The following is a 144,179-nucleotide window of genomic DNA, read 5'->3' on the forward strand; positions in this document are numbered from 1 at the left end:
TCTGGTTCACTGTGGTGTGGTTCACTGTGCATTCAGTTCCAAGTCAAATAGCCGTGTCCCAAGTCAGGGGCTGCATGCTCCGAAGGCTTCATTTGAAGGTCTGTTGCGTCATTTCCTTTGCGACAAGTCTGTCCCTTTTCACACAGCGAATGCGGCCACATCAGAGACACCTGAGTACACTTTGCAGCCTTATCTATCTCATAATGCACTGTCAGAAGTTTTGAAAACAGACGGAGCAAAACAGTAAACACTTTAAACGTTAAAATTTCATTAATGCATGAAAGTTGTCTTAAAATATGGACATAACACTCCAAAAACGGTTAAAGAAGTTTGGTTTAAACTGTGTGAGCTGCTGTGATTTGAGTGAAAGACACAAGGCTCTTTATCTTGTCTTTTGTTCAGTGTGAATCTTCTCAGCCAGGAAAGGGTCATCTTGGCTTGATCCGTGTCTTCTGCATCAAACTGAGAGGCCCAAGTGTGTTCACTGTGTGTCCACTGCATTGTCCAGAGTCCCTGACGATGTGGTGATCGACCTCCAGCTGACAGCAGAAGATCTGTGGGGCAAGTGCCCACATCAAGCACACACTTGCTTAACTTCTAAGTTATAGTAAAAGTAAAATAAATACTCTACAGCTGTCTCAATGTTTATATTTTAACTGACAATCACATAAACAGATTTAGCAGATCAGAAAAGGTCGTACTGCCTTTGTTAGTGAATGTCTTCTTGGAATTAGTCCAATAGGAATATGTTTTGGCGATGTAGTGCAACATAAATAATGAATAGTATTAGTAAAATATAAAGATACATCATAATCCTTGGAGCATAATTTTCCAGTTAAGAGGATATGTTTGAGCTGCTATAATTTTCGAGGTAAGTGTGCGAGGGGAAACTGAACAGACCAAGATGGAGCATGTTTATCATGACCATGGATCACTAGAGCACATTTGTTTGAAATGAAATAGGAATTCTGTTTCTGTTCATGGTGAGATGTTACAATTATTTGATGTGTTTTGATGAATTGCTGACTACATGTGGGGCTACACTGCATTTATGGAGCAATAAGTAAATAAGGTAATAGTTATAGTAGGAGTGTAATTATTTTAGATTGTCACATGTCGATTTATACTGACTTGTCATGTATTCCCTTCCCTCCAAAATTAAGACTGCATATTTGTATTACTTTTGTTGAAACTTCAAGGTAATTTTGAAGAACACAGAAACATTTGTAATTATTATATATTACATGAACTAAATATAATGGTTTGGTTAGCCATAAGATTAGGGTGAGATAACTATAACCTAAAAAAAGGATAAAATATATTATAGAGGAGCAGCCTCAGTGGGCTGGGTCCTTCGAGGATGCAGTCGTTGAATTGAGAAACAGCTAATGTTTTCCAAAGCATTTTCTTTGTGACAAAATCAACAGTGACTGTCCACCACTTGGTTCTGGAAGTACATTTACCATAGACTTTTGAATAAAAAGGTATCAAATATCAATAATTTGGGCTCATGCATTATGTGTGCTCATTATGTAGTATCTCGTATCCATGGGTTTCAGTCACATGACTTATTTGTTGCCACCGCCATGTTGAAGACATCACTGCATGACTTGCCTACCTCTGCTGTTAGATTGTCAGTAAAAACAGTGCATTCAATTGAAAATGAAAAGGCTTGTGACTGTCTGATCCTAAAATATAACACCTGGACAATTAGAAATTAGGCTCATTAAAACTGTCTGCAAGTAGGCTAATGTTCAATAGCATGTAGTACCTGAAACAAACAGCTCAGCGCTCAATGATTTCTGTCCACTGGTCCCTCCTGACCACAGTAATGTGTGAGTGTGTGACGTCACTTCGGACCCATGAATAGAAATATATGCAGTCCTCCCCGCCCAGTGTGATGTCTGTGCAAAGTATCAATTTCTCAAAAATACCATGACAAAATGCACTTACTGTAAATGGCCACGTGACTTGGCTCGGTTGGACCATGCTTGTTTAATGATAAGTTTAATAGCTCCATTTTGCATTTGCACTAAAAGTATCTCATATTTCAACTTTTATATAATACATTTATAATTTGTGAATACACTAATTCCACTCAAATGTCTTGTCTCAGCATGTAATTTAGTAAAAAATGCATCTATTTCAGCAAAATACTAATTTGCATGAAATTGCTTACTCCGCGGGATCCCACACAGAACATTTGATGAACTGAGGAAAAATGTAACACTCTGGATTGCATAGTATGTACAAATGATCACTGCAACGCAAATAACAGTGTCAGAAAATGCCTTGTCTGAATAGAGATAGTTAAATACCTTACTATAGAACATCCAGGCAAGTTGTCAATTGTCAAAAACAGTCACAGTTGGAGGCAGTAACTTTAAGTTTTTGTATTTTTCCACGTTTCCCAGGGTTTTGCCTCATATACTTCAGCCTCGGCCACTTCAGCGCATGTGAAAATCTTTGACTTGTTGCAATCCACTGTTTTCTTTTTGCGGTTGCTGAAATATGCCTTCTCACCAAAAAATTTCTCTCCATGTTTTCATAGGCAAATGCGACCTTGTCATAATCGGGTCCAAGAGTGGCTAGCGATGAGTAGTATGAGTAGTCTTTCATCCAACATACTATTTGAAGTATTCACAATGTACTTCTTTTGATCTAATTCGAGCTCCTCAGTTCAACCAGTTTATTGAAGATTGTCAAAGAAGAATGAAAAGGTCAATTTATATGAAGAAATGTCAACCAGTTTGTCTTAAAGATGTCACTCTGTAACATTTCTAGTTGAGATTCTGCAAACGTTTTGTTTCCATGGAGATTTTATTGTTTTGCCTGGTATAATGGCATTACATGGTTGACAGTATTTATAACTTTATGTTTAACCAAACATAAATAACATAAAAAGCCAAACACACGCCAGAAATAGGCTCAGAACTAATATTTGTTGTATGCAAGTTGCTGAGTCGACAGAGTCAAGATTTAAACGTTGTCTTACGATATGATTTATGAAATAAGTCGGCTTGAAATAAGTTTTAGATGTGAAAATCCACATATCAGTGAAAAACTGGTTTCAACCTGTTAATGAAGACCAGGGCATGTAATAGTTTTACACATTGTATCTTATAGAACTTTGTTCAAATAAATCGTAAATTGAAGTGTTCTCGAAGTTGTTGTAACATCGCATGGTGGTAAACAGTGATGTCAAGATAATTTGGCTAATTGATATTTGTGAAAATTCAGGTCACAATATTGTTGCAAAAAATTAAAACATAATGATCATGACAATTTTAGAAGGAAAAAAAAAGTATTTTTAATTGAAGTTATAGTCCAAAAAATGCATCAAAATGTAATTGTATCTCTACACTTTAGTCACATAACCTTTATTTTGTCATTCAGGTTTGATTTTATTAAGCCGATCACAAACCTGAGAAATATGTCACACAAGAATGAAAGAAAATGAACAATTTCACTGTTTGGTTGAAGCAGGAGTGTTAAAGCAGACGTTTCAATCCAGCTTGCGAGACATTTCAAATTTACCTTTATTAATTTCTGATAGATGTATAGTGTTTTTATCGCTAGAACTACAAGTGCCACAATCCTTTGCAGCTGCCGGCCGCCCCCGTGCTGTGTGTGCTGCTCGAGTGCCAACGCACGTCACGCACTTTACAGACTTGAGCAGAGGTTTGACCGAGGAAAGAGACGTGTGGTTTTGGGAAACACGTGGAAGAAAGAAAGGAGACGGTTTTTTGGACGTTAGAGCTGTGCTAAAAGTGGAGCTAATGTGGAGCTAACAACAAGAAAACAAACTTCTGCGATGATGCTCTGAGAGGAAAACATCCAAACCAGTGCAAACATGGACAGATCAGGAGCCACAGGTAATAACACAGGTCAGAGAGTAATAAAGTATGAACATGACAGAGTGAAGCTGCTGTGAAATCTGATTGTGTTCACACTAATGTTACTATGAATACAAACACAATTTTAACTAAGATCAGCTTGAAATACATATTGTGAGCTCATATTGAGTTTGAGCAGCAAAAGCAACAGGTCTGTGATATGAACATTTCAGATCAGAAAGTCACAAGTCCATGTTCCTGTTCCTGCTGCTGATGCATGAAGATGGACCCAAAGTCTTTCACCTGCAGCAGATTTGTGCAATAATAAACTACTATAAACTATTATGAGGCTATATAAGCTATGTATTTCTTTTATTTAGATTTTTTACGATATGTTCATGAGTTTGACACACCTGGGTTAAAGTCTCTGTAATTGTGAATAACTGTTAAATTGTGTTTTTTTTCTCACAATAATCACACCACTAAAACTTGATATCGTGACTTTCCTAGGGGCTATCACTTTTGGGGGACTTCACAGTGGCACCTGAAGTCTGGCATTACGTGGCTCAGACTGGAACATTCGGACACAAAGACCCCAGAACTATCAACACACGCTGGCTCAATGTAGCAACTACAAAGGAGGACGAAAATGTGTGAGGTCAGAGGACGAGTGACGTGAGTGAAGCGCTTAGACACAACCATCCAAGTGGCAGAGCCCGCCTTTAGCCACAAATGTTTCAAATGTGTATTATTGCTTGAAAAGTACCTTGAAAAACGTGCATTCTTTCTAAGAGCTGCTTCTGCTTCATGGATATAGAGTTTATACAATGCATGAGGCTTAAAATGCATTACTATCAGATGTACAGCTTGACAAATTGGCTTGAGAAAAAATTGCCATCATGCACAAATTGTCCCCCATCTATAACTTTTTTATAAATGTAATGGAACAACTTTTTAATTGATGCTAGATAATCTTGCTTTCTAACAGATTAAACAGATTAAAATGTGTACTGACTTGCTCCCTCCCTAGGTTTGCTGAATACTTTCCATTATGACAGCGTTCTTTAATGAAGTAAATGTCTGTTCTACTTTGAATTACATTATGAATCGCAGCTTGCACACAACAATCCTCACTCCCCCTTTATTTGTTCCGTCCCTTCAAACAAACAATCTCAATCTCCACATAAAAACAAGCACCGACTTTACAAAATCTACTTGATACAGTTTTCTTTTGGACATGTTGACCAGATGTTTCTATTGAATTTATTTTTGTAACGCCCAAAATCACAAACAGGTCCGCTACAGTCTCAAAAGAACACAAAACCAATACCCTTCCATAGAATTGAAGTTTGCTCCGCTCCCATGAAATGAAAGGGTGAGAATTCTTGCTGGTGAGGAGTGTTTAAGATTTTATGGTGCTTTTTTAAGAACTGAGATTTTTCGCAATCCGTCTGACAAGGCCTAATGGTTCCTAAGAGCTGACTGCATTGTTCGAGGAGGGCCCGGACGGTGGAAGTGGTAGGAATAGACTTTTACAGATGTAGAAATACAGTAAGGGGAATCAGATAGAATCAAATATGTATGCAGCAGAGTGGACTGGAGAGGTTTGGTTTTTGAAATGGAAAGCTCTCAACATGAGCTCAATTGGGAATTTCAAGGCGAGATGATAAAGTAAATATAGAGGGGCTATTTAGGCTGCAGGGGATACGCCTCCGAGGACTTTGACCTGCAACTGCGACTTCAAAGGGCATGTATGTACCTGACTAGTTCAAGACGCCATTGGATCGTAAAATCAGCTATTTGTGAAACTATATATATTACAGGTTATTACCTACAATTATAAAAGTTGTTTTATTGGATGAGAACCCTATGAAAGGAACTGCCAGAGATACGGTCTTTTGTCCAATCAGGTGCGTTGTTGGATGAGAACCTTCATTGCCTTCAAGTAAATGCAATGTTACAAATTGATTTTAAAAGATGTTCTTTGTCAAAATGCATTCTTCATTTTGATATAATATGAATTTACAGATGATTAAGAGGATAAGATGAATAGGTGAACATTTTATTGATGTTACAGCAAAAACTCAAGATTACCCGTACAAAATACTACACACATGCTAAATATTATATACGGTATTTGAATGGGGGAGAATCTTAAAATGTTCCCCATAAAGAGGGAGCTGAAACCCATGAATTACGAAACAATTTTATTTTTTTAGTCTTTATTCGAAAGGACAATGTACAGAGACACTAAGCTCATAAAAGACAGAGCTGTTCTGCACCATGTTATAGCTGGATTGCTATATTTCTATCTGCAGTATCATTGTAAGTTATACAATGTAATTACACCTAGTCAACAATAAAAACAATTCACGTAACTCCACAGACATTTGTCTCATATACATTACCTACCATTTTCTGCTTTGCACTATTAAAACAATTAATATTACATATCACAATTACATAACTTACTATTAGTACTGTACATTTTTACATTTGACAAATTTTACAAATTTACACATTATATATCTTGAAAATAAAAATAAACTGGTTGGTTGCGCTTGGATTAGCTTTAGCATCAAAAGGTATACCGCATTAGCATCTGTTTAGCTGCTCTGCACGTATTCTATACATTACCACATGCGATCTTCACGACTGACCTAACAATGAGCTGGTTCAGCGGTCATGTGCAAAGGTGACAGAAAAATTAAAAAAGCAGCACTTAGGAATATACAAACAATTTCCCAAATTACCGTAATACACTGCATAGCATCCCACTAGAATATGATGTGATTTTGCAACATTCACAATGCCATGTTGTTTGATACCTCTAGCTCTTATGCTGCTGACCTTTCCCTCTGAGCCTCAGGGTGCAGTCCATACTGTTGACCTTCTCCTGAGGAGTGAATATATACAACGTATCCTCAAACCACCCAACAAAATGTGGAGGTAAGGAAAATACTGTAGCAAAAGTAATGAAAATGCTTTATCCAGATCTAGGCTGTTGAACTAAAACAAGCATTTGTTTCAAATCTGTGTTTGTACTTTCAGCCACCACATTTTGTTCTAAACCTGGAACTAGACTAGAACTAAACCAAACAGGACCAAACCAGGTCTACAGCAGAACTGAACTTAAACCACGGATGTCTGTAGTCGTTTCAAACAACATCTTGTTTCTATATAGTATTGTTTATATCCCGAGGCAGTGTCAAAATGAAATGTTCTAGTATTCCCTTCATAGCCAATCATATACCAGTAAAGACAGTGATAAATATGCGTCCACTCTTGCCCAAGGGCCATCTGGCAATGCAATGAGATGAACTGGCATGAGTGCAAGTGGATGCAATAATAAGGTTGTAAAAATGTAATCTTGACACAAATATATAGAACTTTACCCCAATGCTTCTCTTTGTTTTATTTGCATAAATAAATAACATTAATATCATCATAAAACTATAAAATGGGAAAATGTAGGATTATTTCTTGTGGTTCCAGTGGGTTTTTGGAGTTTTGAAATGGGCACACACTAAACTCAACAGGCAGTCATCCTAATTCAATTCAAAAGGTTAAAATGTTGGGCTCAGATTTGATATTTTCTTGAATCCCCGTGAAGAAATTAGCTCAAAAGTTAAATATCACAAAAAATAAAATGATTGCACCATTGTTCAAAATTATATGTGGAGAAAGTGCAGCACATAGAAATAGACGTAGGCCCTGATTAAGCTAAATATTAAGTACAGCACATGTATGCATCTATATAATGTTAAGACTTCTAATTTATCTATTCCCTTTTAGTTTAATCATTGTGGTTTCTAACACAAGGCCAGACTTGACTTTTCTGAATGCAGATCCGGTCGGTGCCGTTGGGAAATAGCACCAGGGACCTCAGAATAAGGACGGGCACAAAGGGCAGAGTGTTTTATTAATTGTGTTGGTCCTCGCACTTGCCCTTTGCAAAAGCCCGTGGACTTAATTAAATTAGTATGCACACTCGGAGCCGGAGAGGGCCGAATGTCGAAGAGAATGGGACAAAGAGCAGAGGGAGTCTTTCACTTAGAATTATAGGACACCTTTGGGACGAAGGTATTTTAGAAATTTTGTCAAATGTTACACTGTAAAACGGAATTATGCAAATGGTTTGTGCAAATTACTTTTTTGCACACTTTTCTTTTTGTGAGATAGTATTGTACAGTTCAGGGTTTTTTTCTGTTTCTGATAACTTACTGATAACTATTACTGATAAGTCCAAATCGCATCCCAAGTCTTAGTCCACGTCCATCAAAGCAGTGACTCAAGTTTGACTCGAGTCCCAGTCACAACTTCCAGATATTGTGTCCAAACCTCTGCTTTAGGGTTTCCAAATCTACAAAAACAGTGTACAATAAATCCAAAAGGTTTTAAAGATATATTCCAATGTCTGGGAGTCGGCCTCGAAACGATTTTTCAAAAGTCAAAACTAAAGATTCATGGGTGAAACGAGATTAGAGCTGGATCACATTTGAGCTATTAAGCGCTATTAGGCATACAGTCCCTCCACCTGCAACGTTAAACATTTGTTAAAGATAATCTGCCCCATGTTTACTCTGAGAGTTGATTGGTCATTTCGTTGTCCAGGTTAATCTTGTTTGATGTGCAGTTGTACATAGTGTTAGCCGTCCACAATCTGCTGTGTTCACACTTGTTTTGGTCCTGCAATTTTGTGTGAACAGTGCACAGCCTAATATTTGGAAACCACATTGGATACTAGAGATTATAGTTGATAATACATGCTACATAAAGTCTAAAACCTTCTTCAAAAACTAAATTAGGAAAGCCAATTAGATAACTATCTTTAGATCTTTAGAAAACCCAACTTGATTTGTTGCCACGTCACTATGTCGTTGATGTTGGGAAAAAAACACATTGAAATAAAACAAAACTAGTATCCTCCATATGTTAATTTGAACTATAGTGCCAAGTGAATATGTCCCATCATGCTGTGTGGTTCCATTTGAAATTGCCCGTGTTGTGTGTGTTTTCAGTACAGCGCCTCCCGTAGACCCTCTGGGCTGTGCTGAATATAAGCATGCTTTTTCCAGGTCACCTCTCCTGCTCGACGGCCCAGCTGCGTCCTGCTTCACACTGTTAGCCCAGCACATTTACAGTCACTGTGAGAGGAAACGAAAGCTAGCACGGGGCCGTTAGCAGACAGGACACGCTACGGTATGCTGTGGGAGAAGTGGTTATGAGAATAGATGACAAATGAGGGAAACTGACTTCAAAATAAACTAGAGATTACAGTAAAATGTAGTCAAGGAGAGAAGGTGTATACAGCACTAACCCTAACAGATTTATTTTACTGTTTTTAATATTTGCTGTTTTGACCCAAATTGTGGTTCCCTATTGCTCTATAGCTAGACAATGGTAGAGATCAAGGTTTAAAAATAATATATATATAAAAAACTGTATGTGTGACCTCATCAATGCTGGGGATTACATGTAATTACAATTAAAGAAGACCTATTGTGCTTTTGTCTTTGTTTTATTGTTAAAATCTTTGACACCCGTGGATCATCATTACATTTGTGAATTTGTTGCATTTTAAATTGCAATATTGTTCTAAAGTGACATTTATTTATTTATTTGCGTTACTGTACGTCGCCCAATGCAGAGCAAAGATCACAATTGGATAAGATCTTTTTTTTTAACTGGCTACGCGACGCTGCCAAATCTTATTTCCCCATTTAAGAAAATAAAATTGTAGAACAAAGTAAAGAGCAGTGGGCGTGTGTGAATCTGGGGAGTGGTGAATATGTAGACTGTCCCCAGGAGAATAAAGATTACTTAAATATGCATGAATCACTCTAAATACAAGGGCCAAACAATTAAAAGTCAATTTGGCAAGATACATTTCCTTTAACAAACCTATTTAATTTGTTCCAAACATTTAGCAATACTTATTTTTGTGCTCAATACATTTGGAACACTGTTGCAAATGAATACTAAATATACATTTGCAATTCAGGAAACAAAATCCTGTATTTCCAAAAGCAGTTAGGTCATTGATGCAACTTTCTGTTTCCATCTAGGTCAACTTATTATTCACAAAGGCCTGTTGTGTTTTTCAACTAAAATGAGATATATTGACTATATGACCCAAGCATTGTTTGAATAAACATGCACATATCCTATATTTACAGAGACTATTTCCAGTTCCTTGATAACTAATGTGGCCCCCTGGCTCCCATCTGGCTCCGCACTCATCCATGTATGCATACAGACATACACAGTGTTGTTATTGGGTCCTATGTTAAATATTGAGTCACAAAGACATTGGTGACCCTGTTGTCTCTTACTGTTCAAGTTTGTAATCATAACATTGGTAAGTTCCGTCTCTATAGCCCAAGGATGAGAAAGAAATGGAGAATATAGGTAGCTTAATTTGACATTTCTATCTGTTGTTTATCTGTTATGCGAAAAATACTGACATGTGTGTTACAAATATGTAGTCGTCATCGGTTTGGACAATAATGGAAAACACAATAAGATTACTTCTTTTTGAAAACAATACACATAGTTTTGATGGTAATTTCAATTCTATATCAAATCTACAGCTCCATATGTGCTCTTGAGGAACAGTTTTCAGTCCCTTTTTATAGCTTGCACTGATTGTCTTATAAACAGACAGTGGCAAACAAGATAATAAAATAGTAAAATGTAGTGTATGTAGGCGACCATTTTGATACTTTTGAGTTTGTCTGGAAGCATAAGCAAAATCAAAACAGAAAAAAAGACAGTTTTGTTGGCACATTTTCAAGCTTTCTCTCTATTTTTTATTTGAACCTTTAACTTTTAGAGCATAAACGTGGCACAACACTGACCTTGATTTTGGACAGAGAAATTCACAGTTATTCCCTCCAAACAGCTTAAAGTTAAGTCATATGGGACATACTTTAACGCCACTAATTTGATTGTATATTGCATCTAAATATCATTTGTCTCCATGCTCCTTTTCGCGCGCCCCGCCCTGAAGTGCAGATGGGCTAAATGGGTCATCAGAGAATGGGGCATGTGTTTCAGAGGGTGCAATGGCCCCACCCTGCCTCCGAAAAGAACTGCTGACGTCGCCCTGCAAGCAGCAATGACCTTATTAGATCACTTTGGAAGCATACGTACACAGTTGGGACAGGCCTGTTTTAGACCGGGACACATTGACATAATTCATTATTTTGAAAAAAGAAGTTGGAGAATGCATCTAAAATCATTCAAAGTTGTAAATATCAGTTTTTATTTGTACTGTATAAGTCTCACAAATCTCAGTTTTTACCTTGCTCACCTCTTAGCTGTTATTTAAGGTGAAAGATTTGGAATAGATGCTGCCACACTTACGGTACGTACACACCGCAGACGCCTAAACGCGCCCGACGCAGAATTTGAGCGCGTGTACATTTGAAAGGTTTACGCAGTGGACGCGCGCTCTCGACGCCCCGGCCACTGTACACAGGCGCGTGCACAGCGCGCTCGAGCTCTCTGCGCACATGCGCAGTGGAGGTGTTTTCGCATGAGCAGTGGAGTTGTTGCCGGTGTGGCCTTTCATTGTGTAAAATGGCGGATATCGAGAGTGTTGAATGCATCGTACAGTTCCTTTCTCCCACAAACAACCACCACCAGTCTTTCGTCTGCCATTGTTGACGAGCAAGGAAGGAAAAAGTGGCGCTTCTTGGGGAATTCCACGGGGAATACCGGAAATGCGAGGGGCAATACGTACGTACGTACGTCACTGGAGCGTCAGCTCTGATTGGCTGCTGCCGCGGCTGCTACGCTTCAGCTCCAGGAGACCTCAACATATCTGAACGCGTCGCGTAAGCCGCTTTTGTCGCCTCGGCCGGTTCATACGCGCGCTCAAAGCGTCGAGAGCGTAAAAAAACGCACCAATCGCGCCGCAAAAACGAAGAAATTGCGCCGCGGATAACGCACTACGTGCTCGACGCGCGTTTACCATAGACTTTGAATGTAAACTGGACGCTTCGGCCGCGGCGGTGTGGAACGCGCTTTACACAATCTTACTGCTAAATTAGAGTGTCTGGCTGCTGCACTGTGTCCCGGGTCCAGATCCTGAGCTGTGGATCTTGGTCGAGAGAATTTAGATTACTGTGCAAGTTTTGGTCTGTGCGGGGGGGATATGGGATACCTGGAATGAAACCCACCAAAACATGCAAAGTCCACACAGAATGGTGAAGGAATGTAACCATGTGACCATTTTGATGTGAGACGCTGTCCAAACAATGTGACCATGTTGAAGTGCATATGACAGGTTAGACGTTAGAAGTTTTACAAAAACTTAGTGAACATGATTATATTTAAAACTTTATTAAAAAAAAAAAATCCCTATTCAACCCAATTTTGGTGGTGTTTGTGATTTGACTTCCTGGTCGAACATAGGCAGCGTGAGGTAATTCCACAATTGTTACGTAGCAACCGTATTGTAAAAAAGTGACAATATCCATATAATTTATTCAATACTTATGATTTGACAAATAATACGTGAAATTATTGTTTAATCTTTCAAAAAAAAATGTGTCTGTTGCATTTCAATTGCATTTTTGATGGAATGTCGCTTAATGATGACATCACAGAGGGATTCTGCTTTAGAACTCAACTCTACTTCCTGTAATTACATTTTTTTCTTCACAAACTGCAACTTGACTGATGTAAAACTATGATAGATATTTACCACACGCTCTGTCCTACCAAACAAAGTCATTATCACAAAAACATGAAAACTTATCATTTGCACTAAGTAAAGTGAACATAAATACTTTAACTAAATGTACACCATATCACTTTTTGGGTGGAGGAGCCATATTGTATTTTTTTAGCGACAAAGACATCTGTAAATGAATGCTATAAACATTCCAGGCAAAAACAGTATGACATCCTTGGAGACAAGCAGAACCCCATGATGCTCCTTTAATATTATAAGGCCTGTGTTTCAATGTGAACAGATACGACACAGAATACATTAACAACGTGCTTAATATGTCTCCCTAGATTCCCCCAGATACATATGTTATTTGTGTATTCACAGCTTAGAACATCTTGAATAGCCAACGCCACAACGCCGAATCGAAATCTGGACACTAAATCGAAACAAATGCTTCAGTCACTTCCTCCAAACACATGACACAAAAGCTCTTTCAGCGTGATTTCATTTTAACACAAACAACATGGGAAAACACGCTGCCAGAAGTTTGGATGGAGCACATTAGATCGGAATTGTGCAACGTTATCAGGACATCTGTAACACGGATATGCTCATGAATCATTTGCACATTTACAGAGGAGGAAGAAGTAGGTGTAAAAATACAGTTTGTGTCCTTCCCATGCCGGATAAATGGGATTATGCATCTATTTTTACTGCTACTGTTACTTCTATTTGTGCTAGTCGGACCATTGTCAATAACTATAATCTTTATTACTCGTACACATAGAAACTACTAATACTTGTACTTGTACTTTACATAAAAAAAACTTCAACTCTTGATCAAACATGCTGAATATACCTTCTCCCGTGTGTCTTGTCGGATAATCTCCAGAAACTATCCTTTTGGCAGGCTCACATCTTGGATTATCTCCCAAAGCGTTCAAAGGGAGAATTGCGCAATGTAATCTCTCTGGAGAGAAAGTTGCAGTGCAAGTACTATAACTGGGAAATATAAAGATGATGAAAGTGCCTGACAGGAAGAAGTAATCAGAAAATACCTTCAAGAAGGACCATATGCTAGTGATGGTTCATTTGCTTTGAAGAAATCTAGGTTTTTCCCAAGGCATTTTTTGTGGATTAGGACCGGGCTGTGCCAAGATGTTGGGGCATGGTTCTTCCATTTTCTGACTTTGTTGAAAATATATAGAATGTTAATATATTTTACAATTCTCAACTTCAAATAACGAGTTATAATTGTTGTATTCTGGTCGATTTGGTAAGCTTCATCTTACCAAAGTGAACAAAAATGCAGGACTTTACTAAATCAAATATGTTGAAATGTTTACTGATTTCCAGTTCCTTTTTCCAGATTTGGCTAATAGTAATAAACAGCCATTTAGGCAAGTTTATTTGTAGAGCACAATTCGTCCACAAGGCAATTCAAAGTGCTTCTCACATCAGGAAAAAAATGCATTGAAATCACACAGACTGTTTAAGACATGAAAGAGAAGAGTGCAAATAAAATAATTTCAGTCATATGCACAGCTAAAAAAAAACTTTTTATCTTAGATTTGAACATTGTCACAGTAGAAGCCTGTCTCACATCTTTAGGAAGACTGTTCTAGATTTTAACTGCAGAAAACTGAAGCTGAAACTGATTCCCCATATTTAGTCTTGACTCTGGCACCAGCAGGAGGCCGGTCCCTGAGGTCCTCAGAGTCCGAAATGAGAGACTTGTATACAGGCAGAGCTGCTTTAAAGTCTATTCTCTGAGCCACAGGAGCCAGTGCAGAGACCTTAGAACAGGACTAATGTGCTCACACTTCCTGGTTCTAGTCAGGACCCGAGCAGCAGCGTTCTGGATGTACTGCAGCTGTTTTACAGCTCGTTTGGAGAGGCCAGTGAGCAGGCCGTTACAGTAGTCTAATCTACTGGAGACAAACGCATGGATAAGTCTCTCCAGGTCTAGTTTAGACAATATACTTTTGATTTTAGCAATGTTTTTAGATGGTAAAAAGCTGCTGATGTTATTGATTTGATGTGACAGTTAAAGTTCAAGTCTGAGTCCATTAATACCCCCAGATTCCAGATTTACATTCCCCTTTTCTGAAGTGTCTAGCTCAATTCCTTGGATAACCCTCGGCAACCCTATTTTTAACAATAATTTATCTAAATCTAATCCTATGGAAACTGGGTGCTGAACAGGACATCAGGCCTTTAGATGCCTCTGGCTTTGTTCTTCCAAATGAAAGCCTCTACAAGCGTTGACGTTTGAGACCTTGGTATGGGCTCATCTCTTCACACCAGCATGGAAGTGTTTGAGGACAGAATAATTCAGACATCTGCAGGCCTGTGAACACAAAGTTAGCATTGGACAGGGAAAGACACACATCAATCATAGGGACGTGTCTGCAAGCTGCTTTCAACTCTGCTTAAAATATCTACAACAGTTACATAAATATAGTTTTATTTTTAAAGTGCAGTCAGTAAATAGGCTAATCAAACTCTATGGATTGTCTCATGTCTGTGTTTATAAATGTGACGTGTGCTAGCTCTGAGTCATGGTCAAAACCAGGTCAATTACTGGCCCTTTTCCATTTTTTTATTTTATATTTTTAAAAATGTATCCAAACTTGCATTTATTTTCAAGTATATTTTTTTGGGGGGGTTGCAGAATAGGTAATATCTAAAAGGAAAAAGATGGAGATTATGTGGGGAGTGACCCTATAATAAGGCATGTGTTCAATGGATATTTTTAGCAAGAAAAATAGATTGGATTATGGCAATGGTGTGTATAAATGCAATTGCATATGTCAATAGTTGAATACTATATATCACTGTGCTTTGAGACTCACAACAGGTTGTGGCAGGCTGGCCCACCACTGAGAACACTTTGCAGAGGCTGGATGATTAACACATCTGTCCTTAGTGTATAAAGTAATATGTAAATATGCACCTACTTGTGTGCCCTCGTGTGCAGAGTGGAGGGTAATTATGCCTTGCACCAGTGATAAGTTCAGTTTATTGTGCCCCATGTGAGAACTGACTGGGGAAACAGATCATTTTCTTACTCTGATCCTGCAGCTTGGAACTCCCTTCAAGTGTACTTGAGGATGGAAGAACTGGTCTTAAATTACACTTTGTATTAGTTAAACATAAATGTAAGATACGATAAGATAAGATATTCCTTTATTGTCCCACATGGGGAAATTTCATTGATGCAACGCAGGAAGATACAGAGGTAGATACAGAGGAAAAGAACAGATCACTTATAGGAAGTTTGAAAAGCACTCAGTAGAAGATCTCTTATAAACAAAAACTCCCATAGACAAAACCTCCCATTTCCCAACAAGGGAGAAGATATAAATAAATAAATACCATTGCATGTGATCCCGACAGTAATTGCACATGAATATGTGTCACGACAGCACATAGATTGCACATGAATTTCACAGTAATTGCACATGAATCACAACAGTATTGCACATATGACGGAATTGCACATGGTTAGGTCAGTATTGCGAGTGTTCAGGACTAACAGTGTTTGTTATAAAGTCTGACAGCAGCAGGAAGGAAAGACCTGCGAAACCTTTCCTTCACACATCGAGGGTGGATCAGTCTCTCACTGAAGCTGCTCTCCAGAGCAGACAGAGTGTCCTGCAGGGGGTGAGACTCATGGTCAAGCATAGATGTGAATCTAGCCAGGACCCTTCTGTCCCCCACCTCCTGCACCGAGTCCAGAGCACAGCCCAGGACGGAGCTGGACTTCTTGATGACTTTGTCCAGCCTCTTCCTCTCCCTCTCTGTGATGCTGCTGCTCCAGCAGGCCACACCGTACAGGAGGGCTGATGCCACCACAGAGTCGTAGAAGGTCTTCAGGAGTGGCCCTGTCACTCCAAAAGACCTGCGTCTCCTCAGGAGGTAGAGCCGACTCTGGCTCTTCCTGTACAGTGCGTCTGTGTTATGAGTCCAGTCCAGTTTGTGATTCAGATGAACACCCAGGTACTTGTATGAGTCCACTCTCTCAATGTCCCGTCCCTGGATGTTCACTGGTGAGGGGGCAGTGGGGTGGCGTCTGCGGAAGTCCACCACCATCTCCTTGGTCTTCCCCGCGTTGATGAGGAGGTGGTTCCGCTGACACCAGTCCACAAAGTCCTGCGCCAGTCCTCTGTACTCCGCGTCATCGTTGTCCGTGATGAGTCCGATGATGGCAGAGTCATCAGAGAACTTCTGCAGGACACAGCTGTCCGTGTCATGTCTGAAGTCTGCAGTGTAAAGGGTGAAGAGAAAGGGTGCGAGGACAGTGCCCTGGGGCACCCCCACACTGCAGGTCCGAGTGTCAGACACACAGTTCCGGGCTCTCACAAACTGGGGTCGGTCTGTGAGGTAGTCCAGGATCCACTCTGCCAGGTCATACTCCACACCAGCCGTCTCCAGCTTGTCCCTCAGGAGCAGCAGCTGGATGGTGTTGAAGGTGCTGGAAAGATCGAAGAACAGAATCCTCACAGAGCTGCCAGGCTTTTCCAGGTGAGAGAGAGAGCGGTGCAGCAGGGAGATGACGGCGTCCTCCACTCCGATGCCAGACCGGTATGCAAAACTGCAGCGGGTCCATGGCTGAGCTCACGGTGGAGCGGAGGTGGTCCAGGACTAGCCGCTCCAGTGTCTTCATCAGGTGGGACGTGAGAGCCACTGGCCTGAAGCTGTTGAGGTCTTTGGGGCGCGGTGTCTTGGGCACAGGTACCAGACAGGAGGTCTTCCAGACCTGTGGTACCACCCTCAGCTTCAGGCTCATGTATGTAGAAATCCACAAATTTTGTGGATTTCTGTTTTATGAGAAAATAATGAGAAAATTATTTACTCCACATTAACTCCACAAACATGTCATATTAATCTTAATGGCTTAAAGTTCTTTCAACTGACAACAATCACATGTTTGGAATTGAATATTGCACCATTTGAAGCTATTATAAAATGTATTTAATTTGTGTTTATTTATTCAGCGGGAAAAGACATTTTAACTTAATGCAATTTTTTGTTACATGTGGATTGCTCCAGTAATTACAGATGTATAAATCATAAACCAGATCAACAAATCTGTAATGTGACAGTTCAAAATTAAATTCTACCATGTGCCATGTGAAGGGCATAGCGTAAAACAAAGGGCATAGCAGTAAATGCACTTTTCCAATTGGCTGCCAACTGCCATTAAAAGCAACACAACAACAACAACAACAAACAAACAAACAAACCACAATCTAACTTCCCCTTTATCTTTTCTCCCTATTGAAAATGCTCCATATCACATATAACAAATAAAGGACATTTACAATTTTTCACAAGCACTGACACTTTTTCCTCCCCTGCATCTACTTTCCGCTTGCCTGATCCCGAACACATGATGAGCAAAAACCCCAGGGCAGCACCAACGCAAAGAGGATGGGGGAAGAGGGTGAAGGTTGGGGGGAGAGGGAGTACCCGAAGGAGGGGGGTGAGCCCAGATCGAGAGAAATGTTTTGATTTGCTTGTTGCCTTGTGGTGCGTGGATGCTGCGATCACTCTGACTTGTCCTCTTGTTCACCTCCTCACCCATGCTTCTCTCTCTCTCTCCCTCTTTCTCTCTCCTATTCTATCTCTTCAAGGTTACTCACTATTGTTTTGCTCCTGCCGGATCCGTAGCACGCTTCTTCTCTTCTCTCTGAGGAATATGTGAAGCTCTTGAATGTAAGTGCCTCTTTTGTTGGCTAATTCACTTTCACCATACTGGCTTTTCTTCACAGTTGCACGTGCTCTATGGGAGGCATGGTGGGTGGGGGACGCTTTCAGTTTGCTCCATGTGGTCGGAGCGCGGGGGAGTTGAATGCATGTGCGTGTGCCTGGGTGTGTGATTGTCATTGTTTAACGGTGGCTTTTGTTGCATTGTAACCTTGATGCCTTTTCGATCTTTCACAATGCGCTCCTGCCAATAACCTCGCTTTACTTGAAAATGTTTGTCCCACATTGTTTACGAGGCTGAAAAGTTTTTAATCCAAGTGCAAAAATAATTACAAACAGTTTTCACATGCTTTTTTGGGCATTTCTTTAAATATATGGCTTTTGAGTCTTCAAGTGTAAATTCTTATTACCTTTATTCATACAGGGAGGACCCTTGAGGGGAAGCACATCAAAACATTTACATAATAACACATTTAACACACAAACACAGGATATACAGATATAAAAATAAATGAAAATCATAACATAATAATAAATGTATTTTAATAATTTAAAACAAGAGCTCTGGTACTGAAGTGCTTTGAATTCATTTAAAGACATAATATCATTTAATTTAAAAAAGTATTTGAGTTTCATTCCATTGGTCGGGAGCAAAGTTCCTAAAAGCCTTTTCCCCCTTGTTGTACATGATCCGACTCCTGTGTATCCATCACCTGTAACACACCTTAATGCAGAATGAAAAACTGAGTTCAGAGGTTTTTAGACTGTTGCATATACCAGTATACATAATGTCACCATAATCCGGCACTGTAGCCTGGATGAACTGTTTTGTACAATTCAAAGGAACTTATTTGTGAGGTAATCTGAAAACCCCTTTCTAGAATTTATATCAAACCCAATAATAGCATCCAGACAATTGAAAATAATACAATGATCAACAGCACTATTCCCTGGTCTAAAACCGGACCGGCAGCTATTTCAAATTGAAATGTATGATTAAGACATCCGCACCTTGTTAGGTTCGCTAGACAGGATAGTTTTGAGATTGGACAGAAATGATTCAATGTTCTTTTTTTCCAGCAAAAGCAGTTTCCCATAGTAATGGGGAACTTTCAGTTTGAATTGTGAGCTTAAAACATTGTGAGTCAATAGGAATTTGTCTGCAGCAGGCCCTATTTATCACATATAGTTTATGAAACAAACTCACTGACACAATCAAAATCAGCAAAATAAATAAAAATAAATAATAAGCACACAATTCAGAAAAAAATGGACATTTTTTTTTTTTTTTTTTTAAACAATAGTTTTTCTTAAAATAGTGTCCAGATGACTACAACTGAATCTTTCTCCACAATGGAACATCTGCACAAATGAGGGATTACACCGACCTCATTATAAAACATAAAGAATATATATATGATTATTCATAGTTGGATTCCACACCAAATAAAAGGGCAACTGCTTTTAGTATAGTTCAAACTATTATTACCATTGTAGAAATCATGCTAGACTATTGCATAAAGCAGGACTCTCTCTCTAACTATTGTTATTTTTAGATAAAATATTATTCCACAAGTAGGGTAAGGTTAGGGTTAGGATCAGGGTTAGGTTTAGGAACAATCAATCTGGTTAGGTTAGGGTTTTGGAAAATACAATGCAAGAAAATGCCAAACGTTAGGGAGTCCAATTGGTTAGGATTGTGGCGTTTGCTAGCATGCTAACAGGAGAACTACAGCACGCGATGCATAATGTATGGTGACATTTACAGTAGTCTGGTATAATTAATTTGTCCATGTAGTGCACTAGCTCGACTCAATAGCCTTTCAGTAAATGTTGCACTTAAATATTCTCAAACAAGTCATAGTAGACAGAAAGTGGTCCTAGATCTGATAAAGATTGAATCTAAACTTAAACTTTAGTCCGGTATTTGACCTTTTTTTCCATGTAATGTAATTCCCATTAAGGTTTGACAACGATTTTCAAGCTGGATGTCTCTCCAGAATCAATCATCTCATTCTATCCAGGCTCAGAAATGTATCAAAGTGTAGATTGCATGCTGTTATTGGAGTTTAATCATTTGTGATGATATTCTGCATTACAAACTTTGTTATAACTGCTGCATAAATACATCATTATTTTGCTTTATAATTAATGTACTTTTCATCTGGGCCTTGCTAGCCTGCACAATATTAGTAATTCTCTTATTCTGTTTCCACTGAGCTGTAAAATGCATGCAAATCTGTGCTCGGAGTGAGTAGCGATTCAGAGTACTTCAGTGAAAAGTAGTTTTATTCGCTCCAGGTCCGCTGACTTGGCGCCCATGCTTCAGCGGGAGCAAAGTGTGTGAAGAGGATTACAAGTGACATGAGCAATGAATAATACAAACAGTGTATGTATGCCTTTATCTATTATGGAAAGGTTTGCAAAGCTGCATTCTCGACACAAGAATCAATGCCGTGTTTACTTTCTTTTTGCAGTGGTAATTGAAATGTTAAGTGGTGAATCCCTCGCTCTCTGGATGAGGGTTGAAATAAATGATAGCTTTTAAAAATACAATTTGATGTTGTTTGGTAAACATCAAATGACATTAAATATTGAAAACAAGGAAGTCAGTTGGTGGAACGAAGGGGCCAATTTGAAGCATGTGTGTTTTATGAATTAGAAACCCTTGGATAATACAGATTTTATTGCAGTCAAAGCAGGGGCTGTTTGGTTGAAAGGTTAGACATTTCATGATTTAAAAAGGTAAAGTAATTAATTGTAAGGCTTTCCAAATCCTGATTGATGAATGAATTTACAAATTGTATTTGTCACTGACCTCTTTTGGTTGGAGTGCATTTTCATTATCAGCCCTAACCAGCAATGATTACGATACAGTGCCCAGACACAGAAATAAACACAAATCAGCCGTTTCAGGGGTCAGCAAAAGCACCCAGCAGAAAATGTTTTGGGTCGCACCCCCGAAAAGCATCATAACTGCCCTACAGTCGATTCAGCCTCACCCTTCATGCTGCCCACTGGAGGTTTGTGCAATTTATCAAGTTTTGCAGCCATGCTCTTTCTTTTTGTCCTTTTATCATGGGTCGCGTACAATATGTGCCGTGTAGTTATGACTTTAATCAGTCAAAAGCCGTGGTAAAACAGGCGGACGTGACAACCCTGTGTCATCAAAGCAGCCATACACCACAAATCCGGAAAATTAATTAAAAAAAAAAAGTAATTTAATAAGGATATGTTTTGTTTCTTGAATAAAGTAGAATGTATACAACATATTAGAAACAAATTGTGAATGAGGAGGAGACACAGACCACATCAAATCAAATCAAATCAATTTATTTTTGTAAGGCCCAAAATCACAACAACAGTTGCCTCTGAGGGCCACAGGGAGAGATGAATCAACAATGTCTGTGGTGGCGATGAAGTCAGACAATGTCTGTGGTGGCGAGGGACGATGTCCCAGGGTCCTCTGTCCTTAGACTCTCCTTCTCGGCCAGGAAAAACTACAAAAAAAACCTCTTTGGGAAAAAAGCGTAGAAACCTGGAGGAGTTCCAGTGAAGGAGAGATCCGACTCTCACAGACGGACAGACGGACACGAGGAGACTGGAGCTGGACCCACTCTTCAGGCAGAAGAGGGACCGTCTGAGTCGAGCTGGACCCACTCTTCAGGCAGATGAGGGACCGTCTGAGTCGAGCTGGACCCACTCTTCAGGCAGATGAGGGACCGACTGAGTCGAGCTGGACCCACTCTTCAGGCAGATGAGGGACCGTCTGAGTCGAGCTGGACCCACTCTTCAGGCAGAAGAGGGACCGTCTGAGTCGAGCTGGACCCACTCTTCAGGCAGAAGAGGGACCGTCGGAGGCGAGCTGGACCCACTCTTCAGGCAGATGAGGGACCGTCGGAGGCGAGCTGGACCCACTCTTCAGGCAGATGAGGGACCGACTGAGGCGAACTGGAGCCACTCTTCAGGCAGATGAGGGACCGACTGAGGCGAACTGGAGCCACTCTTCAGGCAGATGAGGGACCGTCCACACAGGGCAGGGACCACTTCACCAGGGGAGGGGCATCTGGGTCCACAGGTCCTCAGGAGTGAGAGAAAGAAAAGAAGGCGGTGAACAGTTTGCAAGTGGAATCAAAAAATAAATATTGTTTGATAGCATAAGTAGTCAGAAGAAGAAGAGGATAGTGCTCAAGCTGTCATACTTCCCCCAGCACAGTTACTCCTAGGGCAGCGTAGCTGAAGCTGTGGGTTTATGTTTCTGTTCCTAACTACTCTGACCATAAGCGATTTCGAAGAGGAACGTTTTAAGCCTGGACTTAAATGAAGAGACTGTGTCAGCATATTTAACATGGGTCGGGAGCTGATTCCATAACACAGGAGCTTGGTAGCTAAACGCTCTACCTCCTACAGTACTTTTAGAGACTCTTGGCACCACCAGAAGGCCAGCATTCTGAGAGCGAAGAGCTCTGTTTGGATGATATGGTTCTATAGCATCTTTGAGGTAGGATGGGGCCATGTCATTTATGGCTTTGTAGGTCAAGAGTAGAATTTTGAATTTGATTCTAGACTCGACGGGGAGCCAGTGAAGAGACTTCAGCACTGGAGTAATGTGCTCTCTTCTTTTTGTTCCTGTTAGTAATCTTGCTGCTGCATTTTGAACCAGTTGAAAGCTTTTTATGGAGCTTTTAGGACACGCTGCAAGCAGGGAGTTACAGTAGTCTAATCTAGTCGTTACAAATGCATGGATAAGTTTTTCGGCATCACTTTTAGGCAGGATTCTTCTGATTTTGGCGATGTTGCGCAAATGGAAATAGGCTGTTTTACAAGCTTGATTTATATGAGCTTTAAATGAGAGCTCCTGGTCAAATAAGACTCCAAGGTTTCTTACAGTAGAACTGGAGGCTACACTGACATTGTCCAGTGTGACCATCTGCTCAGATAGAGAGTCTCGTAGATGCTTAGGGCCAAGCACAATGACCTCGGTTTTTTCAGGGTTAAGAAGCAGGTAGTTTAGTGTCATCCAGGTTTTTATCTCCTTCACACAAGTACTAAGTCTGTCTACTTGATCGCTCTGATCAGGTTTCATTGATAAATACAGCTGAGTGTCATCTGCATAGCAGTGGAAGTTAATGCCATGCTTTCTGATAATGTTGCCTAATGGTAGCATATAAAGAGTAAACAGAATTGGACCGAGTACCGAACCCTGTGGCACACCGTAAATTACTTTAGAGCTTGGTGAGGAGCTCTGGTTTACATTAACAAATTGGAACCTATCAGATAGATAGGATTTAAACCAGCTGAGGGCTGTTCCTCCAACACCTACATCACATTCTAACCTCTGCAGTAGAATGTTGTGGTCGATGGTGTCAAACGCTGCGCTGAGGTCCAACAGAACCAGGATTGAGACCAGTCCATCGTCAGCGGCTAATAACAAATCATTTGTGACTTTAACTAGTGCAGTTTCAGTGCTGTGGTGGGCTCTGAACCCTGACTAGAAAACTTCAAATAAGTTATTGTCCTGCAGGTGGCGACAAAGCTGTTTTACTACAACTTTTTCAAGGATTTTAGAGACGAAGGGAAGATTTGAAATAGGTCTGTAGTTTACCAATAGGTCGGGATCTAGATTAGGCTTTTTCAGAAGAGGTTTAATGACTGCATGTTTGAAGGACTGTGGAACATAGCCACTTTCGAGTGAAGTATTTATTATATTAAGAATAGGGTCTATAATTAGGGGAAGAATGTCTTTGAGGTGTCTGCTTGGAATGGGGTCTAGGACACAAGTTGAGCTTTTAGAGGACATAATGGCTGAAGTTATCTCTGCTTGATCAACAGCTGTGAACCTTTCTAAGTTTACAGGTGGATTTATATGGGACGTTAGATTTACAGCTTGGGCTAGTTCAGGGCTAATAGCGGGGGTAATTTCATCTAATTTATCTCTGATTGTTTTTATTTTATTATTAAAAAATAGGAGGAAATCATCAGAGCTGAGTGTAGCTGGGATTGAGGGCTCTACTGCACTGTGACAGTTTGTTAGCCTAGCTACAGTGCTGAAAAGGAATTTAGTGTTACTTTTGTTGACTTCTATTAGATTTGAATAATATCTGGTTTGGGCCTTACGCAGAGCCTGCTTATAGGACAGCAGGCAACTTTTCCATGCTTTTAGGGATTCTTCGGTGTGAGAGCGACGAAATAATCCCTCTAACTTTCTAACTTTTTGTTTATGTGAACGCAGTTCTTGGTTGTACCATGGGGAGGCGCGCTTTGGCCTAATGACCTTCTGTTTTAACGGCGCGACAACGTCAAGAGCAGACTTCAGAGAATTCATGGTCAAGTCGACAAATTGATCACTTAAACTGGGACTAAAGCTGTTCTCAGCAGGATCACATGACATGTCACTGAATATTGGCTCTATTATTTCTTTGAATTTTGAGATAGATTTTTCAGATATTGTCCTTTTCATTATAACTTTATTTTGTGGGACTGGATGATCTTTAAGAATAAACTGAAAGGTAATTAGGAAATGATCTGACAATATAGGGTTTTGAGGGAGGACAATGAGGTCACTAATCTCTGTTCCATACGTTAGGACAAGATCCAGAGTGTTCTTGTGAGTGTGAGTCGGTTTATTTACATTCTGAGTGAAACCAATGCTGTCTAACAAGGCGCTGAAGGCATTACTGAGAGCGTCATCACTCATGTTCACGTGGATATTAAAGTCTCCAACTATAACTATTTTATCCCAGGCTAACACTAAGTTTGATATAAAGTCAGAAAACTCCGTTAAAAACTCTGAATAGGGACCAGGAGGTCGGTAGATAACTATGAACAAAACTCCTTTTTGGTTTTTCATATTTGGACATGTGATTGACAGCATAAGGCTTTCAAATGAGTGAAATGCATTGTTAGTTTTAGGGCTCATGAGTAGGCTTGTGTGGGAGATCACTGCCACACCACCACCTCGGCCTGTGCTCCTGGCAGTCTGAAAGTTAACATGGCTGGGTGGGGTGGACTCATTTAGTCTGACGTAGTCGTCTTGTTGAAGCCACGTTTCAGTTAGAGCTAGAAGATCTATGTTATAGTCACTAATTAATTCATTAACTAAGAGCGATTTGGAGGAAATTGCTCTAATGTTTAGCAGTCCACATTTTACGTGTTTATTCATTTGTGTATTTGTGTCATTTGTGATTGTTACTTTCCTTAAGTTATTTGGTCTGACGCCTGAAATATTTTTTCTGAGATGTGACTTTTTGGCATTATTTGTACGAGGGACACGAGGGACACACACAGTCTCTATCTGTCTTGAATCTGAACACTTCACATGTAACAGAACGGGCGAGAGTTCAGCGACAGAGGAGCGTCTTGAACTGCTGCTCTGCACCTGGGGCTCATCCCTAGATGGTCACTTAACACGACTAAGACTATCGGTCAAATTCCGAACTAATAGGGATGTACCCTCCGAAGTCGGATGGATGCCATCCCTGCGTATGAGCCCGGGCTTACACATACATTTACTTATTTCATAATTTCATAAAGCGGTTGGTTTATACAACAAAGTAGGAGAGTTTGAATGACATGAATGACTGGGCTGCAATACAGTATTATAAAACTTTTTAAAGTTTCACCTGAAGCCAAACGTTTGCCAAACCCTGTGCTACATCAATTGAACAACAAAGGTCTGTGTTGTACCAAAATCAAACAATGATTCTTTACTGACCCTTTGTGTTAGTATTCTATTGGATATTGACCGTGACCTGCTTCCATGGTAATATTTAGTTTGCGTTTATTTACTAATGAATAGACCAACTACTTTCAACACCTTTCCATATCTGCAACATTGTGCATTTTACTCTTTCAATCCATTCCCCACTTCTCATCCATAAACAACATTCTTCACAGGACTGATAAGCTCTGGACCTAAAGCAAACTTCAAAACAGAAAGCCTAACTAATCCAACCCATCTTTACCACGGCATTAGCAGTCATGAGCAGAGCAGAAACATGGACAATGATAAAACTCCTTGTCCATCCACTCCCACATTAAGAATTCTCCACACAGTTCCTTATCAGAGCTGACAAGGATGGAGGCGAGGGGTGGTGGATGTGGAAGAATGTGACAGATGCGGCAGATGCGGCAGCGGGGGTAAAATGAAGTGAAATGCATTGTGGGTACGTAGAGGTGCAAAGAGGTCTTGTGGTGTGACTTTAACCGGTTTTGAGTAGAGCAGGTGAGGGGTGGATGTGAGCAAAGATCATAGGAGATGTTTAAGTGAAGAATGCTATGTTTACTATGCATGCACCGGTTCTGTTGCATCCATAGTTTATTCACTATCTGTTGCCGTGCTCCAAAGTGCGGTTCTAACTTTCTTTTTCCATCATCAACATGTCACCTCTAGAAAATGATGCAGTGACATTATTTGTTCCGGATCAACATAAGATGATAATAATACAACTGAGTAAAAAAAGGGTCAACAATTGGGTTTTGACTCTTTTAAGTGTTTTATTATTCATGTTGGCAATGGCATGTGCTGGGGTTTAAAAAAAAAAAAAAATGTAAATTGTGTTTGTCCAATGACAAATAACTGTACAAATAATCAATATTAAACCTAATTTAACACATTTTAGATTGAAAGTGGCATCTATTCCATTTTGCGGTGGTGGTCTGGAGTCAGTTGTATGGTTGTTTTAAGGAGCTCAATCTCAAATATTTGCCTTATAGGACCTTTAATATGTGTTTAAATGTCTGCACAACATGTAAAACATATCAATAAAGTCTTGTTTAGGCTTGTTTAGTTGCACTTGTTGGAAATGAAAACTTGAGTAACCCTGGTATTTTGTAAATATTGACTATTGACAAAACTGCCATTTATACATTATGAAACAAGCCAATTTCATTTTAAAGAAACTTATTTACTTATTCACTTATTTCCCCTCTCTGTGTTCAGTCTTACCAGGCCTTTGTGCCATATTGGGCTTTCAGCAGGAGCTCAAACTTGGAGGCCCTGGCATGTATCTCTGCCAATGTATCCAATCTTTTTCAAGACCAGCCAAACTCTTACACCCAGCTATAAAATCCCCACTTTCTCATGAGCTTTGGCATCATCACTCCCCTGCTTTTCCTTTGGACCTGTGCCATTTTCAAGTCTTAAACCAACAACCAGGAACAATACACTTGAATCCAGAGAAAGAAGCAATCGGAGATTAACCACTTATTTGTCCTTGTCCGGCCTTGAGGGAATGGTATAAGGTATGAATGGTCTATTTTGTTCTATGGATGACCAAACATGACGCTGGAGTGTTTTTCTGCACCGTGACAAAAGCAGAGGGAGCCAGGGGCACTTGGTGATGAGATGGAGCGTGAACCGTCCCATCGAGAATGCAGCGAGAGAACATCAGCCCTCTTGATTCCAGCAGTGGGGAGTGCGTTGGTGCCAAGAACTGGGACAATGTGGACACTTGTTGAATGAGGTGGAAACCCTGGATAGCACTAGATTTACCAAAAATGCATTCCGATTTAGGAAACAAAATAGCAGTATTATTCAAGTAGTTGAGCAGTTTGGGTTTAAAACTTTGCGTTTAAGAGTTTTCTGCCAACTTGTCTCCATGGAGGTGATTTTGCTTTGCTGTCTTGTGTTTATTCAAGTACAGTTGTTTTTATTGCTTGAAAAATAGTGAGCGGGTTTGCCTCTCCAAAAATCTTAGCTGTAACTTGGCGCGGCTTGGCTCCATGGAGAGATATATAGTTAAATGCCATTCGGAACAGATATACCGTATTTTCCGGATAATAAATCGCATTTATTTGATCAAATCCAAGACCAAGAACAGACATTTCATCTTGAAATTCAATTTAAAATAATTACAGATTAGTGAACATGATGTTTATTACGTATGCTAATGTAACACCTTCAGCTATTGTTGTGGAATTTCTCTTATAACGTAACAATAGAACACAGTTATCTTTTCTCAAAAGCGAATGTTTAATCCTGTTGTACTATCAGAATTAAAGTTTCCCCTCGTGTGGACTCGTCTGTCACTGAGAGGAATCAGTCTTTAATCAGGACACATCAGAGTACCGGCGCATAATTATCAGTTGTGCGAGAGCATGAGGGGCCATTTTATATGGAGTCGACGCGTCTGGTATTTTCTTCCACAACACTGCATGACGCATAGACAACGAACTGTAACAAACTGTTGTGTCTATTATGTTAGTGTAACATATTAACAGTTATATACAGTCAGATAACTACAGCATAAAGAACAAGCTAACAAGTTTACCAAAGCATCAGTATTACCCCAAATCACTAAATGCATTGAATTCTCCTTCCTCGATGTCACTTTTAAACAACTCTGCAAACTAGAGAAAATGCAGATTCTTCTTCTGCGTCGCTTGGAGCCTAGAGCGCCCTAGAAATAACGAATAATAACACAAATAAGTTGCTCCGGAGTATAAGTTGCATCCCGGCCAAAACTATATATATATATCTATATCCTTTTTTTTTTATCAGAACATAAAACAAAACATGACATTGAGAGAGAACAAGTAATATTAACACAAGACAAAAAGAGAAAGAAAGAGAAACTTATCTCATAAATTGTCCAGCATTTATGTCCCATTTAGTCCAAAGTCGAAGTCGATTTTCTCATTTTTTCCATTTTGCGAGTGTCAGTTATTATTTGAGAGCAGTAATTTAGAAGCACTTGAAGTATAGCGTTATAAGAAACTAAAAAACACAACGCTCCAAACCACTTATAAAGAAATAACATCTCTTTAGTGTTCAAACCAAAAGAACTTAGTATTCCATTGATTACCCCACAGCCCTGTGTGCATTGCAAATACTGCCCACATTAACTGGCTGTTTGATTATCCCAAAGTCGCAGTCACAGTCGGGGCAAAAGCAGAAATCAATGTCCCGTACTTAGAATATGAGGCTGTTCTGACACACATCACACACTGTACAGAGGACAATGGAGAAGCTGTATGTCAAAGTGTAGATGCAGTAGTAGCAGTAGTAGTTGTAGTAGTAATACGAGAAAGGAGTAGTAAGATTAAACATGGCTCTTGGTTCAATATGGATTTTTTTCTAGGCGATACAAATTGCTCTTATGACTGATAATGGGACGCCGATTTGAAACGCTGTGGTAGTAAAAATGTGTAGAACAAAAGAATCACAGTATACATTTTTCCGATATGGTATAATTTGTTACTTTTTTTGATGATCATGTGAATATACAGCCACTGTTTAAGCTTTGTTGTAGTGATGGGCAAATTGATACCAAATATTGAGATATCTATACTGAAGAGGTATTGAAAAGTATCGATACACAAAAATATCGATGCTTTAATTTCTCCAAAAAAGGCTGTTTTTTTTTTAATCAGTTTTGTAATACATTGTTCATAAGTTAGGTTTTCTGCACATATATTTACTATTTATATAGGTTGAAAGAAAATAATGATGGCCAATGTAAAATGTTTTATGCGTTTTAGTACAAAGCTCATTGGTATCAGTATCAAATCAAAAATCAGTGGTATGCCCATCACTACTTTGTTGCCCTTCTATTTCCATCAGAAGTGACACAAATAATTAGAAAAAATATCAACCCGATATTCCACCAATAGTGATATATGTTGCACCCTTGAATTATACGCCGATACATTCCGTTTTGCAACTTTTATTAAGTCCACGGTTCAGAATAACACATTTGAGGCACACAGGGTACAACACACACAACACACCTGGGCCACACTCAACACCAATAAATAGGCGTGGCTGACCTACTTTTAACGCCACACGCCGTCCAGGTACAGCCCCTTTCATGAACGTTCACTCTAATTAAAGTGCTCCGTGCTAACATGTACAATCTAACACACAAAAGTAATAATAATTTAGCAGTGTATTGTACCATCACAATTAAATATCAGCATAATAAACTAGATGAGCAACATCTACATGCAAATAGTACGAGATTTGATGTCTTTCAGTTTCTCATAGTGAAACCGAATTCTCTGTATAAGCAATCAAAGCACTACATTTCCCCCATTTAAATTGACACGCACCGCTTAAATGTAATAATGGCGGTTGTGACATCATATTTGCAGGAAATCAGGGATTCGCTAATTGAGGGGAGAAGGTTCTTCCAGGTGCAGCAAGAAGTGATTTGTTAGCGCGGGCTCAAAGCATTCCACTGCGCGCCCATTCATTATCGGGTTACGGCTGACTTCACAAATTGCAGTTCTGACTTGTTCAGCAGTTATAATATAAATCAGGTCACATCATAAAAGGGGAAACACGCAGAGGGAGGTGTCGGGCAAAGCGTTCCACAGTGGCAGAAGATCCAGCTCAAAATCGCTAATGAGAGTGTTTTAAATTGATGTTTGGAGGTTTGTGATGGACGTCCAAATAAATGTTCGGTTTGTGTTGTCGGTGCAGAATGGAAGAGAGCGATGGTTGTCCGGTATTTAGTGATTTGCAGTTCAAGGGGAAGATTGCAGCGGAAACGTGGCGAGCTGGTGTGCCATCGGTCATGTTTTGGAATGAATATGAACAGAGGGAAGAGTGTAACGTTGGGTCATTGTCTTTCTTGAGTGTCATCTATCTTCAAACGTTGGTGCAAAATCTGTCAAATACACTGCACAAATTGAATGTTGTAAAACTTGCAATTGCTGGTTTTATATGTTTAAATTGGTCATTTTAAACTTCCAAAAATATATACATTTGTGTATTTTATGGATCCAGTTAGACGAAAGCGGTGCAATCAACTGGTCTTCCTGGATTACAATTAAAACAGATTAATTACAGTAACAATGTAACAGATCTATGAAAGTATTGTTCAATTTCAGTCCATATTAGTGTACAGTTTACGTTGAAATTTTTGTATGTGTTAAAAATCTAACACATGACTCTTTAGGTTAATTTTAAATGATTGCTTATTTTTAATTAAGTGTTAAGTTGCTATAAAGTGTCTTATATTTAAACAACTACCAACATATTTTTTTCCCAAGGGAATAAAATGTGTTGATTTAGTTATCGTCAGTTCCAAGTTTTGAAATATCGCTAGAAAAATATGTCTCACAAAGCATAGTACAACAACAAAACCGTTTATACATACATTTGAATCCGATCGCATCTACTAGCACAGTCAAACCAAAATCAATTCCATTCACTAAACTACAATATAGCCACTTGTACACATTGTGGACACAGCATTTCACAGACATAAATCAATGCCCGAGTATGTTTTCCACGTTATGATACGGTGATAGTGGTTGTGGTTGTGACTATTACAAATGATCTTGCTGTGGTCGGCTGCACACTTTAATCACCTCATGCTTTTAAAGTTCAAGAAATGCTTAGCCTGCAACATGTGCCTGTTTGATAAATCCCTTCGGCTCAAGCCACTTTATCAAGCTCCTCCTTTGTTTGTTTCCAGTCTAGACTTGGTCAAATTTAGGGTGAAGAATAGATTGGGTTGAAAAGTCAAGGAGAAATATAGGGAGGAGTAATACAATGTAATACAAGGTGATGGTAATACTTGAATACCACGAACAACCTCTGAAAATGTTCATCTTTAACATTAAACAACTATGTACTATTGGTGTTGTTATTTGCCTTTAAACATGGTTTAAAACCAAGGTTTAAAGACTGGCAAATACGAAATAAACAAGCTTCAAGGTTAAGGTAAACGAGGTAAACCAAGGTCTAAACAGGGTGGAGTTATTTTTATTGTTCCCATAGGACAATCTGTCCTCTGCATCCGACCAATCCTTCAATGCCACAGGGGCATGTCCTCAGGAGCAGTGTGTGCCACAGCGCTAGGACATCCATCTCCAGATCTCTGTGCTTGGCTAGGACTACCCTTCGCAGGAGTATTTTACCTAGGCATGTGTTGAGTTGATGGGGGGAACTGGAGCACCTGGAGGAAGTGCTAGCCAGAAACTTTACCGGTACTTAACAAGACCAAACCTGGACTAACACAGAACTAAACCAGAACCTTTGTGAGTGAGTGGTCTGAGAGATCAATTATTTTGAGAATTCTAAGTTTAGAATCTTGTGTCACAACTTTCAAACTCTGACAACTTAACCAACCCTGTAACAACATAATAGATATCACTAATGGCCTTATGGATTGGTTTGTTTTGGACACAACCTCTTAAAGCCTTGGTATTTGTAAAAGTGCTGTGGGCGGTGTATTGATCGCCCCCTTCAGGTCAGGATTTATCTGTGCAGCAGTAAAAGAGTAGAGAGAGGTGTTGGCTGAGGCTTTGGGGGACAGCAGTGGCTCTATAAAGAAGCCAGACAGGCAGAGAGAGAGAAGGGAGGGCGCCCATGTTGGTGGCAAATGTCACAGGCTTTAAGACGCAGCGAGCCCCTGGGACGCACCGCGGTGTGTTGAGCAAAAATACCCACACGACTTCTGTCAATACAAAGTACAATACAAATCAGTTTTAAACCTGGAAGAAACTTTCAGCTTCTTATGGTGTGACATTATAAGTAAATAGATGTCTTTTTAAGCTTTATTTTTGAGTGATTTTGCTTTCTAAACTGATGGTTATTAATATCCGAATAGGCTTGAACCAGCTGAAAAGGTCATCTAAGGTCTATCTGATTGACTTTACTAAAAACCTTGTATTTTAACGATATTCAATCAATCAATCTACCAACCAACCTACTTTTATTTATAGAGCCCTCTACAACACTCAAAGTGACCAAAGTGCTTCACAATAAAAATCAAGGCAATACAAAACATAAAAGCTAAGTAAAAACAAGCAGCGTTACTACATTTCAGAGTGTTAAAAGCCAGTCTGAATAAATACATATAGCATGGCATAAATTCAAGCCTGGGTTTAATTTGTATTTGTATTTTTTTTAAGTATATATTTGGTCCCAATTATGCTGAAATTCACTGAAATTCAATCTATTTATTCATTATTATTATTTTTCAATTTCTATTTTCACCATTCCAATAGTGATTCAATGGAATAGTTCTTGTACCTACCGTTCTGACCACAAAAATCAATAAGTCTAAGGAGTGACCCCATGGCAGGATTAGAACTATGTACACGGTGGTTAGAGGTTGCAATGCTCTTGGAAAAATGTACAGTTCAGCCCTTACTTTGAGGCAAAGTCATTTTGCAGAACAAAACAATTCCCTGGTTGTATACATTCTGTATTCCATCAAAGTTTTTCAACACTGTGGAATGAACTCTGTAGCAATATTTCCAGATCAAAGAATCCCACATTTTAGATCATGTGTAGAAAATATGTTATATGCTAAACATTTAAGTCGGTGTAATCCCTCATTTCTACTTCAGGAAGGCTCCTCCCAATGGGCGGGTCTTACCACAGAACAGTATTAATATCGGAGTTCTCGACCTAAATTCTTTTATTGACAATGACTCTTGGATGAGAGTCGAAACGTCTATTTTTCAAACTGAGTCCAGATGACTACAACTGAAGCTTTTTCTACTATAGCTAAACATTTAAAAAAAAAAAATTGATAGTTGAAGGAAAAAATAGAGGAATACAAAATACAAGGTTTACTCATGCCCCAGGAAAAGCATTAGGGATAACAAATTCTAAATAAATGTCAAATATAAGTACATGCAAAGAACTTTTCACAAACTTGCGTAAAAAAAATGCAACACAGTGACTCCGCAGTGCTACTTTCATTTAATCAGCTTGTCCGTGAACACAGCGTTAATTCTATCCTTGAAGGGTTTTCTCCAGCGTCTAAATAATAATCAATATTTAAAGATTAAGACAATAAGTTAATATTGATTATTTTAGCATTGCCTGGAGAAAACCCCATAAGGTTTGAATTAAAGCAGAAGGGGATTCATGGACAAACTATTCAAATGGAAGTAGCACCTGACAGATCTACACAGAGCCCATTTCACAGTGACAAAAAGCTATTTGCTTGTCTGGCCCAAAACTTCTAGGAATATATCCTCTTTGGTATAGCTTGCATCTTTTCGTGACATTTCATATTCCTTTAGCCTGCTGATACGGCTTCCTGTGGTTGAAAATGTCACACACCGTTAGTAATTATTAAAAAGCATTAATGATCGTCGTGTTCATTTATAATTCAGCATTGTCTCCAACAGTGTCACCATGTCACCACTGCACCTTCTCACATCCATACAAAATACATGAGTTTTAATACCATACTCAAGATATTAGTCAGTTGATGGCTTCTTCTTACATACAGAGTGCCCTTTACTACTGGGGTGGGCTTGATTATCCCAACAATATTCAAAGAATATTTGGCCAATGTAGCAACCATTCCAATATTCTCAATTTCTCAATATACTTCTACCCTACGTTGACATTGGCACCTTGATGAACATGCTTCTAAAATAGCATCTTTTGGTAAAACAAGACATAATAGCACATGTCAATCCTGTGTAAAGAGGTGCCACCGATTCTGAGTCGTTACTAAACATATGAGAATAAAAGTTGGATTTAATCTCAGTTTCACCCACATCACCATCAGCAGAGTTCCCAATAGTAGCAGGAAACTCTTGCTCACTTCTATTTGAATACACTATTTGGATGCACGGCAGTACTGCTTTAGCCGATAACTATTTTGAGACACTAATAAGATGTCACCTCCTCCTCTCCATTTGAATGTGCACTCTTGCTGTCAGGGGAATGGCGGGCCCATAAATCACAATATTTTTTTCACACTTATTTTGCCTTGGCTCTGAGTAGTACATTAACCACTGCATTACATTACCACGCACACTTCATGGAGCTCTACACCGCTGAGAGAGGAGCAGAGGAGGTCGACAATTCCTGACTCCCTACTTATAACTTATTCATGCTCCACACACCTGGGAGTGGGTCCATCTTTTTCCCAGCAGGACGGCCCCTCTTTAGCAGCGGTCTCTGGCTTTAAAGAACAGCGCGGATGCTTGAGGGCTTCAAATGGCACAGTTGCACTTTGATTTTGTACCCAAACCTACGCTAAAAAGTTTGATGTGTCAGAGAGCACAGCATGTATATGGGAGGGGAGTTTGGCTTTTGACGCAGAGGGAGATGTCTACAAAACAAAGTGAAGGGCTCATGAAGCAGCTTGTTGTAAAAGTGTTGCGTAAATAACTATTTGCTTGCGAACGTGATACAAATGCCAGAAAGGTCTGGGAGGCTGTGTTAAATTTAAAACAGAGAATATCAATTACTAGCGAAAATAGTAAGAATTCCTCCAAATCTCCTTAGAAAAGAAAGTCTGTCTAAAGTAGAAGTAAACAATTGCTGCCAGCCACTGTTGTTGCTTGTAACTTGTGCTACTTCTATTTATATGTTTAAAGGTATAGCTGTAAGTATAGTAAAAAATGTATTACAATAACAATAGCTTAATTTGTTGTTGCATTAGAGGTTAGGTTGTAGTATGTATGCTTTGCTGAATGTCTCTCTCTATTATTTCAGTGCCTGGGAAGTCCAGAATGGTACTGTATACCTCTGCATTTTTATTCAGATTGATATCAGTCTGGTGAAGCAGGGTGGACCAACTTTGCACAGCCAATCAGTGCTCACCCCTTTATTTTCCAGAGGGACGGATTTTAAGGAAGGCCAAGGCCTCTGGGCTTCCAACACTGATTGATAAATTAGTTACTACAATAAAACAACTACTGATAGATTAGATTTCTGTGAGAAATAACATAAAAATGCTTCGACAACATTGCAAAATTGCCCATCCAGTGCTGAACCAGAATTAAACTGAGACTAGACAAGTACCAACAGGTATAAAGCAGGGACTAAAGCAAACAATGTTTGTGTCCAAATTTAAATGCAATGAATTATTATCTATCATGACTATCAATGATTTATTTTTGACTGAACATAAATAATTATTATGCATTCATAAGGCATAATGGATTTTGCATGTCACCATAATAGTTCTACTTAGTAAATATCACTTAGGAGTCCTTATTCAATCTCAATGGACCATAAGCTATAAATAACAAGCAAAACCTTCATTCATTAATGTCATTATATTTTTACATTACAAGTAGCCCCGTGTTGATCAAAGCACATTAATGTCAGTCATTATCAGAAATATTATACAAGGTAAAAGGGTCTGGGGATAAGAGACTACTTTAGGTGTGAAGCTGCTAATAAAATGGCCATCCATACATTAACCATTTGTATCCAGTCATTCAGGCAATTCAAATTCCCTGGTTGCCAAGATGTTACAACACTCGCCTTGTAAAAAAAAAAAAAAAGATTATAAAAACAACAATAATAGTAATACAAAAATAAAAATAAGATGGAGTTATAGTTAAACCTTGAAAAATGATCAACCAATCACAGCCTGCTTCTTTGCCTCTCCACCAATCATCTCTTAAAATATCCATAAAATGCACTCTCCCTCCCCTTCTCTGCAACTTTCATTGTCATATACAGTATCCACTGCATAATGAAGTGGGCATAACTAACAGTAAACTGAAATGTTAATCACCCATGGTTCAAAATTGAGTACAGGCCCTTTACATGTAAAGGGCTATGAGAGTATCTAATACAGGGGTGTCAAACATCCGGCCCGGGCCCGCCAAACGTTTTAATCCGGCCCGCCGAACATTTTGAATTAATATAAAAAAAATATTTGTTGTTTTTGTTTTTTTTTGTTTTTGTTTTCGTTCATAGAACCGTAGTTACTTCCGTAACCGTTGTTAGCGCTAAAACTACACGTCCCACAATGCCGCTGGTGGCCCCTCCCCCGCGTGGCTCTTCACTGCCCTGTGTACTGTGGAGGGAGAAGTGCAGAGGGAAGTAAGACGAGCGCTTTCACACTTTACAGCACTTACGCACCTCAGAGCAGAAGTCTGAGCGAGGGCAGAGACGTGTGGCTTTAGGAAACACGTGGAAGAAAGAAATAAGACTGTTTTATGGATGTTAGAGTTGTGCTAAAAGTGGAGCTAACAACAAGAAAACTAACTTCTGTGATGATGCTCTGAGATGAAAACATCCTCTACAAACCTGGACAGATCAGGAGCCACAGGTAAAAACACAGGTCAGAGTGTAATAAAGTATGAACATGACTGTGTCCACACTAATGTGACTGTGACACAAACACAATGACCTCATTTGAGTCACTACATGAATCATTTGTCACTGAGATCAGCTTAAACTATGAAAATAGTGAGCTTGTATTGAGTTTGAGCAGAAACATGTCTGTGATATGAACATTTCATATCATAAATCCTGTTCCTGCTGCTGCATGAATATGGACTCAGTCTTTCACCTGCTGCACATTTGCGCAACAGTCTCCACAACTATTACTTGGCTGTAAGAAATGTATTTATTTCTTATATTTTTATTGTTTTATTTTGTACATAATATTTGGCCCACAATTTGAGAAAAGAGTTTGGTTTGATGGAACACTGTGGCTCATAACTTAACCTCCTTAAATGCGCCTCCGCGTTTGTTTGTATTTAGTGGTGTGTCAGTTCAGGTGAACATAGAACTACAAAGAACTACAGAGAACTACAGAGAACTACACAGACGTGCAAATGTTAGTACATTTAAAAGGTTTTTTAAATCTTGAGAAGTTTATTTTGTTATAAAGTCAAATACAATATTTTTCAGTTCCAAATACCTATTTAACAATATTTAACAATAGACTAAATGTTTCTCTCTGTAGATCAACTCTGAAGTTGTAATGCACATAAACTGAAGCACAGTATTGGTGAAATTACACTTGTTATTCTTAATACATTTCAGTTTATGAGAACAAACGTGTTTGTAATTTCTTTTAATTGATCCAGTAATTGCTTCAAAAACAGCATCGGCTATGTAAAGCTATTTATTTCTTATATTTTTTTATGTTTTACGTTATGTTCGGCCCGCGACCCAGCCTGAGCGTCGAAATTCGGCCCGCGGCCCAAAATGAGTTTGACACCCCTGATCTAATAAGACTAAAGGAAAAGACATTTTCTGTTGGCTGCAGAGGATTTTGAGTGTGGACGCTCTCATATGATGTTGCCAAAGATGCTGACCCATGTTTCTGGTGCTCGTGTTTACAACTACAGACGGATCTTTGAACCCCTGACAAACACTGAGCGGCCTCTTCACAAGCACCACTCTGCCACAGGGGATCAGCATCAGAGTTAGTCTATCATTGCTTTGTAAACTCTTCTTGGTAATAATTATTTGTTATTTTTAAGTGTTTTCAAATTTTACATTGGATTTGCATTCATTTTCTGTTGCGATAATGGCCCCGGTGTGACAGTCGGTGTTGCCATGACTTGACACGTCTCCCTGGTGACAGTTTAGGACATGCTGGTCCAACTGACATGCAGCTAATGATGATGCTAGCTGACATGTCTCCTGTCCATGTGTATGTACGTGCATCTGCGTGTGGGTGAGGGTAACTAACTGATTTGGGCATGCCTGCAACTGTTAAACCAAATTAGCATTAGCCCCGATGATGTTGCAGTGAGTTTCCTGTGGGTGATGGGAGATGACCGCGTGCTCTTGCTGCTGGTGTGCTCAGAGTTTAAGCACGGGTTCAATCAGAGTGCCTTCCACTTTATTTGGAAAACTGATGCACTTGAAATAGCATAATAAATAGCTATCTCTCATCCAGGTCATCCAGGTAGCTTTTTCAGAGGAAGTTGGCTCTGTCAACTGGACAAATTAAGTTTTTTTAAAAGGGAAGATGGGGGTATCCGGGTAGATACTTCAGTTCCTCTGACAGGGATCTGGTAAATCACTGCCTTATATCTGTCTGAAGGGAGGAGCTAACGATACTTAAACTAACACTAACTAGTTGTTCACAGTGGAGGAGGATTATTATTAAGTACAGCTGGGGTAAAAAGGAAGGTATTCAAACCTTTCCAAAGTATTCCTAGCTCTCACAAATCATGCATGAATACATGCACTTTGCCTCTAGTTCAACTTTCTATCAGCTTTTTCCGACACAATCAGGGTGATATCCCTAAACACCCAATCGACACTCATCATATAGTGACTCACATGGCTCTTTCTAACAAGTTTGAAAAGATACAATGTTTAATAATTAGAATAAGACAGAAATTCTGATTTTTCGCAAAATGCTGTTTTTATAATACACTTCTGGGGTGAAATTTGTGCATTGGCCACTGCGTTTTATTAGGCATATTCGTTCATGCCCCCAATGGATCATCGACCTCTTATTAGCATACTTAGCCCTATTGTTTTTTTATGTTTTGGTTTAGGCCTGAGGATGGAGTTGTAAATGGGTGATATGTTAATTATCTTTCCTGACAAATGTTGCCTTTTTGATTTATGATAGTATTTCAGTTTTTCATTAGTTTAGTCATGGTGGAACCTTTTCTTTTACCCAAGCCTGGCACGTACCTCTTGTGATGTCATTAACAAGTCCTTAAAAATGACACAAGTAATGTTTTTGTCCTGTTAGCTACTATTGCCAGCACAACCACAATGCCATACCTCACTTGTATCTCCTTTCTTGTCCTGTGTTCCTTATTGGTTACTTCAAGACTTCTGCACATCACAATATTGCTGCACCTCTCCTGACCTCCATTTGTGGCACTGACTCATAGACCACAACAAATGTCACCTCTCGTTTTAGATGCACTGTGTATATTTCCGAGCGCACCTTATGGAACGTGGTTTGATGCCCATACACAATGACATATTTGATTGCCCACACTCTCACGCATCCACTGAACTAAGCACAAAATAAGTAAGTATGAGTAGTACATGGATGGAGTATATTGTCTTCGGTGACATATATTTGAGTTGAAATCACATTGTAAGAGTCAGTTAGCAAAATGTAAAGTACTGCTTAAAGTCTCAATGCCACATTTGTTGCCAGTGAAATCAACCTTCAATCAACCTTTATTTATACAGCCTTTTACAACACAAAATTAAGTGTCACTTAATTACAGAGTCTGAACGAATACATTTTGAGCCTAGATTTAAAAAGGCTGAAGTATGTGATGGTGCGCATGTCGGAGGCAGTTTGTTCCAGAGTCTGGGACCAACGACAAAGGAGGCTCGATCCCCCAGTGTTTGATTGATTCTGGCTCTGACTTCCAGCAGAAACAGGCCATTTAGAGCTTTAAAAACAAAAAGTAAAAATTTTAAATAAATTCTAAATGAAACTGAAAGCCAATGGAGAGCAAAAAGAACTGGGGTGATGTGGAGAGCAAAAAGAACTGGGGTGATGTGTAGAAAACGCGCCGCAGTGTTCTTTACGAGCTGAAGGCGTCCGAGGGCAGACTGGGAGACACCGACATAAAGTGCATTACAATAAGTCTGTTCTTGAGCTGATGAAAGCATTAATAGTCCTTTCAAGGTTGGTGTGATTTTAAAAAAATGATCAAAACTTGCTCTAACCACACTGTCATTTTGATTGTCAAATTCAGATTCTTTACGGTCAGTTTTATCATGGATGACAAGTTATCAAAAGTCTTCTTATCATTCAAATAAAGAACATTTTGCCCTAACCACATTTTTATGTCTGCAATACAATCAGTCAGAGATTGAAGAGCATCACTTTTGTCAGGAAACACAGGTAAGTAAATCTGCAGATCGTCTGCATAGCAGAACTGTGTCTGGCTATAATTGACCCTAGTGACAACATAAACAGAGAAAAAAACATGGGGCCCAAAATAGAGCCCTGGGGCACTCCTTCGACCAGCGAGGCAGCAGAGGAGGACATCACAAGTAGAACTAAAAATAACAAGTAGAACTAAAAAGGCATTGTTGTAGTGAATGATTTCTAAAACGTAGGGAGCAGAACTGTGGAAGAGCATTGAAGTCCATTGGTGCAACACTAGCTAGTTAATATGGATGGTCTTCTACTCTAAAACATTAGCTCCCATACCCTTTTGTCTCAAGTACCCAAGTGCGTATGGCAGGTTTTTATGATTTTCTAATCTTGACTTTATTGGGTATATTTTTACCTGTACAAATATATTTGACATATAAAGATATACTCACAATAACAACACACTGCTGAGACGGATGCCCTTATAATAAAGCTTTATGTGTCACAAAAGTCACCTGTCAAAAGACAACAACAACAACAAAATAAATAAATAAATAAATAAATAAACAAATACAAAGATGCATATTGAAAGCTGTCATGAAATATTCCACAGTTTCTGCCACATCAAACTCTTGACTATGGTAATAATTATGCTTATACCCAGTCAAACCAAGGCCCATGGTTATGACAGCAACACATATTAAAAGAGTTAAAAAAGGTCCAGTACTTATATGAAAGTATCCCACTTCTTTTATACAACACGTTGCATTATTGTATGCCAAATAAATGTCACAGTCATTTGTTTTTGCATCCCGCCTTTGCGTCTGAATACTCCCTCTTCCTTTAGCACCTCAAGCAGCCAACAATCAAAGTCATGCATCAGCCTCGAAATTAGATGTTTTTGGCAGTAAAGTAGCAACCACAAAATATGATTCATATTCCATGTAGCACAAGTTAACTCCTATAAGTCCACAAGGAAAATTTGCCTTCAACTTACAAAAGGATTGAGGGAAAATTTAAAAGCCACAGATTAATTTTGGAATTATTTTGCTATTACGTCTTTTTAAAGAAAATTTTCCACCACACTGCACTACCCAAGCAATCTTTATCTTTTTAATCAGTCCATCTTGTCCTCCTCTTTAAAACCGCTCCCAGGCTCTCTATGTGTATTAGTCTAACTACGATTAGATCTTTTTTGTGGAGGTCATTGCTTGCTTGGAGAGATAGCGACTAACAATACGTCTCCTATATCTTTTGTTGCCTTCTTCCTATCAGTACTCTTCTTCCACCCTAATCCAAACCAGATTCAAAGTGACCTCACTCACAAAGTCAAAGTTCAACTGAAGGGTGGAAAGAAAGCTGTGAAGATGTCTCAAGATGTTGGAGAAAATGGTCAAAAATATAAATTTCTAGGGCCAAACCAATGATAGATTCTTGGCAAAAAAGATATCACGTGTTTGTAACGTCATGCTAACAGAATGCAAAGGATTTCCAAGATAGCGATCAGTGACATGGACGGTTTTAAAGGGACTATATATCCAAGCTGTAAATATGTCGCAAGACTAAGAATAGACTTGATTTCGAATGCTTTCAATGTACTATAGGGGCTTCCAGTATAGTTGGCTTGCATGGGAACGGAGCAATACAAAGCCAGAGACACCATTAGCTTTAGGTATTTTTGTAAGTACAAAATTCCACACGGGCTATTTTTATGTATCATATGTGCATTAGCATGTGTTAACTTAAAGGTACATAGTGTGGCTTGCAGATTTTACATTTGCATCACATTTTTAATCTTGCATGGTTAAAAAAATGCTAATCTACATCCTGCAATCTATTCACTTCCTCCAACATAACCTGTGCTAAAAAACACGCAGAATGTTGGACCATACAATACAAAGGTTTTTCGCGTTACGTATAAAATGTTGCTAGCATTTCTAGCAAATTCTACATTCTACATTCCAAGTGCTTAAGACATTCTTCGTAACTGTGGTGCGACGGTGAATATTTTTACTGAACAATAATAAGAATAAATGGTTGCATTGCGTTCACTACCTGGCTATTCAGAGCGCTTTGAACATCCATGAGAAAGGAATTTCAAATGCCTGTTTCAAATGCCACAGTTGTGTTTCTCATTTCACCAAATTGTCATGCATTGTAAAACACGACACCTCCATCATTCGACTACCCATAGTGCTCTGGGGCAAAGGTTGTGAACATACTGCTGCATTCCTGCCATTCTGTCTTGTTAAAAATAAAAGCCTTAAACTTTGAGAAGAGAGCATGTTTTACGACCAGGCACAAAAATGTTTAGATTGGAAAGTGGCTCCAGTCTATTTCTTTGTTCTAACTCAAAGTAACAAATGTCTCTTGTGGACAACTACTTCCAGTTTGGATAGAAATACAACCAAACTGTGGCCATGAAGCAAATCAAATTAGAACTAAAAGCAAATTTCACCAAAGAAAATCACCAGAAACTTTGAAAAGTGGGAAGGAAAAGTGCAAGTGAAATATAAGAACTCTTCTAGCCAATTGTTTTAGGCACCAGTCAAAACTAATTTCACAAATTGCAGTGACTTTAGATTGTCTCGTGCATTTTTGCACAGTATGTGCAATCTATACATAGATTGTTTGCAAATCTATGTATAGATTTGCAAACAATTGCTACTCAAGTGTTTAATGCCATACTATGAAACAATCTGGACAAAGCATCTATGGTAACAAGCAGTTGATGTATCTTCCACCCAAACAGCTCGCCTTTTAATGTGTACCTTTAAATGGCAATTTATCTAAAATGGTGTGACTTATGTAAAGTCTTTACGCTGATCATTTCGACATTATTATCAAATTCTACCAATATACAGTATTCCGAGCTGGTTCTGCCCAGTGTTGGTGATCTGTTTTTGCACACATTAAAATGTTTATTGATATACATTCTGCCCTGCGACGAGTTGGCCACTGTCCAGGATGTACCCCGCCTAAGGCCCGAAGTCACTGGTATAGGCTCCAGTCACCCGCGACCCCGAAAGGGAACAAGCGGTAGAAAATGGATGGATGGATATACATTCTAATAGGATAGAAACGGGCATTGAATATTTTGTTGCTTTCTGACCCAAAAGTTATTGAGACACATGTAATTGAGAAAATATGTTGTTTTATGCAACAGCTGTGCAAACCCAACAGCCTCATTTAAAAGCTATTAATGTTTTCCAGAAAAAAACACATCCCCATCGCAGAAACACAAATAGTTCTGCAATTCCATGACATCTATTAAATGTTTTAATTAAAAGCTTCTGTCATTTTAAGTTAGTCTGATCTTTACCAGGGGCCAAACAGAGACAGATATTTCAAGGCGGACATAGGACACAGGACATATTTGAGCAGAGTGGATGTTTGAATTAAGTGGTTGGCAAAAGTTCATCATTGAAGCTTGAGAGCTTTTGGATCATCTCCACTGGAAAAATCTGTAAATATATCGCCCTGAAAGTGTTTGGAAAGTTAGGATGTTAGGGTGTCTGTTGCCAAGGGATGACCAAGACGGAAACTCTTCAATTGTCCCTGATGCGTTGCCATAGGTAGAATGTTTGGGAAAATTAAATTACACAGGTCTTAATTTATATATATTTTGAATGTAATTATTCTAAAAGCCTATGTGACTAAGCAAAACTGACTGAAATTATGTAGTGTTTCTTTCTAATGTCTACTTTTTGGAATAGTTTCAAATTTAAAGGAAACAGGCATTATGTGTATTGTTATTGTCCTTTAAACATGCAATTGAGTATAGTTAAGTCCTAATTAACTGTTTTTCAATTTATAATACTATACATTTAGATCTGGCTTTTCTTCAAGTAAGTCAAAAAAGAAAATAGCTCTATTGCCAAGAGTTGACTCAAGATGGAAACTTCCCATCACGGTAGCTTGTCCCATCTTCCGTAGTCTCTGCTCCAAAATTCCTCATTCCCATTTTATTTCATCTTGGTCCAACCACTACAGAAGATATATCAGAGAACCAGAAATCATTCATTGCGTCTCCAAAACTGCTTTGGCGTTGACTTTTGTCGACTCGTGACACATCAACTCTGCCCTGCGTCTCCAACACTCAGGAATGCTTTTGGCAGCCATACATCACGCTCTGCTGCCTATTTAAAGTCAAGACCTCTCCAAGTGGAATCTTTTTAAGGGACACAGAAACGGAGTAAATGAAATCCATGAAAAGAAGTCCATAGACGTAAACAACTCTTTCACGTACAAGGCAGATTCTTTTGACCTCCAAAACACTTTATCTAATTGGAATCTCTGTGCACTCAGATGCTTTGCGAGGGCTGTTCCCTAAAAGTCGCCAATTGGTTTAGGGCCCAAATTCTGGCAAGAGTTTAAGCTTTTTATGATGTAATATTGAAAAATTAATGGAAGAAAAACTTTAACAACTAATAAAAAAGGATAATTGTTTTATTCCAAGTGCTTTTGTTGCCACACCACCGATAACAAAAATCCACATTAAGCTTCAATAAAACGTACGTTGAAATTGTTCACATTGTGCTGCTACTGCCAAAAAACAGTCCTGAATAACTGGACAAGGTCAAATATTCATATAACAAATCCATCTTTTACCTCATAGTCATCATTTATTACATCCCTCATAATTTCGTCTGCATCACCTTCCCATAAATCTACATAGATCATATTTTTTATTTTTTTAAATTTATTTCCTTCTCTCTTTTGTATGTGTGCACTATTATAACTCTTATTTTCTTTACAGCATATGCAACATTATATGTGTGTTGTGTCGTATAATATCGTGTCATTGTGTAAACTAAAAACTGAACTAAAAAAATAACTCAAAACATGCAGAAATCAAGTCCTATTTACCGAGTTTAAAAGATATTTGAAAATAACACATTTTAACATATTTTGTAATGTGGACTAAACAGAACAATGAAAAGTTATTGGTGTGTCTTTTGGTCATATTTTTATTTGAGTTTACACTTTAAGAAGATTGAATTTAAAAGCCATCAATTTGGTTTGGATCAACATGAGGGAATTTGATTGAAATACATAAACATTTCATTGTATTTTGTAGTTTTATTCAGCACAAGATTGAGTTAATCCCTGCAAAGCCTGGTTCTACACTTCCCCTACAGAGTGCTCATTCCTCCAGGGCAAAATGTTAAGGATTATGTGGGATCGAGCCTCCAATGACAAGGCCGTTTCTGAGCCTTGTCTAGTAATTATTAGAACTGTGAGGTTGGCTGAAATAACCAGCACAGACGATTGTAGCTTTAGAACAGACTATTTTTAGGTACGATATGAAAACAAAGGTTAGCCTGATCAAAAATGTCTACGGCGGTGCGTCATGTGGGTGGGCAAATGACTGACTTGCATCTTGGAGATTAATTTAAGATGGTTTCCTGGAGGGGCACATCAAAAACAAAGAGGGGGGCAGACTTCAAGGTGGTGGAGACAGGTGGATGGAGGGGTGTAAAGGGAGACTTTAAGACTTAAATGTGCCACACAAGTGTTATTATGCTCTCGCCTCCAGAAATGTAAAGTCAAATTAGTTTTTGTTGTTGATGACACTTGCATGAACACTTTCAACCACAAAACCAGGTCATTTGCAATTTGAAATACTTAACACTTTCAACGTGGAGATCACAAAGCTTTAAAATGATTGCTTACTAGATGTGGCCAATATATTAACATTTAGATAATATTGTGAATGTTGTTTTGAAGGTATGCAACATTTTAACATTGGTTATTAAGTATCTGATTTAAAATAGAAATGAAAAAAAATGTTTCAAGTAAGGGTTTAAGGTGATTCTGCCCTTTTGTGATTCATTTAACATAAGTAAAACACAAGTAAACCTCAACAAATTATGTTTAAAGCCCATATGACAGGTTCTCGTATTTTTCTAATTATGCCTTATACTTTTGTGAGATAGTCCCTGTGGTAATTATTTATCATTGTTTTTCATCAGTCAAGTTGTAGTTTGTGAAGACAATTTGATAAATGAAAGTTGAAAATGACAGGAAGCAGAGCTGACTTCTACAACAGAATATTCTGTTCAAAAAGTGCTATTACATAAAACATTTTGATAAAATATATATGCAATTCACACCCTTTTCTTTAACAAAAGTGTTGACAGGTATAATTGTTTGTCAAATCATAGCGTTGTATGATTTAAATGGATTTTGGCCCTTGTTTACAATCTGGTTGCTAAGTAACAGTTGCGGAATTACCTTTACCTTTGTCATATTTGCTGGCCATGTCCAACCAGGAAGTAACGTTATAAACATCACGTCTAATGTATCACATGGACTTTAAAGACATGTTTGAACACATTTCATTCGGATTGACACAGTATTGTCTGAATATCGATATTAGGATACCGTACTATTATTGAGAGAAGATTGTTCCAATAGTCTATGCAGTACACTAACAGAGTTTTACAGTTCACTTTCACTATTTATGAAGACCGATCATAAAATCAGTGTTGTTTTTTTACATAAGTGTTTCTACAACAACAGCAACAATCTCTGTTACACACGTTTGTGGAGCAACTTGAGAACACGAGGCAAGGCAAGTTTAGTTGTAGAGTACAATTCTTAATTCAAAGTGCTTTACATACAGGAAAAAATGCACAATACACAATACAAACAGATAAAATCTTTCAAAGCCGAATTGACTTTAAAAGAGAAGAGTTCAGGTTAAGTCCTTTCAGTCAACTGTTTTAGCTTAGATTTGGACATTGTCAGAGTAGAAGCCTGTCTCACATCTTCAGGAAGACTGTTCCCATGTTTAGTCCAGACTCTGGCACCAGCAGGAGGCCGGTCCCTGAGGTCCTCAGAGTCCAAGATGGTTCATGTGGCACTAACATGTCCAAGATGTACTTAGGAGCAAGGCCATGCAGCTTTAAAGTTTGAGACACGACTGTCGTTACAAGATATATGTTCGATTCACGTTCATTTGTTGGTACAGATTCAATGGAGAAATGTTTTTAGGATGTATCACCAAAGAAAATATCCCCCAAACCCAGCGCCAAATTGAGAAATCAGTCGCAGCTCGTGTTGTTCCTTACAAACCTCGCCTTAATAACAGAGGAAGTGTAACATAAGCCTGTTGTTTTAACTGCACTGTACAGCTGAAAGGATCAAGGCCAAGAGCGAAATCCGCACACAGCCTGGTGTAGCTCCTCTTCTGCACGCCTGCTCACACCAACGCACAAAAACATCTGACTCTGCAAGCCCCGCCCCGTCGCCCTCCTCCAATTGGCTCTCGGCCCTATTTGAATACGGGGACGAAGTGGGAGGGGCTTTGTGAGTGGAGTAGGGAGGGGAGGGGGGACTATCTCTCTCTCTTCCTCGCTCAGCCGGGTCAGGATGGAAAAGCTTGCACACAGTTAGGGCAGCGAACATGTCAGGAGAGGTGATGATACAGCAGGGTCGCGTTTAAGTTTGCCTCTCTTTTGTTTGTTTCCTTCTTACCTTCCTATATACTTTTGGAAATAATCGGGACACAGCCAAAGATAGCTCCTGTCTCCTTGGCTGACCTGTTTCTCTTCCTCTTTTTTCACTTTGTTTGTGGATGATGGGATTTTAATCATGTGGAAGGTAAGACTTAGCCAAAGCCATAGCATTTCCTCTATTATGCCGGCTTCAATGTGGATGCCCTATTTGTTTGATTACAATGAGTGTTAGTTTCATAGTGTACACATCTGCAAAGGGGATTCCCACCATTTATAGTTCAAATTTGTGATGAATGGAATACCTCGCTCCTGGTATGGTAATGACAGCATGCTAACCAATCACATTTGCCTCTAACTCTTACCCCATGGACTACAAACATCAAATAGTCAAAAGTCTACCATAGCTTTTATGGATTTTTTTCTTTTTTACCAACAATTTTACAAAATTGATTTGTCAATACTTCTACCCTAAGTTTATGAAGACTTATTAAGTTTTCCAATTGTTTACAAGTCTTGAAATTGTGTATTTAATATGCAAGTGTGTGTCAGAGGGTGGCGCTTGGTCGCGTGGGTTTTGGTGTGACCCAATTTTTTCAATGTGTGTATTTTTATAAAGCATTTGAATGACACAAATAGACACAATCCTGAGTTCAAATGAGTTGTTAACAAATTCTAGCCATTGTTTTTTCTTGAAGCTCAATTACCATATGAAGTAGCTTTTCCGCGCGCATTCGTTTTGCTCATTTTAACATTTGCATTCTACCCAGGGGTCAGATTGTACCACTTTAGCTGTGCTTCCTGTCTGCTCGAGCGTGGTTTTGTGCATGTTATGAACGCATTCGGTTTATTTGTGCCAGCGTACGCCTGCCTGTGCTACATGTGTGCTGAAGAATGAGCGAGACAGCCGGCTGCCACAAACTCCGCTGCTCTGCCTGATCCGTCTCACCTGACAAAGGTCAAGGGGCGTGAGGAAATCCTGGCTCCAAGCTACAACTATAGGAAACAATAAGAGTGGAGCTGGCTCACAGGCTCTGAGGATGAGGAAGGAGGAAGTCATTGTAATTTCATTGTCACCTGGAATAGCTGTTCATGCTTTCCTGGATAGAACTTTTGAACTTAAAACAATAAATGTGTTTTTCTATTCTGTACAATACACACATTTAGTTTTATGCAATTAAATATAAAAATGATTTGGAAACATAGAAGAAAAGTCACAATCATCAACATCATCAAACATGTACTTTGCACTCCGTATAACATTAAAAGGACAGTACACACAACGCACTAAAAACTAATTTCAAACACCAGTGAGTCAACATTCTAGAAAATACATCAATCAATAAATCAATACACAAGATTTTCTAGAGTTTATAATCACTCTTACGCCAGACAGCCAATGGATACACCCAACTGTCAGTGGATTGGAATGCATTACAGCTAAATAATGTAATGAAAGAGGATGCGCAATGAAAATAATAACTGCTACGATCAATTCCATTTGAATAAGACATCACTTAAACACACATTTTGTACATACTGAAAGTAATTGTGTTAAAGTTGTGCTCTGTCACTTTTCTGGTGAAGGATCCACCACCTGCGTTTGTCTCTAAGATGTTATTACTCTGTCTGGAATGTTCTACAGTGTTTCCCTGACCAGTTAAGACCACACGCTTTGACGATACTTAACAAAGACATTTTGCCCTGAATCCAATCCTGTCTCACCGATTTCAAGTGGACATGATTGACAAGCGGATTAACCAATCAGAGAAAACAAAGATGGCGGCTTACAAGTAAAAAAGCAGGGGAACATAAATCTGTGGTAAAAGAAGTGATTGATTTTGGTCTGAAAGTATGTAAGATATGTAGACGCGTGCTACAAATTAGCGTCTGTGTTTGGGCCGTCCCAAGTTTTGTCGCCCTTTATGGTCTGTTTCCAGATTCTTCTGCATTCTAACAGGCTGAAGGAGAGACTGTCTGTGGAACTATCTGTCTAGCATTTATTCAATTATTTGCCATTAATACTTTGAAATACATGCATTCTTGCAGTGAATAGGATCATTTCTCCACAGATCTGACCTGTAACTTAGCCTACAATGACAGCATCTGCTTGCCTGTAAAAAATCCGGGATGAAGCAATAATATTTCCGTGGAAACTTACCTTCCTAGAAACTAGAAAAGTTACATGGTGCGCCTTTATGCAGAATTTAAAAAATAAAAAAGTCGCTTTGTTTATATGTGTGCGTCACAAGGCAGCCCAACTGACCAACAATAGTGTATTTGACAGTTCTCTTCCTGCTTGCTCTGACCATGTGTTTGTGTCATTGTGCCTGGGTGGGCTCAGAACCGTCCCCTCCTCAGATCTCTGAAGGACCAACCTGTGTCCGACTGTGGGAACCAGCAGACTAATATAGTACCAGAGCTATTGTCAGCGGGCTTTTTCCTGTTTCAGAGACAAGGCAGATGGGGAGGGTTTGTTTGGAAGACCTTGGGAACAACAGCAGCTTTAATCAGTTACAATTAGACACAGGAAACCATGTCCCTTGTTTTGTTGTACGTTAATTAGAAGGCTGTCTTACAAGATTGTTCAAGTCCGAATCGGAAGAAGATAAAAGTATTTCACTTATTCATAGTAGCTTATTCTGAACTTGATGACAACAATAAAGTACAAATAGTCAGGACAAAAGCAACAAATGTTAGTAAAAGTATCACATTGTTGCCTTTCATTTTTGATTCTACTACTACTTTAAAGGTGAATGTAACTTTTCTGGTGACTGCTTGTCTCAATGGCGATTTGATTGCAAATCAAATCGCAAATTTTTCTGCAAATTTCATGCATCTAACCAAGACTTATTCACTTAAAACAAGAGGAATCAGATTTTTGGTCAGATTTAAGACATTTCTACTAAATATATGCTAAATAAGTAAGATTATTAAGATTATTACAAGAATTCTTGATAAGTAAAATTCACGTACTGCACTGGCTGATAATTGTATTTATTTCAAGGACATTTTTATATAGAACAAGTGTATTTTTCTAGTTTTTGGATGCTCCGGGCCAAGTCACAGGGCAGATCTGTCCAGAGGCGATGCCACTCACTGTATGAATACATATTTTTCCACGATGTTTTTTAAACTAATAAAAACACCTAAACGCAAGAGATTCATTTCATGTCATACTGTGGAACATTCCAGAGAAAACAATGACATCTTTATGGACACAAGCAGGTGGTGGACCCCCTACCAGAACCTTATACATGGCACTTTTAACACAAGAAAACAAGTTCCAAAATTGGTAAACAAAATCTCATATTTTGTTTTTGGACTTTGTCTTTAAGGCAGTCAATTTAATGCATTTTTAGCTGTCTTATTTAGACACTATGCATTCTTATGTCAGTCTGTACCAAAGTCCTTAAACAAATCTTCAAACCGCCCCTAACAGTCCGAGCTGCTAATTGCTATCTAAACATCCTCCATTTGCTCATAGCCTATTGTCAAACTTTTCCCCTCCGTGCTCATTCACCCCTCCAGTCGAGTTCATTTCATTCACTCCAGTGCGCTCTTTAATCATCAACAAAGTACGGTGACAAGTGTGAGGTTTCCATGGCAACTTCAAAAATGGTGACAATAAGCACAATCGGCTCAGACCTGGCAGCTTGTGTTGTCCTGTGGAGAGGATAAGTGGTCAGGGCATTTCTTTACAGTTGGCAATGCATATGGTAAGTTATATATGCCAAGGAAGGAATCAACTCAAGTTTGGCATTGTACCTAAGACGTTTATTTTACATGTAAAGTACAGCTTGTTCTAAATAGTTGAGACACTGTAAATTGACAAATAAAAACAACAAAACTTACTGTGAAAATATAGATGTATTTTTTATATAGTTCATTTTGACAATTTGAATACAGTTGTGATGTGCAACTTTGATTGCAAGGAAGACTTTGAAAAACAAAGAAGGAACAATATGGTGCAGCCAGGGGCCAAAATCATGCTTTCCAATGAACAGTTTCTTCAATTTCACAAAAATCAAAGTAAAAAAGATACTAATTCAACATTTTGAAACAGGGCAGACACCAATATTTGTCTGAAAGTTGTTTCTCGTGAGTATATGAAGGCCCAATCAAGCAAAAATAACTGTTTTACCTGAGAAGTGTGACCACCATCAAACCATTGCATTAGTTTTATACAAGATACATACATAAAACAAATTTTACATCCAAGGTTATTCGCCATTCGCCTCTTGAATTCACAGTATTATAAGTACATTCCTAAGTATGTAGTAGTTGCCACCTCAGACTTTGATTTTTGCTAAAGTTAAAAATAGCAAATAGAAAGAGAGCTGGCAAACTGCACTGTAATTTGTAACCATAGCTTGAAGCCTCCAGCAACCTGACTGCTTTCTATGATGTCAAATCCCAAACCAAGCTTAGCAAATCTACTCATTTTTTACGTCGCTAAAGAGTCCATGCTAAGTAGTTTGAGAAGCAGACTTCTTTTTCTCCATTCTGTGTAATTGAATATGTTTTTTTTACAGCTATCTTCCCCAAACCTCAGCAAAGATATCGCTAACCACTCAGGAATGTTGACCCATCTTTTTGGTTTGGATCGTGAGATGCGATCATTATCTCGGACAAATTCTGGCATTTTTCATCCACTCTAAGAGGCGTCCCAGTGTACAGATACGTGCGCAGTAGACCACGGGGACTATTAAGTGCCAACTAGCAATGTGTTTAAGTGGCATCCTGGCGTAGATTCAGACCACCGCTCATTGGGGGCAGGATTGGGACAATTCTTAGTAATCCTCCATATTTAGAAGGCAAATTGAAAATGGGGAAAATAATAATGATAATATAAACCATTTTTATCAAGATAGTGAATGTGATCATGGTTAAAAAAATAAATGTTTAGGTTGTTGAGAGTATAGGCCTAATGTATATCTGTGGGAGGAGTTCTGTAGTGAAATAATAGTTAATAGACAAATGAGTCTGCTGTTTAACTGACTAACTACTATTATATACTATTATAGAACATTTAAATTCAGCAGCCGAAACAATTTCCACCGCACTTCCAAGTCACATTTGTGTCTCTGTCAAAGGTCTCAGCGGTCTCAGCGGTCTCAGCACAGCTTAGCAGGAGGATACGTCGGGTAGGGTCAGCAGATTGTGTGTCAGTTTGAGGAGAGTAACAGCCCTCAAGACAAAATCCTCTTATGTGTCTTGCAGCCAGCAGCGTCCAGGCTGTGATCTCTAGAAACACAGCAGAAAAGATCTATTACGTCTTTTATTTGCAGTGTTGATTGTTCATAGTCGTCTAATTTTGCTTTCAAAAACGGACAAAAAAAGAGTAGTTTTAGATGATCAGATTTCCTCACCCCTGATGGTGCATTTGTATATTGATACTACACGTCCTGCTAAATTGTAGAGTTAATATTTGAAGTACTCAAAGCGTCTTCCCACGTGTTTTGGTACATTCCTCTCTCATATAAGATACATAAACACTTCACTCTCACTTATCGCTTCAGAATGTTCAAAGTAGCCCATCTCCGGCTGTGTCCATATGGTAGCAGTTATGGCACGCAGCAGATCTACGGAGCGGGTCCAGAGGAGGTCAGCGCAGCAGTATGTTCAAGATAATCAAAACGGACACCTTTATGGGCTATCCATTCAAATGTTGGCTTAGCAGGGTTGAAAAGGCCAAAGTAGTAAGTAGTAGTAGAAGTATTTTAGTTGTAAAAGTGGTTGTTTTAGTAGTAGTAGAAGTAGTATAGTAGTAGTATGTGTTGTTGCTGTTGAGTACTTGTAGTAGTAGTTTGTAGTAGGAATGAGAGTAGTATGAGTAGTAGTAGTCTTTGAAGTTGTTGTAGTGTATGTAGAGTAGAAGTAGTAGTTATTTTAGTGGTAGTATTGTTGTAGTTGTTATAGTAGTAGTAATAGTATTATTATTATTATATATATTATATAGTAGCATAGTAGTGGTAGTTGTTGTTGTTGTTGTTGTTGTTGTTGTTGTTGTTGTTGTTGTTGTTGTTGTAGCAGTTGAAGTAGTGATACTTGTAGTACTGGTAGAAGCAACTGAATGACCTGTTGACAAATTATTAGTTACAGAAAGTAGTGATGAAAGTACTTAAAGCAATACCAGTAGTTACAATTTGCCAATGTTTTTATCATAAATATTCAACAGGTGCTTTATTGAGAATGCTGGTGGTTTCTTTTTATTTTGGAAGAAACTCTGTATGCAGCTTGAAGTATATATACAGCACAGTAACTTTATCCTTTTGATCTTAATACAATGATGTCTGAAAATGCCACGGAGAGAAATTGGATTGCATATTTGTCATCTCCTTTTGTGCTCCTGTGTGAGAAGTCGCCACACACATTGCCACACTTCCTTTTGTGCCAGTCCAAATGCCATACCACGCTAATCTGCTTCCTGCCACACTGACCGTGACCAATCAGGGGCTTTGGTGTTTTGAAGTGGTCAGTCACGGCTAACCGGATTGGCCACTCATTGTCAGGGATGCTGGGGCTATTAGTGATAGTGATATTGGCTAACGTTTTTTGTTCTGTGTGTGCGTGGGTGCGGGTTAGGAGGTCTGTCTGGGTCAGCTAGTGTGTGACCCAGATTAAAGGAATTAGATGTGATGTTTTGGGGAGGGGGGATTATGCAGGGGGCAAGAACTTGCAAGCTGGTGTGCTGTCAAGGGCATATTCCATCCGGGCTCATTTATCCCTTGGTTGAATATAAATAAAAAGACCTTTAGCATGTGGTAGGTCGCATTAGCGTCATACCCTTATATAGGCTAGCGGACCTTGCCAAACCTACAGTACATTTCGGTCCCTTCCGGTGGTCTCTATAGATCTGGAGCCAGGATCATGGCAGGAGTACTGCTGGTACCACTATAGAATAAGTACATCTGAAATTATGCATATGAAGCATGAACCAAGACTTAATGCATAAATAGGTTATTATGAGTGATTCAGACTTTGTAATTGGATAATTAAGGGTTTAGCGTTAGGAGTTAAAGTATTAATGAAGTAGTTACAGAGCCTGAATCAGTCTAAAGGCTCATTTATGCTCAATTTTTTGTACGTGCTTTGTGCGCACCAAGCATAGTTACTGCTTCATTTATATGTCCAAACAGTGTTCTGGCAAACAACCACCAGAGCATGCTCAAAGTCAGTCAGATAATTGACCAAAAAGGAAGAAAAAGTGAAACAAGAGAACATAAATATGGAGGTCCCCATGGCAGTTTTTGGATCACTGTTGTTGAAAACAAGGTAAGAGCAGTGTTTTTTTTTGTTTTGCAGCTTGTTCTAGTCACTTTAAAAAAAGAAAAGAAAAGCTGAGCTTACATTGTTGCGCTGTTGTCACTTTGAATTAAATGTATTTTTGTAATGCCCAAAATCCCAACTGTAGTTGCCTCAATGGACGAGCAGATTAGACAATGTTCACAGGAATTTAGCAAATGGATAACATGTCCCAACAGCACGTGTCCTTAGACCCTCCTTCTCCGCAAGGAAAAGCTACAAAAAAACCTTTTGGGAAAAAGTAGAATCCGCAGGAAGAAGATCCTACCCCCACGGACGGCTTCAGATGGATCACAACTAATATCGCTTCCATTTGCAGATAAGACAGTTCCTCCAGACAGTTGAGGAGTATTCAGGTCTACAGGTTGTAGTCGTGATATAGTGCAGTCGCCAGTGGAGCAGCATCAGCAGTGAGAGAGGATGGAAGGAAGAGAAAAAACATGTGAACAGCAATGAACAGGCTCCACAAATATGAAATATTGTTTATAGAGTAGGAGGACGCAAAGTGCCACACTTCCCCCAGCATAGTTGCGCCTAGAGCAGCGTAGCTAAGCATAACTGTTCCCAACTGGCCTGACCATACGCTACCAGTAATTCAAAGAAAAGTATTTTAAGCCTGTTCTCAAATATAGAGACTGTGTCGGCCTCTTTAACATGGACAGGGATTCAATATTCCATAAAACAGCTTCTTTCTAAACGCTCTCCCTCCTAATGTGCTTTTTGAGACTTCTGTCCCCAGTGGTCAGCTCCGTTGCTTCTTACATCCCGTGAGCATACGCCCCAAATGATGGACAGAACTAGGCAGAGGATGGACAGAAGCTTCTATGCGTATCCGTATGCGTCGCCCACGTAGAACATAAATGAGCCTTTAATAAAAAATGTGTTCACAGGGAATTAACCCTTTGTCTATGCTTTATTCATGTAGTTTTTACAAATTAGCCTGCTGCGAAAATGATTTGCAATGTCTTATGATGAGCACCCAACCACACAGGGAGAACATAGAAACTCCACTTCCCTGGTCCAGGAGTGAGTGTCCCTGCAAGTTTTACAAAAATGTAGGATGTTCTATGAAATTTGAAACGGAGACTGGGATTGTATGGTTGCACCTTTTAGAATTAAATTAGCTTAATTTTAAACCAATGGGAATTTCAAGATCCACACAAAAGCAATCTACGCCACAGAGTGATAAATGTATTTACAGTAAGTGGCCCAGCAGTTAAGAGGTTATGCCACAGCTCTTACGTTTACTTTTTATCTTGTTGGTTAAGGCATCTATGTCAGGGGTGTACAAACTTTTTTCAAAGAGGGCCGCATTTTGAGCAGGGGGCCACAAACAACCCGACAATGTTGAATTTGTCAAATGACAAATTGAATCATTCGAAATTTAGCATTTGACATTGTTTCAATCCACACTTTTAGTGAGACTTGGAACATTAATATTAAGTTGGTATAACATAAAAAAAAAAAAAAAAAAAACACAATTAAAAGCACTACTTTTTGATGTTTGGACCAACTTAGCAGGAAGCCTGAGGGCCAACAAAAATTGGTCTGAGGGCTGCATTTGGCCCCCAGGTCATAGTTTGGGCCTGATCTATGTGGATGTTTGGCAGGCGTGACAGATCTGGACATTTGGAGCTCATTCAAATCATTCAATATTTCTTTATACAAGTTTGTGAAAGTAGTATTTTTCCATTTAGTTCATCATAAGACTATAATGCCAAAAAAGATTGATAACTTTTGTTGAATCATTACCCTCTAAATTGCACTATTACCGTCACATATTACCACAATTAGCCAGCTCTGTTCCAGATATGTGCTAGCTCACTGGTTCAGTAGTGAGATGAGAGCGATTAAATATGGACATTCCCCCTGGAGTGCTCAATCATCTGTGCATTTGGATTGGATAATGAAACGTTTTGGAGGGGAGCCGCGTGTCAGTAGAATTAGCGGTTAGCATTGCATGTGGCATCTGCGCATAGTCATTGCTACAAACACAAAGAAACAACACTGCACACTCAAATGTAGAACATGTTTGTTTATGTGCCCATAGTGATGACAATGAGTTCTGCTTATTACAGATGTCAGTGTAAGAATCAGAAGCAGAAAAGGTTTATTGCCATTGCCAATGAACAGAATTCACAAACATAGGAACTTGCTTTGGTGATGATAAAATAACCTATATAAAGTCAAAAAATGGCATCTCACAATTTAAATATTCTGTAGGATAAAAATAAAAATAGGCTTACTATGTACACATTTACAGTTAAAATGCACAAGCTTAAAGGCACTATGTAACCTTTCTAGTGGAAGGTCTGCCAAACATACTGACATTTTCGGTTAAATCTCTCTTTCGTCCAGGAGTGATTAATTTTAGAAAAAGCTCCAGTTGTAGTCATCAGGACACGCTTTTAGAAAAATGACGTTTTGACTCTCATCCAAAATGCCTTTCTACGTGGTTGTTTCAGAAATGAGAGGCCACTCACTGCATCAGTTTGGTTGAAATACTGTGTTGCCGACTGAAAGATAATCCTCCATTTAGCAGTATATGCTTTGTTGAACTTTTATTTTTTGACCATGCAACGTAACGTAAATAGACAAGTGCATCAGGCCAAGTTACAGGTCCAATCTGTGGAGATGCAACTCACAGTAATAGTTTTGACAGGGACATGTAAGTATTTTGTAGCAATAAAACACCTATAATTGAGTTTAATGTCATACCGTGGAACATGGGCAAAGCAATAACATATCGATTAGGGTTGGGTATTACCTAGCACCTAACGATACCATGAGTGTCCTGATACATGGTTGCGCCTTAAAACCGGTGTTAAAAGTTTGAATTTGCATTGGAATTTCATGTTGCAATCGTCTTTAATATCTGAATACAGTTGTCTTATTATGATCACTTTTTCAGCCTAGCAGATTCAGCCTTAATGCACGGTGACGTCAGCAGGTTAATAAGTGTAACTCGGCGGTTTAGTCTATGTTGTTGTTCATTAATCCATATTTGTATTGTCCAGAAGTCTGTCACAGTCTTTCATGGTTGGGATGGAAGCACATTTGGAACTTCCTAAAATACATTTCTATGGTTGGATTCATCACACACACTCCCTTATAGCTGAAAGAGTGATATTTTTCTTCTCGCTCTACATAGACTACAATAATCCACAGATTTATCTTGGTATGTATCTTGTCCAAGAATCTCATCGCTATTGTTTGACCTTGGCATGTGAATTGCGTCCCTGAAAAGGAAACTTGTGTTCGATGGATTCAGGAGTCAAAGGCTAATCCATGCTAGCGCTCAAATGAAAGCAGATTATGATTTTTCTCTGACTTTGTGGCCTAATATGGCTTTTCAAATTCTTGAAGGGATTGGAGGTAAAACAAATACCTGACAAATGTATTACAAGCATAAATTAAAAAAAAGATAAGTGAAAGTAAAAAAGTATCTAGTACTTTGCTGCTACACATACGGTGGTATTAGTTAAAATAAACATAAATAAAAATAAATACTACTACTACTACTAAAGCAGAGTAATGTCACATTTTACATGGAAATGGTGGGGGATGGCAAAAAATGTAGTGGGAGTCATGGAGGGCATCTCAAGTACAATTTTGCAAAGAAGATTGTATATACCTTTACATTTAGATACTTTTTGGGGGATTTTATGTACTTAAATGTTATGAAAATGTTAAATCTCCTAAGTTACTAGACTGGAAATACTTTTTTTTCTTCCTGTTCTTCCAATCCATATTGCATTAATATTTAAAAAAAACAAACAGAACAAGACCAGAAAGTGAAAATAAAAAGTAAATAGATTAATAATTCAAAAAATAAATATTTAATGAAAATAAAAAAGTAAATCAGGTATATTTTCTAACCCTAGATATGGGTCCCATCTCTACCTGTGTCTGGGAAATTCTTCTTCTTCTTCAAATTCAATGTAAAAGTACATATTCAGTTATTTCAGTCCAGTCATTGACACTCAGCTATGTCCCTGTCATCCATTTCCTTGTTATTACTTTTGCTGCAGTCAAAAGTACATTCCACTGGTATCCATCTCTCATTTCCATTGGTGGTGTTTTATGTTCTGGATACATAGTGCTAAAGTTAAATGGAATGTCAGTGTTGAGGTGCTTCTGTAATCTTAGGGCAATTCCAAAACACAGATAGCGAAGAATGTGTACTTTGACGTGGCGTAATATTTCTAACAGAATTCTTTCAAACGTGAGAATGTATGCTTTACGTATATGTTCCCATTCTTCATCCGTCATAACACAAGTCCTTCCTTTTGATTGCTCCTGATACATTCCCAATTGCGTTACACCTTCTGAATTCTTTCCCCCTCATTTGTCGCTTACACGTTAGTTGTTATGTCGCTGCCTCATGAGTGTTAAATGAGAGCGACACATCACATCCGCATGTGCACAGCAGTATGGGCTGATTCCAGGCCCGGGTCACAGAAGATGACCTACTTCTCAGCTCTGCTCCGGCGAGTGCCACAGCGGCTCATGTCAGCTTCAAGCGTGCCACATTTGAGTCTGCTAAATATGCTCTTTTCATACAGCAGTTACATCATTGTGTTAGGTACCTCAGAGAAAATGAGGTAATGTTAAACCTTAAATTATGATATTATGTCACCCTTTTCCACTTTAATATGAAGTATGTTAAATTTACATAATTTAGAGAGTCTGAATTATTTGTTTTTGCAACATAGAATAATCAAATGGTTTAAAAAGGGCTATAATTTATTTAAGTCAACATTTCTTTCTTTCTTTTTTTTCCTTCGTTGAGGGATTAGTTATCACCCCAGAGCTAGCAAAATGTCCAAAATATCTTTTATCATTATCATTTTTAGTTATTTTTATTATTCTTTTTATTTTGATTAAATACTGCACACAAGGTGAAGTGCTCAAAATCAGTAAAAGTACAATTATTCAAGAATAGAGTACCCGTCGTCTGAAAAGGCAGGGAACACCCTTTTCCCATTTGCCAACACTACATTTTTCTCTATTGCTTTTGTCGTTTGGATTTAGAAAACGGTTCGTAAAAAGGGGTCCGTCATGAAACTTTCAGCAGCTTAAACTGTAAGTAGATGGAGAAAGCCACAACCTCCTTGGACACAAAGTTGATGAAATATTCAGGAGCCGGGGGCGACACGTTGTTATGAATGTGGGACAAAATATAAAGAGGAAGTAGGATCAAATGTGATTGGATTAGTTTTTGCTTGTGGATGTTTTTGCAATTTTGCATTTGAAAGGTTGTCAACATGTTTGTCTTTCAAAAATAAACAGTGGAAATTTATAATTAATAACAAGACCATCAAATGAAGAACTTTTAAAAGGGATGTATCTGTTTTTTGTCATGTAATAAAGAAAACATTTCTAGCCCAAGTCTATACACAGATAGTGTGTGCACAGATAGTGACGTCAGCTGTGGAAGTTGAGCAGCAGCTTTTGACCCGAGATCTCGAGTTCTTTTCCCGGTTCGTGCGAATGTTCCTGTGCAATTTTTAATTCAGAAAAAAAATGTTTCTTTACGTTCCCACGGACCACATTAACACAACATTTTTATCTTCAGCAAACCAGGAAGTAACGCTGGTGAGCAATAAACATGTTTGTTATTGTTAGCATTGTGATGGCAAAACTCATCTTAGGTCTCTGAAAGTTGTAAAAAACACTAATAAACTCATCATGGTAACTTATCAACTCATCTAATAAGTCTGAACCGCTGTAAACCGTTTGAAATGAACTACTTTTGTTTTTCACATTGTCACAGCCCCATGTTATGCTTGTGTGGTGTTTGTCTCTTTTGAAGACAGTAATAAGTCACCTTTAAGTATCAATCATAGTAGACAGGTAACGATATAACTACAGTCACCCTGGGGCACACTGCCTGGGATGTGGCAGCCATTCTGTGCCTATGGGCTGGCACAGCACCACACAGCCATGACATGGGGGCCGAGACAATGTGAAAAACAAAAGTAGCGTAGTTCATTTCAAACAGTTTACAGCGGCTCAGACTTCACTTTTCACTGACAAGGACCTTTTGGTTGATCAATTACCATTATTTTGGACACGACAGAACACAAAATATAAAAAAAGAAAACAACAATTTAGAAGAATAAGGAATATAAGAGAAGAAAAAAAGACAAAATCACTGAAGCATCTGCCAGAGAATTTCAAGATTCCAATGGCTTATGGCTCTTATGGCTTTGAGATTCAACTGGGGCTAACCACTCCACCACTGCACAATCCAATTCCTGAAGACGAATAACATTTGTGTTGTGTCTATGATAATACATTTAGTGGTATGTTTCATCTGGCGTCCTCCCCTCCTCCGTACGTGGTTCAACAGTGTCCCCTATGGATGCCTTCCTGCCACTTCACCCTCTCTCGCCCTCTCTCACCCCCTCCACACATCTGTTTGTCTTTCTCTCCCTCTCGTACGGCTCTATTTTTTATGTCTTTTGCATAATCGTCAGTGTCACCAACCTCCACATTTCTTTTCTTCACTTTTTATTGCCTGAAGGATCCTGTCAAGATGGTGCCCGGCTGTCACGGCGGCATCACTGTCAGACTGTGTGCAGAATGTCTCCAAAAATGTGTGAATGCTTGTCTCTGTTATTTTTTTGTTAGTCTGGTAGATTGCAATGCGAAGTGGCAAAAGTTTTTGGGTTGCAAATTTGTTACTGACACATAGGTTTGTATAGGCGGCGCGTGGAATGTACATTTATTTGTTTTGAGAGCTATATTTCTGTTGATAAAGTGCACAGTGACAGAGGATCATAATTGTTCCAAGGAATTGTTCATTTTATATCAAATATTTTTGTATTTCGCATGATTCAAATGACTAACTTTATCAATGCAATCTAATTATGTATATAGTGGTTCAAGTCTTGCTGTTTTTGTCTGTAATTATAAGTTATCCATCAGTAAGTTATCCATTTTATCACTGATTACCCACGCACATGGTGGATTATAATGTTGACTTTATGTGGTTATTCCTATAAATTATTTATTTATTTTAGCAACAGTAAAATAAAAGCAATAAAAAATAATTGGAAACATACATACATACATACACAATTGCGTTAAAATGTAAAAGTTGAAATAGATAATTTAGTTCATGATGCTCAAAAAGAGTAAGAAGATGTTTGAAAATGTATCCTCCCCCTTCTGTAAGTCTAAGGCGTTACAAAATAATCATCAATGTAAACAAAACACTTTTCATTAAAATGGTCAAAAATATGCAGAACTGCAACAACTCAACACCGGAATGTTTGTCGACACCAACAGTGTAATATTGTCATCTTTCCAATTTTCTTTCAAATATTTCCTCCTTAGAATTAAAAAATAAAGGATTATGTCTTGACTTTGTTTAATATACTCCACAGATGGATTACATATATTATTTCTCACTGTGCGTATTTTTCTCATCTTAAAATATAACTTATAGTCCCAGTTCTCTTGATAGAAATTCACTATTATCTTTTTTAAACATTATCTGTGCAGTTTTAAATGCTATAAGATCATCTGGTTTGAAGTGTTCCCCCAGACCTTTATGATAAATGTGGCAGAATGAGTGATCTATATAGGTTATTAAGCGATTTTGTTTTAGATTAGAACATGCTTTCTATATTTCACATTCTTTCAATGCCTATCATTCCCAGCCAACATTTGGTTTGGCACAAGACCCTTCATTTATTTTAAAGTTAGGATGTCAAATATGCTTTGCTCTGAAATGAACATTTAAAATATTCAGTCTGTCCCCACTGAAGTAGTTTATTTTTCTTTGCTCATTTTTCCTCTGCGTAAATTAATTTGATCTGTCTCCAAATATCAAAGTCCTTGAGCTGCAGCGGGCTCGTCGAGAGGTTTATCTGGTGAAACGATTTAAGCAGAGGATGATGGGAATTCATGCATAAGGGCGAGCGAGCGAGAGCGAATGAATAGGGAGAGAGAGAGTGAGGGTTATTGCACCAAGGGCCTACAGCTCAGCAAACAGTGACATCTGGTGAAAATAAATGTCAATGGAAATAGAATGGGACAGTTGAGATAAGGAGGAATTTCCAATTAAACATCTGCTATATATTTTTACTTGAACATCAAAATATGTTTAGATGCATAATCAAATATTCGATTGATTTAGGTCTAACATATTCCCTGTTTTGCTTTGAAATTTCTTTTAAAATACTTCAAAGTAAGATAAGTGCTACCTTTTCTTGCCGTCACTTCTCAAAAAAAGGGGAGAAAATTGCATTAATTTAGTTTGATGTAAAAAAAAAGCAAGAAAAAGAGCACTTTGCACATTTCAATTTTATGTCAGAAATAAAATACTCTCTTTTAGTTTTAAACTTATGACATGTAGATACAATTGGGGTCCCTTATTGTTAACCTGTGATGCCCTATTTAAACATATCCTATAATTTCAATGTAAGTGCAAAATAATGTGTCATATTAAGGCCATATTATAATAATAATTATAATTTATTTTTGTGACACCTTTTTCAGTTTAATTTAAATAGATTTTCTTCAAATTGTAAAAAATCAAATCATAAAGTGGTGCTACATAGAATATACTGTATTGGAATGTAGCTTACCCTTTTTTTCTATCATTGTTCACCACATTTTATTCTGCACAATTTTAATACTCTTATTTAACAAACCCAAACTTTTTTTTAATTAATAATAGTGGGTTATCTGCTTTGCGGTTCAGAAAGGGACATTTTTCATATTTCAAACAGCTTCTTTTGTTGGTTTTGCGTTTATCTTTCCCACACTGAAATGAACTATTCTCAGTACTTTCTTGTGTGTTCGCTTGGCTGAGGGCTATTTAAAACATCCTTTGTGAGCAGTGGTTTAAGCCTTCACTTAGCTTTTATAATATCTTATTTTATTACAAATTTCAACACTGAATTTGTCTTCACACTTCCCCCTTTGCATCCACAAGTCTCTTTGTTCGATTGAGAAATTCTTTAAACCTTTTCCAGAAAACATTTCAACCAGGAAAGACTCAATAGTTTCATGCATTGTTTATTGAAATAATAAATTGGCAAATTGACGCAAATGGTTCAAGTTAAACTAGCAGGTTATTATTGACTCAAAAAATAGGTAGGACATACAATCTTGGTGTTTGAGTATATGTAAGCGTCTAATTCCAAATCTTTATGTTCTTTCCCGCAGGTAGCTGTGAAGCTCTCTTGGTTTTCGCTGACTGTGCGCCTGGCTCCACCCGGCCTCTTGTTCTGATTCAGCATGGACGCGCTGGAGTCCGAACTGACCTGCCCTATCTGCTTGGAGCTCTTCGAAGACCCACTCTTGCTCCCTTGCGCCCATAGCCTCTGCTTTGGCTGCGCCCACCGAATCTTAGTCTCCCACTGCGCTACAAACGAATCCGTGCATCAGATCAGCGCATTCCAGTGCCCCACCTGCAGGTATGTCATCTCCCTAAGTCCGGAAAGAGGGCTTGAAGGACTGAAAAGGAACGTGACTCTACAGAATATTATCGATAGAGTGCAGAGGGCGTCTTCGTCGGCCGGGCTGCCGCTTGCCTTGCAAGCTCCCCACAGCGGGCCCAACTCCCCCACGGAAGAAGGGAGCAACCGTTTGGCGCTGGTACCAGTCAGCGCGGCCATGTCAAGCCCAGGCACTCCCCCGGAACCGGTGCAATGCCAGTTCTGCGAGCAAGACCCGCCCCAAGACGCGGTGAAGACGTGCGTGACGTGCGAGGTGTCGTACTGCGAGGAGTGTCTGAGAGCGACGCACCCGAATAAGAAGCCGTTCACTGGGCACAGGCTGATCGAGCCCTTGCCAGATTCACACCTTCGGGGGTTACAGTGTCTGGAGCACGAGGAGGAGAAGGTGAACATGTACTGTGTGACCGACGACCAGCTCATCTGCTCACTGTGCAAGCTGGTGGGCAGGCACCGCGACCATCAGGTGGGAGCACTCAGCGATCGCTACGAGAAACTAAAGGTGAGTCAAATGGTGAGTCAGCGTTATTGACAGCCTTGATACACATTATGGTGGTGTAGGCAACTTGGTGTGGGACCTCATTTGGGGCCACAAGTGTGTTAAAACTAGGGACTAGATGCTTTACGACAAGATGGTTAATGCTCACCTGCTGAATGTGCCCTTTGGTGTAAAGCACTGGCTCTCAAAGTACCACCTAAGAAAAGATTTGGCTTTTCTCGCACTACCAAATCTAAACCAGGCCTTAAACAGGACTACACCATTGCCCTAGTTCTAACCAATAACTTTCCCAAATAAAGAAGAACAATTTGTACAAAAGATACTATAAGTTATGCAAACGGACGGCAGAGAAGTCCACATACTGTTAGAAGGAGCTGTTTGAGAAACACTGAGCGCCTGCACTTGTCATCACATTATCCCAGCATGCATCACCAAACTCAACATTGGCAGTGATGGTGGCAACGAATTAATATTGAAACTAACAGTGTTGGCAGTGATTATCAAACTTTATTGGATTTTCAGAGATTGTGGATTATTTTTTGTACTCCGGGATGTACAAATGATCAGAGCCAGAAGAAAGACAAACTCCAGATTGATGAGAGAAGTGGATTTCTTAAAATTAAAGGACTAGTTGTAGGACTGAGTAAAGCCTCACATTAAGTAAGCTACAAATGTACTTCTGCATTCATTTGGGTTTTAATCTGGGGAATGATTTATCCATCGTCTCATAAAAATTCTAATATTTATTAATATTGTTTATTGGCAATTACAATAATTGTTCATCTATTAATAAAAATGAGAGAAAGTAATTTTATGAGATACGATTACAAATGGTTATCTAAAACACGGTTTCCATAATTAACGGTTCAATAAAATTACCAAAGTTAAAACCAATGATTTTTGGGTGTTTATTACATTGACATGAGTGAATTAGCCTGCTGACATGTAAATCACATTAGCTAGAATACTTCATTTATTTTTTACAATTGTATTAAGATAACATGATTTTAATAGTTAATATCAGTAAAAATAATGTACATGGAGGGTTTTACAATAAATTGTATTTCTCACAAACAGGATTTTGACTAAATTACTTGAGCTTTCTCCAAATTCAAACCAACAGGCAACAAGTATGTGGTGTGCTTCCAATAACCCTAATCCAAAACAGTGCTTTATGCAAATCAAAACCTACTGTATGTGATAAAACCCACTTGATAGTTGATTTTTTTTTTTTTACCTTTTTAACCAGGAAGACAAATCCGAGATCTCTTTTTCAAGGGGGAAATGGGTCAGCACAAAGATGTCAGCAGCACATGTCAGGACCATTCAAATACATTAAAAACAATTCACAACAGTTATAATCATATAAAGTGCAACAATTGATAAGTGCCATAGATTCACACTAAAGTAAGAAAGTTCACATAAATCGATTTAAAAGCACAAGCTCACTGTCTTTTCTGTAAAAACGTAGTAGTCTTATAGCTGTGACATACAATTTCCATGGCTTTACTTCTGAAAATGCAATGTGACTGCAAAGCCAAGAACCAATTTGTATCTAGTTTCTTAAGTAGATTTTTTGCTAAGTGTACTTTAATCACATATTAGATTTCACATTCCCTCTGGAAGACAAATAATGAAAGTGTAATTGTATTCTATTTTGCACTCCTGAAACGATCCTTAAACAGGTATCTAACTCCATTATCAGTAGGATTTTATCATAGGCTAATTATCTCTGCTGAATAATTAAGTCATTAGCATAATCGTGGTGCTGCGAGGGTTTCCGACACGCACACAGAGAATATGGGATGTGTTATCGGCAGGGTATGGCTGTACGTTTACGAGTGCCAACTGCCTGGTGGGTGGAGGCCGGGGCTAATTGGGCATGGCTGTTTTGGATGGGTTTTTAAAGGGGCATTTGGCACTATACATATGTCTGTGAGAAGATTTCATAGACTTTGATCTGTACCGAATTGCCAGATTTGGTGAATTAAGCCGAATTAGCAACGTATAGTTATAGATTGATCTGCCATCACATAGTAAAATACATGTTTTTTTTGCCAGACACGTGACAAAGATGCCACCAAAAATGCGATAAACGCCAAAAACGCCATATTGGTTCTTGTTGCTAATGTAAACAAATGTAAACTCTGATGGAAACGTGCATTAGGGCTGTCGGCCCACAGTCATTTCAATGGCAGCTTGTTCGACCAAAATTTGTATTAGTCAAATGATTATTTTATTTAGATTAACAGTATTATAAGGACAGCAAAAGAAGACGGCGTGAAGTGTATTATCTGAGTTAATTTGCCTTTTAGATATAAATACAGTAGTTTTCTAGTACTTTCCTGTATAAATAGTGCATTTGTAGTGTTGTGAGTGCAGTTTGTCTCTGATATTTAATCATTTTGAGAGCTTTTGATGGTGTTGCGCTCACTTTTTAATCGACTAATCAATCAGCAGGGCATGTCTTTAGTCGGCCAAGAACTTCTTTTGTCGACTAAAGTCCTAACTTTCCTTAACTGCCCAAATTATCAATACTCTATTTTGGCACAAACTGCTCCAATATATCTGTTGACTGCCCTGTTAGTTAGCCAAAAACAATAAAAGTGATTTGCTTTTCTTATACTTTTTGGTACAATTTGTAAAGCACTTACCTACCTTGGAACTTAAAGCTACCTCTATAAGGCACTCCATCTAAAGACATGCCCTAGTGATCAATTATTCGACTAAAAAGAGGCATGGCAAAAGCGCTAAAAACTAGTAAGTATCTCTCTAATCTAACCATGTATCTGACTGTTCGATAATTTTTTTTTAAATATAAAGGATGACAGAGGCACTGAAGCAGAGGCAGGTTTTACTTGCAAGGAGACAGGTCATGCACGATGGTACAAAAATGTCTGAATGTAATTTAGTGCCGCCCCCCACACTTCCGCTACCTTCCTTCAACGAATAACCAAGCAAGGATCATTTCTCTGACACAAACAACATTCACAAGAACACAACTGCACAAATTCATGCGCAACTATTTATACAGAAAACTACAAGGTACAAGGAAACAGTACATTAATATATATATTCAAAGGCAGTTTGAAGTTAAAGATTAAAGTCACTCTCTTCAGCTAACGCACAAAATACCTTCTCCTCTCTACTGTTTTCCCATATAAATCCTAATAACCTAAATAAAACAATACAACAACACAAATTTTGGCAGACTAAAAGACCATTGACTGATTAATCGACTAAAGAAGCCCTTTTTTCAGGTTAGAAGGGGAATACTTAATCACCCTAAAGTACAGAAAATTGTCAATACATGCAATTTAGGCAATATATAAGAAAACTTAAAAACATGTTTTAAAAAAGCCATGTATCCAACAGAAAAATGCCAAAATATAAGGAGAGAAAGCCACACTTTTTCTGGTCTAGATTTACATTAACTGTCAGAATTCCCAATAATCCCACAAACACCTTATTTTACACTATACCAGCAACTCCCCACATTTGATTCTATTTAATACATTCACTTTTCCGCCGTGTCATGTACCAGGGGATCTTTCTCACCTACAGGAGAGGTGTTTATTGAGCCGTGCTAACCGTGGCTAAATGAAATGCTATGGTGAAAAACACATTTAGCAGGGCTGAGTACACAGGCCTCAGTGTGACGTGCTCTATAATGTTTCCTCAGAGAAATGCCACTTCTTTCACTTACATAACACACGTAATCACCGCAAATAGAAGTCAACGGGCCTCTGGAGAAATTAATATGTTCTGTTGCCTGCTATATTGGATTTCAATAACACGTGCTTTATGGAGAGAGGCATAGTTGGACTACGTAAGTTATAAAAATCTTCACATTGTGAGTGTACCAGTGTAAATGTTATGAGTGCAGTTTATTGTACTGCATTTCTAATACAGTGTTATCATGACAATTAGCACTACTTTCATTAGGCTACTTCTACACTGTATGCTCTATATTCTATTCTGTAGTGTATAATATGTATTTCTGCACACTTTAGCTCGAATTTTTTTTGAAAAATGATGATAAACAATAAAATAAAAGTCAAAGTACAGATACAGCTAGTCAAATAATCCAATTCAAGATATTAAGTACTGAAGTATTATTGATATATTAATATAGAGTTGGTTCGTTACTTCGAAAAGCAAGATGCATATTAGTTGTGTTGAAGACCCTATTTAGATCTGGTGGTACTCGGAAAGCCAATTCTTTCTTTAGTGGTACTTGGTGTAAAAAGTTTGAGAACCACTGATCTAAAAGATTAGATTAGAAAGGCAAGATATTCGGTTAGAATGGGTACTTTCCAGGAATTCAATTCAATTAGCCAAAATTTTGTACATTTAAAATCTCTGAAACCAAAGCAAAAGTAAGTCAACTCAAAGCTAATGACCACTAAAGCCATTACAACAAACTGGCTAATCAGCAATATTGTGCCCACAACCTGTTACGGGGAAACATTGAGTAAGATTTACAGTACAAGGATTTAAATGGGACAAAAGACACGCAAAAGTAATATGTATTTTGAACTTTTATAGGGAGAATAAAGTATAATAACATTTAGATTTACTTAAGTACAGTACTTGAAATGATGCATCTTCCATCCATCTGTCTCCATAACGGCTCATAGGAAAATCGTACGCTAACTCGCAAATAGCAATAATTAGACCAAAAAGTAACAGGTCAGTGCATCAGCTAATTTGCATTCTATTCTTTTCTCCTCCAATCATCCAAAAAGAGAATGCCACACAGGTCAGTGCACCCGGCAGTTATCAAAAAGGCTAATTACAGCATAACCAACAACAAAGAAAGACCTTGCAATATAAGAAAAATGTTTTAAATCTAGCTAGGAAAGTTGCATTTATCATTATTATTTTTTTTTTTAATGTGACTTCAGTGCAGTAGGGTAGAGTAAAAGTATGATAATAATTTTGTACTGGTGATGTGTATACCTAAATTTAAGAGTAAATATTTGATGTATCATTGATATCACCCTTAAAATGCTTGTCATTTGTTTCTTAATTTATCAATCCGATCAATGCTGGTAAAGATGTAAGAAGGTTCATGTACACCTTATTTTTATAATGTGAGCTTTTGGGTCAAATTGACTTTGATTATAGTAGAATTTCAATGCAGTAATACTGTAAGGAATTTTAAATGTAGATATATTGATTTGGAACTTCTTTTGTAGTTTACATATAGGGAAGAAATGCTTTGATATCAACAAATTCTGTCAAACTTTTTAAGTACAAGATTGTAAAGTTTGTGGTGTGTGTAACTCTATTTTAAGGGGTGATTTTTAGGTCTCTGTGGGAGAAAAAAATCATCTTGAGAAAATGGCTTTTGCAGTTACAGTGTCTCATATTAATCTTTGGATGGAAATGGATTCAATTAAATAATAAAACATCTTGGTGCAGATTGGACAATGTTATTGTTTCCACTTTAAAACTTTTATGCGAAAAGAGCAAACTAAACAATTTTGTCCGTAGTGTGTTGCCTTAATATCTATAATATTCTGCTTAAAAACACTGAATTTGACTGAACAGCCCCGAGGTCTGACCTCCTCCCACTGGTATTTTCATAGTTTGTGCAGGTGCATAGAGCATAGTTAAAGTTATAATAAGTCTTACGATTTTGGGGGACTTCCAGAGTAACTATTTAGTTTTGAAATTCATAGCGTGCGCTACATGAGTTAGAGCTTTACCAACATAAATAGTGCAGACACAGGAGCAGATGGCTGTCCAAAGCATGAATGACTGCTTCATTACACCTTGCATGTTCTCTTTATGCAACTAAAAATACATCTACGTACTTCTTCTTTTATACTCTACTCCACATACAGTATATATAAGAAAAACAGGACTGCTATACTACTCTTACATTACAATTGGCAAGTGGTCAAAGCCAAGTTAACCTCAACATTAAAGTGAATCTCTGATATGTATTTTGGGTGAATGAAATACACTTTTTGCCAGTATTTATTCAACAATGTCTGCACATATATTTTATTTTTTGTTCTGAAGCAGTATAGTATTTTTGCCACTAGGCCACATGACTGCAAATCCATGTCATGTGGTGTCCAGCAGCCAATGGGGTCACTTTGCTCCTAACCAGAGAGCTTGTGGTCCAGTTAGTAGGTGTGTCCTCCACTGCCCTGGGCTCCCTGTATGATAATGAGGGATCCACCCATTCCATCTCGGGCCCTTCTGAAGCCATCTCCCCTTTTTGAAATATGCCATGAGCCTGTATTGACTGGTGTAGTGGTAGAACAGTTGCTTGAGGAGCCGTAGTTTCCAGGTTCAAACCTCAAAGAAGACATTAGCTTTTTATTGAAAAATGTACTATTATTGATTCACTGAGGGTAACAGAGTGTTCTACAGCAGGTGGCATGGCAAACATATTCAAAATAAGGCTTGTATGTACAATAAGACAGTAGTAAGTGTCTCGTCCAATGTGAGAGCTCATGACCGCATCAGCTCAGATCAGTCAGGTGTGCAGCCCCTCCCCTATCTGTGCCTACTCTCACACACCTGCCCCTCCCTCACCTGCTGCACTTGACTGGCGCAGTCATCAATAAGAACGTAGACTGAAAAGTGCAAACTGATTTTTCTGTTTTAAAGTGGTCAAGAGCCTTCTGTGAGAGTTGAACTTCTCATCTGCTGACCCTGGCACTCCTCCACCAGACCAGCCAATACAAGCTGCTGGTGCAGTTCACAAGGAGCAGGCTTCAGAAGGGCCACATGTGGGGTTTGGATCCCTCATTCTCATACAGGGGAGACTTGGGCACACCCTCCAGTAGAAAATAGTGTCCCTATATGGTGATGTTGAAATGTACTCAAAAATATATCCTCTGGTGTTCAAAAGAGTTGCAATTGTTTTTAAATACTTTACACAGTGAACTATTCGAGTCCCCATGTACTCACAAACCCAGCACAACTGCACAACGTTTTTTTCAGATGGGGAAGTGGAGCGGTCTGCATCACCATGGCATAGCCAATCAGCTCTCATGGGGATTACTTTATGGGGACAACCAAACCTTATTCCTTATTATTTAGTTGCACACATTCCTTCAAAATTACTAGAATGAGTTACTTGTGTCAGAGGCATCTCATAAAAGTGTCAGCATAAATATAATATATTGTCTTTAATAAAATGACATGGTTTGATCTACTTTAATTCTAAAAAGATATAAGAGGTTTAATGCAGTAATAAAAGGTCTGTCCTGTGGTGATATGAAAAACCCTACTGGATTTGTGGTTTTGTGTCATTTAAGCTCCAGGACAAACTCTGAGTTTAGGAATTACGAAACAATTATATATTCTTATTCTTAGTTCATAAAATCCAACTTTTCTGAAAAAACTTTGAATGAAGTTTGATGTCCTGCAGTGCTACAGCAGTATTTCAAATGGGACTTTAGGATGGGACAGTTCCATAATAAACTAACACTATAGATGTATTGGGACATTGATGATTGTTTTAAAATGGCAAAATTGTCACAAATGTGCTGCAGTGTGACAGGTGACATCACAGCACATGTAAAACTATCAAATTAAAATACTTCAACCCTAAATGATGCCTTCCTTGTACTTGTTGTAAAAAATATATATTTTATAACAGAAAATATGGCGTTACAACAACAAACATCAAGTATCCATAAAGCTGCATTAAAGGAGGGTATAAGAAGTACTACAAACTTTCAACTAATGCTCATATTTTGTCAAGATAAGTCTCTTTAAAAAATCACTCAATATTTACCCATTCACTGCTACTTGACTAGTATCTTGCGTGTATTTCTTTTCTGTAGAGCAGAGCTAAAAATATACTTTATCCAAACACAAATCTTGTCTTGCACTGTGCAGTGTGCAAAATATGTTCCCTTGCTGCCTGGTGACCGAGTGGTCTGAGATCTAGCACCCATGCCGGACTCCATGAGACCGGCCTAAGCATCATGAGTTGAATGTCCTCGCTGCTCTTCTTTTCATACCATACTGCCCTTTCTATTGAACCACCAAACACCACTGCACCAACTATTTCACATATAGTGATACATCATAGTATTGAGCTGTAAACATAAATCCTTCCTATGACCACCTGTTGGCAGCAGAGGCCCTACAGTAGAGCAGCTGGTATTGGCTCCAGTCTGGACCAAAAGCTGGGTCAAATCCCCATTAACCCCACAGTGACCCCCATTGTGTCGAGGCCAGGGATTAACCACTGTAATAAGTACAATATAACACAGTACGCTCGGGCGAACCCAATCGTTCATTTTGAGAAGCACTTCTCTCTCTGTAGGAATAAGACCAATGAGTCAAACTGTTAGCGTCAAACATTCTTGTGTTTATTCATGAGAGCTTTTAATGTAATTTATTGTGACAACTTTGCGCTCATGTTTTAAATTGCACTTTCTTTCCACTCTTAGTCTGATTTGAAACGATTACTGCCTGAGGCTACTTCTTGCTTACAAAAATCAGACTTCTGAACACACCAGTTTATTCATGGCTTTAGATCTTTGTACACGGGCAGTAAACTCCTGTAATAATGTGACATGACAGAACCCATGCGTTGTCTACTATCAACACACTGAACTAGATTAAAAAGCTCTTAGAGGGAAAATGTACTACACTTTGGATCAGCCTTAAAGCAGATTTTGATGATTTAGTGTATAGTACCTGAAATTACATTTATTGTGGTCACCAGGGTCTTATCTATACTGCATGCGCACATACAAACATGTTATGTATGTGCAATAATTTCGACGTTCAGTCTGTGATTTTTAAAAAGACACCTTGAGATGGAAATCTCCGGTCCACAAACTCTGAACTTTATACGTTTGAGCTTTCAGAGTCTGTGCTCAGAGCGATAAGCATTTACACCTTAACTAAGCAATATTTAAGTTAGTTAAAGTCTAGGCTGTAGTTGTGAGATATATGATTCAAACAAAATGAGGAAATTGTTAATACATGATTTCTCTTGTGTCTTTAAAGGTGCACTATGTAACTTTTCTTGTGGTACGACACCTAGGCCCGATTTGTCTCCATGGAGATGATATAGTTTGTTTGTTGGTTATTGTTCTTTGTGTTGTGCCTGTTAGAATAAAGATGTGAAACATTAAATGAATTATAATAATACAAAATGGCGTGTTGGCACTGCGACGAGTTGGCCACTGTCCTGGGTGTACCCCGCCTAAGGCCCAAAGTCACTGGGATAGGCTCCAGTCACCCGCAACCCCTAATGGAAAAAGCGGTAGAAAATGAATGAATGAATGAATACAAAATGGCAATTTTTTTGCCAATAAAAAACATCTGAGGAAATGTCAGTTAAATGCCATACTGTGGAACATTTCAGGCAAGGCAAAACCCTCCACGGGGACAAGCAGGTAGAGGAAATATTCCATACTACACCATTTTTTTTGCATTGCAATTTTAGTGCTTCTGAGTTTGTTGTGGGGAGACGTGATATGGGAAATCACTTTCATACAAACATTGTCCCAGAAAAGATATCTGTCTAAAACGATCGTGTGAAAAGCCTTGGAGCTGGTTGAAGTTTAAAAAATAATGGATTTTCACTGGAGAACAAACATGCATCTCTGGTGTAAAGTGCCTTTTTCCTGTCTTATATATATCATATAATATCATATAACTGTGAATGTGCTGTGCAAAAATAGCAACATTTGAGTTCATTTTATCCATTCTTTTTGAGATGAAACTTGGGGATCATTGTTTACAGAATTTTACCACAACATTGAAAAAGTTTAAAGTATATTCTGCTGGTGAAAATTGACATTGTGACTTTTACATTTTACATTGTGACAGTGACTTTTATCTATACCACAGACCAAAGAGACAACTTTGCTCTTGTTTTTATTGAGTTTCTAGGCTCTAGATTTTCTAATAAACAAATACAAATACATACACACTATATATATATATATATATATATATATATATATATATATATATATATATATATATATATATATATATATATATATATATATATATATATACATGTATACATGTATACATATAAGTGCAGTTCGTCTTTTTTTTTCTCCATCAAATCAGGCTCATATTTGTTTGCATTTTGGACCTTGGATGATGAAATATACCCCCACATCACCCTGGAGTAAAGCTAGCTTACTGTCTATCTGGAGTCTCATCAAATCAGAGCTGCTCAAAGCTTAACGTGAGCTTTGGGGACGCAGATTAACTTCACAGGAAATCCTATTTTTTAAACTGTGGCAGTATAGTGCAATAAAGATATGGTTTGATAAACAAGCCAGGCAAGATGACATAGACCTTTTCCCAAGATATTTGAAACGTTTTCAGTTTTCCCATGACATTTTCTTTTGCAGGCATTTTCTCAATTAAGAATCCATATCATTTTAAGCATGTGATGTTGTAGCCGATCCTCCATAAAGCTCTATTTGTATCTCCGTTGACGATAATACGACCGGCTGCGTCACATTCCTGTTTTTTCCACGCTGACTTTTTCTGCTTTTGTGTGTCACCGCCGTATTAAGGCCAAACATTAAGCCCCTAGCGCTACAATGTAAACAAGAATCCAGCAGTAATATTTTGCAGTATTGAAATATTTGTGTTGTCGTACCCAAAATATTTAATTCAATAAATTTGTTGCACAACGGAATGTCCTAGAATTTCCGCTCCAAAGGGCTCAATGTTGGAATAATCTCAGACAATCCAGGTTTTGAATTCCTCTTATGAAAACCCGCAGTAATGCATGCTTCAGTTGACCGTAATACAGAAGAAGACAGCTTGAGTTGAAATGCCAAAGGGGGTGGGCGAGCGAGTGAGTTAGTGAGTGAGTAAGGGAGGAGGAAAGTAAAGTAAGGAAAGGAGGAGGAGCTAGGGAACATCACTGTCACCTGTTTGCCGGTTCGTTAGCTCGGAGCGCTCCAGTCTCTCTCGTAAGGGGGGGAGAAGAAGCTTTTGATGCCTAATTTGTCGCTTGGATGGGTGCTTGCATGGCTGGGCGCTCAGTGCAGTGGCTGTCCCAGAGTTGGATAGAGTAGGAGCCAGCAGTGGAAGTCTCAAACGGGATAGTGGCAGCATGAGGAGGCAGCACCGGGGCAACGAGGGCTACAACCCGCGAGAGGTAAACGCCAATCCAGATGTCAACTTCATGAGCTTTTCCAGACGAGAGATTTTTTTTCACAATGGTTCTATCTCAATGCTTTGTCAGTATTCTGTAAATTGGAGGGTTTTGTATTGTGTCTTAAGTTAATCCTCCTCTTATATATATTTTTGTATCTTTCTCTACAGCAAGCCCTGGACTCCAACTTGAGCAATCTGATTAAACGCAACAACGAGCTGGAGACGCTCATGGGGAAACTCATCCAAACTTGTCAACATGTCGAGGTAAATGGAAGTGTTCCTGTTCTAAGTTATGCGTTTGCAAATTCTGAGCTAAATTGTGCGTTTCATTTTGCATTTTGTTATTTATTTTTTCCCCCTTAGTCACTAAAACTCAGTGACCCGTCTGCTAAGTAGCATGACTCACGCTTGGCACTTGCATTTAGCATGTAGCAATCGTTAGTACTGATATGCCACCAGATCATGATGCTGTGCAATGTGTGTGTCTGTGTGTGTAATGAAGGTTTATGTTTTATAAATTGAATATAAATGTTTATATATTTAGGATATGGATATGAGTCGGTCATAATCTTTATCCTTATGGTGGTTCAACAAGCATTACGCATGATATCTTAATCTTCTTATGGTCTGGGACATGTAGGGTATAATATATTTTTATATTTTACCGAATGCTTGCAGAAATATAACCCTTATAATTGATTTTATATTGATTTTAATTTTATTTTCGGTCTTTTAAGTTAGAAGTTTTTAACCACATTTACCACATACAGTCTATTCAAGAATATATTGTGCTTTTTCTCTTGTTGTGAGTATAATATTGTTGTGTAGTGGCATGTGCGTGTCTTCAGACCCCAGATGTATACGCCTGCAGTTCAACATTTACTGAGCAGCTTTAAATAAAACACTGCCATAGGGTCAAAAGGTACAGACGCAGAGACAAACATCTGCAGATATGAAGCAAACTATAATGGTTAAGATTAGTTTCTGTGTGCATAGATATGTACATGTGCATCATGCAATACTGAAAACACACACACAGAGAAATATTAAAATACATTTGAAAATTGACAAATTTGACAGACCTAAACTTTTAGGACTATGTTTGGATGTCTTGATTGTCATTATTGTATGTTCCCTCTCTTGTTTTGTGATTTTATAAAAATAAAAATAAATGAAGATGACTTAAAAATATAAATAATCCATTCAAAAATATAATACTAATAATAAATTAAATTAATCAAAATAGAAAAAGATATATATATACACTTACACAATCTCAAAAGCTCATTTTAAATGAGATCTCGTTCATAGTGAGACTTTCTCTAGACATTTCCTAAGATATTAAACATTGAGCGGTGACCCAGTTCAAAGGATAGAATTGCACTAGATAACTTCACCTTGCAAAATCACGCTATTTCCATGACAATCCTTTAAGTAATCAAGAACAATTAATCCCTAATGTTTGAAGTGGCAGGTGATCCATGTGAGGCTCCATAACACTCAGGTGACTCACCTGAGTCACCGAGTGTGAACATTATGACTCAGGTCATAATGTTTTGCTCGATTTTATCTTATAGTCTACTATTGTCAAAATGATTAACCATAACAGTGACGCAAATTGACTCTTAAAAGTTTGTTGACTCATTTTTACATCCCTCAGGGCTGTTGCGTGTTTTTTGTGTCTGATGATCTTATTTGTTGCTGCTGGGATTCACAGGGATTAGATCATATTCTACATGCATGTCATCAGTTCTTGTGTTTGTAAAAGTAGGACGGGTCAAATTTGACTCACGACTACTCAATAGTCAGTGTTTTTGTAAGTTTTATTCTGCTCTAATCATTCTGAAAAGGCCAACTTCTATATCTCTGGGTGGATGTTCAACTTGCTGAGCATGACGTGTTTCTTTTTCACATCACATACTTTGCAAGACATTCGAATTTATGCATATTATTTTTGGCATTGATTTTGAAAAAATGTATAAGAGAACCATACATGAACTGTAGTCTTAACTTTATTCTTTTAGGAGTATTTTAGCATTTACCCCAGAACTAGACTAGCACTACTGTCACATTACTATTAGGTTAGCATTAGATAGTAGTATCGGGTGGGAATGGAAGCTCTTGTTGTCGCGAGAATGTGTAAAAAAATGATGATTTGTCAATTTATCTTAAACATTTTCTACATTTAAGAGTTTTCTGTCAGTTACCCATATCACAATAGCAACAGATTTGTAAAAGAAGACCCAACACTTGATTTATTTGATTTATTCACCTTTCTTTTACCACGTGAGAATCTATTGAATAACCTGTGTAACAATATAATAATAGGGTAAGGGTTAGCTTTTAAGAAGGGTAACAACAACAACTCCTACTGTTAGCATTATTAAACACTGCCAAAAAGTGGACTCAGACTCTTCTCGTCTCAGACAAAGTAGTGTAAGAACAGGTTTATTGTTTTATGCTTTAAATATAACCTTTACCATTTTCAAACTCTAATCACAACCCCTAAATCATTTTTTTTTTAAGGCCGTGCCTGCAGAGCCGCGGCGTGGTCAAATGGCCCAGCAGTTTCAGGAACCGCGGCACTGCCATAGCCTCATGGCTAACCCTGATCCTAACCCTGACCCTAACCTTAACCCGGCGCGGCCTAAAATGGCGCGGTCAAATAGCGCAGCAGTTTCAGGAGCCGCGGCACAAAATAACATGGCAGTTTCGGCCGCGCGCCGCGGCTCTGTAGGCACTCCCTTTTTTTTAAACGCAACTTTAATCATAACCCTAACTTAAATTATAACACTGTTCAAACATAACTTTGAACATCCAATTACAGCAGAGCTCACTGTCTCATTAACCTGACTATTTCATGGGTATTTAGTGGTTTGAAATCTCCAATGGTTCCTAGCCAACACCAAAATGCAGATTAACCAGCAACATTTTCATCTAAACACAAACATACTTTTTAATAGGCCTCTAAACTTGCTCCAAACTAATGCTAAAATATGCTGTCTATAAATACAACACTAAGGCACGTTGAATGCTCCCCAGCTGTCCAAATGATGTGCATGAAACCAATTAGCATCACAGAGGAGACGGGAGCACTGACATCGCTATAGTAACTTCACTTCTGATTTCAGACATCTATGTTCTGACTGTCTGGGAAAATGCTTTAGGGTTGACGCGAGGTTGCAGAATTGTTTTTGCTTTGTCATACATTATATAAAAACACATTATTACCGCTGTGGCAGTTTGGAGACTTTTGGGTAGTTCTTTTCAATGTGATGGCATTATTAAACCAACTGTCACTGTTCCATCCACACATCTAATAACAACTTGGAAAATGCCATTGCTTCTTGTCCAAATATCTTACACAGGCTAACACTTCACGACATGCAAAAGGTATATAACGGGTAAAGTATTCAATGGAAAATATATTGTGTGCCAAGCAGATGTCTGATAATCGACTGCAGAGAGCTCAGTGAATCAATTATTGTCTAGAATGGAAACAGGGCTGTTTTTCAACTGGATCTTTGTGTCATATCGACCCACCAGAGAGTTACTAAGGATAAAGTGGATAAAGGCTGTCAGATGATGAGTGGGTGGTTCCACAAGGATATTTCAATATGAACTGCAGGGTAGAGGAAGTACCAGGAGCACTAAAATGTTCTAATGTATCCAGATTTCTTACTTTTTTCACTGTCAAAATGCCTTAAATGTGTTTCCTCAAATGAACAGACAAATGCTAGAAACATTTTTAGGGTTATTTGTTTGTATTTATTAGTTGCATAACTTAACCATGCATTCTAAGCCACGTTCAGTTTTTTTTTGCCCACATTTTACAGTGTGAACAGCATAATTCAGTTATGGCCACTTTTATATCTTGTACTAAATCGGATCTTTGGCAAAGTGACTGAACAGGCAAGCTCAGTCACTTCCCCTTCATCCGACTTCCACTGCGCTGAAATACTGCTGGAGACACTTTTTTAAAACGGTAATTGACAGGAAAAAGGGGGCTATCGACTTCTCGTTATAGTCTGTCTGATAACGAGACAACAGCACGACTCTTGGGTTCGTCTTGTCCTTTTCTGCACATCACGTCACTTCAGGGCTGTCACGTCACAGTTTGTTTGCAATGTCAACCTGAATTGAGCATCAAGACCTGCAGTGTGAAAGTAGACTTTCTTATCTTGTATCTCGTTTGCAAAGTGACTGCAGTCTGAACACGCAGATCACATTTATCTGAATTCTGCGCCGGAATAACAGGTGCCACATTTTTTTTTTTTTATTGGAAAATACAGGAATTAAAGGCAAGGCAAGGCAAGTTTATTTGTAGAGCACATTTCATACACAAGGCAATTCAAAGTGCTTCACACAGCAGGAAAAATGCATTCAAATCACAAAGAAATTACAGCAACAGAAATACAATAAAATTTACTAAATTAAAAATTATCAATCCAACTGATTTTCTAAACTAATAAAATCACAAACAAAAGAGAAGAGTGCAAAGAAAAAATCCTTTCAGTCATATGCGCAGCTAAACAAAGCTGTTTTTAGCTTAGATTTGAACATTGTCAGAGTAGAAGCCTGTCTCACATCTTCAGGAAGACTGTTCCAGATTTTAGCTGCATAAAACTGAAATGCAGATTCCCCATGTTTTGTCCTGACTCTGGGCACCAGCAGGAGGCCGGTCCCTGAGGTCCTCAGAGTCCGAGATGGTTCATATGGCACTAACATATCCAAGATGTACTTTGGTGCTAGGCCATGGAGAGACTTGTACACAAGCAGAGCTGCTTTAAAGTCTATTCTCTGAGCCACAGGGAGAAAGTTGTTTTGCATCCACACACTGATCTGTTGGATGCAGTGACAGAGTGAATCTACTGGTCCATAGTCACCTGCCGATAGTGAAACATAGATCTGAGTGTCGTCTGCATAATTGTGATAGGACACATTTTCACTGCGTATCAACTGACCCAACGGCAGCATTAAACACTTCTATCTTTTAAATGCCTGGCAGACAAACGCAGTGGAGCTGGAGGGCAAAAGCATGTTTTACACTGAAATGTTTTTGTAAAGTGTGACAAAGATAAAATATCAACGTTTGCCTTGGCACCATTAAGTCAGCCTGTCCCTTAATAATGTGACAACAGCGCAACTCCTGCTTTTGTCATTTTTCTTCTCCACATCGGACCCTCCAGGGCTGTTGCGTTCACACATGAAAACTGATTCGAGTCACATTTCATTTGCAACGTGAACCCCCTCTCAGAAAAAAAAAAAAAAATCAGAATCCCTAAACAGCGCGCAATTATGCTGAAAATAGCCGCAAACAAATCACAAGTTTATGAAGTTCCATTTCTATAATAAATCTAACATCTTCACATTTTACCCAGTGCACGATATTACCTCCCCGGGCCCGCACTTACTCCTCTCGTCACTCTGGCTTCTTTTTTTCACGGAGAAAAACCCAAACGACTGAAGTGTTCGCCCGCAGACTCGATGGACTAACTGATGGATGAAAACGGCCTCCCTGTCCCTGAGTGGAGATTATACACCCTCCTCCACGGGCTCCCTCGCCAAACCATCCATCTCGTTGTTTACCTAACGCCATCTTTATGTCTCCTTTGCCAGGTGAATGCTTCGCGCCAGGAGGGAAAGCTCTTGGAGGAGTGCGACATGCTGATTGACATCATTCAGCAGCGCAAGCAAATAATCGGCAGCAAGATCAAGGAGGGGAAGGTGAGATGGACAGTGACGGACAAAAGCGAAACCAGGAACCATTCATTTTGTGCTCTGGTGGTTGTATCGGTTTATAGCTCATCGTTCTGTCTACAGCTCTATTTTCCGGAGACATTACAAGGCAGCCCAGGGACATTTGTTTTTCTTTACAAAGACAGCAAGCAAACTGAAACATCAGAGTCAACAAATGATGTGGTGGCCATCTCGGAACTTTTAGTTGTCTTGAATATAACTAAATCAGGCCAGTGATGGGAAACTAGCATAGGATGTGTTTATGGAGCCAGTATCCAGTGACCAGCATCCATTGCAACTTAATTTAGTTAGAAATTAGATATGACTTTAATGTATTGTCAAGTTTGCTTGGTCAGGATGGAGGTCATTTAGAATATATACTGTATTTTCTGGACTATTAGTCACACCTTTTTTCACAGTTTTGGCCGGTTATAGTTTTTGACTTATACTTCTATTTATACTTATATACTTATATTTATACTTATATGAGATTTTATTTGTTATTTTCACACTTATAACCGCATTTCATACTCCAGTGCAACTTATATATGTTTTTTTTTTTCTCTATTATGCATTTTTTGGCTGGTGCGACTTATACTCCAGTGCGACTTATAGTCCAAAAAATACGGTAATTGTTCTTCATTGTCAGTGAGACGTTTGAAAAGCTCTTACGGAGAGCAACATTTCCGCCCACTCATTTTCTCCATAAATATTTCGAAAATGTCAAGAGTTTAAAGGCATGACAAAGTCGTTTTCAATTAAAAAAAATGTCTGAAACTTTATAAAGATTATTGGCATTTTGTCACTGATTTTACACCAAACTTTAGATCTTGTAGTGTTTACTTCAGTTGCCACAGAACTGATCAGTTTCACATTTTGAAACATTAATATTCTTGTGAAAAATTAACGATAAACCAACTTTTGGAGTCAGCCTCACGTGTTCATTGAGGATATTGCAGGTTCCACAATTACAGTATTAGCAAATTAATTTTCAAAAATGTTCCAAACAGCTTACATACTTATAACTGTACAGATGTATTGAGTAGTGATTTTGTGATGTCAACAAAACATGGTTGTGCCTCGGGGTAATTGTCATTGTGAAATTGTGATTCCTCTTGACCCGATCGTTACACAGTCACATGACAAATGATCCACTCCCTTAAGCACTAAAGCCATAGTTAAAATGCTGGAAAGAACAGTCTGTCCAGCCAAAGCAGATCCCAAAGAAAATGAGGGAGTCAGCGTCAGCTTGTAATCTCAATTCATTGTATTGCATGAGACACAATACCAGTTCCCATATCCGTTGCGTTTGACCTGAGATTTGTGAGTTTTGGGTTTCTTGGCAAGAGATACAGTTGATGAAAATGTCCTTTGACCCAAATCCAGCTGCTGACCTCAATCTGTCTCCCAAAATCTCAGCTGATGCTTTGCGCCAAGGGACATGCAACAAAAAAGAAAAAAACCTGCAAGCAACTGACCGTAACATTATCTGTATGTAATAGACAAAACAAAACAAAACATGACACACGATTTTATGCATCGTTTGGCGTTTTGACTGTTTTTATTACCGTCCTTGTTGTTAGTTTAGTATTTTCCAAGATGGTACAGTCCAAAATGGAGGATAGTCATAAATAATTCTGTTCCTTTTAGTGTGATGTGCCCATTGGCCTTTGCCGCGCCATGCTTCCTCTGCTCTTCAAAGTAATTACCAAACATGAATAAAAACATGCCTCTCTGCATCAGTCAACTCTATGGATCGACCTTTGGAGCTGCCAGCGTGCGCAATGAAACATAGTTCAGTCTTTGTTGAGATAGCATTTCTGAATTCAAGAAAAACTATACTCGTCCTGTACAAGTTGGCCAATGAACAGCCTGATCATTTTCTTACTTAGACGTGGGCAATCATGACAAGAATAATGTTTATCGCGATGACAGTCAAACAAATGTATAGCAATCTATCAGAAATGTGCTATATATTATACGTACAGTATGTGTGTGGAGATGTCCAAATGAATCAAAATATACCACGATGTATACCACCAATGTACCACAAGTTGAAGTGCAGAAATGTCACTTTACATTTTATACCTTTAGCTGATTTGTTATAATATTCAAATAATGCATTGCTCCGACAAGGGCTGCAACTAACGATTTTGCGAATCGCTTTGTCAAGCAATTATTCTTTTGATTACTCAATTAGTTGTTTATAACGTAGAAGTCACATGACAACAAGATCTTTGCTAAATTGGACCCAGATGAAGCTGAAGTGAAGCAGTTTGAGGATCCTGGATGAGCACATTTATGGACTAAATAGTGTTTTCATCGAATGCACTTAATTTCTACATTTTCCGCATTGTTTTTACTGAATTACGGCTCAATTTAAGATAAGATAAGATATTCCTTTATTGTCCCACATGGGGAAATTTCATTGGTGCAACGCAGGCAGATACAGAGGTAGATACAGAAGAAAAGATCACTTATAGGAAGTCTGAAAAACACTTTCAGTAGAAGATCTCCTATAAATAAAAAACAAGACCAAAAAACTCCCATAGACAAATAAATAAATAAATACATAAATATTCAGTCAGTATATAAATTTCAAATAATAAATAAATACATAAATATTCAGTCAGTATATAAATTTCAGTCATAACATTTATTTTCTCAGCTCGGGGCTTGTTCTGGAACCTATGAATAGACAGGTTAGTGATTATTCGATTGCTAAATTAGTTGACAGTTATTTCAATAATTTGTTGTGGTTAATCGATTAACATGTTGCAGCCCTTGCTCCAACTCCTATTCCTCCTTCAACCATCTTTTGAATAACGCAAGAGCCTGTAGCCATTACAATTTGGCCTTAAACTTTCTCAGCTCTGTATGGTTTTTCTGCTTGTTGAAGATATTACCTGTCAGTGGTGGCAATGTTATAGCTAATCAGTTCACTGCATGTTCTTGTTCCAGTCTCAAAGACTTCGTAAACTGGCCCAGCAGATCACAAACTGTAAGCAGTGCATCGAGAGGTCCACGGCGCTCATCTCTCAGGCCGACCAGACGCTGAAGGAGACGGATCACGCCCGCTTCCTCCAGACGGCCAAGACCATCAATGAAAGGTGACAAAAACATACGAGCGTGAACCAAGATATAGCCAACGATGTCGACGGAGCTCAATACGCCACTCAAGCCAACCCACTATGATTTCAAAGGGATTTTTGAAATGCATGAAAGTAAAAGTGACCTTGGAATTCCTTCAAGCTACAAGGATATCATTTAGATTCTAAAAGTTAACCTTTGCTGAAGAGGTGCATTCATCGATTTAAGCTTCCTGTTTTACGCAACATTTCAAGGACTTTTCCCCCCTTTCAAATGATGTAATATTTTGGTTTCAAATTGAGAGTTACCATGGCAACATCATTCTTAAAACCCATGTATCATGAATTAGTTATTTGATATCAAGTTGACAAAGAAAACATTCAAATACAACATTAAATTTGTTCATTGTTTTTTTTTTTTGTCTTTAAAAAAAAAAGAGTTAAGTTATAAAATGTACCTTATTTTGTAGAGTTTCCATGGCAACCGCATCAACCCAAGTGCTGATTCCGGAGATCGCTCTAACGGACACTTTTGACAACTTTGCCTTGGACTTCACCAGAGAGAAGAAACTGCTGGAGAGTCTGGATTATCTCACTGGTAAAAAAAAAAAATACATATATATTTGCAAATCCTAAAAAAAAACTATTATTTTATTTACATCAATTTCCCTGTTCTTGTTTGCCAGATATTGTGGGCACTGGATGTAGATGTTTTAGTTGAAAATGTCTGGCTTGTGTTCAGGCTGCTTGACGCATGAGGGCTCTGCTGGAGGGCCTCTCCACTAAGTGAATCACTCTGAATTGTTCCAGTAGATTCAGGCTCTCATGACAGCAGCAGGCAGGGCGCAGAGACTCAGTTAACATAATGGGGAGAGGCTTGACAGGCAACCTTCCAACCTTTATATGCGAGTTGGAACACGAGGGTGAAAAAGCGATAAATACATTCAATAAAAGGGCATTATGTGTAATTATAGTAACACATTTATTTTAAAGGCGCAATGGATGATTTTTCGGCAATTTGAGAACTCAGGCGGAAGTGCGCATGCGCACTCCCCCGTGCAGACTGATACAACACACACATTGTTGTTGCTCGAACTGTCTTTCTCCGTCTTCATTTTGCCCCATACACTGAGGGAACTATATTATGATAGATCAATGCGCTTAGACACGCGGAAACGTGGGACGAGCCGCACGCGGCTGCAGGTGAGCGGTAGGTGCGTTTTATGATTGATACGTGGCAGGACTAATCTATAGTCCACGCCACGAGGAAATAAGACTCAGATTTATGCCAAAAAAATCGTCCATTCAACCTTTAAACTGCATATTTTTAAGCCAAATGAATAAATACATACATAGTTTTGGCAAGTTTAGGATTGTTTGCAACAGTTTAATGATCGAAAGAAAATCTACCAAATTCAAATGACCAAGATGATCACTTTGCATTTCCCATGATTAAACAGGGTAAATGTGCTGTAAATATAAAACATTCTATGGAAATATCATATGCCGACTCATTGGCAGCGTTTTGAATACCCAACCTACCAGTCAACCGGAAAGAACAGCCTCCATTTTGTGTCTAATCAAGCCGTGAGTTGAAAAATGTCCATCTGTAAGGTTGATTGGCGCTACCGTCTCAGGAGGATTTTAACTTTCGTCTGGCTGAAGTGGCAGTTGGCGCGGTGCCTGGCTGACTCATGTGCCTCTCTATCACAGCTCCCACAGCTCCGAACATCAGGGAGGAGCTGTGCACTGCGTCCTACGACACCATCACGGTGCACTGGACCTCTGATGATGAGTTCACGGTGGTGTCCTACGAGCTGCAGTATGCCATCTTCACAGGACAGGCCAACATCGCAAGTGAGTGTTTGCTATACTGCACCATGCCTAATCTTGAGAAATGTACCGCTATGTAAAATGATCTGTGCATTAGCTTGTCCTATCGCGGGTGTTCTGAACCGAAACATATTGGACTGTATACTATAAAGTGTACACAAGCCACACAATCCCCACTGTGCCCAAAATATATCATGTCTAGCTCATTCGAACAGCACATAACCTACAAGTGAAAATGTTATAGATTTAGTTAGTGTTGTGTGTGTAGTGTATTTCAGTGTCGCAATGCACAGTTCAAGATCAGCAGGTGAATCTAAACATGCAATAAAAAAATCTAGAAAAAAAATATTTTAGAAAGACTAACGCAGACTGGGCAGGTAGAGCCTGGGAGAGAAATATAAGGCTTCAACACTATTATGTACAATAATTGGCTTTGAACTGAGAAATACTCCTGTTGCGCACCTTTGACAGGCAGTGAACTACACACACAGGGACTTAAGTTCCTCACTGCAAATCTAAAAGCAAAGATACATTTATTGAAATGGATTTTTTTCAGACCAGAGTTTGTTTGTTTATCTGACAGTTTTGACTGCTCACAATCTCTGTGATGTTGACATAACGTTTCTTGTCAACTGCTTTTTGTTGTTGCTGTCTTCTTAACAGTAGTTTATTTCAGAATAGATTAAGAATATGACTTGTCGATAAGAGTTTTTCTTTTAAGAGTGTTTTTTAAAGCTTTCTTTTACTTCTGTACCTACTTGCGTTGCAACATCAACATTCCCCCATTGTGTGGACAAACAAAGGCTTATTGTATCTTAGAAGCAGGACACTAGCGCCATCTGCAGTAATACTTCTTTAGGACAGTCTCCGGGATGAGGGGGTCTTTTTACTCTCCCACACCTGGGACACTGTCCTTAAGAAGTCGGACTGCAACACTGCAACACCTAAATCAGCTGACAAGACACGTCACAGCGACACAACCTGACACTCGGAACAAGACTGAAAACGAGCAAACTCACAAACTGGGATTTGAAAAAATTACATTTGAAATATATTATCATAAGACCAACCAAACTTCATTGGACAATAGAGAGGAATTTGGTGTCAGAAATTCACAGATTTTGTTTTTGACACGTTACTACAAGAATAAACTACAAAAGTCTTTAAGTTAGTACAAACTGCCATTCCCTTATTTTAACCTATGCAAACTTAACACTAAACTAAAATGTTCACCTATGGCCACTTGCTCACCTTTGGCAAATTAAGATAGGCTCCTTAAAATGGTGATAACAGGTGAACGCATGTCTCAAAAGTAATGTTTCTGCCATACTTGTCAGATTTGATTAACAATATGAAATAATAATGTATTTGATTGATAGAGCACTTTTTTGGACATTGCATTTTTTTAACCTGTAAATTCTCCGGATTAAAACGGCCTCAAGCCTCAGGCAGACATGCTCTTAAACGGGTTCAAACGACTCGACATGCAATCGCACTTTGACCGATATGTTTTTGTTAGTATTTGTCTGCTACATGCTCACCAGGGCCAGAGTATCAGGCACAGCCCGCTGAGCAACAACTAGCAGAGGGAAATGGGGTCAGCATGTTTAGAGACACTTCCCCTGCGCCCTTTCTCTCCTTCCACCTTTTCTCCATCGCTTCTGAAATCCCTTAGATTTAAAGAGCAGCCATAACCTCTAATATAAACTGTTGACACTATCCTCTATCTGCAAATGTGTGTGAATTTACTCAGAAATTTCAGCACCAAAGGCATTAAACATTTAGCTACAATGGCCTTTATTTCCCTTTCAGTTCAAACACTCTTTTTATTTTATATGTCTCTGGCCTCTTGTATTTTTTACGAAGCTTTCATTTTTGGCCCAGTCTTTTAGCACTTTCGCCAGTGCCAAAGGTGTTGCTGTTTGCATTAAGCACTAAGAAGTTGCCCCATGGGTTATTTTAAAAGAAATGCTGGTAAAGTGAAGCCTATGAATAAAATTACAAAGCTGCTTGAGTTAAATGACTTGTCAGACCTTTTTCTTTGCGATTGCACTAGTAATTTTTTGTTCTCATTATATTTACAAAGCTACTCTTTTTTTTTGTAAGCGTGTAGATGAAGTGTAGATTGTCATAATATTGTTTACTTGGTTTCATTTTTTTTGTCAAGTTCCTCTTTTTAGATTATGTAAAAGGTGGTGATATTTTGGCTGGGTTGTATTTCATCCATATGGAAATAAGTTTGTGAGGGTAAAAATATAAGGAATATATCTGTAATAAGTCAATAAAAAATGTCCTTGTGGTGGTCTTGGGAGATGTTTACTCAGAAAAAACCCAACCATGCATACAAACTCATGACTTTCCATAACACACATCCATAATAGCCCTACATTAATACTAAAAGGGATATGGATGACCGCATTTTAATAACGCATCTTTTTATAAACTTACTTTATGGAGAGCACCTGGAGGCTGTTGGCAAGAGACAGTTAAATGCTTCATACACATTTGAGGGTGGTCCGTTCAGGAAGGGGAAGTCAGTGGACCATATTTGGCTTTGGGAAATGGGGCGCAGAAATAAAAGACACACAGAAGCAGAGGAGAGAGAAGAATACAGGTTTGTAGCCAACTATGCGTGAAGGATTTCCTCTTGTATAGTTTCACAGCTGCCCGCCTGCTCGTCTTGCCACCGTTCACCTAATACACTCCTCAAACACTTCCACACCTCTCTTGGAAAGTTTGGGAAAATAGTCAGGAGCAGTGGCAGTCCTACTTGAGACGCTATTGACTTATATGGAAAAATGTTCTGGTTCATAACAGTAATGATTATAAAATAGCTGATAAAAGCAGTTAACACGACGTGCCTTCATTAGAGTTCACACAATCATGTTTGGACCTCTTTTCTAAGAACTACTGGCATCCTTTGGCCACACAAATTTAGGTCCCGCCCCCCAGGCAGGAAATGACTGGCCGAGACAGTATGAAAACGGTTGTGGTTTTTCTTCTTCATTGGAAATATTACAACAAGAAATGCAACAGCAACTCGGTTGGGTTTTCATCATGTCAGACATTTATTTTTGTATTATATCTGAACGCCTCTATAAATTGTGACCTTTAGTTGTTGGGTTCTCATATGCTTTTTGGGTGGGCACCACCATCCCCATAATAATATACTTTTGTTGGAATTTTTTAGTCACGTTTACTTTTAATAATAATTGCCTGACTGAAATGATCCCCAATTAAAATTGAAGCTGTTTTTGAACAGTTTGGCTGGGCTCTTTGTAGCTTTGGCCTGGATAGTCAGATTTACTGTAATTGTAAGTAGTAACAAGCAAGGAATTCGATTTTAAAATCCCTGCAAGTTTTTTTTGTGTGGTAAATATAAGGAGTAGAGCTGCTGTTGGGAGGAATTGACTAAGGCAGTAGAAGTAGATTCAACATGCGGGCTGTGTCTGGGCAATTCTCATTTAAACTGTGAAGGCAATATCAATAAGAATGAGGTAAATATGTTATAAAGTTAAAAAGAAAAAAGGAAAGCATAAGGCCTTTTCAAATGTTCTTGTATTCTTTTTTTTTTGGATCCTTTTCATCACATGGTTGACAAAATGAAATTAATTAATGTTAAGGGGTTAAACTTACCATTGCAAGTGTATTGAATGAGAAGATCTTTGAGTTTGTTCTGGGCACTTTATCTCTACCATTGCACACCAGAACTTATGCTATGGCATAATTTCCCTTCAAGTTAATTAGTTATTCATCAGGAATTTATGAGGCATGTTTAATGCCAAAAGAACATAAATTGCAACATTGTCCCTTTACCGATCTCCTGTCCATTTGCAGGCCTGTGTAACTCATTGGAGAGCTGGATGATCGTCCCTAACATCAAGCAGAACCACTACACCGTGCACGGCCTGCAGAGCGGCACCAAGTACATCTTTGTGGTGAAGGCCATTAACCAGGCAGGGAGCAGGAGCAGCGAGCCGGGGACACTCAAGACCAACAGTGAGTGAATTTATATTATTGGAAATGGCACGGTGTCAAGTGAGTTAGAGGTTTGTGTAAATAGTGTTGCCCTCTGAAAACCCATACTTTCCCCTGCTGAAATGTAATGCGAAATGTGGCTCTTTTAGCATAGTTAACTCATCTATTGATCGTTTCCTCCTTCATTTTGATCAGTTATGTCCTTTGGCATTTTGTTTATTTCTGCATATAGTAAACATACGAGCATAATAGTAAAAATGAATGCTGTTTGACCTGTTGTAGGTCTTAACAAATTCAATGAATAAATATACCCTGAAAGTAAAGACCTCACTAATGTTGTACCTGCACAGACAGTGAAAATAGTTTGTTTTTAATGTAGATGTTTTGTATTTTCTAGGTCAACCGTTTAAGTTGGACCCTAAAACGGCCCATAAGAAACTCAAGGTCTCCCATGACAACCTGACGGTGGAGCGGGACGAGACCACCTCTAAGAAAGGCCACAGTCAGGAGCGTTTCTCCAGCCAGAGCAGCTACGGCGTTGTGGGCAACGTCTACATCGACAGCGGGCGACACTACTGGGAGGCCCTGATCGGAGGAAGCACGTGGTAAGATTTCAAAATAAAGCTATGTTGTTGTTGGAAGAATTTCACAGTAAAATGGCTAAGACTTCTTATTTAATTGTAATGCCGCGCAACTTATCTGAAATGTTAACCATAGTGACGCAGGTACCACTGTGGAGCGGCACTGCACACTGCCGTTGTGTCCTTGAGCTAGGCACTTCACCCACCTTGCCTCCAGTGTCCATGTATGCTGGTGTATGAAGGAGACTGTGTTTGTGAGAGTGAATATGGGACAACGGATGGAAATTAGCCCATGTCTACAATCCTGCATGTTTACAGAATGTATATCGTGTATGTTCATTAACATGTATTGTCCCCAACAAATAAACATATATCAATAAATAAATAAAATACGTTTTAGTAAGAAGACGATCACATATATTGAAATTGTGAATTCATGTGCAAATTAATCATAATATTTATTATTAGGATAATTATTGCCTGATTCGTATGGTAGTATGTTTATCAAATGGGCTATAGAAATAAACTGGATTGGATTGAACCATAGAACTAAATACATGTATTAGTATTAAAGGCGCAATGGACAATTTTTCTGCGATTTGAGAACGCAGGCGGAAGTGCGCATGCGCACTCCCCCGTGCGGACTGATACAACACACACGTGCGTTTATTTATTAACGCAACGGATCGCATCGCATCTCTCGTAGATTTCAGTCTACTTCTGAGTCAGCTCGAACTGTCTTTCTCTGTCTTCATTTTGTCCCGTACACTGAGGGAACTATATTATGATAGATCAATGCGCTTAGACACGCGGAAACGTGGGATGATCCGCACGCGGCTGCAGGTGAGCGGTAGGTGCCTTTTATTATTGATACGTGGCAGGACTAATCGGCAGTCCACGCCACGAGGAAATAAGAGTCAAATTTGGGCCAAAAAAATCGTCCATTCAACCTTTAATGTATCATTGTAATTATAGGATTCATATTATATTAAATATTAATTATATATGAATGTATTAACTTAACTTTACATGATAATTCAAATTCAAAATACTTTATTTACTGTGTTAATGTGCTTGCTTGCTTCCTTGATCTTAAGAACATGAAAAACTGAACTCATCACTTTAAAGTATTTGCAACAGTCTACATTATGTATTCTGACAATCCTAATGACTCACTGCAATGAGTTTAGAACCGCTTTTAACAACTCCCTGAGGCTGGAGCAGGTTTTGCAGTAAATCTAGTAACAACTGCTTTGCAGAACACTTTATAAATAGATGCACAATGGAAATTTACAATTAATCTGTACTGTGGCAAAACAGATTTTACTTTATTACATACTAAAATCGGGTCGCGCACCTTTAAAACTGAAAACATCAGGACTCCCCTGAAAAAGAGATGCTAAATTTCAATGGGGTTAAAAACTGTTCAATACATAAATATATGTTAGGATTATCTTGTCTAGATTCCTCTGAATTGCTTCATTAACAAATGATACACATCATTATAGGTACGCTGTGGGTGTTGCCTACAAGTCGGCCCCTAAACACGAGTGGATTGGGAAGAACTCGGCTTCGTGGGTTCTCTGCCGCTGTAACAACTCCTGGGTGGTGCGGCACAACAGTAAAGAGCTGGCCATTGAACCCTCACCTCACCTGCGTCGCGTTGGCGTTCTCTTGGACTATGATGCAGGATACATTGGCTTCTATGACGCAGTGGGCTCCCAGCATCTCCACACTTTCAACGTGTCGTTCATCCAGCCTGTGTGCCCTGTTTTCAACGTATGGAACAAGTGTTTGACCATTCTGACCGGCCTGCCCATCCCTGACCATCTAGAAATAATCGAGCCTCACAGCTAAACGATTCATAAAAGGATATACACAAATCAAGCACAACATTGTGTCCACTGAATATACACCCTCAACGAGGGTTAATTTCACATTCACATCGCTTGTTGTTTTATTCTATCCTTAAAGGCGCTGTACCTGATTTTTACCATCTTAAAAACTTAAAAAAACATAACTGTTTTAACAATTTGCAGTGATCCAAAGTTATTCCTCCCTTTTGATAACGCATTCCTGAGACCCTAGTTATTCATCGTGGTGAGTTTATAAGCTCGTTTCTCAGCTTTCAGAAGCCAGAGCGAAGTTTGCGACTATGGTAATGCTAACGACAACTAGCATGCTAACTTAGAACCACCGTTACTTTCTGGTTTGCGGAATACAAAAAAATAGCTCTATATTTAGATACGTATAACATCATTTTGGACCTAAGAGCTGATTTTACAATATATCTGTAGTGTCGCATAACACATTTTACTCTGTTGCATGAAAAAATGGATACAGCACCTTTAAGTGTTTATTTTATTTTATTGGAAGTAGGATTTATTGGAAAAGGCAGCCATAAAACTGCAAAGAGGAATCGATCGCATTAATGTTGATGTCATGCTGTAGTTCTTCTTTTGGACCACTTTTGACCAAGAACACCCCACAAAAGCTACAATTTATTAGAAGCTGAGATGCTCTGATCCTGTAATAGAACCCTCATAGTTTTTTTTTTTTTTTGTGCAAAATTCTTTACACTTTCCCCCCAGAAATGTCAACACAAGCATTATATACACTCGTTAACAGTTGCCACGTTGAAGAGATTGTCATGACCAGACCAATTCCACTCCAGATTTCCCTTGATACTGACATTCCATCGGGTGCATACCTATGTTCCCCGGTACCTACGTTCCCCCTTTTCTATGAGCGGGGTAACTGCGGTACCTCATTTTTAAACTGGTCCCGGTATTATTCCCCAGTGCATCCATTCCATGCGTGTTGTTGAGTGTAGGCGTGCTGTCTTGAATCTCCACAAATGATGAGAATAGGCCACTGGTTTAAGGAGTAAATTAGCAAAAATGGGATGACACTTTTTAAGCAGCCTCGTGACGGCAAATTTTGTAGCTTTTCTGGTTTGAAAAGTGGAGCTAAAATATCCTGCTTTTAGGTTTCCCCCCCCCCCTCCAATATATCTGCCTGTGGTCATGTTGTTACGCTTGATTTGTGAACCATTTTATGTTGTTCATATAACCTTGCTTCATGAAGTTAGCCAATGCTACATATTAGCATTGAGCTAACTGCTAACCCAGAACCAGCAAATCTACACAGCATTTGTCTTTGTATGTCTAAAGTTTTAGCATGTGAATTAATATGCATTGTCTAGTGTTTTAATGCTATATTTGTTTTCCAATGTAGATAGTGGACAGAGTATATCTTGAAAAGCACTTTGGCAATGATGGGAAACAAAGATAAAAGCCACGGATCATTCACATTATTTGAAATTGTACTTTGAAAGCAAAATTATTATTTGTACACGCACTAGATTAATTTGTCAAAATTACAAAAAGGAAAAGTGTATATTTTGTAAATGTGTTTCTTCCCTCATCCTTTTGTCAATAAAATGGAACCAACGAAGCCATTTCTGTCAATGAAGATGTCTTTAAAGAAATACGTTAATATTTTTAAATTGTGAGAAAAGAGGAAATTTAACAGGAAATGATTCCAGTTAAAGTAGTTTTGTTCTTTGCACATTGTTTATAGTTTTGTAGAGAATGCCTGAAATATTTTGATGCAATTAACATTTCATTGTGTAATTTTCAGCTTGATTTATTGTCTCGTTATAATAATTCATTGTGATAAATGTCTTTGCATACTTCTTATCGAAAGCTTAAACAATTGAACGTTTCAACATTTTGTATACAAGCCAAGCAAGTTATTTTGTGCCATTATTTTTTGGGAGAACATTTTGCAACTTCAACTCAAGCAGCCATCAAGGAAAAATATGTTTTCCTTTTTCTTTTGACCATTTTTGTGTAAAGAAACCCAATTTTTGTCAACAAAGCCAAAATGCTGATTTACAAGTCGTTTGCTTGTTAATTTGTCTTGATTCATGCCAATTAATTTTGAGCTAGTGTTAAGACGCCGTTTCATTAGCATTTTAATAGCACTCTTCTACATCTGCTCTTTATAATTATAACATAATTTAAAGTCTCGTCAAAGTCAAGTGAAGTTTAAACCAGAGTGTCATGCATATTACAATTTGACAGTGTAAATAAGATCTGCTTACCCGGTACATTTTTTTATTTTTCTTTAATTCAACAAAGTCAGAATTGTTTGTTTCATTGTAAAAAAAAATCAGATATAATGTGCTTAATTTAATGTTTCTATTTGATGACCATGATTTTACAATATGTGTTCATTACTTGTGGACATTTGATGAGAAATGAGTGCTTGCAAATGTCTTGTGTGAATTATGAGAAGTTTGAACAATAAAATATATTTGTTTTCAAGTCTGAGTGTGTCAAAAGTAATTAGCAGACATTAAAGCTAATTTATAAGTCTCATGAGAATGTGTCGTCAAAATATACCTTGCAAATAAATAAAATACCATGATACAAAATGGACAATAAAGATTATTTTTGGATCATTTTTAATATTCTGCAAGCTGTGGTACAGCAATATAGACTTTTTAACACATATTTGTGAAGGATAACATGAGCTATGATAATGTATTTTATATCTCATGAAATGAATACATAAATAAATAAATACAGTACAAATGTTAACCTGCGGATTCCGTCTTGGTCTATCGCCGAGACAATTCTATTTGCTCCATAAAATACAACCCTAAAGTCTGACCTTTTGCTCAAAGTTAATATGATTCAAGCCAAGTTAAGATGCTCACTGACCTGCTCTTTTGTGTGTAATAGCAAAAGAAAAGAAAATCATTCAACTTTAATGTAGGATTTTTGCTACCTTTATCGTGAGCCAAATACACTCTGTTTATGCTGTATCTTGACCGGGCCTGTCAAAGTATTTACACTTGAAAAGGTAACAGAGTGTTTGGCTCAAGGGCACTTTGTGCACACTTTGAAACAGCTCCTTACTCATACATTTGCGCCCCCCCGAATGCCCCCCGAGTTGAACCATTGACCTTCGCCGCGCCAGACGACTTCACCGGCCCCAAGGCATACACTGGCCCACTTTTGTCCATAGCAATAGTTGCTGTTTGTATTGCTATCTGCGGCTCTGCTCTTCTTGCTTGGGCAGACAGAAGCCAACGCACTGGCCCCTGGAGAATTGACTCCTCCATCCGAGACACTGTGTTCAGAATAGTGAAGGGGAAAAAAGCTGCAAAAGATACAGGCTTGCTGGGCCCCGGGGGCATGTCTTCTGTGAATGTGTGTGGGGGCCAGGGACATATGATTGATAGCAAACATGGTATATCTGACTGCTTTTGTCATGAATGTAGGAAAATGTGATCAAAATTAGGCTAAATTAGCAATCAATATTAGGTTTATGTTAAAGTGCTATCTCCAAAACACATTGCCTATACATGCACAGATGTTACAAATGTCAAAACGCATAAAAGTAAAGTAATTACTGTCTTGCCAAATATGACTAATCATGTTTCAGCTCAGTTAATAGCTTATGTGATTTGGCCTAATTTTTCATTGCAGTTGACGGTGTTATGCTTTAAATGGTCAGCAGGTGTCACTGTTAAGATTTAGAAAACGGCACACTACATGGGAAACTGCACGGAACAACTTTGCACATGGTAACAACACTTTATTGTATTTAAATGCATTGTATACTCAGTCTGTATCTACATATGGGTACTTAAATATGTATTGAAGAAACAAGTTAGTTGGTATTTGTTTACCAAATGTCAAAATGTAGGACAAATATATAAAATGTATAAAAAGTATAATGACAGGCCAGCTATAGTTTCAGTGAAATTATTGTACACCCAACTTCTAATAATATAATAAGTTTACTTTTAAAGTCAAATACATAAATGTTAATTGGGACAATACTGAAAAAAAAATTATTTAAGTCCAATTTTCTTGCATTTTCACCTCCAAATGTCTGTAATTGTCGCACACTTGAAGAGTAGCATCTTATCACATTCAACTTCAGGGACAACAATGACATTTTCAAACCGTGAAAGCCATTCGTGCCTGAAATTTTGACACATGTTTTATATAGTCGGCAGTATTTTTCCAGTCTCCTGTCTGTTGTCAAAAAGCACACTATGTTCTGTCCTACCTCCACAGATTGTCCTTGAATGGGTCGTGCTATAGACTCACCGATGCCCCCTTTTGACAGCTCCTGGACGCCCCTTCTCTCCCAGGACTATCATTTCACTGTCCTGTTAGCATTAAACATTGAATTCTGAAAAGCCAGTGTTTGAACAGTCTTACAGCCGACATGGTAATTAACCTGTGCTGAGCTAAATTGCTGTTATTATGGGAATATTATTAGAAGTTATTCGCTTTTGTGGCTGATGACTCAAGGTGTGACAGGTGGGGGAAATGCACGATCCAAATAGCAAACATACTGCGGAATCTTTGAAGTTAATTTAACTCAAACACTGATGTCTTTTTAGGATTTATGAAGGTAACAACAATTTTTCAAAACACTGTGACATTAACCTGTGATTAGTTAATTTATAATTGAGAACATTCACTTTAAACATAGCAATAGCAAACTATTAGCATTTTGAAAATTAGTGGATACAGGTTGATTGCATGTATTATAAAATCCAGATGTTTTTCTTCACGTTCATGTTATTTAAAAAAAAAAATAATAATGTGTCAAAGAATTACTGTAGAAGTCCAGTGTTCATTTCATCAAATAATGTATTAAACTAATTGAAAAGTAATGATAATGATTAAAAGGTTTACTAAAATTACTTATTTAGTCGACCAAAGCTATGACTAAAAGTAGATATTTCGATTGACTAAAAGTATATATTTTCAGCAAGCAATAAAAACTTAACATAAAGAATGAAAAGAACATTCGCAGAGCTCGAAACCAGAAACAAAACAAATCCAAAGAACACATTTGAACATGAAACGTGAAGCGATGACATACATTTTATCAGTTAAGATAGAAAATAAACTGTTTCTTCTGGTCCACTAAAACTATTGTGGGTTTAGTCGATTAAATTAGCACGACATTTTCATCGACTAAAACTAGACCAAAGACCAAATTTTGACAAAATCTCGACTAAAAACTACGGTAATACAAATGCTACAGAAAAGACAAATCAAATGTTCTTCAAAATGAACACTGGTTTGGACATTTAGATTCAGATCCCTTGTTTGCTGTTTGGACTCATTGCTATGCAGGGAAATCCTACTATCTTGGCACGAGGGTTTGGACGTCTGGTTGCTGGCATCTGTGCACTGGGGCTGTTCTGGGTCATCCATGCCTTTTCCTTTGGCTTAAAATACTAAAAGCTCAGAGGTGTTTTGGATCGCATTACCTTATAGCTGACCCCCCTACAAAGCTATAATTCCACAGCTTAAAAAGACAGCAGAACCGGAATCTAGGAGTTTAGTCTGCAATTACTATGTTCAGCGTGGAGGCTAATTGCATGTAGCGAGGGGAGCTAAAGCTGGCATGGTACTGCTGCCTGGTTACGCAATGCAATCAATTCAATTCATCCAAAGATAATGTGCAATTTGTTCTAATAGTTACTGTCCTTCATGTTCTATGTAACACTAAACTAAAATAATTTTTGGTCATCGTGGAGAGTTTTTGTCTTCCTTGGAGCTATTTTGAAAGGTAATGACGAGTGCAGAGCAGCAACCCCCGACAATAGTTAGTTCTAAGCTAGTTGGCAACACCCAACAAGAGCCAGTGGCAGTTTGGGTTCTAAACGGGGTCAGCACTATGTTCCCCGGTACGTAAGTTCACCCGAGACGTGGGTTAGGGTTAAGGTTTGGTTATATGCTGTTATATTTTATGCTATTAAGACAAAAATGTATGCACAACTATTGGGGATGTGGAAACTGAACCCGTAGCCTATTCAATCATTTGAGGAGGTATCTATGTTTACCTGTTCATAGAAAAGGGGGAATACTGGAGAATATAGGTACGCACCCGTTTCTAAGCTAGGCGGCCACACCCAACAAGAGCGAGCTGCAGTTTGGGATCTGAGCTAGTCGTGGCCACAACTTGTACCATGTCAACCTTCTCAGCAAGTCTGTACTTTTGTAAATGTTTCTGTGCATTTTTAGGCTTGAACATTCTCCTAATTGCAAATTAATTTCTGGTTGACTTAATGTCTTTCCGACTATGCCCACTTGCCTTTTTAATAACATTTCTAGAATTAGACTCTCCATTTTCTCTTTATTGCATTTGATCCTAATCTGAAGGCATGTAGTGCACAAATTGTCGGTTTCATTTCATTTCTTTTTTGCATTTTAATTAGCTGCTCTACAGACAGGGAGCTGGGTGTTTTTGTAAAGGACAATTTAGTATATTGATCAAACAGCGACCAGGTTACAATTACAGCCCCGAGGGAATAATGATCAGAGCCGTTGAGCTCAACTCCAGACAATAAATATTTGAGAAACAAAATGATATTAATATTGGATAAAGAGAGTTTTTCATGTATTACTTCAATGATGGTATATCAGTCCAAAGTAAACTGAAAAGTAATTGGGTGTCTTTCACTATGAGACATGCCGTATACTGTTTTCTAACCCGATTTCAAAGTGAATAGCAAATCTACACATCTTTGGTCTTTGGTAGCATCACGGTTATTTTATTTCTTATTTGAACGATTCAGTGCAAAAACACAACTTAAACTTCTGTGTAGAACTGGCTTGCACTGCTCATTTCTTAGGATGTCAACGTGTTCCAAAATAAGTCTTGCTCGGGTTGTCTAAGGACTTGGACCGTGTTTCATCTCTATTTTTAAGATTCAGGTGAGCACGTCTTGTATCAAAAACACATCGCCTTTGATTTTTCCCTTTTCCTTTTTTTATTTTTTTTGCTGTTTTTTTTTTTGAAGGAAACTACTAGCAAGGGTCTGACCTGGCACGACGGGGGAACGAAACAAAGCTTGGAGCCTTGTAGCGGATGTGTTGTTTGGGAGGCTGGTGCTTTTGTTCCGATGCCAGACAAATTGAGTTGAAGACCTTTTTGGAGTGACATCGTGTTGGATATGGGAACATTAAAACGACTTTGATGGTGCAACAAATTCAACAAGTCCCCCGGCTACGATGTTGTTAAGACAGGAACTTAGAAAGTTTCTGTAATATCTGGGAATCTAGACTGAACTTGATTGGTCTTTTTTGTTAGTAGTCGATTTACATAGTAGTAATTCTCAAAACTGTTCCGACTTGGAGCGGACGTTTGTATGTCTAATTTACTCATATAAACTTTTTTTTAAAACATATATAGTTAATACCATCATCATATCCCAGCTTAAACTATCTACATACTCACTTTTCTAAAAGTGTGCTTGGAGATGGTAGGAGATGCTAAATGGCAAATAAATGGCATATTTGTATTGTATTTGACAATATTTTTGGTTCTTGGGGGAAATATTGGCGCAATGGGTTAATGTCAAATTGACACCCTGAGTACATAGTATTTTTTTAATCTTTGGGCAAGACATTTTACCCATGAAAGTCTCAATCTCATTTTCTTCCTTTTTTTTGTTTCAATACTTTTTGCATGCAGTGAATGTCGCAGCCAGACATACGTGTGCTGTGCCTTAACCACTCGACCACCGGGCAGCACAACAAACACTGATTTTCTAGACTGACACCAGACTGCCACAATGTGTTGTTTACACCGTGAGGAAAATCCTATATGACTTATGTACTGTACGTGCGAAATAAATTTGAAAACTTTGAATTTGCATGTCCCAGAGTCCTAGATTTTCACGCTAGATTATTTGAAGGAGGGTGAAAGCAAAAGGTGATATTCATATTTGCCTTGTCGTATTGTCTCTGGTTGTGTGTTGTTTTTGCCTGAATGCATTTACACAAAGGCGAGAGGATATGACAAGGTTGCCTCGTCTCCCCCGCAATAATTGCTTATGGATTACCTTAGGCGAGCCCCCGCTGCCGACACTTAGAAGATGACACTCCTGGGTGACTCCTTGGATCATGTTCATTTCCGGCGTTAGTGGAATTAGCGTATAGCCGAGATGATTTGTTTCTTTTGTTTGGGATCTCGCTCGTGTAAAGATGTGGGAGAGATGTAGCCTCTTTTCTCATTTGCATAAGACATCCAAAGCAATCATAACTGTTTACCACAAAGGTACAGCCAATATGAGTCAGCGGGGATTTGCCGTATCATTAGGACAACAAAATAATAGGACAAGTCAAGGCAAAGTTTTCAAACAGCTTTAGGACAAAACGTTAAATTGACGGTGTAGTTTTGAATTTGATTGATTTGATTTGATTTCAGGCTGGAACTTTTGCAGGTTGACTCCGTTGTGTATGTGAGATGTCTTGCTCAGTGGGAAGCGGGTCGAGTGGGAATCGCACCACAGCCCACAGTGATTTTCTGCGTCACTGTCACTCAGATTATTACAGAGAATAATCCATAAGCCATTTTGAAATGCTACAGTTATGGAAAAGAGGTGGTATTTGGGGGGTTTTAAATGGAGAAATGAAAAAAACACAACAAGACGTATTATTTTTGGCATAGACTGATAAATCCCAGCCTTGATATTAATCACGGCCAAAATGTTTAATTGTATTCAGTTCTTCACCAAATGATAAATGCATAAATGTCAGAAAAATGTAAAAAATATACTCCTCTTTCCTACATACATGAATGCTTTCTCTGAACCGTATTCATTATTCTGCGCCAAGTTTAACAATGACTATTGTTTAGCTGCTGGATGTGGTGTTCTTAATGGCTGCTTCGTGCACCTGACAGATTTGAACACTCCGTTAATGTATTAATGTGACAAGATTATTACATCATTGTCAATACTTAACATGTCACCTGAATTCAAATTGTACCTTTTATCCCAAACAATTTCCAGTTGAATATTAAAGGATGTCATAACTTCTCCCTTTACTTAGATGACGTTTTCATTTCACTTAAAACATGTTTGGACCTTTTTCCCAGCTGGTACATACAGTATATTTTCCTGAAAATATGGTAATAATAAATAACAGTACTGTTATTGTAAGATATATAAGAGAAGTACAAAGATTGTCTCTCACCGTTCTACAGGAAAGCCTTAGTTTTCTCCATGCAGGAAAACAAAACAGCAGCAACAGAAGACAAAGTATGCCGTTAAAGTGCCCATGACAGGTTCTCATGTTTTCAAATGATGACTTAGAACCTGTGGTAAATATTTATTATATTTTTACATCAGTCAAGTTGTAGTTTGTGAAGAAAAAATGACAAATAAAAGTAGTGATGAGATGACCTCTAAAAGTGAATCCTCTGTGTCGATGTCATCAATAGGTGACAATCTATGAAAACACAGAGACAATGTACAAACAACTGAGTGTTCTCGCGCAAAAACATGTGAATCTGCGTGGTGTTTGTCTAAAACGGACCGCAGTGGACCGGAGTGTGTGTAACAGGCAATGTGCAAGTAACCAGTGCGGGTCCCGAACCGCATCCGGGCCAGAGTCAGTGTACATGAGGCTTTACTGTGGCTGAGAGGTTAGGGCAATGGGTTAGAAATCTGTTGGGCTTTTCTGTGCAGTTTGGACTCCTGTCAACAACTTGGGACCACTTGCTATCAAAGTAGGGTATTGTCTTATTCATATCTAAGCTCAAAATGCAGGTGAAGGAGGAACGGCTGACAGAGCTTCTCAAATGAGCTCGGCCTGTTCTGCCCTTTTCTAGTCTTGTTGCTTTGGGTCACTGTGTTAAGAATTGGCAGTGGAATCCATCCAGAGAGAATGGAGCCTTAATCCAGTGCCTTAAACCAGTGGTTCTTAACCCGGGAGTCGGGACCCCAATGAGGGTTGTGAAATTATCTCAGGTGGTCCCCAGATGATTGACACAATTCAAATGCAGTGGTAAATGTCCTATTTATTGGCTTACCAAATCTATATATCTAGGCCTATATTCTGAATGTAATATCAAAAATTAGACATAAAATACATTATAATTTTGTGGTTTAGCCTATTTGATCCTTTTGGGGGGTCACGAATGCCAATAATTGTAATTTTGGGGTTTGAAACTGAAAAAGGTTGAGAACCACTGCCTCACTACTTCAGAAGTTGCTTTGTGCCTCATCTTTTGGGCAGTTTTAACCTCCAAGTTCCACCAAGAGTTCTTCGCTGCTGTAGTATCACCTTGATGTGACTGTGTGATGTCACTCAGTGGTTGTGGTTATTTGATCTTTATTATTAAGTGTCACTATGTAACACCAGCTGCTTGTCTCCTCTGAGATGTTATTGCCCTGTCTGGAATGTTACGCGATATGGCTTGTGTATTTATTGATTACAGATGCTATGTTATATATAGGTCATTAGCAGCCTTGACTCTCCTCAGATCTGACATGTAACTTGGCCTGGGGTCATCACCTGCTTGTCTCCATGGTGATACTAGCCTCACCCTTCACCAGAAAAGTTACATAATGCACATTTATCTAAATGATTCCTCTCTATTCTATAAATGAATTGCTTTTATCTACAATAAACTGCCAACAGCTAAAGCTAAACTAAGAAAATATTTAGTTTCTCTCAACAGTATAACATTCCACCCCAAATATTGAGTTTTTTTTCTAGTCAAGTACATTTCAAATTTGCTGTTGCTCTGACAGATGCCTGCAGAACCAGAAGAGGCTGTTTGTGAGTGGGCTTTCAAATGGAGTCTCAGTCCCGGTATATGAGTACCATTCAATTACATAGCCCCCTACACACTGCCTGAACTGAAGCGTGTCAGACCTGGGGCAGATGAGGGGTGACAAGGATAAGCCGCCCCAACACTCACTGGACCTTGGATTCTAGCTTTGCCGGGGTTGCTTTGATCACCAGGGTGCAAATGGAGTCGCCGCCAAATCTTACTTGCCAATATTTTGGATTGAATGTCCTTGAAATGTCCTTGTTGGTTGTCTAATGGCATGTTCACAAATATTGGTCTGGAGATCTCTGCACCAGTGTGATGAAATATAAACAATGTATTTAATATTTTATAAAGTAACAAAAGACTCTCGGAAATCTATTCAGTTCAAATTGTTAATTCATTTTTAATTCACCTTATTTAAATGCCATCCATCTTCTTCCACTTCTTCTGATCCGGTGATGACACAAACTGAAGGACTTAGTTTTGTGCAACAAGACGCCAACACATGCTTTTCAATAACTCATTCTGGACTGTACTGACTTTGCATCAGAACCACATTTGTTGAAAGTGGTTGTTTACATGAAGATAAGGTTGTTATCTTAAGTTTGGTAACAGGACCTCACAAAACCGGATCATTATCTGAATTGTGGAGTTGTAGAGATGATCAAAACAACAATATCAACAATATCTAATGTCAGTAATCTGATTGTTTTTTTATTCTTCACACCTATGCATGCACTAAGAAGGAAAATATTTATATAAATCCATAATGTATGTAGAAAATTATGATATTAAATACAGAATACATTGTTTACAACTTTCTTTTATTGGTATTTTTTCCTGGTTGTCTAAATGTACCCATCTATAAAAGTTTAGCTTCAGTAAGAGTGGTTGTACTATAAGTCCTAGTCCTAGTAAGTAATATTGCTAAGTACCAACATGCAGTTTGCAAGGCCCTTCTCTTCAACCTCTGCTGTTTTATCATGTGGTGCACACTGCCATGGCAATATGTTGACATTCTCCTGACATTCTTGGCAATTGACTGGTGCAAGACCTGGCCTCGGGCGATGTTCAAGCCAATTCTGTGTGAGAACTGTGGGAACGTCAAGACTTTCACTTCTACCCCACCCAATATATAATCCTGTTCAATTCAAAGCCTCAATCAATAGGAGATTGGAGTCCAGACAGTAGAGGTGTGGTTACAGCCTCAGCTTATGCCTTGTTGCTAGCAATTCTTTTAAGGTCATTTTGTGTGGAGATTTGTTTGCAAATCTTTGGGAAAATCATCAGTTATGGCCAGATTTAAACGTTTTTAAAAGGCCCAGACACTTACGCCTTAGCTCTCAGGAAATGCCTGAAGTGTTTTGTTTTGTTTAGTTATTTTTAATAACTTAATATAGTTTTGACTAATCTTTGTTTAAAGGTACGCTATGTAACTTTTGGTTTCTGGTAGAGTTTCTGATGCATGGCCTGCTCCTGTCTCCATGGACATGTTATTGTGAGGCCTGGAATGTTCCACAGCATGGCATTAGACTTTTCTGTGGAAACATGCAGGTGATGGTAAGTTACAGGCCAGATCTGTAGGGCTGTAGTGGGCTAAATAAAGACATGTCCTGTCGATTGATTGGTCAACTCAAAGGAAAAAGGCGTTAAACTGGCGAAAGCTCTAAACATTTCAGTCTCTCTATGATTTGATCTTAAGCTCACTCACTCTATGCCTTCATATTTTAGCTGTTGTCCCATATAAGTCCTTATAATAGAAAGATTTGTTTAATGCCATAAGAGGAAAAGCAATATCATCTCCATGGAAACAAGAAGGTGGATACGTGTTTTAATCACACACACAGTCCCTCGTTTAAGGGTGAAATAATGCAGTGTGGAATACTTGCTGTTAGTCTGCAAACAACAACTAGAATAACCATTCAATATATGTATCTACCAGTATCGTTACTATTAACCATCACTATTATTTATATTTATTGCTAGTCCTGGTCTAACTCCTTCTGCCTCTTTAACTTCATTATAATAGTTTGAGTTCTTAGCGATACTACTGCAACAAATATTTGTTTCTAGTCTACTCGAGTACAATACCTGCTGTTTCAAAAGTGTGAAATTTAAAACATGATCTTAAATGACAACATATTGAGTCTCTTTTCTGTTGTTAAAATGGGTCACCTCTGTAGAAGTGGGTGCAGTACAAAAGTCTGGTCAGCAGAGGGGGCTGAAGATACTGGGATGGTTCTGCTCCAGACTACAGATTTATGGGAAATCTTCACAGCTGCCTAAGTTGTGTGTGTGTGTGTGTGTTTATTCTATAGCACACCACAGGGCTGGGAGAATCCGCATGGCAGTCTCCACAATGGACAGCCAAGACAATGCAAAACAAGCAGCTTGGGACCACTTCCCAAATCCCCACTGTGCTACATGAGCTAACTTCTTCTCCACCCACTGTCTACTCGGGATTGCCCAAGGTGGAGATTTATGTAAGTATGCATGTATCTTTCACTATAAAAAACAATTCAGTCAAAGATGAAGGCATTCTAAAGTCATTTTGGTTGAACTGGTGACATAAAAATAAAATAAAATGCAGCAGTAGCCTACATTTATGCTATACATGGTAAGCATGAGTTAAAAAAGCAATACATACATTTTACATTTTTACATTACATCTTTTCATTGGCGTTTTTCTGTTTTTTTCTTTTTTTTTTTTACAGAATACAGCATATTTTTGTTACATGCAAGAAAAAATGCTTCGAAATATGAAAATTGTGTTTCTCCTGAGAATTCCTATGCATTCTAATAATTGAGATTTTCAACATCTTAACATTTAAAGCAGAACATAAATAAAGCTCTGGTGATAGAGCTGCCCCATCAGCCCTTGTGAAAATACAGTGTCAGAACAGACGCCCCCCCTTTTCTTTCTTTATCATAATGAGACAGTATAATCACAAAAAATGTACATTGACGAGGGTTTCTCAGGAGAGTTGTCTTCTAATCGATGTTGTGAACTTTCTGCACTTTTGTGAACAATTTTACAGACATTTTGCATTCGTCCGATGATTAAACCTCATCAAGACATGTTTTAACAACATTTCTGTTTGATCAACATCATATCGTTGTACTATTGTTATTAGGATATAAAAAAGATATAAACAACATATACATTTTTGTCAATATCGCTCACCCTTACACTTCATTCAAATGTGCTCTAATTGTTGCTAAGGCTACATTATCTTACCTTGTAACTCCCTTTTTTTCTTCTTCAAACATGTACCCATCAGCTTTTCCAACCTTCATTTTTCAGTTCAACACAAAAGTCGCCCAAGGTGTAGATTTGTGTAACCATGCATATCTTCCTCACCAGAACCGGATCATTGTGTATTCAAAGCACCTCTCTATCAAACTTTCACATCGGGCATGATAAGGCACACATTTGTCAGTGCAATCAAGTCACTTTCTTTTTCTTCTTGTTTTCGCTGAGGTGATCTGAAAGCTGGAAAAACATCCGTGGGGTGTTGTTGGAGTCAAAGTTCCATTTGGTTTACTCGTTTTATGGGTCAGTCCAGGGGAAGGGAGGGGCTTCAACACCACTCCTCAAATAGAAATGGATGACGGTTTGATGCATTGGATGTACCCAAACAAGCCCGCGACCAAGTGAAATATAACAGAAAATGAGAGTCAAAGCAATTACAAAGACATTTTGACAGCAAAACATCTCTAAACAAATGTATGTTACTGACATCCATGCCAACATCTAATCTAAATTTTATCTCCCAGAGTTGAGACGTAACTGACAGGTGGATTAGCCATTCAGGGACACACATGGTCCGTTCACATTAAAACCAATATGGCTGCTTATGAAGAAAAAGAAAAGGGGGAAAAAAATTGTGGAAACATTTTGTGAATTTACGCAAAATCAATTAGCAAAAAGCAAAAGAAGTTTGATTTTGTTATAAATGATAGATGACCAATCCTCATCTGATCTTCTGTATACAATATACAGAGAGAATCAGACCCAAGGTTTTTTGTTTGCAATCATCTATCTTTTGAAACTGTTACATTTCACAAAGCTTCTTTTGAAATAGAAGAACATTTGAGTGACTCCAAATCAAATGTTAAAATATGTCTTATTAGTTACATTTTGGACGCCGCATCTGGTTTGGAGTAAAAGACTATTATTTATGATGCTGCATCATTCTGAGGAAGGGTTGCAGCTTAAAGTGGGAAGGACAAAAGACATTTGAGGTTAGACGTCTTACAGGTGTAACTCACATTTGTAACCTCCAACTGCAAACTCTAATATAATTTGATGGGTAACGGATGCAGCATTTAGAAACTATCTGTCTGTGTCTTCAAAGTCCTTCTCTTGTCCAATAAAGACACTCAACCTTGAACGTAAATCAAAAAACACACATTTGAACTTACAGCTTGATGCCTCCCACGCTGCACTTGCGCTTCCCAAAATAGCAGCAGCAGTAGTTGGTGTCTATAGTGGTTTTCACGCTCCTTTAACATTGCTCACACATTCCATATTTACTTATTGTCACTACCACACTCCAGTCTACTCTTAGTTTCAAAGAGACTTCCATGAAACTTTTATTCATTTATTATTGATTATGTATTTCCATCTCCCTGTGTTGTTGTCACCACCACCTGTCTTATGAGCAGCTCAACCAAACCAAACATGCAACATTAAAAGAGCTTTATGTAACTTTTCGGGTCACCTGCTTGTCTCCATAGATGTTATTGCGTAGAATATTGCATAGTCTGGCATTACACTTATCGATCTCCATAGAGACAATCACTTGACGCATGCCACCAAGCAGAGGTACAAGATCTTTTTTTTCAGGTTTTTTCAAGGTATTACTATTTTATTTGTATCTGTTTGATTTGCAATAAAACACCTGGATGGATGGGTTTAATGCCATACTGTGGAACATTCCAGACAAAGTAACAACATCTCTATTTATCCACCAGATAAACCAGTGACATTCACTCAAGACAGGTTGAGATGTCTTGCCCAAAGCCACACATAGAAGACAGGATTTGAACAGGAAACCACTTTCAGTTGTAATCTATAATCAAATTAAAACCAGCTTTAGAGCCTTAGTCCCCAAACCCCTCTAACAGTTGAACCTCCAATTGACGCAGTATTCCAGTATATCTTTTGTGTCAAGGTAAACTACTACTCTTTCAGTCGTACACCCACATAAAATGGAAAGAACAAACTTGTAAAAATTGTATCCATGCTGCACATCTTATAAAGGTGTTACTATGGCAATGAAAAGAAACATCGCAGAGAGTCTGGTCAGTCTAGAGACTATGTGATGGACGATTTTGTATAGCTTGGAGAGGGAGCCCGGCAGCACAGTGGAAGTGTGTTTCACGGTAGCTATTTGAAGGGATTTTAGCAGCTTTTGGAGGTAATAGTCTCCTGTGTAATGACAGTAATGCTATGACTCTGGAGAGGACCTGGCTAAATTGCAGCCACATTTTACAGCAGTGGATGTAAGTTTGGGAATTGGAATGAAATCAATATATAAAAGGTACTTGAAGTCAATAAAATACATTTGAACACTGGCGATTACTGACATTCTTCAACATTGAATGGGAGTTATTAAAGAAGCAGAGGGAGGGATAAAATGGTTCAGAAAAACAAAAGTAAGAATGGAAAATGCTTTGGATCAAGAGGCAGCAGACCATTGAATAAAAATACTAAATACACATGATTTGGAGCTTTGCACATATTATTTTATATTATGCTATGTCCTTTTTCTGGCAAACTTCAAGGTTTTTTCACAGTATGGCATTGAACATGTCTACCATTTATTCAATTATAGTTTTTTGATAGCTGCATTGAACATCTGTAACACTTTGCATGTTGCATTGAACATCTGTAACACTTCTTGCCACGAAAACCAGCTCGACTAGAGAAAATGGAATGCAACACAACCACGATGTTAACATAGTCAAATATAAGTGGCATTCCATGATCAAAAATAAATGAGGGCAAAGAAGGATGAAGTGGGCAGTGCTATTATTGGGTGGAGCAAAGAAAGGTGGAAGAACGTGATTGGTGGAGTGTGGCAGCAGTGCGGCAGATAGGATAGCAGCACCCGGAGCAAGTCCACCAAGGATGAGAGTTGTATCGACCAATCAGGACGCAGCACTTATTTATGTTTTGAATAGTTATTGTATCGGGAAGGAGCCTATGTTTTTCGTTTTGTGCCCGGGAAACCATAACAGAAAGCTACACAGAAATGCCGCGCAGAAATGCCGAAGTCGAACCAAGGACCTTCTTGCTGTGAGGCGAGAGCTCTATCCACTGCGCCACCGTGCCGCCCAACGCTCAGACTCGCAATGAAATACAATGAGAACACGCACAAAGAGAGCAAGGTGAGGCGGGTCAAGGCCAAACACCGCAGCAATACCAATTCCCAAACTTAATTCACCAGAATCCATTGCAAAGAAAGATTATGGATAACGCTGAGGTAAAGGAGGATTCACAATTCAAAAGCTTAACTTCTGATTTTGTTGCCAACAGCAGCATTAAAAAAATGATGACGTGCGCATAAGCAATTGATGGAAGAAACCAAGAGCTAGCCACAAAGCCAAATATGTTTTTAACTTTTTTCTTTTGGTAAATGCTTTTATTTTTTGTCACATCTAGAAAGAGTTGAACTAAAATTTCCGAGGAGTACAATCAGCCTGACTTCACAATGTAAACGCTTTATTTCTACTGGTTTTACCACTTTGAACTTACTGAAAAAGCAAGTAAAATTATGATTGAACTTGCTGAAAAAGCAGGTAAAATTATGATTGAACTTGCTGAAAAAGCAGGTAAAATTATGATTGAACTTGCTGAAAAAGCAGGTAAAATTATGATTGAGGTAGTAGACAGTAGCCTCTTTGGGTTGCTCCAACGGATGGCTCATTGAAAAGCCCAGTGTTTACATAAATTGCTCATCATCTTCCATCATTACGGTTTGTGCTGTAATACGATCGTGTTTCTTGTATATCATCAAAAGAGCTGTTCTCCATAAGCCCATTTAAGCCAGACAGATCTAAAAAATGTTTTCCCTCCCAAAATCCCAAAATGAAGCAGGTGGATAATCGCCGGTGGTCCACAAAAGGCTTGCTTTCATTCTGGTTGATGATCAAATCTCTGTGGAAACCCATTAGGTGCACTGTCCTATTCAAACTGTCATTAAAAAAAATGTCCCAAGCTTGAATGTTATGCATTGATGTGTGCAACATGCTAATAACAATGAATGTGATGGTGGGTGGCTACATGTGCAATTATAAGGAAAACTCATTAGGGTTAAACATATTGTGTCTAATCAACTTTTATGAACTTCTACCCATGTTATAAAATTTCAACAAAATAAGTTATATTTGCTGTATTTCAATTGATTTCTGCAAGTTTGGGTAAAGGAGTTGAGTGCTCAGAAAAGGTCTGTTCTTACCTGTCTCCAATCCCTGCTCACTGCTCTGTGCTAACTGGAAAGTCTGTGTCATAAATGTAGGGTTCAAAAATGTCCATTTTTCAACAATAAAAACACGTCTCTAAAATTAAATGCCACAATGAAGAGGAGTTTAAAATGAAGTGTGTATTCCCCGAGGAAATTGAGTTTTTTTATGTGATATTCTTTATAACAACTTGAAAACTAAATAGTTATACTCCCTGAAGGTTTTTTTGACTGTCTTTCATCAAAACTTTACAGAATAATGACCAACTCTGAACAAATCCATGAAAGAGGAGGACTGGTTTATTTAACAAGGAGTCCAACAGAATAATTTACTGCTCGAGTGTGGATGTATCATGTCTGACTGTTTGGTTTTGTGTAAGGAAATCTTTCCGAATATTTCTGTCGATCAAAGTTTACAGCGTTGTTGTTTGTAAAACACCTTGAAAGAAATCTTGTGACACACATAATATGTGTGTCACAAGATGGTGAAGGCCATCTACAGCCACTGCAGTGTGATCAGGCTTTTGAAGACTCTGGAAAGAGAAAAAATATCCTTGATGTTTTCACTAACAAAAGCAGATAAACACTTTACAGGTACTGAATAGTAGTAAATATCCCTACAGTTTAGTCAATGAACACAAATACACAATTTGCATGGCACATTATTATCACAATATTAATTTCCCAGAACAATATTTATGGTGGGGAGACAGAACTGTAAAAATGCTTCTTTTTCACTTTAAAACGCCTTGACAATAAATCATTATTGATTATCAAACAGGTAGACAAATCTGAATTTATTTTACTGCAATAATAATGAAGCTTTACCAATCATTTATTGTCTTTGCAGCTACTAAGAGATAAACTGAAGGACATTTAAGGACATTATGAAAAAGAAATAAAGGTGACAATTAAGGGATCATCTCAAAATGGGTTGAAGCTGAAAAGCTTACTTTTTTTCGTCTCTCTCTGGACCCCCTCCCCCCCCCAAAAAGACTTTGTCTGGCTTCACATAAACTTTTACTCGTTGATAAAACGATAGTAGCTTGATAGACCTGCTCACCTCTAGTGAACATCCCTTGGTACGTTTTATATTTAGAAGTTATGAACTCTCCAAATAATGTCACCTGTCGCGCATGTTTGTTTACTTAATCCACATGGTCCACGGGCCCTAGGGGCCCCACGGTACATCCATACACCCAAACTGTGAGATGACCACATTGAGATAGTCTCAAGAGGATGAGAGAGTGAGAAACTAATGTTTCTTGTCAAAACCTGTAATTGTCAATTGCCTGAGTTTAGACCTTAGACTTGCTGTCAGAGTGACAGAAGCAGAACACGTGCTTTCGTCTCAGTGAGAATCTCACGTCTTCTGTGATTGGCCGAAACCTCATGTGGGTTTGTTTTGTTTCCTTCTTCCGGTCAGTGCGTAGCATGTTACTAGAGCCAAATCTCTTTATCATTTGCGCCGCGTCTTGCAGCAAAAAAAGCTTTTCCAACTTTTCTGCACCAGCCGTGTTGGTGACGGCGACGCCCGCTCCCCATGCTGGCCACGGCGCACCGTGCTCCCCCGTACGCACTCGCCGTGAGCGCAGCGCTCGCCGTGTTGTCGCCGTATTCGCAGCGCTCGCGTCGCCGTGAGCGCTCGCCGTGCTCCGCCCACGCACTCGCCGCCTAATGCTGGCCTAATGCTTGTTGCTGTGAGAGTTTTTTAGCATTTCAAAACAATGACTGCCACAACGATGTATTGAAGCTTCAAAGCAACAAAAGACGAAACGTAGGCCCCCCCTCAAGACAAAAAATATTAAGTCTTTTCAGCTTCAACCCATTTTGAGATGATCCCTAACCATCATCACCTTCATAGTCAATCTGGATTAACTATTTGTGCTTATTACTTTGGTATTATAATATTGTAGAAATAGAATGAACTATGACTCAACATTATATATATATATATATATATATATATATATATATATATATATATATATATATAATTCCCTTTCTCATCCTCCGCGGGTGGTCTCATCTCTTTGTATAAGCTTCTCGTCCTTTACCAGAGGCCAGGGAGCTTGAGGGTTCTGCACAGTGTCTGTTCCTGCGCTGCCACTCCTACAGTTTTTAGGGGTCACTGCCCTGAGTGCTCCGATGACCACGAGCACCACTTTCGTCTAAACTTTCCACACCTTCTCCAGCACCGTTCTGAGCCCTTGGTATTCCTCCAGTTTCTCGTGTTCCTTTTTCCTGATGTTGCCATCCCTTTCCTCTGCTGTTTAGCCACCACCACATTTGTCTGGTTGTTTTGCCATTACCATTCTGTCATTCTGTATCTGGAAGTCCCACAGCTATCTTCTTTGATTGTGGGTTTTCCATGCATCTCACATTATTTGCATGTAGCCCCTCTGAACATGAGCATGAGTAGCAACAGAGCCTCGCATCTCACCCATTTCCGGCTTATTCTAGTAGCCCATTTCTCATGAAGGTTCTCTCGTTCCTTGTTTGGCCGGGCAATGTCTGAGCTGGCATCCAGAGTTTGGGGGTAACACGTTAGAAGGGAAAGAGTTAGAGTATTCAAATTACTTTTTTGGAGTAACGAGGAACATAATGCGTTAGTTTTGTGCACCCATGTAATTTAGTACTCCCCCTTACTTTTTCAAATTAGTAATGTGTTTGTTTTGATTACGTCCTCATCTCTTTGCCAGTAATCCCAGAGCTAGGTATTTTGTGACATGCACACTGCCCAACTTGTGACTGGGAGTCTTGTCCTCAAGCCAAAGAGAAATACACTTTTGGAACTTGAAAAACTCCTTCTCCTTCATTATAACCAATATGTTGTAGCTGAGGAGTAAATGTGGGTAAACAGTGTTGTGGTGAGTTGTAGTGAAATAAACTACTACTTTACCACTACAGTGCTAAAACAAGCACATTCACTAATTTGGTTTTAGCAATGTTTTTCATTGCTTGAGGACAGGCCTAAATGTGCTTATTTTATGGCATTGTATTTTGGTAATCAACAACATAAAAGATAAATAAATCTCAGTCAAACGCATTTACTTTGCTTGTTTATTGATAATTTAATGACTATTTTACTGTGTTTGTAGGAAAGCAAAGCCATCAGGCTTGCCCTCTTGTGTTAAGTTTTGTTTTTGCATCAGTAGTGTTAAAGAACATATAAAACGTAATGGCTCAGTGAAATGCTGAGCTACACCTCAACAGTGATCCCAGAGATGCTTGGCTAAGAGCAACCATGGGAGCCATGAGAAACAATACCACCATGGAAACAAAGGTTAGAAGTGAGCCAACTGACGGAGGCTGAGAGAAGTGCAAAGAAAAAACAAGTATCCAAGAGGTACAACCAGATACCCATCCAATAAATATGATGTATTTGTGTGCAAATACATACGTAACTCAATAAATCTGTAAACATAGTCATCGTTCTGAGCTATGGCTTTACCATGCATGCTGCACAGTCTTCTCACCTATAACAAAATGCTAGAGGAAGTGGGAACTACTAGCAACTGAATGGACAGTGTTTAATAGACATTAAAAAATATTTACAAAAGTATAACTTATTGATGTTATTTGCGTTCAAATTGGAATTGTCCCCATTTTGCCCCCTGGGTGAAAACAAGTGAAACAAGACAATATAATTTCCAAAGGAAAAGATTACTTTCAAGGATTTGCCTTTGCTACAGGGCTGATAATCAAAATACTACATGGTTTGTTTCCTGTACAAGGCTCTAGAGAGCTTTTCTCTGTTAACATGTACTTAAGTAGATACTTCACACCAGCACAAAACCGATTTCACCTGTAATTTGGCCTGGTGGCACCAACATTCCAGGCAAAGATAAAGCTAATGACGGACCATATACATACTTAAATAGTACACCTTTACATAACATACAGGTGTCTCACTTCCACTATAACCCAAGGGCAAAAGACTCGACACACACACACACACACACACCCCTTTGTGTCCACGCATGGCACCAAGAGTTTTCCACTCATTCTAGAACTCCCATTACAGAAATGAGTGACATGTTTCGCTGCTTTTCATTCATTCTCATCAAAGTCACAGCAGCGATAGATGCCATGTTGAGTCATTTATGGACACAAAGGGGATTGATTTTTTGGTGAATATAAGAGTAGAACAACGCATTACCATAGCTGCTATGGAGGTTCTACTACAATGAATGGAAAACACTTTGCGTCATGCATGGACGCAAAGGGATATTGTCATAGCCATGATTCCCACTCATGACACTGTGTGTGATGGAGCCAGCCCCGTTTATCTGCTGAACAACTGCGGGGCCTGTTCATGCAAGCGTGAACAGGCCAACACACACTCGTTCATTCCCCGCTGTTTATTTATACACATCACATGCACCATTGACATATATTTACCCTCATTTTTCTGATGTCATGGTTACACATTTTAGTGCATTAGAATAATTCTATTAATCATATACGCCAGCCCTTACCTATTTTAGTTGCAGCCTCGCTCCTCCGATGCTGTGCGTCGGACCAAACCGAGCCAGTACTTCCCGGTAGTTGAAATAGGCGCTGTTCGTGCCGTGGTACTGACCATGTGATATGCATGATGTAACCACAGTTTTAAGCATAATCTATTGTTTCGTTGTTTCAAATATGAATGTATACTTATGAATGTCTTGCTTGATAGGAAGATGTCACATGTTTGATGTAAAATCTTTTTGTTTGATATTGTCTATGTATTTTGCTCAGTGGGAGGGGCAAGTGGAGGATAAAGGGGAATGTCCCATTTCTTCAGTTGAAAATTTGTCCATTTTCAACTGAAGTCCAAATGTATTCTCCAAATGTATGTCCATTATAATCATAATCCAGTCCTCGTTCGTTGTGTTATACGTTTTTTGTGAGGGCCATTTTTGCGGCCGCTCTAGACATAGCTGCTGGTTGTGCACATGGCTGTGCATGCGTGGTTGATATGCCGATGTGTGTTTAGCAAGTTCCTTCAGCGTACAATATAAAATGGCTGCGGGACGACAGAAAAAGACAAGCTGGCTCAGAAGAGACGGAAACCTGCAGAGACGAGAGATGCGATGCGATTCTGTCACACTAATAAACAAGCGCACATGTTGCAGCGGGGCTGTTGCATGCTCAAGCACGAGGTTTGATTGTAAGTGGCCTCTTGGAAACAACAGGAGGGTGGGGGGTGAGTGTGCGCATGCACATTTTTAAAAAGGGGACTAACAGTTGCTTGAGTTTTCAAATCGAGAAAAATCCTCTATTATTCTTGTAACATATTTATTTAGTTTGTGTGTTTTGATTAGCTCCTTCCATGCTGTACGGACAGATTTCACCCAAGGGTTCTCCATCTCCCCCAACTGACTCAACCGTCCACTGCCAGTAAGCACAGGAATCCCCGGCACAACATTGATCTCAATATTTTTCCATTGAGCTTCATATTCTGGGTCACACCAGTATAGCAGGGCACTGATCTGAGCTGAAATAAATTATATTTTTTCAAACAAGGTAGACTCAAGCCTCCTTTGCTTTTGATAATTGTTCTAAAAGTTTTAAATTGGATACAAGTTTTTTTCTTGCCATATAAATCATGAGATTGCTTTATTCCACTCATCAAACCGGTTGGGGATGGAAATCGGAAGAGTCTGGAACAGATAGAGAAACCTGAACAAAATATTCATTTTTATCATTTCAATCCTTTGACTTAGACTTAAGTAAGGGATAGGGTTACATTTTTCAAGATTTTTATATCAATAAAAAATGCGGGTATAATTTTTCTCCAGAATAGTTCATAGGTCTCTTCCACACCTAAATATCTAAGATATTCCGGTCAGAGGGGCGTGTCAGTAAGAGAGAAATTCAGTTTTTTTTGTACATTAATTTTGTATCCAGACATTGGACCAATCTTTTGGAGAAAATACATCACATTAGATATAAAAAATTCTGGTCTGGTCAAATATAGTACAAGATCATCTGCATAGCAGGCAATTTTGTGTGCCATTAATCAAAACTCTGGAACAAAAGGGTTCATGCTGGAAACAGGCATCGAACCCATAACCTGACAAAAAAAAAAGACCATCTGTCAGAGCTGTCCTATCTAATAAAAAAAAAAAAAATGAATATAGAAAGAAAGAAAGAAAGAAAGAAAGAAAATGTATGTTTTGGCATCCAAATCAAAAAAATTAAATCAGAACCATATTTCTTTTTCATATTCCTAGCCTGACCAAGCCTAAATTGTGAAAATCATCTTGAGGAGGGCATAAACATGTTTTTTTAATTGTTTTTTTATGCCTCTGTGAGGTAGAGCCACAAATTTGAGATTTGTCTTACTTTTCCATTCCATGGGAAATGAAGGTGCGCGTCAGCACCATTCTAGGAGAGTTGTGCAGCAGGGATAGTACGAAGCACGACCCATGAGGGAACGGGCGATAAAAAATGGCGCAACAGTTCCATCTCGAAAAGTCAGAATACATTGCGCCCATAGGAGTTGTTTGACCAGCGTCAAGTTTGTCATAATTCACTACACATATCCCTGTCATGAGGATATAATAATATTATGGCCACGCCCCTTCACTAGCTGTATGGCCGCCATGTTGGATTAAACATTTCAAAATGCTGAGGTCACAGGTTTGCTCAGGTCAAACGTGTGACATGAAAAGTTGTCAAAAATGTTTTGATAGTCTTTTTGACCTATTGGGATCGTCCTGCTGGGGTCTTAATCGGCCTGTGGCCCCGCCCCCACGACGCAAGAGGCCAATCTTCCATCCATCCTACTGTTGAATCTCCTTTGTTTTGCAAATATGGGCTTTATTGTTGACTGAAAACGTTCACTACCTTCAAATTTCATAGATTTAGTGATTTTCCCATAGACATAACATCGGGGGTTTCTGTCATCGCCACAGCTTCGCAGTAAGAAATATGAACAGGTCTATGGATCGGGACGCCAAAACTCAATTTTGTGCAAAATTTCAGAACATTCTGGGAAAAAATGTATTTGTATTTTTCTTTCTCGTAGTGAATTTTTGCACATTGGGAGGCACTACGGAACTATGTTGGGAATGGGAGAGAGTCAGAATGTAGAGAGGCACAGTTTTTAGTGGTGGGTAAACGGTACTGACTTTTCGTGAGAGGAGGGAGGCTCGAGTCACATGACTTGATATGATTCACATTACTTGACTTGATTCAGACTTATTAGATTAGAAGTTTAATGTGCACACAAAACATTTTCGGAGGACATTCACTTTGTGAGCACAGGCAGCTCCAGAAAGCCCTGACGTGAAAATGGTAAGAGTCAGATCCCAATTGATTTACACCTTCTATCTTTACAGAAAAAAAGCTTTTATTTGAAGTATAATGACCTTGTACTGTTGTTGTGTTTAGCTTATAGAAGCGTTGTTAAGCAACACTACTCGCAGCATTACACAACACAGCGCAAATCTCAACATTAACGTAACCCCAGTGTTTCACTTTGGGAATCACCTTGGGCAACTGTCCAGACTGAAGATAGCTGAGCATTTTATATTTCTTGAGCAACAATCCACTCAGTTTGCACGCCCAGTGTAGGTTGTGCAGGGGCTTTATAAAGGGACTACTCAGTGAAAAACTATTAAATACATTTCCCCCAGGCTGTGTAGGCAAGCATCTCATGTTTAAAACACATTTGTTATGTATTTATTTTTCTGCTTTATATTCAAATTATATTTGCAAATTCAAACATATGTAGAAATTCAAATCAATTTAGACTTCAATCCAAATGATCAATTACATTTGTACTGTATATAATACTGTATCTTTTCAAGATTGTGTTTTTGATGCCTTACCTTGGTGTTCCTCTTTAAATCTCCAAGCCTAAAACTAATAAGTACATGTTGAGACTGGGATAGCAATACAGGTCAAATGTTACCACATGCAATGGTATTTATTTATTTGTCTATGGGAGTTTTTGTTTATAGGAGTTCTTCTACTGAAAGTGTTTTTTCAAACTTCCTATAAGTGATCTGTTCTTCTGGATCTACCTCTGTATCTACCTGCGTTGCATCAATGAAATTTCCCCATGTGGGACAATAAAGGATTATCTTATCTTATCTTATGCATTTTTTTGTATTGTATTGAAGGAACCACAGACCAGTTACCCACTTACCTAGCGAAGCGGTTATTGTCGTTTAAACATGCTCTTCAGTGGAAACACACAAAAGATGGCCGTGGTGTGCAGGGTGAGCTAAAAACGCTCCCAAACCCGTCCCACAAAAGTTGGTAAATTATGCTCCTTTAACAAAAAGAAAAGTTGGACCTAAATATACAGAAACGAGAGACTTCGCATGGTTTGAAATAAGATACAGAGGGTTTGATTGTGCTAAAACGAGTGGAAACGGACAACGGACGAGGGCGATCGTGCCTCACCTCTGGAACAATCAACTGAGCATCAGATTCAAAACAAACCAGGGACTTTCTCTTGTCAAGCGACACAGACGAAAGTGTTGCTTTCACAAATTAAGACAGAGAAACGCTCCGCAACATCTCAAAACAGCTTAAAAAACTAGACATTCTAGACGGGTAGAAGATGAATGTCTCTGACTTAAAACGATCGGTGGAGTTCACAAATACCACCGTGGATGATTTTTTAAAATTTTTTTAAATGCTTTAAAAGATGAAGTGAAGACGCTAAAACAGACTACGGCAGCCTTATCAAATTAAAAACAAAAGCTGTGCACAACCTGCTCTTTGTGGGAACACAAGAACAAGCCAGTGAATCTTAGACAACATTCAGTACGTTTACATGCAAACGAAAAAAACGAATAGTTGGCTTTAATCTGATATGATCTTCGTGTGCATGTAAACACCTTACTCCGATAGAAATCGGTGTTCAAAATCTCCGATTGAGACACTCAGATTATGCGGTTCTGTAATCGCACTGAAACTAGACATGGCTTGTGCGCATGCTCCACGACCCACGCTGATGTTTGACCCCGGAAACCAAACCATACAAGGAAGCCGGTCGCTTACAAGGAAGAACACAACACCAGAGTTAGCGTACACTTTATCTGCACAATAACTAACGCGGACATTACATACGAGATGAACAAAGCTGTATGACTATCCATCTTGCTGTTGTTTATATGTGACGCAAAAGGTCAACCGGAATGAGGTGTTGTATTAGTTCGCTGAAATGACGCATATCGCCACCTAGTGTCAGGAGGACGACACGTTCTTGTCAGGAATTTGACTTTCTCGTCTGCGTGTATACTTGGACAAAGGCAGAGTTTTTTGTCAAGACGTCAAAACCGAGTGTTATAAAAAACTTTTTTTTTTCGTAATCATGTAAACGCACTGAGTGAAAGCACTTGTGCAATCCTTTTTGCAAGAACTGCTGAAGATTCCTAACCATACAGATGGAGCGGGCACATTGCCTCGGACAATGTAACACCAGAGGTAAATGCAGAGTGATCGTGGTCAATTTCTCTTGCTCTAAACATGTTGACTGGCTGCTTTTTCTCAGTAAACAGTTAAAAGACACATTCTTCATAAGTAGGTAGTATCCAGATGAAATAGTGGCCAGTAGACGGGAACTTGTCCCCATCATGAAAACTTTTAAGCAAAAAGGGGAAAGAGTTCCCCTGGTTGTCCATGAACTTTATGTAAACGGCGAGATATACAGAGGACAGACTTCGGCCCATGTCCCGGCATCTTAACAAATTTGCGCGTTGATGACGCCGCAACAACGTTTCCCATAGCAACGTGATCCGCCTGGTATCCCAATGGGGGATATTCCAAGAAACAAAATGAAGAATCCATATTTTTTTTAAGAGACATACATTACATACATATATATTATTTTCTCTTCATTTTTTGTATCTTTCTGATGGAGCCTTTCTTTTTTTCCTTTCTCACTTAATTATACGCATGTAAAAACTCTCTGGAGAGAGATGAATCCCAAAGCGCGCCAATAGACATAATTTCGCTAATCCACATAAGAAATATACTATATCACTGTAGATTTTTTCCCCCCACAGAAACAGAAGAACACTCTCTGGAGATGTAATGTTAGTCTACTCAATGACCCTCAATTAAAAAAAGAAAATGTCAAAAGTTATTGACACCTATGTAGAGGATAATGATATGGGTAATACCTCCCCACCCATTCTTTGGATCTTGAGGGGCAAGGTAATTGCTTTTGCCTCAGTCAAAAAGAAACAAAAGCGAGAAAAAAATAATTATTTACAGAATAAATTGAAACTTTTGGAAGCAAAAGCAACAACAACAAAAAATCTCCAAATGCTGCAGGAAATTGAAGAGAAAAGAATCGAGATTAATGACCTGGCCTCACAAAAAATGTTTTTTACCAAATCGATACTATGAAAGTGGTTCAAAATTCTCTAAATTGCTATCTTGTAAGCTTAGAAAACAACAGGTAGAGCGATCAATTTTTAAAATACAAAACAACCACGGCAATGTTATTTTGACCAAACAAGTCAAATACAATCATGATCTGAATTCTACTACAAAAAAACTCATAACTCAGAAATTCCAAGTGCAATTAAAAGACTAAAAAACAATAAATCCCCAGGGATTGATGGGTTCACCTCAGAGTGGCATAAAGCTCTAAAAAAACATCTCATCCCCTGCTTTTGTCAACTTTTTTTACTGGGCCCTCAAAAAAAGCTCAGATCCCTCAAGTTGGAGGGAAGCCATTATATCCTTGATACCTAAAGAGAGGAAGGATTGACTGTGCCTCATGAAGACCAATATCAATTCTGAATGTGGACTATCATATACAACTCGGTTATGTCCAAAAGAATGAAACAAATACTCCCAAACTTAATTCATAATGATCAAACATGATTTATCAACAGACACAGGATAATATACGCTGATCTCTACACATGATGAACTATATACAAAATAAACAAAACAAGGCTGTAATAATGAGCCTGGATGCTGTGAAAGCTTTTGACTGTTAGCTTGCTTTACTTCTTTAAATTGTTGCACACATTTCAAATAGATAGTTTAATAATAAAAAAACATTGGGGCTCTTTACGATGGTCCAGCATCAAGAATAAAAATGAATGGCCATTTGCTGGATCCACTAACCCTGGAAAGGGTGAGACAGAGCTGTGCCTGTTCCCTTACCTGTTTGATTTGTATTGGAACCACTGACCAAATATATATTAGACAATCAGAAACAATTCATGGTATTACAATTCACGGAAAGAAACATAAAAATTGCTTGCGATGCAGATGATACCTTACTGTTTCTGACCAAGCCGGATAGTTCCATACTTACTGTGATGCATTTCCTTGATGAAAATGGCCCAATGTCTGGATACAAAGTGAACATACAAAATCTGAAATGTTGAATGACCTACCCATTTGAATGGCAAACAGAATCCTTCAAATATTTAAGTGTGGTTCTTCATAAAGACTCGTCAAAAATTCTAGAGAAAAACTATACCCTTCTTTTTTTTTCTATAAAGAAAGACCTTATTCCATATTTAAGTCTAAGCAAAAGAATTCAAACTATTAAAATGTATGTTTTGCCCAGATTTCTCTATCTTTTCCAGACACCGTCAATTTCTATCCCCAAGCAATTGTTTGATGAGTGGAATAAAACATTCTCTAGATTTGTATGGTATGGTAAAAAAAAACTCAAAAAATCAAATGAAAAGGGAGGTTGGGGCCTTCCCTGCCTGAAGATTTACTTTGTTTCAGCTCAAATCAGAGCAATGCTGTACTGGTGTGACCCGGAGTACGAAGCACAATGTAAAAGTATTGACAGTAGTGCCGGGGGTTTCTTTACAGGCCTTACTGGCAGATGACAAAGGCACAGAGTCACTTGGAGGAAGTAGAGAATCCCTAGAACAACATGGAACAAGTTAACTAAAACATATAAACTAAATAAAGATGTTAATATTAATAAATTGGTTGTCACATGACCAAAGAGCCAAACAGCATTGATATGGACAACCAAATGCAAAAGGAATTCTTTGGATTGGAAAACTGGATTGAATAGATATTTACAAATAAGGAATTATAATAAACATGAAATAATATTTTGGCCCTCAGACTGAAATCTTTATCAAGGCATATAAATAAGAACTTTCAGAGGAAATAATATCAAACGTATAAAAATGCATTACTGATTGGACAATCTACTGAGAATATTCAAATCAAATGGGAAGAAGAGGGTAAAATAGTTTTGACGGACCAGGACTGGAAAGAGATATGCTCATCACAATGGAGGACCAAGTTCTGTTGGAAGAATGTGACCCGTTTTTCATAACACCATGTCAAAGTGCACAGGGAGGGGCTGAAGGCTGGAAGAACTGTGGATGCCAAGAGGCAAACCATTATCATGTGTTTGGGACTGTCACATCATACAAAAATAATGGATGAAAATTAACAAAGCAATGCAGATTGTCTTTAACACCACCATCCCTAGTAATTTTGGAATAATGTGCTTGGGCCTCAAACACTAGGCCCTCACACAAAAATGGATGACTCAAAAAGCCCCGACGATACAGGACTGGACAATTATCATAACAGACATGCACACAATGGAATAGATAATCTCAGGACTCAACTTAAAAATAGACAAATTTAAAAGACAATGGACAAAAAAGGATTCTTTGTATATTTATGTGTGTATATATGGGTATATATATATATATATATATATATATATATATATATATATATATATATATATATATATATATATATATGTCTGAATGAAAGATATTAAGCTTAACATTTACGCCCGGTAGTCTTAGCTGCAGGTGAGGGCGGTGAGATGGCGTCTATGCCCCGGGTCACTAATAGGCGCACTCAGGTCCGGACGAGCGCCGTCTCGTCTGGACTAGAACCTCTGACATGAGACTTTGGAGTGAACAGTGTGCGGCCCTGTGCAGCCTCAGTTAGAGATGAGCGGGTTTTAAGAAATTGTTTCAATTTAACTATTGAGTTTGCGTCTCCTCTCTTTCTCCTTCTCTCGCTCTCCAAACACATGCAGCCCGTACATCACCATGTGTGAGATCAATTGTGACTCGTGATGTCTGTTTTACTTTGACTTCTTAAAGTGCAATTAAAGGAACGTAAAGGTTTATGCATGTAAGGTCCATCAGCCAATCACATCGCAGCATTGTTTCACACAGAGGAGTCTAGTGTGTGTGATGTTCTGATCAGAACAAACGTTAACATTCTAATCAACTTTTAATAAAACTTTTCAATTTATTTAAAAAGCACCATTAGACTGTTATAAATTATAATAAATTCATAGTGAAAAATTTACAACAAATTATAATTAGGTCTGTGGCAAAGTTGCAGAAACGCTATCACTACACTACACTATCGCAAGGTTTGGATTGTGGATCACTTCTCGTTCTGTATATCAGCATTCTTTACACTAACATGCAACACATATTTTAACACACATATTTAATTACAATTGAGTCTATTTCAATCCAAAATGAATTCAAGTTTATGGTCTTATCTTTACATTTTGATAAGCCGGATTGTAAATAAAGAAATTAATGAGTTCAAGAACAAAGAAGATGTAAGAAGTGCAACAGTCCACAGGCTCAGGAGCGCCCTCTGTCGTGAGTCAGGCGTATTGTTTGCCTCACCAAGTGAGAACTTTTACTGCTGTTTTATAATGCATCTGCGAGCCTAAACACATTCAGAAATAAATCCAAAATATCAAAGTACAGAACTTATCGTCAGTGTTTTATTTGTTGTAAACAGAGGGACAGCGACACATCATATGTATTGCGCCAGCACAGTTTGTGAGGAAGTATACAGTGCACCGAGCAGCAGAGCAATGTGCAGGCGCCTTCCTGTATTTGAACGGGAGTTACGGAACTTGCAAAAATAGTGATATTCTCAATTGAAAAAATATTGGTCTATATTGGATTTAAAGGGGAAAGGGGGTTTAAAATACATACCAGATGACAAATAAAATTTACAGTTAAGGCGCTGCCTCCCCTGAATGCACGTCACTGATATATCTGTCTTCTTTCCTCTCTGATGCTACTCCCTTATTTTCAACTTTTGCTCCTTTAACTTATGCTCTCCCGGGTCCAGCTCGCTCTGTGTTTGTTTTGCTTGTGTTTCAATCTAATTTCCTCTTCTGTTGTTGTTATGTTGTTGTTTGTTGATCTTTAATCTAATGAAAAATAAAATAATAGAAAAATAAACATACTCTTGAATACCACTTCTTTTTCAGCTTGTGTTTTAAAGTTTCAAATCATTCCTATACAAGCACATACATTCCGGAGTTATTCAAATGATCAAATCATCAAATTGTTAGGGCTGCCAGATGGACAACAAATCTTAATGCATTATCCCACCAATAGTCATCATAACTTTAAACATTGCTTCTATTTTCTTTGCTTTGCCATCTCTTTTACTCTGTGTAGGTTTTGCATATTTAGCGTGGCCCTTTGACGGCTCCTGGTGTGGAGAGGTGTTGTGCTAAATGAAAACAGCCAAACCGGAAATGAAAGGGGGCAAAGGATAAGATCAAGAAAACCGAATAAGAATCCATCTTGTAAACATGCCGAGATGCCTAAAACAGATACCCGGATGGAAGAGGCTGATGTAGCAAGACTTTTATTTTGCCTGACAGAAAAGGTGTGTCCAGGCCATTATCTTTTGGCGGTTTGGAGTTTTCGCGCTGACGCTTCCAAGTTCTTATTTGAGCAACAACAAGCGCTTATGCACCAATTTTTTTGTCCATCTTATTTCTCAATGATTGAAAATGAGAGAATGGACTTTACAGTACGCTTCAGGAGAGAGAGACTTGTTCAATTCAAATGGCTTTAACTGTGACTTGAACACATCCCAAAGCGACCTTGCAACAAAAAAAAAAAATCTAATGTGAAGAATTCATAAAGTAAAGATTTAACATAATTATTATTCATAGATTTCATAAAAGGGATAATTAGCTTGCCTTATACATAATGCATTTCTATCGGTATAGAACAAAAGATTAGCTTTGAAAACGTAGCTTTGGGATGCTAACGCTAATTAGCCGTGCGTGTGATCTATATGAAATGGTGATATGCATGGATGTTCCAGAGGGAGAGGCAAGATGGTGCGGCACGGTCAGCGGACAAAGGAAAGTGTAAACAAAAGGATTTTCTGGAAGGATAATGAGTGGAGTTTTACAAAGGAATCAACATCAATAGTACTGTCTAGTTATTATACTGAAATATTCAAAGAAATACCACGGAATTAGATTTGTGAGCAAAGGAAAGACATGAATTAAAATTGTCTTCTCAAATTTGTTGCGTAGATCTGTGCCAGTTTTAGCCAGAGGGACTTTGTAATTGACTTGTGCCTGCTGCTGTGGTAACAGAAATAGCCTTATGGTGGATTTTTTACAAAGGCACATTTAGGGTATGAATATTTACACAATAATTTATATCATCATGAAAAACAAATGGAAAAAGTCAGTTGGACATCATTGCCTGTTAGAAGAGAACAACACTGTATTATTCATTCATAAAATACTTCTCAATAGACTCAATAGAATTTATGTTATTTTTTGTTTATTTATTTTGGTCGAGACAGTGCATATTAATGAACTGTCCTGCATTCACTCTCACAACACACTCTTAATCATACAGCACACCATTGATGGTAGGGGAAACTGGAGCACCCGCAGAAACCGGAGGAAGCCGGATCACCTGGAGGAAACCAGTGCAGACATGGGAAGAACATGCAAACTCCACACAGAAAGGCCACACGTTGCCCGAGAGTTGAACCCATTAATCGCATGGCGCACTTTTTGAAATTCCATTATTTAAATGTCTATTGAGTAATTTCACACATTTTTAAGTAAAAAATAAAATAGCTGAAATTTCAGTCTAGACATTATATTTCATACTGTAAGTTCAGGAACCTAACCCTAACAGGTTTATTGGGCTTAAAGCATTGCATTGCCACTTGGCCCTTGGGCCCACTGGCCCTTATGGGGACAGATGTAGCTGTTGGGATTATCCTGGCATCTACAACTGTTGTGTTGTACTTGAAATGTTTGGTCCATGGATTTTGTAAGTATTTGTCAAGCCTTGTGCAAACACCTTTGCTAATATTTTTGAAAAATGTGGAAGCAATGAGATTGCCTATAATTTGATCAGCCTTTTGTAAAAAGTGCTGTTTTTGCTCATTTCATTTTGGCAGGGAAAACTCCCATTGATAAAACATGAATAGCATACATATGTGAGAGGTTCTGATTCCATTCTATTTTTCACAATCATCTTGTCCAAACCCACACAGTCTGTTGATCTTTTGTTTCCACAATTTTTCAAAAATTGTTCCTATTTTGTCTTTTTCAACATTGTCAAGAAAAATACTATTCACATTGTCACCTATTTCATTTTCAATTTCATTTAATTATGGGTTTACAATGGCAAACTATTCAAAAAACTAATTTGAAATTTGTTTTTCGTCATATATGTGAATAGTTCTCTTTACAACGTCATTTGGATATGTATGTTAAATTTTTACGTTTAATTTTCTTTTTTTCTTTTTTTTTTATTGTATTGTCCATGCACATAAGCCCTATGTGGAGCCGGTTACAATGGCGGGGCAGTTGAAAGAGAGTGTGTTGGTGTGAGGGCCCAGATTCTTGCTCTACTGCATGTTTATTTACAAATCCATCTTCTGACTTGTTCCATAGCTGTCGTGTTTCTTCCTCTGTAGAAAGCACCATCACAGCCTTTGCTGACACGGTATCATCACATTGCGCATTTAGCTTGATAAAAGGCATTCTTCTTCTCTGGCTCCTCCACCTCAGCCCTTTACAAACATATTTTATGTAAATTAGAGAAGTACCACGACTTCAGTGACATGTTTATATTGCACAGGAGACAAGCCATTTGTGCTATTTATAAAAAGCTCTGGAGGATACATTCACAGGAAGCTGTCCAGTCTGGTCGAGGGTTATCGTTATACTAAATTTCAAATTATATTCCAATACTAAGGAAATTGGAAAAAAACTCCAAACCTGTTTCTGATTTTGACAATGATAATACAAATACTCAGTTTTAGCCTTTCTTTAAAACCATTTCAGAAACATATATGATTTTTTTTAGTATTTGTTATTCACAGTACTTCAAATGCTAAGTTATTGATGGGTATTACCATGATTATTTTTTTTTTTTTTTTATACCAATTAATACTATGGTCAGTATTGCCAAACTTTTCCGATACTGATTCCAATAAGTTAGATTGAAATAGATTGAAAGCGTTCAACTAGTTTAATCTTGGTATGTCTCATTTTTGCTCTACTCTTGCTTGAACTGATCCTAAAATGTAATTTGCCAATAAACTAAAATATGAAGTTTTTTTTGGAAAATGTAATGTAAAATAAATAAATAATAATAATTTGGTTGCCTCTGATTAACCCCCACAAGTTCAGCTGTTCTAGTAGACTTTTCCTTATATTTCCTCAGTTGCATCTTACCATGGTCCGCAGAGAGCTTCCAAAGCATCAGGGGGATCTCACTGTTAAAAAACATCAGTCAGGAGAAGGGTACAAAAGAATTTCCAAGGCTTTAGATATACCATGGAACACAGTGAAGACAGTCATCAAGTGGAGAAAAAATAGCACCACCGTGACATTATTAAGAACTGGACGTCCCTCAAAAATTGATGAAAAGACAAGAAGGAAACTAGTCAGGGAAGCTGCCAGGAGGCCTACAGCAACATTAAAAGAGCTGCAGGAATTTATGGCAAGTACTGGCTGTGTAGAACATGTGACAACAATGTCCTGTATTCTTCATATACATATGTCTGGGCTATGGGGTTCTTTAAACATCCGAGCCAGGCTAAATGTTGTATAAAACATTAAAGTCTCCCAAAAGCATGTGGGGAAATGTGTTGTGGTCTGTTGAAACCAAAGTGGTACTTTTTGGCCATAATTCCAAAAAGTATGTTTGGTGCAAAAACAACACTGCACATCACCAAAAGAACACCATACCCACAGTGAAGCATCTTTCATCATGTTTTTCTTCAGCTGGAACTGGGGCCTTAGTCAAGATGGAGGGAAATATGAACAGTTCCAAATACCAGTCAAAGTTGGCAGAAAACCTTCAGGCTTCTTCAAGAAAGCTGAAGATGAAGAGGAACTTCCTCTTTCAGCACGGCAATGACCTCACCTACATCCAAATCAACTAAAGAATGGCTTCACCAGAAGAAGATTCAAGTTTTCGAATGGCCCAGCCAGAAATCTTTGGGGTGATCTGAAGAGGACTGTGCACAGGAGATGCCATCACAATCTGACAGATTTGGAGCAAATAATTGCTAAGTCAAGATGTGCCATGCTGCTAGACTCCTATGTGACTCCAGGTGGCTCACATGTCGCGCACAAGACAGACTGTGGATTTTATACTTTTTATGGATACATTTTATATTAAGTATAGCCTATAACAGTGTTTTATTAAGTTTGTATTTGGGTTAACGACTTTTAACCGCGACCCGGCCCCGGATAAAGCGGCAGAAGATGGATGGATGGATGGACTTTTAACCACTGGATGTCTGGATTTTAACATTTTAAACTACTAGGACATTGACTGGCTACATAATGCTAGTGCCGTCGCTCACCTCCTCATCCAGCTGTGAGAGTTGTGCGGGCCTGAACAAGCGAGTAGCCGAGCGGGAGCAAAGACTATCTGTGCTGTGTGGAATCTGGGATGACCATGATCCGGCGGTGGTCCTGGGTGAGACCCACGCTGCAGCGATCTACACCACCAACGCCTCCGAGACCTGGTGGCCTTCCTCATCGGCACCCGGCGGGAAAACAGAGTGGGCCAGGCCCAAGGCTCCCGTGAGCTCCACGCCCATAAAGGGCTCATGGACTTTGATCGGGTCACGCAATGGTGAGAGGGCACCACGCTCATTCGTGGACCTAAAAAAGGGTTTGGTCCCCTGGAGTCCCCCCCATCTTCTGCCCGTGCTCAGCCCCGTGGCTCGGCTATGAGGACTTGCCATCACTGTCACCTCGGGGTCCAGAGGCCTTGTGAATACACGTCACATATGCGTCCTTGTTTATGCCTGACAGTGGACAAAATGGGTGATTTGAGAAGTGTGTTGCGTTTGTTTGTACAAAGTACAAAATACTTGCTTGTGTCTTGTTGACTTCATATTCCAAAAGAAGGCTCAAAAGCAATTCCACCTCTTTTTCAGTCCACACAAATGAACTACCTGGCGCCATGCTTTGTGTTTTGTTGAAGTGACAACGAGAAAAGGCTTGCTCATTCAAAGAAGAATTTATTACATTTGTGGGACAGTATAAATCAGAGCTTACTACAAATTATTATTATTATAAATTATTATATATTATATATTACAAGCAAGACAGTAATTGCACATGAATATGATGGAATTGCACATGGTTAAGTCACTCGCAATACTGACTTAACCATATGCAATTCCGTCATATTCATGTGCAATTACTGTCGTGATTCATGTGCAATCACTGTGCAATTCATGTGCAATTACTGTCGTGACACATATTCATGTGCAATTACTGTCGTGATCACATGCAATGGTATTTATTTATATCTTTGTTATTTTCCCCCTCCATCCCTTGTTGGGAAATATGAGTTTTTGTTTATAAGAGATCTTCTATTGAGAGTGTTTCCGATGAATGATCTGTTCTTTTCCTCTGTATCTACCTCTGTATCTACCTGTGTTGCAACAATGAAATTTCCCCATGTGTGGACAATAAAGGATTATCTTATCTTAAATGTAATACTTCCCCATAAGGCGTTTTTTTTTTAATTTGTTGATTTTCCTTGGCATTTTTAAAAGGGAAGGACAGAATAAAAATACAATTTTATTTACCCTTTATCAAATCACATTTCTACCATCCAAAAGTCGGAGTTGAATTTAGAAATACATTTTTATTCTAAATAATTTTCTTGGATTCTTAGAATATAGGCCCAACTCCCACCTCTCTACATTATCTACATAATTATAGTTATCAATGCAAGACATTGAAAATAACTCTTATTATATTGCGGTGTACAAAAATACCTTCAATGTCATAAACTAACTGTTTAATGGAAGGTGGAACTCACAGTGATCAGACAGAAAGTAGTCCCAGACCGAAAGCTTCTCAGAAACTTTGGCCACAATGATTTGATCCAACGGCGTAGTTATTTTTTCACACACTCGAGTTGTGGACGCGCAGCTCAGATCAACTCATCGGGACAAGTAGCGCCCTTACAATGCGATCAGAAGAGAACGCGTGACTCCACAGACGAGCTGGACATGTCCACATGACATGACATTAAGTGCTATTTAAATGGCAAAGACAAAATTATGCTGATATAATCTGAATTTCCTCGTTCAATGAATGGGAGCGCGAGCCAAAGCCACGCCCACGCTGCATCCTTTATGTTAATCTACCGGTCAATCTCATGGATCTATGGTCAAGCCGTGAGTTGCGAGAGTTTTAAAGCTCTGACGGACGAACTCGGGTTTGTGCAGAAATGGTCGGAGGTCGGAGATGCTGGTGCAGAATGAATTAAATTTTTTATGGAGGTTTTGGCCAAAAAAAACAGCGGAAAATCCGCGAAAACAGGAAAAAAATATATATATATATTTTAGAATATCCGATTTTGACTTCGGGGGGCTCGCGAAACAACGTATTAAAAAACTCGCCTGAATGCAATAACTAAAGGAAAAATATATAGAGATTTTTTTGCAAATTTGAGAACTCAAGCGACTGTCAGTTATTTTTTTTAAATGCGCATGCATTCACCCCTAACCCTCCTGTTGTTTCCGAGAAGCTGTCTACCATAAACCTTCTCTGTCATCATTTTTGTATTGTATACTGAAGGAATTAGCTAAACACACCGGCACATCAACCACGCATGCGCAGCCTGGGAAACGTGCTGATATCCTGGGAACGAGCCTGCAGGTGTGCACTAGCACGCAGGGAATGATTGACATGTGGGAGAACTACTCGGCTGTCCACGCCACGAGGAAATGAGACTCAGATTGAGCACCAAAAATCCTCTATTATTCCTTTAAATACACTTTTAGTGTTGAACCAATCCTAAACACACTTAATACTTACTATACATAGACAACAAGTTCATGTGGAAACTGTTATTTGAAAAAGAGAAGTGGTGCTGCTTGGTGGATAGCACTTAATTTAATTTATTTAATCATCATATTAATTAATCACATTAATCATTGGGAAAAGTTATCTTTTTCATGGGTACCCTGTTAAAACACAACACAAAATAAACAACAAACAAACACACAATAGGTTCAGTTGTAGTTATCTGGACACTGTTTTTAGAAAAAACAAAACATTTCAAATCTCATCCAAGAGTTATTCTCAATCTGCGGATTGAGTCTGGTTACTCAGATATTTATGCTACTCCAGGTAGGCCCTGCCCATGAGGCAGAACCTCTTAATAAAGGGTGTAATGGGTGTAAAGAAGTGTAAACAGAAATGGAGGTTTAAGGTTCAAGGTATAATAGTGTCTTGAAGCCATGGAGCGGGAGAGGCATTCTGATGCTAATTAGGTCCTCAGTGAGATGGGAGTGAAAGTCAGTTTACAATCGGATTTTGATGGCCCATTACAGGGCTGTAAGAATACAGAGAAGAGCAGTCTCAAGTGAAACTGTAAACACCCAAGTGAAACTGAGTTAATTTAATTACTCACTAGTGTTAATTAATAGCATGTTCATGAATTCATGTGAACTTATAATGAGTTCATGGTTGAAGTCATGAATAATTATCATAAAGAATTAATCCATTAACTTCCCTTATTGTGGAGTATTACCCTTGTTCTCTCAACAAGCTAATAATGATAATAATTACAAAACTAGATAATTTGCAATGGCTGAACCCATTGCTAGAGAGTCTGCGTCTCTCTCTCTCTCCCTCCCTCTACCCCTCCCCCTCTTTCTCTCTCTCTATCTCTCTCTCACTCGACTGGCTCCGTCACAAAAGTGTAAAGAATAAAGCATAAAGAATTCCGCAGACACTCATAATGCCCCATTTATTTCACTGGGGAAAAAGTACTAATACTTTTGGAAATTCTGCAAAAAGTACAAGTTGTTCAAATGTCAAAAGTAATAGCACACGTACTACTGTGAAAGCGATCGTAATGAGGTATAACTTGTTGAAATCGGTTGAAGCGTTAAGGAGTTGAAACTGGCTAAACAGAAAATCATGGCGAATACTCAATAATACAAGAACATAGTGCGTGACGTCATCACGCAGACAGTCAATAACAAGCAATATCATACATGCAAAAAGTGCTCAAACCAATTACTTAATTATTTCCATGAATTAATGACAAAATAATCAGCAGAGGTAAGGGGAAAATATATAGGAGATTAGAAATACACCCTTACCAAACCATTGCATCATCATAGGCTACATTTGTGGCCCTACTCTACAGTACATGTGGGACTTACTGATAAGAGAGGCACATAACACGCATAAAAAGCAAATGGTGCATATAGTGGAAATGATTAATATTTCAAAAGAATCCTGCTGCGTTCTACACATCAAAAAGATACGCACACAACACATCAACAAAGACCGACGAAGGGAGTGAAAAACTGTAATTAAATTATTTGAAGAGATTGTTGGGTTAAGGAACAATAATATAGTGGCCCTATATATATATATATATATATATATATATATATATATATATATATATATATATATATATATATGTTGACCCTGCGACAAGTTGGCCACTGTCCAGGGTGTACCCCGCCTAAGGCCCGAAGTCACTGAGATAGGCTCCAGTCACCCGCGACCCCGAAAGGGAACAAGCGGTAGAAAATGGATGGATGGATGGAATATAGTGGCCTCAAGGGACATTGGATCAAAAGCCATCAACGGAAAAGTTTTACATATTAGTCCCATATACTACAAGCTCATGCAGAGATGATAGAGAATTGGTTAAAAAAAATTGAAGTTCATATTGATACATAGGAGGATGTCATTTGGTGAAATCTTTGAACATAGCACAGTACACATAGTACATACAGTTGTTTTTTCCATGCAGTGATCCTGCTTTAAATACCTCAACAGGTCGGACTGGGACTGAAAACAGCGTCAAATTCTCAATGTATTTTAAAAATGTTATCCATAGACCCTAGATCTGTTTATAACAGAGATGACTCAATCGGAATGTTGTCCACAAGACAACATTCCGATTGAGCAACATTCCACAAGATTAAAAGAGGCTTGGTTTCCCGAAAACATTTTTGAGAAAACAGATGTAATTTCCCTGAAATTTGATGTGCGGATGAGTGTTTTATAGATTCAGTGTCAGGTGTGTATACAGTATTGGTAGTTTTTTTGTATCAATGGGGCAAATGTTCTATGATATGGGGAAAAGTAAAGCACCCCCTGGAGCATTTCATTTATTTAACCAGGAAAATCCCAATCATTTGCAAAGGAAATGTTTTAAAAGACCTGTGTAAAAACAGTCCCTCCACAATGACACGTTGCAGACTGTATCTTTAGTTTATTGTAAATACTCATACAAATATATGCTTTCTGAAAATATATTGTTTAAAATGTAACAAATTCAAAAGAAAATCCTGAACAGTTTTCATTTGAGACTAATCCTTAAAGCAGGCATGTCCAAACTACGGCCCGGGGGCCAAATGCGGCCCTTAGACCCATTTTTGTTGGCCCTCCTGCTTCCTGCTAAGTTGATCCAAACAACAAGAAGCAGTAGGTTTTACTGTAAAATTGGAAAGATTAAGCATTTTGATGTTATAACAACCTAATATTAATGTTCCAAGTCTTATTAAAGGTGTGGAGGCTCATCCAAACTATGTCAAATGCAAAATTTTGAATGAATCACTTTGTCATTCAACAAATTCAATATTGTCAGGTTGTTTGTGGCCCTTTGCCCCGTATAAGTTTCAAAATAGAGCCCTCAGTGAAAAAAGTTTAGACACCCCTGCCTTAAAGTATCATGAAGGATGAAATGACACCAAATGATAGTCCTCGTTCCTCCGCTGGACATGATACATAGATCCCATTGCTTACCGCAGCCAAAAGCATCCATTGCAGATTTAATGACGGATTTAATTGACTTTTAATCATAGTTTGATCCATACTCCTTCACTTGTGAGGAGTAAACCTGAATTTCTCCCGGTGTTTAATGCCCTGGAGATGAATGTCGCTATCCTTTTCAATATCATTCTGTGCAGCTCAGGTAAATGGAAGCTGTCACCTGGGCCAGTCATGTGAATAAGTGGGAGAATTTTGACTAAGCTCTATAGCAAAGCAAGTTGTGAATGGTATTTATCAGGATGAAATTAAGTCATTCCAATGCATTCAGATGTGTGCCCGGAGTCTTTGAAAACATTTTGAGGAGCAGAGGTCTTAAATCGAAGTGACCTCAAGTTCAATCCCTTATCCTTTACTGTTGGCTTTATAAAATCTTCACTTTTTAGATTTGAAATACTTTCCAAGTCACGTTCAATTGAAGAAAGTCCTTTGCTTTAAACAGTGAAAGCTTTTCCATGCAGAAATAAAATGGACCACAAATTACCTTAAGACCCAAAAAAAGAAGACCATTAGGGTTTCATATGAAGTGGGAAAAAAAAGAATCTATGAATAGTTTGGGTTTGTCAATGGTTATTGGATGAAAAAAAAGTTTGCAAAAATGGCCACTTTGCAGCTATTCTGCTATAAAAGTAAGATCTAAGGTTTTTTTTTTTATTTAAATACAATGACAGTGATTTTAAAATTGGACGTCTTTGTTACATCCATAGCCAAACCAGCCCCCCAAGCCTTCCAAATGTTCTTTCTCTTCTGGACATACATTGCGAATAAGGCGTTAATATGAAATAAACATCAAAAATAATAACACATTCTCTTGTTTCACATCAAGGTCATTCTCCAAATGTGCTTCTTAACATAAAACACTGCAGTACAAGTTAGTCCCATATCCTAAGTGACTTTCGTTGCCTGTCTTGGAGTTGGAGATGGTTTCCGGCTCATTTCGTAGCCACACTCTCAAAGTGACTTCTATGTTGGGGTGAGGATTCCTGACAACCCCCTGCTGAAGACACATATAGGAACTCAAACACACGTGGATGTGCATGCTGTCTGAACACCTGCAGAGTCTCTTGGATCTTCTCCCAGCTCAAATCGTGTTAGACTATTTCTTCAAGCTTTTTGGCCAAGACAAGATACAATTACAAAGGATACAAGACTCATTTCAAGCGATTAGTACCACTGCAACTACTTCTACTACTAGTACTACTACTACTTCTAATATTGCTTAACGCTACGATTAGAAAAAACTGGTACTACATTTAAAGGAGACATATAATCCCTTTTTCAGGTGCTACAAAACTACAAAAAAAGATCATAATTTTACATTTTGTTCATTCTAACTTCATTGTAGATATAAAATGGCTTAGTAATGGAAACAAGAACATTGACTTCCTGTGCAAAATTGCAGAACTAACAGTGACATTTCACCGTAACAAGTAACAAATTGTCATTTGCATGTTTTATTTGACATTTTAGAAGTGCACACGTATCACTTGGAGTCTTTAAAAATAGTAATAATAACAGAGAAGTGGGCTGTATAGGGGGTAGGTGAGAACAGTTATTTTCTGAGCACTGGAGCCTCTGTTGCAGGACAATACAAGATTACTCAAAAATCAATCGAAATACAACTTTGAATGAAGAGAAAACACCATTGTAACAAGGTTAAAAGCTCATTTAGGTTGACTTTGTAACAGTAATTGTTGTAAATCATTTAAAAAAAAAAAAAAAAAAGATTTCATAGACATCCATTTTAACTTAGATATGATCACATTCAATTACTACTGAAACCTATGCCAGTACAGTTACTACTACTGCATAGCTGCTATAGAAATGATTTGTACTGACACTGCTTGAACTGCACTTATCTCGTTATGCTACTTTCTACCTATACAACTTTTACTTCTACTACTACTGCAACTCCTACTACTATAACTTTGAATATTACTTTGTGCGCATCATAACTAATTACTGCTTTGTTTGACTCAAAATAATACATGTTTTCAAGCTTTCTTATTCTTTTACATTCTCCACTGGGATTTTGTCCTTCATTTATTTTGGTTGAACAGTGTGAAAGGGAAGAAAACAGAACTTTCTCGACCTTGAGGCCAGGGCCACCCAGAAAGCCGCTTTGTATGGAGATTTCTGTGGTAGAATCCAAGGGCACATGCATTGTTCTTGTTTGATATGTTAAAACTGAACAAATTATTATTCAGTGTTGTTGTGTTATTGGGTGCTTTTTTTGGTGCATGTTGGGACGAGAGGGACCACAGCGCGTAGTGGTTACCATCGGGGAGTTTGAATGTCATACAAACGACCCTGGTTTTGTTAGATCTTTGAATAATTTCATGTTTTCACGATTTGTCCACATCTACGTGAGTTCACAATTGTAAAAATGCGTGTTATTATCCATTGGCTTTTGTGTTTTAAATGAGTGTGTCCTTCCAGTGTCAACTTAGCTCTAATTCCACTTTTGTATGGAAAACAATACCCCATCTAACACATTTCACTACCAAAAACAGCCTTTCAATTGAAGGTCAGATATGTAACCATCTTTGACCTGTTTTGAATTTATGATTTGTATAGCTTTTTTTTTTTTTTTTGCTGAATTGTATCATTTGTGACTGTCTTTTCTGTAAAAACGCTCTACTAAGGATGCACAATGAGCATAACGCTTCTAAAAGTTATGGTTGTGGGACCCAAAAGTGATATGAAATCAGCCTTTCTGTGGCAGTGTTCTTATTATCACAGGCGAGGTGAAGTACCTTGGGCATTATATTTGCAATGATCTCACAGATGGCCGAGATATGCACAGGCAGCGTTGTAAACTCAATGGTCAATATAATATGCTGGTCAGGAGATTTAATATGGGCTCTGTAAATGTCAAAACCGCTTTATTTCAGTCGTTCTGCACTGTTTAGTACACGGCCCAACTGCGGCGAGATTACAAAAAGTAGTTTGAATATATACTTTATGACTGTACATATTATTGTAACTTTTTAACAGTATTATTAACTATTTTCTTTTTATTGTCTTAGCTATGGGACATGTGTGATGAATGAAATGAGAATTGGCTCCTGCTAAAATGTTGTAGTATGTGTCAGAAGCTCACGAAACATACTATCAAATAAATAAATGCAAAAACAATGATGCAAGAAGAGATAACTTTGAGACTCTGTAAGCCTTTAGTTCAGCAATCCACTATTTGCTGCAGTCTATTATTTGATGCATAGTCCAAAGTCTTATAGTCAGAATATAGCGACTACAGTAGTGAGGAGTAAAATAGCATTCATCATCTCTTCTACTTCTATCTCCCAAGGTAAGGTTATTCTTTTTCTTGCAAATAAGATCTGTGGCTTCCCCTTGTCTCCCCTCATCTCCAACAACAGGCCGCCTGGGATGTGATTGGGCTCGCATTTGCACTTTTGGGATGATTCAGCCTCTATATGCGGAGGGAGGTGCACTTCTCTGTCACAGCTTTACCACACTATTTGTATCTCCTCGTGTCCTACTTCCTACTCCCCAAAGTTCACTTGGTGAAAAGTTGCAACATTGATTTCTGTAATTCAGTTTTTCTCCCTCTTTATATGTATTTGTTGACAAGAAAATTTGTCCTCGGCATTTCTACCAAACATCTTCATCCTGAATCTTTATTGGTCTGCAGTGGATCAGCGACCCATGTATGTTTTAGTTTGATGGGGTAAATTGGACAAACATGAGGAATCCAACCAAGACAAAGGGAGAACATGCAAACTCTAGACAGAAAGCCCTCACTCTAGATGAGCCTTCTCACTGTGCAGATAGCCACACTTGTCCCTCATTGCTAACATGTTTTATAATCCTAATATCGCAATTAGATGAATAATTTATGTTTACAAATCCAAACTTTAAACTAATCCATACACGTTTGTAGAGGTCTAAACTACAGCTACTACAATACCTGAAAGATATTTAAGTTTCAATGCTTCTCTTTGGCTTTGTTTTTTTCTTTAGCCCTCATCTGTTTTCCCCTTTTTAGCTGAAGCGCCAAACTCAAATCCGCAGGACAATGTCAATAACCCATGGAGATGGAAAATCCACTTAATCCTGCAAATGCACAAGGAGAAATTGTATTATTCAGACAGGCCCTATTTCAAGAATAATTTTTGCCAACGAAAAATTGAGCATGAAGCAAAAAGGTGAAGTTCAAAGCACACCTCTATTATAGATGTGTGTGCTAAATATACAGGGAAAGTTATTTACCAAGTTGTGTTTTGTCGGTTATTGTTGTTGCTTTCTATGTGTGAGGAATCATCAGGCGCTAGCAAGACACTAATAAAAGACAGGAAATGAGAATCCGCGCAGAGGGGAGAGCTTCCTTCTCATTTTGCCGTTTTAATTTTTGTAATGAAGACCCATTCAAGTATTGGATACAGTGAAAGCTACACTGATAAACAACAAGCTGAAAAACACACATTACAAAACCAGTATTTCTTGTTTTGAAACGTACCATTCTATGCTATAAATAATATAACATTTAAAGTGCGTATTACAAGTTGGACGACGCATTTCACTCGAACGTTGTGAACATTGTTATTACCGATTTTTACAAACAAAATCCCAGTTTGACCATTTTGGTGAAGTTTATCATTTGACGCGCAGCAGATGTGACAGCGGGCTCATTCGTGCTCAGCTTCACCCCGACTTGCCCTGTTGTCACAATTGAAAAGCTTTTGAGATCTAGACAGGATCAACCGGCTGGAGCTTGAAGTTGGTCAGGAGCATAGCATGGAGTGTAACCGGGGGAGTTTTTAAAACCATTTTAAAACAGATCAGGCCTGGCAAAACATAAGGGACCAAGGCAAGTAGAGGTATAAAATGTACACGTTTTATTTAGTATTATATTTTTTAAAACACAGTACTTGAGAGCACAATAACAGCAACCTTAGCAAGCTCATAGTCCACACAAGAGCATGACAATGGGGCTCGGGTGCTGCCAGTAGCTCCTCCACAACCCGGACAGAGCAAACAAACAGGATTAATAAACAGAATACACATCATGCAGCAAAGGACGGATCAGGCCTCATCCCAACTGTTCCCGCCGCAATGCCGTCAGCACTCAGCCCCGCAGTAAACTGGGCTCTGACGTGCACAATCGTGAGCTGGCCATCAGTGGCGCCGGATACGATACAGGTGGTGTGTTCAATGACGCGCTACAGTAGGACATTTTAATACTGGCTGATATATACTAAAACCATCTGGTTGTACTAGCTTAAACCTGTTGTGAGTTATGACTAGTGCACAGTCCATTGGTACTGTGATGCAAAAATTCGATTGACAGGTAAGACTGCATGTGTGAATGAACTAATGCATAAATATTCAGGGTTAAAGTTTGTATGAAAGGTTGGAAGGCTAAAATGCAGTTAAGATGAATATTTTCACAATTTTGCTAAAATTTATAAAAGTTATCCCAGAAATTATAATTTCACTTCCTGTTTATAATTGAGAACATCACACTAGGAAATGACCCAGCAACCACCGAGCAAACACTCATCTAATGTCACAATTATTTGAATACGACAAATAAAGATATATGAGAGATAGTCAAAAAAGTTGTTTCTTTGTGTAAATATTGCATGAACTGGCATGTCCTTAGTGTGATGTCACTTCCTGTCATTTTCAACAGATTTGTCAATGTTTTCTCCACAAGTACCTACTCGATTGGTGTAAAACTATAATTTATATGTACAACACCAACATTTATTACAGTTTATTACACCAACACCAAATAAAGTTAAAGTTAGAAAATTGTAAAAACCTGTCATACATAATATTATATTGTAATAATGTTGCACAAGTTGCTTTAATGACTTTTTTCAGAACTTATTAAATTCAAAGGGTTTCTTCAAACTAATTTCAAAATAATCCAACCTAGGCTGGCCTTTTTATTGCTTTATTCCCCAAAACGTCCACGTACCTCCATGTCTACAGTAAATGCACTCAATCCATCATGACAAGCGTGGGATTTATCAGTCTATTTTTTAACACCCTGTTCTTGCTTCATATTTTCTTCAAAGCCCCACGTCTGCTGCATTCTGCCCTTTGAAAAGACCATAATCCATATGATCTGAACAGTGGCCTAAGGGGCAGAGCTAACCTTCGAGAGCAAGGCCAGAGAACACCACCACAGCTTCTATAGCCTCTTGCTACCTTATAAATGCCCGTCAAAGGAAGGATATGATTCTAGCTTGTGATGCGGCTACAGGAAGTCATCGTTTCAAATAGCCAGACATCATTTTGACATTGACAAAATGGTTTAACTGCCATGCTCAATTGAGGTTAGTAAAGTCACCTTATAATGTCCATGTTTTCTTTGATGTGACTGTCTCGAATTTCATCAACAAAACAAGTGAAGGTTAAAGGCACCCCGGACCCGCCCACACCTTGTGATTGACAGCTGTGACAACTCGTACCAAAGAAGCCAGACACTTTGTACGTTGCACCTTGGCAATGTTTCATAACGTCATTCATCTTTTTTTTTGTTTTACCTTCGAAGTCATATATTCTATTCCTTGTGAACATGCAGCAATGGTATATGCAAGGTCAACGCAGATGACATTCACATCATTTGGCAGGACATTTGTAATACATACAATAGAGCAGGAGACCGCTATTGCATTCGATTTGACTCAACAACATAGGCTAATTTTTTATCAAATATTTCACATACTTATCACAGTAAATTGTGTCTAGAATGGCTTGTTCCCCCCATTGAAACTGTAGGATTCTAAGCTTACGCATTTGTAAATTGTCCAGTAGGATGCGCCTTGACTTTAGCACGATGTTTTAGCACGTTAAAACGCAGATTATGAATGCTACAAATTTACCGCAAACAGGGTGAACAGTCTGACAGACGCTGTAAGCAGCAGAAGACATTCCTGAAGAGCTGCTGCTGAAAGCCCCAGTGAGTTTACAACATGTTCTTCACCTACAGCTGCAGCTAAAGTTGTGATATGAACATGACAATTCACATGGTTTGCTCCCAGTTCAAAAAATGCAGCTTTTCAGATAATCATGACTTCATCAAGTGGAAGTTGCTCATGAACACACAGGTCGTAAACAAAGATATTATGAGAGTGGATTAAAATGCTCTAGATTATAATCGCGGAAACTTAAAACAACAAGCTGAAAGAACAATTTTTAAATGGTACGAGACAAGCAAAGTAATCCAAATAACCCAACAAGATCAAATTCAGTCAGTATTCAAGAATCCTTCTATAAAAAAGGTTTCTCTATAATTTCAGGAGATAAAGAAGAGGATATGAATTATTTCTGGACACCCTCAATTTGCCCGTTATGTCAGAAGACAGAGTTGGAAATACAGGGTGCAATCAAAAGATGAAGGGTTCACCTCAGAGTGGTATAAAGCGCTAAAAGAAACACTTATCCGTATGCTTTCAACAACATATAACTGGGCACTTAAAAAATGATGCTGTGATGCCGTTTTGTTCTGTTCATTTGTTTTATAAAAATTTGAGAAAATGAAATATAAAGAAAGTAGAACACACAGGTCGTTTGCTGAAGTCAGAGATAGAAAGATATTAAGCTATTTTTCAACTTCCTTGTACCACTCGGTCATTTGTGCGGTGACAAATTGCAACCAATAGTTAAACTGCAAAAAGTGGCTCAGATATTGTTCTTTTCCTGGATAACTTTTGTTTTATCTTTTCCTGTGTGTCGGAAATTATTATTACACTCAGATTGCAATTTTCAGCTACTGTCAATGGAACTTTCCTCATCCATCGCACACTCCATTGCTTTTCAACATGTTAACCATTCTCTTTTTTTGCTTTTTACCAGAGCCCTGTCACCTCTTTGATTTGAATCCTGCGCCCATGTAATTTGTCTTCCCTTGACACTTAACCACTATGGGCCCCAGACATGTCAAACGCACAATCAGAAACACTCCTTCTCGACCCAGTCATGCATTCACAATCCACTCCGCTGCAATTTTCTGGCACTCTAAAACTGTGCATGCTCCATAATAGTACACCAAGTTAAACGCAGGATCTTGACTTTTGGCTTTTGCATGTTTACCACCAACAAAAAACTGTCATCTAATGTTCTTCTTCAAACCTTTCTCCTACGTTTTGGTCAATCTTCCTTTACCAGTATTATTTGTTGTACTGCACCTGCTCTTTTGGTGCTTTTCAAATGTATTGAGATGCAGCTATTTGTGCTTTTCCG

At 38.4% G+C, this 144,179-nt stretch overlaps 1 protein-coding gene across 1 annotated transcript; it reads left to right on the forward strand.

Annotated features, from left to right (window-relative positions):
* The first annotated feature begins 48,110 nt into the window (after positions 1 to 48,110).
* LOC140378291 (E3 ubiquitin-protein ligase Midline-1-like) lies at positions 48,111 to 94,103 on the forward strand. The gene is made up of 10 exons (XM_072464099.1): positions 48,111 to 48,332; positions 64,676 to 65,467; positions 76,757 to 76,852; positions 82,208 to 82,315; positions 85,289 to 85,437; positions 85,887 to 86,014; positions 87,130 to 87,273; positions 91,087 to 91,248; positions 91,625 to 91,832; positions 93,317 to 94,103. Exons 2-10 carry the CDS (start codon positions 64,748 to 64,750, stop codon positions 93,663 to 93,665), a joined length of 2,064 nt encoding a protein of 687 aa, XP_072320200.1. The 5' UTR covers positions 48,111 to 48,332; positions 64,676 to 64,747; the 3' UTR covers positions 93,666 to 94,103.
* The last annotated feature ends 50,076 nt before the right edge of the window (positions 94,104 to 144,179 follow it).

The sequence above is a fragment of the Eucyclogobius newberryi genome, unplaced genomic scaffold (genome assembly GCF_026437365.1).
Source record: "Eucyclogobius newberryi isolate DKJ021-1_F unplaced genomic scaffold, fEucNew1.0.hap1 SCAF_1, whole genome shotgun sequence".
Lineage (NCBI taxonomy): Eukaryota > Metazoa > Chordata > Actinopteri > Gobiiformes > Gobiidae > Eucyclogobius > Eucyclogobius newberryi.

Excerpts from the sequence above, each read along its gene's own strand:
- LOC140378291 (XM_072464099.1), top strand. The coding sequence starts at position 64,748 with ATGGACGCGCTGGAGTCCGAACTGACCTGCCCTATCTGCTTGGAGCTC. Across the intron at positions 82,316-85,288 it reads GCAAGATCAAGGAGGGGAAG|TCTCAAAGACTTCGTAAACT; the intron begins GTGAGATGGACA and ends TTCTTGTTCCAG. Across the intron at positions 91,249-91,624 it reads GGGGACACTCAAGACCAACA|GTCAACCGTTTAAGTTGGAC; the intron begins GTGAGTGAATTT and ends TGTATTTTCTAG.